Source organism: Python bivittatus, unplaced genomic scaffold (assembly GCF_059951505.1).
Source record: "Python bivittatus isolate LINGU-HERP-01145 unplaced genomic scaffold, Pbiv_v1 ctg000980_np1212, whole genome shotgun sequence".
In the NCBI taxonomy this organism is placed as follows: Eukaryota; Metazoa; Chordata; class Lepidosauria; order Squamata; family Pythonidae; genus Python; species Python bivittatus.
Genome location: NW_028277125.1, coordinates 9,603,099 through 9,747,277, shown reverse-complemented (window position 1 = coordinate 9,747,277; position 144,179 = coordinate 9,603,099). Strand labels below are relative to the sequence as shown.

The following is a 144,179-nucleotide window of genomic DNA, read 5'->3' as shown; positions in this document are numbered from 1 at the left end:
CAGCCGAAAGCTGTACCAGTTGCCTGAAATGTACAGTGCTTCAAAATCCAATTAACCGTTTCAAGGAGAAAGTCCTCATTTTTTCCTTTCATCAGGAAGGGAAAATTGTAATCATATATTCCGATGAAAGTTAAGTTGTTTTTGATCTGATAATTGTCAGATGCATTTATCTTAATTTGTAAGATTTCTAATGCTAAAGCTCCAAACTGCAGAGATATAACAGAAGTGCTGGGAAATGAGGTACAAAAAAAGAAAGAAAAAATGGCTGGAATTCAAATTAACCAATAAATATATTTTAATATATATCTGCAGAGCTCTAGAGGATTCCATTAATGTTGAAAAATAGAAAGGATTTAGGTTAATTTGGTAAGAAGGCAGGTCAGAACGTTTACAACAGTGGCCCAGAATTGTATAGAGATGCAAAATTTTTCAAGAGAGCAGAATTTTTTTCAAAAACGCTGACTCTAGCTGTCACAGCCCTGCCTTGGTTAAATCCAGTAGAGAGATATGCGGACTTTCTAATTTGCTTTCCCTCTATTTTAATAATAGCTGTGCATAAGTAATTTATGAAAGGCCAACCAGGCAGTGGGCAACAGAAAATTAAACTCATTTTATCGGAAAGCAGGTGGATTTCTATATATCATTAGCATGCATTGAATTCTCACAATGTTATTTCTCATACTGATGGAATGTAACCAAATAATATATGAGGTTTTTGCTTATGCACAAGTGAAATTTTTAGATAAAAGTGCCAGCCCCAATGGCAATTTTCTGCAAACGAAAACTAATTCTGCGAAGCTTCTTCTTACTGGAAAGACTCATTTAGCTTGCATTAGAGACTGACATAAGTGACTTTCGGATTTTGCTAACAGATTAGATGAGATGGGACCACAAGCTGTAATGTCATTAGAGAATGTTGCAACAGCCAGAGAAGAGTTTTGTGGCACTTAAGCAAACCGTCCCAAGTAAATTGTTTTCCATTTTTGACATGCTTTGAATGATTCTTCTCTGCTCTAATGAGAAAAAATGATTTAAAAAAAATCATTTTCCCACCTCTAGCTCTTTCTCCATCCCCCTAACTTTCAAAGAACATTATATACAAGTTGAAGCTTTGAAGTATTTTTTTCTTTATTGCACATTCTACTATCTGGGCTGTGCTTTATCTCAACCATTGTGCAGAAAACATCAGCCAAACGGTATTACTTAAGCAATTAAAGTTGGCCTATAACTTTGGGCCAAGGATAGAGAAACAAAATGCATCTGCTCAGGATGAACATACCATAACCAAGTAAGTAAATTAGAATTGATTTCCCTTTCATGGAATTTTGAAATTAGGTGCTTCCCTTGACCAACGGTTGAGTTATCTCTTCTAAAACTTATTACATTTAAAATAAATAAATAAATACATTTGTTAGAACAGAAAAATCCTTAAATTGTGCCTGTTCTAAAGTTCCTCATGTTGAGCCGATGGCATGGAGAAGAAAAAGAGGAGGTATCTTGTAATTCATCTAATTGCTTTCCAATAGTTGCCTCCCAGCCTCAGTTTCCTGTTACAACTGAGTAAATCCCAATCAACACATCCTACTATAGCTATCTTTGAAGAACATGAAACAGAATGAAAGAATATGACAATGGTTCATTTCTAGGGGGTTACAGAAGATCATTGTTCCTTGATGAGACATCATGTTGTTATACCAAGGTGCTTTGCTACATAGAAGTAGAGTTAATTGTGGATGAAGTAGAGCAGGAGATCTTCTGGCATTTGGAAATAGGGAGCCTCTTCATCCCGTTGCTTGGATCAAAGGGTCATCAAGATGAAATGCCTCTTTAAAACTCCAAACATTCCTAATTGCTATAATTTCTCTGATATGTAGACCAGAGCATTCAAATGGGTTGGTTACAAAATCACTCTGCCTTCTGTAACTTTCTTACCCCTTTCCTGGGAAGTTAGGTGTTGAATTTTTATGTTATCTATTCAGAGCACCTTCCATGATCAGCAGATCCTGGGCCTAAAAGGTATGTAACAATAATTGCCAGTAAGTTCCTTTAGAGTCCTAAATGGGCTTGGATTAAGTGATCTAAAAAAATTATTTCCTCCCATATGAATTTGCCTATTCACTGACATGGCAGAGGGCTTCCCCAATTCCATTGACTTGTACCCCCAAATATAATCATTTTCTCCAAGGAAGTGGATTTAATTGGATCTTTCAATGATGTTGTTAGATTTAAAACTGCTTTTTCTCTCTGTATTTGTGCATGTATATATATGTCTGTAAGAGAGAAGTAAACTATGCTGGCTGGGGAATTCTGGAAGTTGAAGTCCACAGATCGTAAAGTTGCTGAGGTTGAGAAACCCTGATTTAGAGTCATCCAACTATCATCAAGACCAAATAACAGTAATGAGGACACACTTTCTATCCTGTCAGCAATGGTAGAATGATGCTATGAAGATACATTGTAGGGAGATGGCCAATGCACGACACTGGAAAAATGGATTTTCAGTTGATGAGTATGAGCAATCTATCTGAACCATGGGAACTAAGAATTTCAGCAGCTGGCCTTAAACTGAATATGGGGAAACACAAAGAACATTTTTTCAAGTGTGTACCCTGTGCACACTCTGTCTAAAACCAAATTTCCACATGAACTAGCACCACCTTCTCTGCTGCTTCTCAATGCTCTGAAACAAGACCTTTTACAATAACAGAGTTGTTTGAGAATACACCTGCTAGGTAAACCCCCACATTTTCCTTATTTTATATATTTTATTTTTATCTCTGTCCCTTACTTGAAGAAATTTAAATTGATGGAATCGCATGAGTTTTGGTGATCATATGTCAGAAACAATAAAACCATTCAATCTGTGCTACTTCTTTTTATTTAAATGGTACATCTATTCATGGTACATATATACATCATTTCAGAAGAGACATCCTATAGCATGTAACAGAGACAGAGGGAAGAATATCTCTTCCAAGTAGATGAATTGGTTCCAGATTTCTTCATACTTAAGGCAGACCTGCTAAGTCTAGATCAGTGGGACAAGTGAGCTCAACTACCTTAAATTCAATCATATAGAATATACGCAGTTCCGGGTTGAACTGTTGAGTTTTTGGTGTTCTTTGAGCTTGGTTGTTTTCTTGCAGTTATTTCATTACCAGGTTAAGTAAAATAATGGGTGCACAGGAGAGTGAAATTTGCTGGTTACTTCACTCTGCCATGCACTGATGATGTTAGCTAGTCTTGTAACGAAGCATTTGTAGGAAAATACTCAAGCTCAGAGAACCCTAAATTAAATTCACTGATTTCAGTGGGTTTATACTTAGCTTGATTACATCTGACTCCACCAACTCATTAAAAGGATTGTGTTTTTATTGCATGATTGTGTTTTTTCTCTTGAATGACTGAAGTTGTTAACAGTGTTTTGCTGATAGTGTTTTTTTCCTGGTTCTTATACGGGCAATTTTCCTCATCATGTTATATGATGATATTGTTTTCTTTTGTAAGTTTTTATCTTAACTTACAGAGGTGGAATTAGATGCCATTCAGAGTCTGTTCTGATTGGAGCCGCCCATTAGCCCTGTAAATAAATAAACAAACAAATATGTTTTAAACTATTATTATTAATTAAATTTGTACACTGCCTGAATCCCAGTGACTCCCAATGTTTTTAATGATTGGTGGTCTGAGTTTAATTGGAGGCACCCTTTCAATGAATTGTTCTAATTAATTCATCTGACTACTCAGCCATGCCTGCAATCATAATCATATTTTTTAAAGAGTGAGGGCTCCTGAACAAGATGGGACTTCTTACTAATAAGCAGAGGGCTGGGCTGTATTAGCCGCAACCTAACTAGCACATTAGTGATGCAAATATCAAAATGGCAGTCATGATGGATATAAAAAAACAGGTGAAGCTTCATGGTTCACCACTACAGCTGCCATCTTGACTCTCCCCTCCCTTCCTCTGGACACTCTGGCAATGGAAGTTATGGAGAAATGATAAGAGGCTGGGCCCTCAAGTTTTTCCTCCTGGCTTTCCAAAATATGGTCAGATCCCTCTTCCTTACTTAGCAGTTGGTAATAATTACAGTTTATCTTCAATCTTGCTGATGGCACAGATACTTTCCTGATTTTATTCCATTCAAAGCTCATCCTCATCCCAAAGGCATCATTATTTTGTTTCACCAAAGGTCCTTCTGATACACAGCTCCCTCTGATCACCAAAAGCCAATTGGAATATAATATACTGAACTAGAAAGCAGTTTAGCTATTATACAACTGACAAGTTTGTGCTTATTAATATATGGAGGTGAGAGTGGTACGCAGGTCTGCTGGTTTCACCTTGAAAGCAAGTACCAATAACATATTGTCACATACACAGATCTCATTTCCAAGCGGTAAGAAGTTTGGAACTGTTTGTGGCTCTGCTTGGAAGGAAGACATCTTAGAGACTTACCCAGTCCCTGTTCGTATATGGTTTGTATAAAGACTAATATATGGTTTGTTTGAAGCAAGCTCCTCTCCTAGAGAATAAGATGGACCTAAGATACACTGTTTTCTGGGTAACAATACAGCAGTAGTTTGGCACCACCTATTTCTGGGATTTTTTTTAGCTTCCCAGTTTATTTGACTATCCTGGGATTTTCCTGGTGGTCTCCTACTTGAGTAGTAATGAAGTCTGATCCTGCTTAGCCTGTTCAAAATCAGCCAAGGGCAGGTAGATGCGGCTATCTGCTGTAACTGATATACGTGATATTATTTACACACATATAGAGGCTCATTGCATTAACAGTTCAGCAAATCCCTGTTCCTGTAAGATTTCAAGGGAACTAATGTAGGATTTCCCTGTAGGAAGCAAGTTAACTTCTTTTCAGACTTGGTTACAGTACAGATGATCTTCCTGCAGCATCAAAGGTCAGCAATGGTCCAGCCAAGCTCCTTACCTCATCTGGCTTTACTTTAAAAAAAATCAAATGTGTGTGTGAGAGAGAGAGAGAGAGAAAGAAAGAGAAAGAAAGAAAGAAAGAAAGAAAGAAAAGAAAGAAAGAAAGAAAGAAAGAAAGAAAGAAAGAAAGAAAGAAAGAAAGAAAGAAAGAAAGAAAGAAAAGCAGGCATGCTACCTGGAAAAATGCTTTTGCATCCTATTTATTTCTAAGGATGCCTTTGGGACATCTGTAGGTCTCATAGATATTCTTAGCAAATTAAAAGAGTGATTTAATCTCAGTATTTTATTTCTGGGTTCACCTGCTCATGTTGTATAAGTTGGGCAGCAATATCAGTGCTGGAAAGAAAGAAAGAAAGAAAGAAAGAAAGAAAGAAAGAAAGAAAGAAAGAAAGAAAGAAAGAAAGAAAGAAAGAAAGAAAGAAAGAAAGAAAGGGTAAGCTGGGGAGGAGGTTAAAAGCAGGTGGAGCTAGACCAGGGCAGTCTACAGGAGTAGTCAAAAAAAGTCAAGATGGTGAAATCAAAGTTCCACCCCTTTATTACATGCACTTTCCCCTATTACTATTATAGAGGGCTTAGTCTTTCTCAATGCATGGATACTTGACATACACAAGGATTTCACACAAGAAGATGGAATATTGGTTTTTAACTCCACTGTTCAAGCGGAATGCCCTCTTTGCAGCTCTTTTGAACCAGTGTGTGAGGAGTTATGTCTGTCCCCAGAATGGCTGCCAAGGGAGATGTGGCCAGACACAAAACTCTTATTTACCCCAAGAGAAATGGGTGATGGTGGTCTACTCTACCCATCCAGAATAGAGTTGTCTGGGGGAAAGATCAATAATAGCAACTGCAGCCATGTGATTGAAGTTCTGCCTCTTTTTTACATGTGTTGATGTACATCCCAAGGGGCGGGGCTTCAATCATGTGGTTGTGGCCACCATCTTTATTTTTTAAACTCCTACCCCGCATGTTATAATGATAATTTGCTTGCCCTTTCAGTGGATAGTGCTTTAAAAGAATAGACAATGAAAGATCAAACTAGTGTTCTTTGCCCCTCAAAGCTTCTACAACTCTAAACTTCAACAATGGGAAGGGATGACAAGAAGACATGACAGTTGTGGAGACAGTCTGCAAATTCCATTAGTGTGTAATTTCTAAAACGTGGTTGCATTCAGAAACTAGCAATGGAAGTCTGATTTCCTTCCCCTATAAGGAAGAAATAAAATCTCTGCTTTTGTTTGCTGGTTTCTTTTCTGTTTGTTTTTAAAATAGAAATGGAGAGGAGGAGAAATTTATTAATTTTGTCATCCTGGAAAGCCATAATAGCTGTGATATTTGGTACTGGGCAAAGCGCAGATATATCAAATATACTTGAAGCTCCGCTGTAAGTAGATTATAAACATTTAATGTAGAATGTTATCATAATATTCAGTGCACCAAATTGCAGACTTCTGTCACCCACTTTCAAGCTTCTGAAGATCATAGTTAATTCTGCTGCTTTATGGTAATGCTTGGACTCTATCACACCCAGCATCAGAAACCACTAACAAGCTTAGTATAAGCCTGGAATGAAATGGCTTGAGGTTTAAATTTCTGTAATGATTATAAACTAGAAGGAGTAAAATCCCACTTCAGCCTCCCCTCCCCCAGAGGCATTTCACAATTTGCTATTGCATTTTTTCCCTCCCCCCACTATTCCTGTTTTCATATTGCTGTGGGGATGGGTGGGAAGAGACATCTGAAGTCAGAACGGTATTTTACTTGAAACCCCAACATCTTCCTTTGTGTGATAATTGTGCTCCATGATTTTAAGGCATAACTGCTTAGTTAGGCGATGCTGTGAGCTGGGGAAGTATTAAAATAATATGGATAAGTTTGTAATTTGTTTTAAAGATGTGCTCTTTGATTTTAAAGTACAGTGGTACCTCGGGTCACGAACACTTCTGTTCACAACCAGTTCGGGTCACGAACAGCACCATTCGCAAAATTTTGCTTCCGTTCGCGAACTCCGCATCGGGTGACGAACACGACCCGTGGCCATTTTCCCTGTTGACACACGTGGCCGTGGCTTCCTGTAGGGAGGGGGACTCTCCCTCCAAACAATAACTGCCTCCCCACCCGCCTTCCTGTCCTCCACGCCTCAAGCAAGGTTACCATTCTCTCTCTTCATAGTGTACAGTACTGTACTTTATGTCATATTTTTGTGGTTTAAAAAAAACCCACATATGGTTCAGAACGGATAAACTGTATTTACATTGAACCTTATGGGAAAATTTGATTCAGGTCGCAACCAAAATCGGTTGGCGACCACATTCATAGGGGTCAGAACGGATTAACCGTATTTACATTGAACCTTATGGGAAAATTTGATTCGGGTTGCGACCAATTCGGGTCGCGACCAGAGTCGCAGAACGAATTAAGTTCATGAACTGAGGTATCACTGTACTAGCTACTTCCCAGAATGGCAAGAAGTATTAAAGGACCTTGAATCCAACATAAACGTTCATGCTCCCCCATCGATAAATGAAGTTTCTGGTTTAACAGTTTTACGAAGCGTTAAATAATAGCTTTTTGCTATTCTGGGGTAAGAACTGCCAAGAATTTAATACAAAGTAGCCCAGGAATTCCTCAAGCAACTGGTGTGACCTCTGGTTGGGAAGGTTGGAGGATAATTTAGATTTCCTGGATTTGAATGCTAATTCACTGCTAAAAGAAAGAGAATTTCATGATGATCAGTCTGGTCCATTTTGGCATTCAGTATGAAATGCTAAAACTTGAAATCAAATCTGATGGAAGAACATCTTTTCATTCATTCATTCATTCATTCATTCATTCATTCATTCATTCATTCATTCAACAAATTTAGGGGCTACCCATCTATTGAAAGGAATGCCAGATGGCAAACAAGAATAAAAACACCATCAATCACAGCATGCTGGCTCCATCAATGCTCTGGCCCCAGAACCTTATCTGGGCCTGCTCTGAATGTTGATGTCAAATAAAATTAGGACGTCAACAAATGAAGGAAGACCTTTTCTATAATGGTAACCTGGTATGGAACAGCCTTTCTGGAAAGTTTTTCTTAGTGCTATAATTTATAATATTTTAGGATGGGTCAGCAGCATTCTTTTCAACCCAATGGAATATTGGAAAGAAATTTTGCAAAGGGGCTGAGGACTCTAATTGCTTGTTAGCAGAATAACTCTCCCCAAATGGAACAGGACAGCAAATTAGCTGGAAGAAGAAGAAGAGGAAGAGGAAGAGGAAGAGGAAGAGGAAGAGGAAGAGGAAGAGGAAGAGGAAGAAGAAGAAGAAGAAGAAGAAGAAGAAGAAGAAGAAGAAGAAGAAGAAGAAGAAGAAGAAGAAGAAGAAGAAGAAGAAGATTGAGTTTGAAAATGAGTAATTCAGGCCAGGGGCTGTGGGGTGGGGTGGGGGGAAACAATTCACAAAGAATTATCTCCATGCAATGCTATGAGAGAGATAGTTAGGTAGTGATTTGAAATGTTGCTGATTGTCCCCCCTCCCCTTCCTAGTCACATAATTCAGAGTAGAACTACTATTAAAGTGTTGGAAAGAATCCAGAAATCATGCCATTCATTCTTTCCTTATTTTGTTATTCCTTTTATATAACATTTTATCCAGGTGTCAGGCTTCTCCCTGCCAAGTTGGGGTTGAATTCAATTCAACAGGCACACAAGAATCCAGAAACTTCAGATAAGGTATTTACTGCAGGACAACTAAGAAGCCATTATGAAAGAATTCCAGAAATTGCTGAGCATCAATATGTGAGTTTTATTTAAATTGCTTGCAATTTTTCTCCTACTCACTCTATGTCAGAGGATGGAAGCCTTTTGGGGAGTGGGTGTTAGCCTTGCAAGGTAGTCCAGACAAGAAGCATACCCAGATGAACTAATCCTACTTTATCGTAAGGTTACATTAGCAGAACTTGCAGGACAGAAAGCATTTCTCCCCTCCTCTCTTTTTAGTGTCCAGAAAACTAGGGAGGGTCCCTTCTGAAACGCTTCCCATGCTTTCCCCCACCTGCAGACTGAGCTGCCTCTTTGCCTAAGCTGCGGGTCTTCCTCCTGTCTCTCAAGGTCATTCTGACATACCATTACAGTGGGGAGGAAGGTGCAGTTTCTGTCTGTTCCTCATTTTGGTAATAGCCTGATCAGGTGGTTTACTTTTGACCAAAGGAGAAAAAACTTTCATACTGGGATTCTCTACTGAGATCTATATTGTCATTCTTTGTTATACACTTTATTCACTTGAATTTTATTCTAATGATACCTTCCTTGTGCTACATAGCAGCTTTATAAATACAGTAGAGTCTCGTTTAACCAACCTTCACTTATCTGACATTCCGTCTTATCTGACGCCCCTAAAAAAAACACAACATGCATAAATCAGCGATGAGAAAAGTGCGCCACTTGTTTGCAGGTGTGAGTGTACTCTTTCTTGTTGCTCCTGACAGTGCGGTGCCGCAACGCAAAAATCGATTGCAACAGGCGCAGCGGATCGGTTTGTTTTTTTTTTAACCGCACTCAATCGTTACTGTGTTATCTGACATTTTTGCTTATCCGACATTCTGTCGGCCCGTTTATGTCGGATAAGCGAGACTCTACTGTATATGAATTAGCAAGGATATTTTTATTTAGTAATCATTCAACTTTTAAACAAGACATTTTGAAATTTTAGGAATCCAAAAGCTAGGAAAGGGTCTATTTCGGCCTCAGTTTGGATTACTGGATGCTAGGTTCAGGACTAGGCTACATGTCTATATTTGTCAGTAATATCAAGTGATGGTTTGCATGTCTGAATGGACTATTCTATATATATCAGTTCATTAGAAGATACATTACACATAAGAGCATCTGCAACAAGTTGAGATTTCATTAAAATGATGAAATGTGCATTGTCATGTCATGGTGCAAGCTCCAGCCCGTGTAATTGTGTGTGACATCATGACAAATGTACAAAAGGAGCATAGTTTGCATCATGACGTTGCAACACACATTTTGTCCTCCAGTCATATCTGGGGATGATGTGAACTGAAGATATCCAAGTGACTAAATGGGAGGAGCTGCACAGAATATACATTTCATTGTTCTGATCAAATCAGTTCATTGATTCAGCTAGAAATTGCACAGGAAGCACCAGTTCTAAATGAAAAAACAAAAGACAGCAGGAGTCCTAATGGGAGACCCTGCTAAGAACAAAACCCAGCTTTTTAGGAGTTCCTAGGGGGGTTTGGAAGTTTAATACAGATTTTTGATCCGGTACCATCACGTTGGTGATAGAGTTTCTCCAGGATGATCTGTCCTCAGCCTGGTCCTTACAGCCTTCCAGTGGTGCACCAATGACTGCTGTAATTGAGTCTATCCAACTTGCTGCTAGTCATCCTTTTCTTCTCTTTCCTTCTAATTTTCCCAGCATTTTAGACTTCTCCAGAGAATTAGGTCTTAACATAATGTGCCTAAAGTATGATCATTTGAGCCTGGTCATTTGTGCCTTGAGTGAGAATTCTGGGTTGATTGTTCGATGATCCACTGGTTTGTTTTCCCGGCTCTCCGTGGTATTCTCAGGAGTTTTCTCCAACACCAACGTTCAAAAACATCAATACTCTTTCTATCCTGCTCTTCAAAGTCTAACTTTTGCTTTAATAGACTGTCCAGGAAAAACTATTGCCTGCATAATTCTGATCTTTATAGGTATAGACATGTCACAGGAAGAGTATCTTTTCTGAGGTCTTCATTGCTACCCTACCAAGTGCTAATTTGTGGCTTATTTCTTGACTACTGGTTCCTTTGCTGTTGATAGTTGATCCTAAAAAAAAAAAAGCTGTCTACCACTTCAATATCTTCACTGTCAGTTCTAAGGTTGGTTGTTCTGCCTGTTGTCATTATTTTGGTCTTCTTTATATTTAAACTTAATTCCAATTTTTTACTGCGTTCCTTGACTTTTATTGCTGGAGCTTGCAGATCATTTGCATTTTTAGCTATCAAAGTAGTGTCATCAGTGTAGTGCAGGTTATGATATTTCTTCCCCAATTTGAAAATCACGAGCATCTTCTTCCAATATCAGGTTCCCTCAGTATATATTCTGCATACAGGTTGAATAAATGAGAGGAGAGTATACAGATAGTTCTCAACTTACAACCATTTGTTTAGTGGCCATTTGAAGTTACGACGGTGCTGAAAAAAGTGACTTTTGACTGGTCTTTGCACTTACAACCATTGCAGCATATCCACGGTCACATGATCAAAATTTGGGCGCTTGGTAACCAGCAGGTATTTACAACAGTTGCAGTGTCCCAGGATCACATAATCACATTTGCAATGTTCCGAGCTGGCTTCCAACAAGCAAAATCAATGGGGAACCACGTGATTCACTTAACAGTGTGATTTGCTTAACGACCATGTGATTCACTTAATGGCCATGGTGATTTGCTTAATGACTGCTGCAAAAAATGTCATAAAATTGGGTGTGGCCACATGATGCCTTGCTTAATGACCACACTGCTTAATGATGAATTTTCCGGTTCCTATTGTGGTTGTAACTCGAGGGCTATCTGTACAGCCTTGTCTTACTCCTTTGCCAACCTGGAACTAGTTTGTTTCACCATGTTCCACTTGGACCGTGGCTTCCTGACCTGTGTGTAGGTTTTTACATAAGGACAATGAGATATTCTGGGATTTCCATTTTTCTAAGCACATTCCACAGCTTGGCATAATTGACACAACCAAAGGCATTTCTATAATCAGTGAAGCACATATTAATTTCTTTTTGGTATTCTTTGACTTTCTCAATTATCCAGCACACACCAGCAGTAATATCTTGTGTTTATCAGCTTTTTTAAAGCTAGCTAGAACATCTGGCATCTCCTTTTTCCATGTGGGGCTCTAATCTGCCTTTGATGATCCTAAGCATTATTTTGCTAGCACCTGAAATTTATATTGTACAATAGTTTGCATACTTTAAGTTTCCTTTCTTTGGTATTGTTATGTAGACTGACCTCTTCCGATCTATTGGCCACTATGTCAGATTTCCTAGTATAGAGAATCTTCACAGATTCTTCTTCTGTTGCTTGCCATATTTCTGTAGTTATTCCATCAGTTCCTGTAGCCTTCCAACTTGGTAATGACCAAAATGCTGATCTAACTTCATCTTCTTTTTATTAGATGCTCTCGTAAGTAGGGAATATCTTCTAAGGTATCTTGATATCTCTACTGCATAGAATTTCAGTATACTCCTTCCATCTTTGTTTGATTTTCTTGGAATCAGTTACTATCTGTCTGTTGGTGTCTTTTAGTATACAGTTCAACGCTGGAACCTCCTTCTAAATGTAAGCTATTTTGAAGACTTTCCTTCCCTTTCCATGTCCTTTTCCATCTTCAATGTCTTTACAGATGTCATTGTAATACTGCTTCCTGTCTCTTCTAATAGCTGTCTGAAATTTCCAGTGTTTAACATTCTCTGGTTCAAAATCCAGAAGAAAAAAAACAATTATTTGCTATATTTGCATCTGAAAAAAGACTGTATATTTGAGATGATTATGTATATTAGGGTTACCTGTGTTTTTAAAAACATACATTTAGATACATTTTTGAAAAAAGGGTACATCAGATAAATACATAGTTCAGATGTACATCTGGGCAATTTATATAAAAGCAACATATCTTACAGAAATATGCTATAAAAGCTGTGAACAACAATAGAGAGATTATTCTTTCTTAATCAGTTAAAAAAATCAGTGGAATGGAATACGTGAAACATTTCACACCAACAGAGGCTGGACCTATACTCATCCATGCATTTCACAGTTGCTGAAAATGTGCATGTGTTAATGTAAGTTTACAGATGCAACTTTATAAACAATCAGTTTAAATTAAATGCTATATATTTTGAGGGAGAGCCAGAGACCAGATGATCTGTGTGTTGTTCATACTGCAGCTGTAATACTAACTGATAGACAATTGTGAGCCCCCTCTTTTCATTCTTTTCTTTTACAAAACAGATTTGGATCAGAGAGCCTTTTAAACAGATTATGTTCAAAGAGAGGAATGTTCTTTGACAATTCTTGAATAGAGAACTCTCCTCTTTAAGTAAGCATATCACTTCCTATCTTTATGTACACAAAATTAGAAAGAAGTGCTGTCATTAAATCATTTAAATAGAAACATATCTTCCATGATCAGATGATCTCTGTACCTGTTGAGTTAGCTATGTTAACTATTAAGGGGCTACTTTGAGTTCTTAGGCTTACCCTCTTACTCTTCTTTGTCTTTAAACTTGAATTGAACAGGTTTTCAGACAAGAAATGCCTTCAGATAAAGGGCCGTATATCCAGTTGCCTCGATTTACTCAGAGTGCTCTTCCCAGATGGGTGGGGGATTTAAGTGGGCTCTTCCCAGATGGGTGGGGGATTTATAACCCTATAAAGTGTTATTGTATTGTTGAAATGAAAAGCGCTATCAAATCTCCTTAAAATGCAACAAAACAATGAAATAATTAAACAACAACACTATTTACTACTTGCTCACAGTGGGGTAGGCATAGGGTGGCTGAGTCTGCATATTCATCCGAATAACAGACTCTGCACAATTTTTGAATTCCTCACTTAAATAGAAGGAAGTTCTGAAAGAATTCCAGGCCTTAACAAAGAATAGGATTGTCTTTGAAATCAGAACGATCAATATGTTTGTGCAGAAAAAACAAAATGGAATTTTTCTGCAAATGTAAATTGAATAGAGAGAAAAGCTCCAGTGGGTCTCTAATGCATCCGCCTGATAATTGTAAGAGAGGAGTTAATCCTAATGCAAAGATTGCCTGCTAAATGCACGCAAGACCACAGCTACTGAGCTCCATAGATTGTGCTGAATAAGTGCTAGCTGGGCAAGTCAGTAGCATTCAGTGCCAGAGTTTATATTTAATGGAGATGCAAAGCAATCCTATGCATATTTCCTCAAATGTAAGCCCCAAAGGGTTCAATAGATCTTATTTTCTCTTAAGTGGGTTTACAACTGCATCGTCAGTCATGGCTGTTAAATAGGGTGGCCCTATGTCCTACTTTACCAAATACAGCCTTCTGTTGAAGACATCCACTACCTGAAAGGCTGTCAGAGGATGGTTTCTTTATTGGAAGGTATCTTTCCTATTTCAAAAGAGCCATTTATTCCAAGCCGATAGAGCCATAAAACAGAGCTACAGGCTGTAAAGAGCCATGGAGATGGCCTGAAGGGAATGTTCAGAAGCTGTTAGAGAAACAAGGGCAGGATCATTCCTCAAGCTCAGGAAAGGGGATAGTATTAAGAAGAGGCTGAGGCTGGCTCCTTCCTGACTCAACAGGCATATAAATGGGAGAGAAAATAAAACACAAGCAGACATTGCAAGATCCTGTTACTGTACTCCAGTGTTTCTCAACCTTGGCAACTTTAAGATGGGTTTACTTCAACTCCCAGAATTCCCCAGCCACCATGGCTGGCTGGGGAATTCTGGGAGTTGAAGTCCACCCATCTTAAAGTTGCCAAGGTTGAGCAACACTGCAGTGTAGTCTAACTCAATGAAGTAGAGTTATAGCCCTCCTGTAGAGTTGGTTTCTTGATCTGGTCTCCCTTTTAAGGCCAACACAGGCCTGGAAGATGCCCATCAACTGTTAACATGTAGACACCAACCTGGCAAGTAGGTCTTATGACAAAGTTTCTTTACTTCCATTTAAATGTATCTAACAAACTCTAAATTTGCATTGCTGCAGGTAAATCAGTGGGTCATGTTTTACTGTAATCTATCCCCTCATATGATATATTTTTTTATTGCTTCACCTGCCTGGAGGTGGCTAACAAGAGTTGTAGGATAACAATTCCAGGCCCAGTGAGGAGAAGAGACCAACATATAAGAAAAAAAGTTTATTCAGCCACCACTGTTGGATCTGTCTACAGAAACAGATGCCAGCACTGAGATAGATACAATACTTACAAATACTGTATACATGGCACAATATGTCTATTTCTCATTGTTTTGATGTGTGCTTTTGCCTTATATGATTAAACATTACATTTTGTACATACAAAAACACTTTGTTTCCTAGATGGTTTTTTAAAAACATGGAATGATTATCTCTCCATCCTTTAACATCCTGACATGCATATTAATTTCCTGGTACGTGACTTGTCCATTTAAAGATAGTGGAGAAGGGCCTTCATTTGTCCAGGCAAACAGAAGTACAAAATTATGATTCCAACATAGAAAGATACCACCTGAACCACATTAAAAATATGAAAATTAAAAACTGAAGTGCATCCAGTGACACATTTCCCTCCTTCCTTACTTAGGTAATCAATAGCCACAGGGAAGATGAAGGTATGTTCAGATGGCCAATTTATTATTAACTTTATTACTTAGCTCTATTTAAAAAGATGACAAATGGAGGCAAAATGAATATGGGAAAGTAAGTAAATATACGGGCTCTTCCTTATCTGGGCATAAAGGTTTGAGATTTATTTATCTATTTTTAATTTATTTATGTAATGGTTTGTTTTAAATAGCTGCCTCTCTCGCATACATGACTCTGGGTGACTTACAGAGTTAAAAACACAAAAAACAATACAAAAAATAACCAAAATCATGACCACACAAAACCATTAAAACATTAATGCCACAAAAGCTATTAAAACCATAAAAAACATAATCAGTCTCACTAACAGTACAGCCATTTTGCGGGCTCCACACCACCAGTACCAGATCCCCAGGCCAGATGGCACAGCCATGTCTTCAGGCCCTTCCAGAAGGCCAACAAGGTCAGGGCCAATCTGACCTCAGGGGGAATGATGTTCCAAAGGGCAGGTGCCATGGCAGAAAAGGCTCTCTTCCTGGGACTGTCAGATGACATTCCTTCATGGACAGGACCTGTAACATGCCTTTCCTGCCAGACCTGATGGGATGGGCAGTTGTGATTGGGGAGAGGTGGTCGCTCATATAACCTAGCCCCGTGCCATGTAGAGCTTTATAGGTCATTACCAGCACCTTAAATTGAACCCAGAAGCAAATTGGTAACCAATGCAGCTCATGGAGAAGAGGTCCAGTGTGCGCTGATCTAGGTGCGCACGTAATTGCCTACGGAGCTGGATTTTGCACCAGCTGAAGCTTCCGGATGCTCTTCAAGAGCAGCTCCATGTAGAGTGCATTACAGTAATTAATGTGGGAGGAGACCAGGACATGCGGGACTGAGGGTAAGGCCTCCTGATCTGGGAATGGTGCAACTGGCGCACAGCCCAAAGTTGCCCAAAGGGCCTCCTAACCGCAACTGCCACCTGTTGTTCAAGCAGGAGTTGTGAATCCAGAAGGACCCCCAGATTGCGCAGATCTGTCTGGGACAGTACCACTCTATCCAGATCCAAAGATAGTAAGTTCCCATATCCTGATGGCCCCAAAACCCAAAGCCACTCAGTCTTGCTAGAGTTGAGCCAAAGCCTATGGTTCCCCGTCCACACCCCCACAGCCTCCGGGTACCGAGACAGGACATCAACAGCATTGCTTACTTCACCAGGGGTAGAGATACATAGCTGGGTATCATCAGCATATTGTCAATACCTCACCCCATAACTATGGATGACCTCACCCAGTGGCTTTGTGTAGATGTTAAACAAGCGCAGAGAAAGTACCAAACTCTGCAGCATCCCACAAAATAGGGGCAGAGAGCAGGATCTCTTGCTTCTGATTAACACCAACTGGAACCAGCCATGGAGGAAGGAAGACAACCAGTGCAATACTGTGCTGCCCACCCCCAACCCCCGCAACTATTCCAGAAGGATAACATGGTTGATAGTATCAAAGGCTGCCAGGAGGTCAAGTAGTGCAATGATGGATGTGCTACCCCCATCCCGCTCCCGCCAGAGGTCATCTAAAACCTGAAACCCAGCTGAAAGGGGTCCATATAGTCCACTTCATCTAGGATCCTCTGAAGTTGTTGCACAACCACCTTTTCAACAAACTTCCCTAAAACGGGAAGGTTGGATACTGGACGAAAATTGTGTAGTATGGTTGGATCTAACAATGGCTTTTCCTTGGTGCAAAATTAAGATTTCAGGTACAAAAAAACTCTTTTGTTCCGGGCCAAAGCTATGATTATCTGAACCCTGTACAGTATTTGGTCTGTAACTAGTGTTGGGAAGCAGGAATGCTTATTGGACTTAAAATGTAAATTCTGATCAGTGATAAAGTAAGGAAATCTTTAATACCATTTTAGCCCATCTATGTGGCTCTCTACACATTTTCTTTTAATGCACTCATCTTCTTTTAATGTTTCTCCGAGTTTTAGAGAAGTTCTTTTTAGTTAGAAATTGCACATAGCAACTTCCCAAACCTGGTGTCCACCACATGTTTGGAATTGCAGCTCCTTGAACTCCTTGACAACTTGGACAACCAGCATGCTGAACACGTCTACAGAGAAAGCACAGAGTATGTTTCCTAAAAAGATTAGAAACCAGAACCTTAGTTAGCTTTTGTTTAGCTGTTTTGATGAGGGTGTACTCCTATGAGTGTGCCAGCAATGAATAAAAACCTTGACGATTATTCAAAAGCTTTATTCTCCTTTTTTTAAAAAATATGACAGCAAGAATTAGTACTGGTTGTCCTGTTTCAATTATGGCCAAGATGTTGAAACGACAACAAATACCATTACATTTGCAATGTACATTTCTGGGGATAAAAATTGTCATTACTAATTGGGGTAGAACATTTTATCATCTGCCCTCCAAACAAACAAAATCAGTATAAGATGTTTTTAGCCATCAGCTGCAAATCAACATGAGAAATGTAGAATGAGACTTGCTGGCACCAATCAAAAAGCATCCTGTTTAATTTTGGTTAAGCTTACTTAAAAAAAAAGAAAGACAGAAAAAATAGTCTTAAACACCCAGGGAATAATGAAATTACAGTACTTGATTTCTGGCAACTAATCTATATACTAAAGACAAAAAGAAAAACTTAATATATGGGAAATGCACAAGAAAGTTTGGGACAGCAGAAAGCAAATATCTTCCTGGTGCTTTGCACAAATATTGGAACAACACTTCTTGGGTCAACATATCCGAAGGCCATCAGGGCTGGCTAACAGTGCCTAATGTATGGGACTGTTTCAGATCCTGGATGGGCAACCTGAACACACATGGCCCCTAAGTCCTCTTTTCCTGCCTCCTGAAGACCCCCAAGATCATACTGCTGAAATCCTGCAGCAAAATACAAACTAACAGTCATGAAATTACTCAAGTTGGCTTCCCTGAATTTGAAAAAAATTGGTGCCTCCATGGATGTCACTGCATCGCTTTGACCCTACTTGACCCTAACCCTGTCAAATAGTCCTCAGTTGCTGAGAATAAAGATAAAATGCATCACCAATGACAGGAAGACAACCGCTCTTGACAGGTAGTCTGTATTACTGGGGATGTTTCAGATCAAGTGGCCATCCTTGAAGGGGTATTTTCAGGGCCCCCAGGTTGTTTAGCTAGTTGGGATTCGAAATCTCCACACAAAGAACATATGTAGATATGTTGACCAAATTTCATGTAATAAGCAAAAATAATTTACTGTCATGCATATTTGTGACCAGCCATCAAAGCATTGATGCTACATAAGCCATATAATGGTGTCAGCAGTATTCAAGATGGAACTCAGTGCAGCACAGCCCTCTGTACATGCGTAAAATATGGATGCACGTAGAAAGGAGTCAAGGTTTTGATCCTTCTGCTGCAACCGCCTTCTTAACATTTTTGAACCCCTCCTCCTGTAAGCATTGATGATATCAAGCAATGAATAGCCATGTTTGATAGACACAGATGCTCTGGATGGACAGATAGTCATTTTTCATATCATGATCCTACATTGGGACATGTATATCTATGACAGTGATTCTCAACCTTTTTGAAGCTGCTGCCACCCCTAAGGAGCGGAAAATTTTTCAGCGCCACCCTTTGTGAAAATCCTGTAATTTAGGGTATGGGGGGGGGGGGAGTTACTGAATTATAAAAGGCAAAAATTTTAAGTAATTTTTTTCAGTAGACTTACACACCAAATTTGTTCGATTTAACTCGATACTTTTGCCCTGGAAGGTAATTGCATTCCTTTTATTAAAATTAAAATGACTAATGCAAAAAAAATGCTTAAATGGTCTTTTATGTAAATACGTTTATTTACAAAGAACTAATAAAGAACTAATAAGCGCACTTACCTAGCCGACTGGCCAAATAAACAATGAAAGTAAATCGAAACTGAGGGGAAAAAACAGAAATGAAGCGAACGAAAAGCAACTCAAGAAACACGGGTCAAATCAAACATTCATATTGAAAGGATGCTCAACGCACGCGCTGCAATTAATCACGCGGGAAGACAGCTGACGCACGCGCTGTGCTGGTTGGGATCGGAGAAGAATCGTAGTGTCGAGTTCTTCAAGGTCATCCTACCTAGAATACAAATTCGTCTCACCATTCTTAGAAGTGCGTGAGGGCAGCTGTCGTGTAAGTTCGTTTTATTGCTGGTACAAATGGTGTAAACCGGATAATCGATTTAATAAATTTTTTGGGGAGTTTTAAAATTAAGTTCGAATGCCAAAACATGCTCATCGCCCCTTTACCGCCCAAAACATGCCCACCGCCCCCCTACCGCCCAAAACAAGTTCACCGCCCCTCAGCATCCTCCCACTGCCCCCTGGGGGGCAGTACCGCCCCTATTGAGAACCAATGATCTATGAAAACAGAAGACAAACGAAGGGTAAAAGAAACAGAGTTACGGTGAAAAGAGAGATGCATATTTTACTTTACTTTATTTTATTTATATAAGAAATGAGTTGAATGAATGTATTCCACTGGGGAGAGGCAGTTCCACCAAAAAAAGAATTAAAAATCCTACAGATTCATATGTCCTTTTGAAGTTACACTTTGATTCTTTTGCAGCCAAGGGCTACGTGGGGCTGAACTATGATGCAGTTGGGCAGACCAGGGGAAAAGCAAAGCAAATTAAGCATAGCTACACTCTAATAAATGAAAACATCCAGCCAACCCCTGGCCCTTGTCTTCTTCGAAAACTGGGCTGCTGAATTTGGTGATGTGAATGACATTGTAATTCAGGGCCAGTGTTTGCCTTTGCTTTGCAACATTCAAAGCAAAGGTTGTATAGAAAAACAACAGCTTGGCCGTGGAGGATGACCTAATATGGGTTCCCTTACCTTAGGTGCACGTATCATTTGAACTTCACGCACGTCTGTTGCAACAAGAGTCCTTTTGCTGCTGGGCGATGGATTCTGCCTGGCAACGTTGAACAAATCTACCCAGCCAGTATGGCTAAGATTCACGACCAGGCCAAAAAGTTAGAAATCTGGCTGCGGAAAGCACATTCCGAATACCTCCAACTCTCTGAAGAATTGTCACCTGTATCCAACTCAAAATGACCGCAAGAAGTAGAAGTTCTTCATCACCTGATAGGGGCTGGTGGCATCTCATTAGATGGCCCTGAAACCTGGACTTCCCCAAACTGACTTCCTTTGGGGGTGATGTTACTCTCCCACCTTCCTTCTCCCCACCAAACCCAGAAACCTACAAACGTTCTCTTCATGCACTCCATTTTCTTCCAATCTGAGAGCCATTTATATGTATAATTGAAAATTAGCAGTGCAGCTGTTTGAAGAGAGTAATTTATCACGCCACATTGTTCGCGCCTGACACTTTAGACCTGGCTCTAACAAGGCAGTGGTTGCCGGGGGTTGAGCTACCGAAAGTGATTCGGCTGTAATGCTGCGTTTCCCCTGCTTTGTTGCTAATTGTAGCCTCTTTTTCTCCGTTGAATTGGGTGTTGAGTAAAAGAGCTTGTTTGCTCTACACGATGCTGCTGCCAGGGCCGTTTGGGCTATTATCACAAGATACTCTTGATCTTTTGAAAAGCAGGAAATAGAATTTTTCTCCAACAGGGAAAGTAATTTGCGATGCGTCCATTAGTTCTTCATTAAAGCAAGATTAAATAGCACGGCAAATCACATCTGTGTTTGGATGATTAAAGGGTGGCATTTTAGAGGCCAAAACTAATTACTAGCCAAAATGAATGGGAGTGAAAAAACAGTCATGTTTTTACATTAGATAGTGTGGTTTGTAATTAGATTCAAGCTAATTCCACTATTTCTTCTCATTTAATGAGATGAGCCTGTCCTCATCTTTTTCTAGGCCATGCTAGCACCACTAAATGTATAATTTTGATAATACTGAGAGTTTTACTTTATTGAAATTTCTTTGCTACCTGCCACAAGTGATTCTTCGGTCTAGTAGTACTTCATTATGCAGAAACACAAGTGAACACAGCAGCGGCCTCCATTAAGGGAAAGAGAGAGAGAGAGAGAGAAAAGGAGAAAAAGAGAGGGGAGATATGATCACACCCCTGCTTCCATAAGGAAGGGGACAGACCTTCATAGATGTCAGTGACCAAGCAGCATAGGACAGGGCTGTGGAAAAAAATCAAGGGGAAATAATTTGGTTGACATGCGCAGAAAGATGCTAACAAAAATGCGAAGGGGAAGTTCCAGGAATATTTCATGCACAGCTGTAATAAGAACAGGTGCTGCTACTGGAGTTTCAAGATTGATCCTTGTTTGTCTGATGTTCTATCACGATTTTCAAGAGACAGCGGAACGAACTAATCAACTCAAGATCCTTTCAAAAGACTCTTCTGCTGGAGTGCTTGTGTACAGATCCCATTTCTGTTCCAGCTGAACTGAACCAGAATTACAACTGTTTCCTGGTTTGCATATTCCAAGTCAGGAGGTCTAGGTTATGGCTTCAGCTCTGCTATCTTCCTGACTATCAACCCATACTGGTCTCTGCAGCATGGCTGGTTGGGGAATTCTGGGAGTTGAAGTCCACACATCTTAAAGGTGCTGAGATGGAGAAGCACTGCTCTACATTATATAAGAACAGGGTTGTTTTCTTCAGGGAAGAACATCAGCATAGGAGATTTAGCAGCAGGCTTCTGGAAATATATATTGGTGAACTCTTCATCTAAATTATATTGTTTAGCTTTAGTGCAGATGTTGGGCATATTAAAAACTTAATGTTCTTAAAGGAAATTATCACATCAGGTCAGAAAACCACAATGGAGTATCAGATTATAGATGGGAAATTGCAAGGATTCTTGACCCAGGCTTTAATTGGCATGGCTTTTCCTGAGGAGCCTGGAAAATTGCAGCTTCATTCACTTGCCCACACAGAAGCCTCTGCTTCCTATTCCTGAACTACATTTCCCAGGATTCTTTAGAGAATGATGGCAATTAAATCATTTTAGATCCAGTTGGCTGATTCCTCTGATGTCTTGGTTCATTTATACAGTCCATTGCCACAAGGTGTCATAACAGTCATTAGTTTAGATCATTTATTAAAAAAAAGGAAGTTCATGACAATCTAACAACAGGTATTAACCATCACAGTTAAATATACTAAAGAAAGGTTTTTCCTAAATATATTGTTCAAGAATCTGTACCCCAGACTGCTAGGCAGGGGTATCAGCAAATCTGTAGGTTATGGATTTTATAGCTGTAAATATATCATGGTGTATATTGACTGCAATGTTTTTCTGTGATTTCTAGTTGTTCGTAATTTTTATTTGTTAATTTTAATTGTGGTTGGAATGGGCCCCAGGGTTGGAGAGAGGAGGAAGGGTGGTGCATTATAAAGGAAATGTTTGCTTGCTTTGTAAGCAAGTCACATTTTTTGCACATTCAAAATTTGCTATGTAGATTCTATTTAAAAAATTAGCACAGTGGATATTAAATATTTCCTTTATATTAAACATATTTCAAAAGAAAAGAATAGGCTCAAAATATATATTCAAATGGGTAAACGTACTATTCCCATCTAATAAGGAGGACTGTGGAAGGTTTTTATCATAAAGCCATATTTAGATGGTTTCCAGGGTCCTTGTTGACATAGTGATGGAAACACAGTGATGTGCTAGATCTCCTTTTCATTTGATCTAGCACACCATCTTTAAAAAGCTGGGAAACATTTCCTACAGATGAACACCTTCCAATGGGGCATCCACTGGGGTAAATAAAAAAAAAGTCAAGATGTCAGCCATGGCCATGTGATTGAAGTCCTGCCCTGCTAATTTTGATGCCTCCTAAAGCATCTGATAAATGGCCCCCATGTCGAGAAACCTGAATAAATGGAATTTATACAAAGATACAACTAGTAAAAACTAGACTGTGCTGTTATAATTCCAAGGTTTGATAGGAAGGTAGGTTTAGCTTCCTTAATTTTTTTTTTAATTTGCTGACTAGACCCAGGAATCATTATTGGAACAGTGTCCTTAAACGGAGAATGCAACAGTCACTTTCCTGATAGAAAATGGCTTTCACATGTGTCCACATCAAACTAAAAATAAGTGAAGAGGAGGAGGAGGAGGAGGAGGAGGCAGGGCTGCCTACAGACATCCAGATGGTCTGTCTCTCCAACCATCTTCTCTCCAATGAACGTGTACTGAAATTGAAGAGCTTATTCAAGAAGGTCATGAGCTGATTGATGGTATTGATTTTATTTGAAATTCTTTATGTCTTTTCCCCAGGAAACTGCTTTTTATATCTAGAGATTTGGCTACGTTGGTTTTAGGAAGGAATTTCTCATTAAAACCTTCTCCATGTGCAAGACTATGTTTAAGCATTAGCTTCTTCTTGTGTTTCAGGATTGGCACAAGATATGTTAAGGTCTGTATTTCAAGGCTTTGGGCAGGAAGATTCAAGGCATCTTCACTGTAGCTTTCCCAGAGCTGGGCTGATGAGAAAATCCCTAGCAGAAGGGATAAGAACTCTTCAGTTGGATAAACTAGGGATGACAGGAGGTTCAGCCTGTCTCATGGCAGCCGATCGTAATTATCTTTTGTTGGACAACCTTTAGAAAAAGAGTCTGTGAGAGAAGTTTTAAATGATCTCCCTTGCTGGTCAGTAGCAGACACTCTTAATAACTGTCTCCAAATCTATAACTTAAAGGCATCTAACTTCTTTCTCTCAATTGTTTCTATGTCTAGCTTTTACAGTCATACACCGCCAGTGGAAAAACCATTGGTTTAATTATTCTGAGCTTTGGGGACATTGAAATACCTCTATCCTTCATGAACTTGTCTAAATTTGTCATTGGTGTTCTCTCTAGAACTGATCTCTTTTCTACAGTAGTGCCTTGTCCATCTTTACCTTCAGCCCCACAACCAAAACTATTTTCACATTTTTGCAGTCAGCGCTAAGTTCATTAAGCATGCAAGATGGCATTACCTTTTCTTAATATTTAATATTAACTTGGATTTGTTATTTTCCATTTTTACTTTCATTATAAGCCCTTCTATTCCTTCTTTAGCAGTGTTTCTGCATGTTTCAAATCGTTATTGTTTTGATCTTTGATTTTAATTCCAGCTGCCATATTCTAATTCAGCTAGTTGTGTAATAGATATTTACTGTATAAATGACAGAGATATGGGGATAATATGTTCTTATCTCACTTGCTTCCCTATTCTGATCCACTCTAGTTTTAGCTCTTGCAGGGAATTTTCTTGTTCATTGTAAAGTTTCCGCATAAAAATAATCAGATGGCAGTTGGGTGACCAATAAATTTAAATAAATAAACAAATTAATTAATTAATTGTTTCACTGTTCTGGCATGATCTATACAGTCAGATCCTCTACTGTAGTCAGTGAAGAAAAATAGAATTCTTGCATTGTCTTGCTCTTCTCATCTTTCCTCTTTCTTTCATTAGGCATCTGGTCTTGTCCACCACTTCTGAAACTTGCCTGTTCATTTGGCATTCCTCTCTGCTTATATGTCTGGTTCTATTTTTCTTTGTAAGATTTTAAGTAAAACTTTGCAAACATGACGAATTAATGAAATGGTTCAGCAATTTCATTCAATGCACATTCTCTAGCATCTCCTTTCTTTGCTATAGGTATATAAATGAAGTTTTCCAATCTCTTGGTCATACAGCCTTGTTCTATATTTGCTGACACGCGGCTGTTGGTATTTTAACTAGCTCTTTGCCTGCGCCTTTTAAACACTTCAGTTGGTATTTCATCTGTGCCTAGCGCCTTTCTGTCTGACAGCTGGTTTATGGACTATCTCATCTAATGGAGTATTTATTTATTTAGATTTTTTTTTTAATCCTGCCTTTATTTTTATAAATAACTCAAGGCAGCGAACATGCCTAGTACTCCTTCCTCCTCCTATTTTCCCCACAACAACAACCCTGTGAGGTAAGTTGGATTGAGAGAGAGAGTGACTGGCCCATGGTCACCCAGCTGGCTTTCATGCCTAAGATGGGACTAGAACTCACTGTCTCCTGCTTTCTAGCCTGGTGCCTTCAACCACTAGACCAAACTGGTTTCTGAACATATTTTTCTCTACAAATGTTTCTCTTGTTCTATAACATAAAGCATTTTAGTAAAGCAAAGCATTTTAGTGCAGTATTTCCATCTTCCTCAAATTTCATTTGCCTCTATGTGATCACTTCAATGCTTACTCTTGAATATTCCCTCCTTAGCTTTAAATTTCCCTGTGATTTCTATGATCTTCTTAAAAACATTTTTTTCTTGTCATATTATTTCATTTGTTGACTTTCTTCATTGAGATATCCTTGCTTGGTGTTATTAATTATCCTGTGCCCTTCTTGCTCAAGGGTTTCCTTTTCTACCTTTCTTTATTATAGTAGCTCATTCTGAAAGCCACTTCAATTTTTTCTGAAATTTTGAGAATATTTGTTTCTATTTCAGGTTTCATGATGTCTCTTAACTCTTCCCATAGCTCTTCAAGGTCCCTTTTGTAAAAATTCCTTATACTGATCTTATATGCTGGGTTTCCTCTAAGTCAAATTTTGCTGGCATAACTACTCTTTTTAATGTTTTAGGTTGATCCTTATATTGGATACCAATAATTCATGTTCTGTGGAGTCCTTGGTGCTCTCTGAGGTTGGCTATTTGCTTGCAGACATTTCATTACCTGACTTGGTAACATCATTGGTGCTAGTGAGTGTGGGGCTTACTCCCTGTTTATATACAGTAGGTTGCCCTGCCAGTGTTGGTGGGGGTGTGGTTTTCTCCTTGGTAGTGTCTTGATTAGGATATTGTTTTCTGCTTGATTGTTTGTCTGGTGTTAATCCCTGCTTATCTGGATGTTGGTTTCTGGAGAGGATGTGTTCTGGTCTTTCAATAAAAAGGCTAAGAAGGAAACAAAAAGACCTGGCAGGGCAAGCTACTGTTTATAAACAGGGAGTAAACTTCACACTCACTAGCACTGATGATGTTACCTAGTCAGGTAATGAAATGTTTGCAAGCAAACAACCAAGCTCAGAGAGCACCAAGGACTCCACAGTTCAACCCTGAGCTCCTATTACTACTTACATATAATCTGTTCTACTGGAATTCATGGTCTGTTCCAGAATCTGCACTAGGAAATATCCTGACTGTATTGTACAGTATTTCTTTATCATCTGTTTCCTGTTACCTTTTAAATTTGATTCTGATGTTGCCCATCTGGTTGGCAGTAAAGAAGGAATTATTTTCACAACCTATCTCCTGCAATCACTGCATGAACCCAGTCCAAATCTTTCTGGGATTCCAGGGTTTTCCATTTCTACATTCCGGTTACATATTGGTAATGCATCTTTTCTTCATATTGAATTTAGCATTTCTTGAAGTTGCTGCAGAAATACTCAGTATTTTTCTGTATTGCATCTGTAGAAGCTACTTACAATTGTATAATAACTATATTTACTAGTTATTTAATAAAATTAGTATGTATGACCCTGCAATTTATTGAGTGATAGCTGAGCACACACTTAACATCCTTTTTGAGTTTAATTCCCACTCTTTACCTTCCTATGGATTCAGAGTGTCCATGCACATCAGGTTTGTTTGGAAGTGGGTTCCAACAGCCTGAATAGATTTTGAAAAAAATGTACATGGATCCCAACCTACCATTTAGAACTTCCTGAGCTAAGGGATAAACTTCAGACTACTGCTATACTACGTCTGAATTTTATTTACTTTGCTGTAAATGTAAAGTAGTCCAGTTTGAATTAGCACCCTTGGGAGAGGCCATGGAAAATCTAATCTTCCTCCCAGTTCTTTAATCCATTTGCACAGGTAGGGTTATACAAGATTTTCCATCTGGCACAGCTGGTACATGATGTGGGATTGTGTATTTTTTTTTTTTTCCTGAATAGAGATTGGAATGAATATTGTGTTCCCCCCACCTCACATTCAATGATCCCATTCTTAATGGGGCCATCAATCGCTTTCAATAATGTCAATAAAAAGCAGGTGGAACAGCATATTGTGTATTCACATACCATTTAGTTTAACCCTGTGACAACAGAATTAGTAGCAAATTTTGGACAGATGGGTGAAAAGTTAAACCCAGGGCCGAGGACCTCATCACTTTAGAAGTTTTGATGGCCATTCCAATTTTACAAGAGTCGCTTGGAGTTTAAAGCAAGCATCTGTTGAGGCTGGAACAATCCTCATTTGTCTTTTGCTGCTTTTGAAGCTTGTGAAAACTCAGGGCTCATAAAACTGTAGGCTTCAAAAGGGAGTTATATATTTGATTTGGCTACCACTGCCCTTTCTCATTTAACTACTGTTTTAAAATCTCTCTACATGATCTCTATAATATACATGCTTTTTTTTTTTTTAAACCCAATTATTTGCTGAAGGGAAGCCAAACTAGTCTATGGGGAAGAAAATTCTTTGCTAGAGCCAATCCTGCCTGCCCGGCATGGATTTTTTCTGCCTAGTTCCAGCCCTGTTAAATTGCATTTACTTTCCTCAAAGCCTCAGGTGAGAGGGAATGAGACAAGCCAAGCTTAGAAATGATGCCTCACCCAAAGTCAGACAGTGAGCTTTCTGATTTAGTGGGAATTGGGTTTCCTCAGTTCAGTCTTAGGACTCCTTACAGAGGCATATGTCCAGCTAGTTTTTAACTTTCCTCCCAAGGATCACACTAGACATGACTTCCCCCCACCCCCAATACAGCAGTTTGGGGAAGCTCTGTTTTAGAACATGATTGCAGTGATGCAACAGGATGGAACAAAATGTTCTCCTCACGCCCCACTTTTTATTTTCAGAATTAAAACTGTTTCCTAAAACGATTTGCTATGCAGAGCAACATTCACTGATTCCCAAATTATTCCTATATAACTCCCCCTATGGAAACATTAGCAGTGGTGTCCACGGGATATGATTGAAAAAGTCAAGATGGTGGCCACGATGGTGCTGTTTTTTATGTCAGCCGCACATGCAGAGCATCAATCACACTGTTGTGGCCACCACATCGACTTTTTTGACCATCCCCTGTAGAGCCTGCTGGCTGTGTATGTTACGATGAAGAAGATGGTGATACATTAGTCCAGTGTTGTCCAAACTTGGCCACTTTAAGATGAGTGGTCTTCAACTCCCAGAATTCCCCAGCCAGCCATGCTGGCTGGGGAATTCTGGGAGTTGAAGTCCACTCAAAGTGGCCAAGTTTGGACAACACTGCATTAGTCCAAACATTTGAATTTGACTAGCAAAATAAGAAGCTACATCTCAATAAATGGCTAAATTCTACATCTGTTTGGGGAGTTCAGGGCTACATTTTGAGGAAAGAGTAGAAACCTTACTGATGGCAGTGCTCATTTTATTTTCCCAGAGTGCCCTGGAACGCTATATTCCAACCTAATATTGCTCCAAAAATAAAATCACAGCCTATAGCTTTGAAAAGCTGAGAGAGGGATTTGTGAGTTTCACGTCTCGAAATTACAGAATAGGAAAGCTGGACATAGCCCATAGATATAACATTTGAAATCTAGCCCATAGATATAACATTAATACATGGTTTGCTGAATAGAACTCAACTGCTTGGGATAAGCATAACACGCTAAGTTATAAACGATATTTTATAAAATACAACGACAGGGTTTGCATAACACACTAAAGAAAGCACTTTGTGGCTTAGTGTAATGTGTGAACCCAAAAAATATGTCATACGTATTTAAAGTGTTCCTTATAGGATGAATAAAACCTTCGGACAACATTGTCTATATACTCGTGTGCAAGCGTAGCATTCACATTGAATCAGTGAAATAACTCTGCATTACTGGAGTTCCTTAGAGCTTAATCTTGTTGTGAGAGACTGCAGTTGTGTTTGTAGTGCTCTTGTATTTCTTAGAAAGATGAAATGAGGAGGAGGAGGAGGAGGTTCTTTGTCCTTGAGTGCTGTGGTGATACTACAATTATGTAAAATGTAATATAGAGTTTCAGTATGATTCATTCATGTATGTAAAATATGAAATTGTGTGGGGCCAATTGTTTAAAAAATGCATTTTTATTTCATGACAGCTGGCCTTATGGTTCCACATCAAATTCCATTCAATTGATCAGCAGGACCCAAGCAGGCAGGCTTTGGGTTTTATTCCTTGTTTTTGCTTAATATTAAACCCCATATTTTTTTGCAATGACCAGATGGAGTAAAAACAATTCAGAGAACAAAAGAGCCAAACAGCTGTGGCTACCAGGATGCTAACTGGTTGGGAGGTTATAGCAAAGGGGTCACTTTTCTAAATGGCATTCTGCCAATGTCCTCATTGTCCACTACAGATGACAAGGGCATTGGCAACATACTGGACTGTATTCGCCATACTTCCATGGCAACTCTTTCATTGCCCTTCCCAATCTTCTGCTGCTCTTCTGCCCTAAATTGACAACCTATGGCTGGTGCCTCCTGAAGGGGAAAATTCCCCCTGACCCAGTTGTTGTGGTCAAAACCTGGCTCACTTAAAGCAACCAAACTACTTTGAAGATACAACATAAATGTATTAGCTGCAAACAATAAAACAGTGTACACTGGGCTCTCAGCAAAGCACTGGCAGCCCTGAGCAAAAGCAGAACCAGACTGTACAGGTAGTCCTCACTTAGCAACTGCCTTGGACAGTGACCACAGTTATCACGCTACTGAAAAAGTAACTTTGTGAACAATGCCTGCATTTACAACATTCGCAGCATCTCTCTCTCTGTCATGCATTCGCTATTACAGTCAGTAAGCACTGTCCTATGTAAATCATAAGCACAGTTGCAGTTAGGTGATTTTTCACTTAGTGACTGCTTTGCTTAATGACTGAGTTGCTGGTCCCAATTGCAGTCGTTAAATGAGGACTACCTGTACATTCTTGGCCTACTGCATTACAAAGGCAGACAAAGGTAGACAAAGTGCAAATTACAGCATGATGTTGGAATATTTTTGATCAACCCATCTGGGTGATCTTTTTATTTATCCCTTCCTTCTAGATTGGCATGGTAGCTCTATTATGCCTGAGATATGGTCGGTGAATAGAAACAACTTGGTTTACTGGGCCACTAGTTCCTGACGGATTCTTAGCCTTGTTGCCAGTCAGGATCAGTTCAGCTTGCTGTGACTATTTACTTACAAGGGCACTTTTAGCAATTTCACAGGTATGGGGGGGGGGGCATCTCATAGATCTGGTAGTAAATGCAGCTCACATGTGTGTGGAGGGGTACCTTTTACCACCACACAATTTACGAGTGGAGACTATACGATCTGCTTTACCCAAGTTTTTTGATCAGTGCTGGGGATAGAATACAAGGTTCTGCCCACTTAAGGAGGGTACAAACAACTTTTATAGTTGCATAATACATGCTGACCAGTAATGATGTCAAATGCCAATCATCTTATTTTTGATAACATGGGTTAGATTTTCTGCTCATAGTGAGAATACACAGTTAATATAGCAGAGGTTGGTGTGAGTCAGCTTTTGTGGTCAGTTACTTCCTTGTTCCTATTTAAAAATACAAGTGCTGATTAAGATAACTTATGAGCCAGCATCTGCAAACGCCTCAGCAACCTATGAGGGAGGCCTCCTTGAGTCCAGGGTCTTGGCATCTTGAAGGTGTCGGTTCGGGTATTTGTTTTATTCCTTCAGTCCCTCTTCCAGAGCTGCAATTGGGATCCGACCCCAAAGCTCCACAGTCCAGATAAGGGGATAGAGGCACTGTGGGAACACAATCACCCGGCTCATCAGAGGTAAGTGGAGAAATATAGGTCTGGGCAGTCAGGGGCGCCAGCAGCTTGGAGGTGCAAGTTTTATTTTGAAAGATTTTTTTTAAGCAATCAAAAGGTAAGGAGGGCCGCTCCAGAGTACAGCTTCCTTAAAGTTAAACACACAAACCAATCCTGGCTGTAACCTGGAAGTCGATCTGGGGTCATCAACATATTGGAGTCCAAATTAATAGCATCTCCTTGTATCATATTTTTATTGTGTTGGGGCACATGGGTTGGCCAATAAACCAAAATGCAATAATCCTGCAAACCCTCTATTTGGAGGCTAAAGACAAAATAGGAATAATATTCAATAGGCATTGATTTGATACCATTCCAGAGACTTTAACTGCTATGACTCCAGCTAAGACTATTCTCCCAGTCTTCTTATTCTCCCAGTCTTCTGTACCTTTATAGGATCCTCTCGCTTGGGCTCTAAAGTACCTATGAGGTTCCAAATACATAACTATGGGGTGCTTACCAAATGTGTAACTTTATGTTTGCGCAGCACGATCACCCCTATTTCTATCTTGGTACCTTAATAATGGTTCAAGTGTTGGAGTTGCAGCAACAGAACAAACCTGAAAACAAAATAATTTCTTTCCTTTCCTCTTCCTTCATTCACTTCATTTACCAAGCCATCTTTACATACAGGTAGTCCTTAATTAACAACCATTCGTTCAGCGACCGTTTGAAGTTACGACGGTGCCAAACAAGGAGACTTATGGCCGGTCCTCGAAGTTGCAGCCATTGCAGCATTCCCAGTCATGTGATCATAATTTGGGTGCTTGACAATTGGCTCACACTTACAACAGTCACAGGGTCCTACAGTCATGTGATTGCCATTTGCAACCTTCACTGCTGGCTTCCGACAAGCAAAGTCAGTGGGGAAGCTGGCAGGAGGCTGCAAATGGTGATCATGTGATGTTGTTCCTAATGACCACAACTGGAACTGCTGGAACAGCCTTCATAAGTTGGCATGGTCACATGACATCATGCTTTACAACCGAGTCTCTTCACAACAGAGTTGCCGGTCCCAATTACCGTTGTTATCTGAGGACTGCCTATATTTCTTTTGTACTAGCCATGCATTTTGTGTTCATTCAGCACATATTCATTCCTGATTCTATCTCTTCTTGTTTTCTACACCCATCCTTAAGTTATCTATTTTCACTACATTCAACTTACCCTTATCCAACTTACAATTTCCTTTTATGATGTATTTAACTCTCACTTCCATACAAACCATTTGTTTAACTGCTTACAGCTGAAGTGATATTCAAAAGAGAATGAAGCATGGCTGGTTGCAGAATCCTGGGAGCTGAAGTCCACACGTCTTCAGGTGGCCAAGGCTGAGAAACCCAGTCCTAATGTATTCAATAAAAAGAAAGAGAGAAGAAGAGAGACTAACTTCCCAGGTTGGTTAGACACCCACCAGTTCCCATCAAGCGCAGCCACTGGGGCAAACACAGTCCTCAATTCCTCCCATGCAGCTAGGAAATCAGGCAGCCCAGATCCCAGCAGGGGGCAGATTTACACAGACTTACACATACACACACATTAACGCAGCCCACACACGCCCAAAGAACTTCTCACTTACTATATACTCACACAGGGTGGCCAAGAGAATACTGTCCAATATGGCATAAAAACAACACTCACACACTTCATACAATGAAAAGTAAATGGCAAACAATAGCGAAAACCTCTTAACTTTCTTTAATTATGCACTCAACTTACACAAATCTCATAGACATAAAATATGCACAACTTACAGAAAATAAAACCTACCCAAATGACTGGATCCATGACACAGCCAGATCCTGCTTCCAATCATTCTCATTAAATAACAGAAAGGGAGCACATCCAAAAGGTTGGAAGAAGCACAGTATGGCCAGAGCTGTAGAATTCCAAATATCTGGAGCATTTTATCTCTCGATTCTGCTTTTCCAGGGACAGACCCACATTGCTTTTAACTATTTCTCTTTAATTCAGAACAGATTTTTAACCTGACATTTGTTTTACTCCAGGTATTTGTTTTACTTCTTCCCTACGCCAGCCAGTTTTCCAGCCAATAAGATCAGATCCTCCCTTCCCTTGATCTTCCAATCTACCTGTTCACTTCTCTACCTTAAGAATGGTTCATTATTGTTGGAGGGCTCATGTTTACTTTTTTGTATTATACTTCGCTAACATTGCTAATGCAAAGCATTTGATAGTTCTTTTAGTGAAGTGTAGTAAACACATTCTGTAAATAAATTACAAGAAATACAGAACAAGTCTATCATAGAGGTTAAACTCTCAAAATGGAAATCCAGGGATTCCTTGGCTGTTTTCCTGGGCAAAATTGTTTGTACAGAATTTCTTCTTAGTTGCTATACTCCTTTAGAACCAATCCTAATGAACTTACGTGGAGGGGTGGGTATGTCACCCCAATGGGTCTTAATTAGTAGAAAGCCTTTTATTCTCATTCAAGTGCACCAAGACAAGAAGTCTTCCTTCTCAGTCTTTGGGTTCAATTTTTTCCCCAGTTAGGCTCATTTCCAAGCTATCTTTCCTGGCTCATGCCCTACTTAGAAGCAGACTGTTACTCCATACTATTCATGGGAGAATCACTTTCAAAGAATTTGTTTCAGGTTCTCTGAATTTAGTGCCTCAGTTTCTCCACATCCAGCCAGTTGAAAGAGGTCTCCCAAGAACTCCATTGCTTAGCTATGATTTGATTCTGCTTCTCCTAAGAGGGTGACCACTTCAATAATGCCCACAAAGAGGAGAACAGATAACACCAGCATGTTATAAGGTAGCTTTATAGATGCACATTTAGAAATGATTTGCATAATTTAGATAGAAAATCTTTGTAGTGTAGCCAGAGTGACTGCATACCTGCTACTTCAGCTGCCGTCCAGAAGCTAACTTGGATGAGCCATTCCAAGACTCCTACAATTCTTTCTTATGATTCTATTTCTCTTTTCTTGGTCTGTGTCTTCAAGTTGGCTGCTTTTCAAAGTGAGCAGGCTTTCAAATAAAGACATCAGTCCCTTATCAGCCCTGCAGGAATGGAGCCAATGGGCCTAATTTAGCTTCACAGGCCAGTGGTAGAATTTTTTAAACACCTTCCCTGACAATGTGAGTCTCATTGGCCAGTGATCCTTAGGCAGAAATGATGCATCTGCTTTTCTCTGTGGATCATGGCAGCAAGGAAAGTGACCTCCGAGCTTGCTTCATCCCGGAAGAAAAAGACTTTTCTCCAGGATCCAACAGATAATGGAGAATGATCTCTTGGCCTGATATATAGGGGTTAATATCAAGGGGTGGGGGGTTTGCTCTTTAAAACCCTCCCATTGATGATGGTAGGACTGGTGATAGATCAAATCTGGACTCCAGGCCAGCTACAGCTTCCTTCCCCTGAGCTAGAGGATGATCCTCTATAAAGTAGAACTTATGGTCTTAGGTAATGTAATGGTATGAGGGAATGACCTTGGGAGACAGGAGGAAGATGCTTAGACTCAACAACCATCATGCAAAGTTATTTCAGCCTACAGAAGGAAAAGGGGTGGAGGAAGCATCTCAGAAGGGACCCTCCCTAGTTTTTTGGGAAGTAAAAGTAAAGGAGGGGTGAGGTGCTTTCAGACTTACAAGATTCTGTTACTGTAGCCTTACAATAAAGTACTCATGGTCTGGGCTGCTTGTCTGGACTACCTCAAAGGGCTGACATCAGTCTTGCATGATGGTTGTGTAGTCTGCGGATCTTCCTCCTGTCTCTCAAGGTCATTCCCACATACCATTACAGGTAGGGGTACTTCCATAATCTTCATCTTTGAGAAGGGGAAGAAAGGAAGAAAAAAGGAGAAATAAACAATGCTGCTAAACAATGCTCAGTACCGATTTTAATTCTTATTTACTAACTGGAACCATGAAATGTAAGGGAGAGGATAAACAGATTTTTAATGTGTTTAACTCTACTTACCTCACTGGGTTAGGATATTTTAAATTCAACAGTTGAATTTTGCTGGGTTGTTGATCCATAGGTAGATAGACAGAAATATACAGTCAGGTCCAGATATATTGGGACATCGACACAATTCTAATATCTTTGGCTCTATACACCACCACAATGGATTTGGAATGAAACAAACACAATGTGCTTTAACTGCAGACTGTCAGCTTTAATTTGAGGGTATGTACATCCAACTCAGGTGAACGGTGTAGGAATTACAACAGTTTGCATATGTGCCTCCCACTTGTGAAGGGACCAAAAGTAATGGGACAATTGGCTTCTCAGCTGTTCCATGGCCAGGTGTGTGATATTCCCTCAGTACCCCAATTACAATGTGCAGATAAAAGGCCCAGAGTTCATTTCAAGTGTGCTATTTGCATTTGGAATCTGTTGCTGTCAACTCTCAAGATGAGATCCAAAGAGCTGTCACTATCAGTGAAGCAAGCCATCATTAGGCTGAAGAAACAAAGCAAACCCATCAGCGAGATAGCAAGAACATTAGGCGTGGCCAAAACAACTGTTTGGAACATTCTCAAAAAGAAGGAACGCACCGGTGAGCTCAGCAACACCAAAAGACCCGGGAGACAACGGAAAACAACTGTGGTGGATGACCGAAGAATCCTTTCCCTGGTGAAGAAAACACCCTTCACAACAGTTGGCCAGATCAAGAACACTCTCCGGGAGGTAGGTGTATGTGTGTCAAAGTCAACAATCAAAAGAAGACTTCACCAGAGTGAATACAGAGGGTTCACCACAAGATGTAAACCATTGGTGAGCCTCAAAAACAGGAAGGCCAGATTAGAGTTTGCCCAACGACATCTAAAAAAGCCTTCACAGTTCTGGAACAACATCCTATGGACAGATGAGACCAAGATCAACTTGTACCAGAGTGATGGGAAGAGAAGAGTATGGAGAAGGAAAGGAACTGCTCATGATCCTAAGCATACCACCTCATCAGTGAAGCATGGTGGTGGTAGTGTCATGGCGTGGGCATGTATGGCTGCCAATGGAACTGGTTCTCTTGTATTTATTGATGATGTGACTGCTGACAAAAGCAGCAGGATGAATTCTGCAGTGTTTTGGGCAATATTATCTGCTCACATTCAGCCAAATGCTGCAGAACTCATTGGACGGCGCTTCACAGTACAGATGGACAGTGACCCAAAGCATACTGCAAAAGCAACCAAAGAGTGTTTGAAGGGACAGAAGTGGAATGTTATGCAATGGCCAAGTCAATCACCTGACCTGAATCCCATTGAGCATGCATTTCACTTGCTGAAGACAAAACTGAAGGGAAAATGCCCCAAGAACAAGCAGGAACTGAAGACAGTTGCAGTAGAGGCCTGGCAGAGCATCACCAGGGATGAAACCCAGCGTCTGGTGATGTCTATGCGTTCCAGGCTTCAGGCTGTGATTGACTGCAACGGATTTGCAACCAAGTATTAAAAAGGGAAAGTTTGATTTATGATTATTATTCTGTCCCATTACTTTTGGTCCCTTCACAAGTGGGAGGCACATATGCAAACTGTTGTAATTCCTACACCGTTCACCTGAGTTGGATGTACATACCCTCAAATTAAAGCTGACAGTCTGCAGTTAAAGCACATTGTGTTTGTTTCATTCCAAATCCATTGTGGTGGTGTACAGAGCCAAAGATGTTAGAATTGTGTCGATGTCCCAATATTTCTGGACTTGACTATATATTTCATATAATATAGTTTATATATTGCTGAAAATGCTTTAGGTGACAGTGACAGAGCAAACAACCACAGCCAAAGACTAAGGATGGGAGATGGGGGAAAGATCAAACAACTACCCTGATCAGGATTATGATTTTTCCCTTGTTAATTTGAGTGTCTCATTATAAATTTAATGCATTTATTTTCACTAGCATTTTATACCCTAGATGGCAGCAGTGGAACAAAATAGCCAATGGAGAAAATATAGTTTGCTAGTCATGATTATATGTGTTATTTTTGGTGTGTTCATTTAGGTTGTAATGAATTTATTTATATAGTTCATCAAGCTTAACTGCTAAGGAGATGATTTTCAGAATGAAACAATGGAAGCTAATTGTCAAATATGGTTTACAGCCTTTCCCCAAATTGCTGGAACTGCTTCATTTACATTAATTTAAGATCCCTTACAACAATCCTGTAAGGTAGATTTGTATCGTTTGTGATTTTCAGTTCTAATATGATATGAAACTTGTGAGCAACTAAAAGGAAGAATTAGTGGCGCTACTCAGTAAATTCCTGGGTGAGGCAAGATTTGAAGCAAGGAGATCAGGCTGTTGACACCTGCAAAACGCCAGAGCTCTAAATTAATTATCTGAATGAATAATCTGAAGAATTGTGTCTCAGTCTGCAAGGATTAAATCAAGAGTTTTGGCTTTAGCATTGTCCAAGCTAGACCAGAATTAAGCTTACTTGCCAGCGATATCCTTCTCATATCTTGCTAAGATTTCATTTGATTGATTGGTTGATCTGAAGTATTTGTGGGCTGCTGATCCAAACAGAGTTTTTCCAAGGTATTACAGAACACTTTAAAGTTACACTTTTAAAGTTTCTGAAACTACATACTGATTAAAAGTAACTAGCATAAAAACAAGGAACACACAAATAGCAGACCTAAATCAGTTTAAAAGCTCTATGGCATCCTAGAAATAATGTTGACATTATGTTAAAAGACCTGGGTGAACAGAAATGGCTTTGTGTGGGTCACAGAAAGACACTAAAATGCCTCACAGGGGAAGACAACCTGGAGTTCAGAACATCACCTGATTCCTAGGCAGCTGTTTGCCACAGTTTAGCATGGGAGAACACCTGGAGCTGGGCCTCTAATGATGATCAGAGGACATTGTTCGCTATCCCCATTTCCACTGTCCAGGAAGCAGATCTGCAATGAACCATCTTCCATTTTTCCAATTCAGAAATGTTACCCAAAATTCTCTGCCCTGCTCTGAAGTTGCCACAAATTCTGCTGTAAAACAAACTCATCCCGTGCCATCCTAATGGGGAAGAAATAAAATAAATTTACATAGGCATTTTGCATATGCTTCTCTTATGTCAAAAAGAAGGGGATTTTTTTTTTTTTGGTCAATTTCATCTGTACTAGTTCACCTGGGTTATTGAGGATTGCTGCCAAACTACTAAGGCAGACTGATGAAGTTCAGGTGCTGAAAAGAAGAGTGAAACAAGAATCTCCTCAATGGGAAACAGCCCACCTCCAAACTGCAGAGCTCTAGAATTTCCAATTGAAAACGGGTTCAAAATGATTCCTCTTGCAGTGCAGCTGGAACAGAAGTTAATTAGAAAGATGGAATCACAGGAATGTCATAGGATCATGGAGAGGTTCAAACATGTCTTGTAGGAAGGTTCATAGAGGAAGACACATTCCTTTAGATACTGTAGCCTTATGTTGCAGTTGGGTGCATTCTTATCTGGAAATAAAAGACCCCGAATTCATGAGTATTATGTCTTCATCAACCTGAGTCAGACTTGACCTCAAGGAAGGTCACACCTCCAAAATTGGGATTACCAGTTCAAGCCCTGGAGTTTCTGATGGTAGATGAATCTCATATTAAGGAAAGGTTTAGCCACTATCTCTTTCATAGCTTCAGGCTTCAAGCAGGTCCTGAACCTATTCCATTCTCATCAGCATAAATGACCATTCCTAACCATGATGTTACCAAAATGATGAAAGATCCATCATGATATTGCTAAATTTATTTTGTCACTTACCTCCCTTGCATCTTATTAGTTTTGTTTTCAGAATTTAAGAGCAGTGTCAGTCTGAAAAGACAAACATCTATCTATCTATCTATCTATCTATCTATCTATCTATCTATCTATCTATCTATCTATCATCATTTCACCTTTTCTCTAGAAGCTTAAAGTGATGAACATGAGGGTTGTCCCTTCATCCCAGTAACAACCCTGTGAATTGTGGGCTGCAAGAGCAACTGAACCCAAAACATTGAGTAAGCCTGATAGTCAAATGGGGACTTTAACCTGGGAAGTAATTGTCAAGTTGAGATATACTTCAGACATTGTTTCAAAAGGAAAGCCATTTAACACTGAGAATCTCCCTGAAAGTTTACCCTCCCTTCTGTCTACATACAAAAATGGGTTCACAAATTGTGCAAAGTCATAATGCAGTGTATATGGCAGTGCAGTGCAGATTTTAAGGTAAAACAATGTTTTGGAGTTCATGGGGTAAAAATATGCCAGCTATCTGCAACTCCTTAAACCAAATGTCTCTTTTATTATTTATTTATTATTTCAACTTATATGGCCACCCTTCTCAAATTCATGACACTGGGCAACTAACAACAGTTAAAAACACCTTGAAACATGTAACAGTAAAAATAATACACACTTAATCAGCAGCAAAGATAAAAACAAAGCAACTACCAACAAATAAACATAATAATTGTACGGACTCTGCCACACATCTGGATCCCCAAGCTCAGTAATAAAACCGTGTCTTTAAGGCCTTATGAAAGAGCAACAGGGTCTTTTCCGGAAGTTGCTCAGTAGCTGTGGAAGACAGCTGCCCAATCATCAGAAAAGATGCAGCTGTTTTAAAGAGCTGCACACGAGTCTCCTACTTGCACCCCTATGTGCTTTGAAGCAACATTTTACCTTGAACTAATGCTGGACTAGTGCTTGTACTGTCTGCTTTAAGGATCAGTTCCAAAGTTGTTCTACAAGTTTGTAAATTATTATAAAGCTATCATAAGATTCCACTTCTCGATGTTTCAAGGGAAGCTAAAGTCCTCAGCATTGCCCTTGGATATCCCAGGGCATAAAAAGTTGAAAACTTATTTATATATTCATTTGTTAGCTTCATATTCCACTTTTCTTCTAGGAGCTGAAGACATGTAATGCTTATGACTAGATTGCCAAATTATGTGGTCTATTTTTTTTTTTCCTGGGAAAGAAACATTTAGGACTTCAAAATGTTGTAAGAGAAATATGGATGTTTCCTTTTCAAAACATGGATGTGAACTTCCTGGAAAAAAAATAATAAAAAGGAGGAACCAGCAGTCATAATTTATATACTGTATAGCAGGCTATCTATTATAGAAGAAAAAAACATACTAGAGAAACAGTAGGAAATATGTATTGCTATTACATTTTCCATAGCAAAAATGAGAGAGAATGATTAGATGTCACTGTTTTAAGAAAAGTTAGGCCACTACAGTACAAATTATATAGAAACACGATATAATAAATACTGTATTTACTTGTTTAATCACCTTGGGGATTGCATCTTCAATTTAGGGTCATTGTCCTTTCAGATAAATACTGTAAAAACTGGAACATGCATTGAAAGAAATGGACTTTTGCAAAATTGAGGGGATTTTTTTTTGTAAAAAGAGATGTGTTAAATGTTTTTAATCTATTGTAATTTTCTGCACTCATGTGTATCTAAATTGCAATCCCATGCTGAATTTTTAACATATACAGACTTTGGAACATGTGGGTGTTGGAGGTGAATATGAGTGAAGTATTTGTTTAGTGTTAATGGTCATTACTGGGGAGAAACAGTAAGCTGACTATCATTTTGTGAAACTGACAATAATTTGAAGACAAATATGTCTGTAAAATACCCAGCCAACCAACTCTTAATTGTGCTGCTGATCCTTCAGCACATATATTTAGATCTAAATCCCGCAAAGAAATAGGCAGTAAGGTTCTACAGAACATTAAAGAAGACCTGTTGGTGCTTCTGTTGGGACAGCACAGAACATCTCAAGAGGGACCTGAAACAGCCACTCTGAACTTTTGAAGCTGTGAGGAGTAGATCCAGATCCAGCAGACGCACCTTACCGAATGTTCTGCACAGGCTTGATGAACAATGTGGATTCTGTGGGTACCACAAAGTCCATAAATACTAAATACTTTGGCACATACCATGCTTTCTGATCTCCTCCTCCCCTCCTCTCTCTCTCTCTCTCTCTCTCTCTCTCTCAAAATGGAAGTTAGCGTGCACTGTTTTCTAGCATCATTTTAAAATCCAGTATGTCTTTCATATCCCACACAAGGTTCATGGGCATTGATAGAAAATAAAAAGGGTGAGTGGCTGCTGACTGGTCCTTTGGGGAAAAAAAAAAAGATGAATGGGGTGGTGGATAACATCCTAGAGCACTACACTAGAACGCTGGATAGAGAAAAGTTTGACTTTTGATAAATGGGTGTTTTGTGATTACCTGAGCCTTTTATGGAAGCCTTGCTTTTTTTTTTTTTTTAAAGTCTCTAGCCATTTTGTGAGAATCATAATCATGTGCTCTAAACCAATGTTTCTCAGCTTTAAGATGTGTGAACTTCAACTCCCAGAATTAGAATTAGAATTCTGGGAGTTGAAGTCCACACATCTTAAAGCTGCTGAGGTTGAGAAACACTGCTCTAAACATTTCAAATGTGTTTATTTGCCCACATACTTTGCCAACACCTGCATTAAGGTTTATTTTTCATGAGGAATAGGTCTGTTCAGTACTAAATTATTAACTCTGTTTTCTTCCTTCCTTCCCTTATCCCACATGATATTATGGGAAGCCTTTGAAATCTGCAAAGGCTATTTTTGGGCTTCTTTGAGAAACACTGAAAAACAAAAGAAATACAAATAACACTGGGCTTTCTTAATAGTTCTAGCTGATTAATAAAGCTGTTTCAGTTACTGTACTTTCCTTGGAAAAGTGCTTAATACTGTACCACCTTGATGGAACAATTTGTTGGAGGAATGAACTGCCCAATTTATGAAAGAAATAAAATTTTCAGCTGTCCTCAGAAAGTCCACAGACAATTGTGGTTGTAATCATTCTAGATTTCCCAGCATTAAAAAGCAACTCAGGATAGGGATCATGAGAAAAACAATTGAGAAATGGTGCTTGGTGGTTTGGTAGTATTATCAAATAGTACTAAAGCCAAATAAGCGCCAAAGAATTAATGCCTTTGAACTGTGGTGCTGGAGAAGACTCTTGAGAGTCCCCTGGACTGCTAGGAGGTCAAACCAGTCAATCTTAAAGGAAATCAACCCTGATTGCTCATTGGAAGGATCGATAATGAAGCTCAAGCTCAGATACTTTGGTCACCTAATGCGAAGAGAGATCTCTTTGAAGACCCTGATGCTGGGAAAGATTGAAGGCAAAAGGAGAAGAGGACGGCAGAGAACGAGATGGTTAGATAGCATCACTGAAGCAATGAGCATGAAACTGAGCAAACTCCGGGAGGCAGTGAAGGAGAGGAAGGCCTGGCGCAATATGGTTCATGGGGTCCTGAAGAGTCGGACACGACTTAACGACTAAACAACAACAACAACAAACCCAAATTGTGGTCATCTCTCTTTCCCTCTCTCTGTTCCTTTGATGAAACTTAAAAAAATATTTTTAAGGATATATTTATAGGATTGCATATGACCACCTGTCTACTGGGACATACTGCTTTTTGGAGTTATGCTATGAATCAAATCTTTTCCACATAGTTCCCAACCCTTATCCTATAATGCTACTTGGTGTATTTTCTTCATCTGTTTTTCAAGAATCTGTCAAAACTCACTTGCTATTCAGATTTCTTAGGACAATCCCTCAAACAAAAGAATTATATTTTAGAGGGCACAGAAGAGGCAAAGTATATTTGTTGGAAAGGGGACTGAAGAACAAAACCTACTTAAATTCAAAGAGTGAGGTATGCATACATGAAAATTACAGGTGGATAATGCTTCCCAACCCAGGGTCACAAAATGAAATTATTTGATGAGGATTTATGTGTTACTCTCTATGTATGTATGTGTATGTGTATACGCACACAAACATACACATACATACATATGCTGCCTCAGTTACCAGGGTAACCCTAAGAGGATTACATGGTTAAAAACAGCCATAAAAGTAATAAAAATAAGACAACTGACAATAATACATAACTACATATCATGGAGGATAACCAATTCAAATAGAATTATAACAATCAAGAATAGACTACCAGGGAGAAATCACTATACCCTATCCCAGGACCCATTGGAAGAGCCAGGTTTTTATAGCTATATGAAAGCCCAACAGGATCAGAGCCATGTAAACTTTGGGGGGATGTTGAACACAGGACCACCAGAGTTATGGAGAAGATACACCTCCAATATCCCACAAGATGACAATGCTTTACACTTGGAGCCCGGAGAGGTTATTGGTTAGGCAGAAACAACAGGCAAAACATTGCTAAAATTATATTTAGAATCCAGAACATGCTCAGAAGAATGGTTACATTTCAGATTTCACCCTGATCCTGTGACAGGTTCTTGATGCCAACTTTCACACACACACACACACACATTTTTATTTATGCATAATGTTTGTACTCCAGGAGTAATCACACTGAACATGTGAAAAGTGTCTTTCTTTAGAGTAACCACAAGAATGCAACAATGCAGAAGAGCAAATTGAAGAAAGAATTCCTACTGGAAGGATCTTTCCATTCTTTTCTGATGGACTCCATGCCTTCAAAATTATGAGTTTTGTGTTTATCCCCCAGTGCTAGTTTGACTGTTGTGATCTTATAGTAGATTCCACCTTGAAAACAGTTGTTGGCATTAGCTGTCCCAAAATGGCAGGATTCCAAGTGTTCAACTCTATAACACCAGTAACACATCCATAAATAAATAGTGCTGTATAGCAAACCAACATTATTACACTCTCTAACAAAGAAATGTGGGAAAAGCCAGCAGAATAACATGAATTTGAGAGAAAAAAATGCCAGGTTGGAAAAGGATCAACAGTATTCCTGCACTGCTTTGCTCGAACCTTTGGCCTTTTTTGATTTTTCTTTAAAAAAAAAAGGGGGGGGGTTGTAATATATACTTTTCCCTGAGCATTAAGTCCCCTGCTTCTTTTAGGGAGTTAAAGAAATGTTGAACTGAGTTGGCCGATTCTTCCGTTCAGATTACAAGACATGAAGATGGGAGGGAAGCGTGAGCAACCAGCCACAGCAGCGAAAGTCAGTGAGACCTTATCCTAATTTTATCAGATTACTTCCTCCAAAACGCTTTGTTTGAAGTGCTGTTCAACAGAAGAACAAATAGGGAAGACTTCAAGGCTTCCTAAAATTGAAAGCTTCTCCCTAGGGTAATTGAAATGTTTTTTTATCAAAGGACTGATAAAATCAGGTGCCAGGAGCAACAAAGAAGAAGCAGATAAAGCTAAGTGGGAATTGGTAAAACAGCGCTGGAGGTACAGGCCTATTGAAGACGGTCAAGCTAATTAGAATCGGTAACTCAGGACATTCCATTACATGCTGGGCAAATGACCCTACAAGTTTCAAGTTGATCTGCTACATATATATAGTTCAGAAGTAAAAATAATAATGTGACTGATGGATTCTGTATCCTTGAATGGGCATCACCAACCAGAAGTCCAGGTATCTGGCAAATTTCTTTTAAATAAAAGCCCTTTGAATTCAACATATGCATCTGTCTTCACCACTGTTTAAAACCCATCTTCTAAAAATTTCACACAGAGTCTTCTGAGATGGTATGTTCAAAAGGACTGGGGGCGGTGGAGGAGAGAGAAGCAATGAAACAAAACAGTTTTACATTTTTGAAAAAATACTGTTAGAGGCATGAGGTAGTTTAAATTGGGGTAGCTCGATGGGCAAAAATGTTGGCTTAGATCAAAGAATAATAATTATAGCTTTTTGATAAGGCAAAATGGTACTCAACGAATATTAAAATTAAAATGGAGCTGAACATGTAATTCAATTCTGGGCACAGCAGAGATTTCCAAATTCTTTCCCAATAAGGGACATTGTGTCAGGTCCAGATGTAAAGATAATCTTAAGATTTCTGCTAGTCAAAGTAATCTCTGAGGTCTGACATAATCCAGTGTGATCCAGAAAACACAATATTGGAAACAGGTCTTGTAAGTTTGCATGTAAATCCTTTGGTTTCTGGGAGATTCCTTGGTGACAAGTTTGGGCATCAGGCTAGTTGAATCACAATAGATTTTTGTCACTCTTTCCCAAATTAGTGTCTCCCTGGTGTGTTGGACTTACTCATATAATTTGCAGCCAAGATGGCCATTGGGAGTTGGAGTTAAAGGCATTTAGAAGTTATCAGTTGGGGAAGGCTATGCCCAGTATTGTAAATGGAGTTTGGTGTGATCAATGTTGTCAGACTGATTTCCTTTGTATTGTCCCCTCTTTAGTTGAGCCCCATAAAAACACAAATTCTTTTTGCCAGCTGCAATAAGCGGTCCCAATATCAGCATATGAATACACTTTGCTTTTTAAATGCCACTGAGCGTATATTTCCAGCACAAACAATTTTAATCAGGCAAATTCACATGCAGATTACAGCAGGCCAAGCCAACTCTTGTTATCATTATTGACCAGAACGGTGAATAATATTCCAAATATAGTCTTGCTGAATATTTCTAATGGCTGTACATCAACTCAGTTTGAAATTAGCAGAATCTTAGCAAATTCAAAGACTTCAGGGTGATTTTCCAGAGTGATTGCTCTTTTATTCTGACTATGTCCTAATGCTATTTGTGACCTTTTATGATCTAACTAGTTGTGAAGAAGGCATGTTTAGTTTTCAAGAACTCTTCATTAGGCAAGGCTATTTAAAGCCAGAAAGTAGGAGGTAAAATGAAATTCAATGATTAAAGTTATTCTATTTGTGTCTATGAATTCTGCCCCCCCCCCACTACTTAAAAATTAAATGTTATACCATGTCTCTTTTCCTATTCTTCCTCTCCCTCAAAGAATTAATAGTTTTCATGGAATTAGAATATTTGAATTCTTATTACTATCAGGTTAAAAATGGAATAAACTCTATTAGGTGAAAAAAGGAGTATAGTATATGGTGTTACTACTGATACGAGGTCACAATTACCCATAAGCTTTTGTCATTTCTGTATCATTTGGTGCTGACAGATTTTACAGTTGTGACCATAGAAAGCAGTTAATTTGTAATAATTGGCAATATCCTCCATAAAGATAAAAAGCCATGAAAATCAGTTTAGCTGCAAAGAATATTGTCTTTTTTCCATTTATCTGTTCAAAATATCCACATCTTTTGCCCATAAAGAAATAATGTTGACACTTCCCCCAATACTTTTTTGGAAGGAAAAACACCACAGATATAAGTGGTAACATTAACCATTTATACCGTGGTCACTATATAAAAAAACCAAGGGACTTTCTGGGGCTTATCATTTATCATATTATTTTAAAGATTATGTTAATTCTCTTGCTATCATTACTGGTTTTATGTTATTTTTATACAGTAGTTATTTTATGTTTTTAATATTTTAAAAGTGATCTTAGTGGCATGCTTAAAGGGAATAAATCTTCATCCAATTAAGCTAATTAACATTCAGGACAAATAATAGGAAATTGTTCAGGATACCTGGTTGGAATCAGTTTAAAAATAAAGTCTCCTTTGACCTAAGGAACCTCACTTTCCTTTTTTCTGATAACATTACGTAAGGAGTTGCCTTTGTGGGGGATGTTTTTTCAATCTCCCAATGTAGCCTACAGCCATATGTCTGGGTAGTCCTCTGACAGGTAGTCCTTGTTTAATGACCACATTTGGGACCAGCAATGCAGTTGATAAGTGAAGTGGTTGCTAACTGAAACCGCAACTGTGCTTATGGTCTTACTTCAGCTTTCCTTTGCAAAGGAAAAGGACCTGCAAAGGTCATAAATGCGAGGATTGGTTACAAAGTTACTTTTTCATCACCATCGTAACTCTGAATGTTTTCTGTATGACGCAGCCGCTAAACGAGGACTACCTGTATAACCAGGTCGGCCAGAGGGTTTTAAAGAGCGATTAGGCAAATCCACAGAACACCATCCTGGGGCATTTGCTGGGAGCAGAGATGAGAAAGGATCCATGTCCTCCCACCCCTCAGAAGGGTCCTCAGAGGCATCAATCTTCTGGTCTGGAAAGGTTTTGGGGTGGGATTCAGGACAGGCTCCTGAGGCCTGGGACCATCCACAAGGGTTCACAAGACCTGCTGTTCTACACGGGAGCACCTTTCCAATCTTCATAAGAACATAAGCAGTGCTCGGCTGGATCAGACCCTTGGCCCATCCAGATCAGCAGTCTATTCTCCCAACCCAGTGATCAATCAACTCTCACAGGCCAACCCACCAAGGAAGCCTAGTAGTTTCCCAGCAGATGGAGATGGGCCAGAGGCAGACCCACTGACATTAAGGCTAATCGATCCCCATGACTTCCATGAATGGGTCCAACCCTTCTTTGCAGTGAACCAAGATGGTATCTCGCACCACATCTCATGGTAGCAAACTCCAAAGTTTGAGTATGCGTTGTGTTAAAAAAAAAAAAAGATCCTTTGGTCTGTCCTGATTCTTCCAGGCTTCAGTTCCATTGGGTGACCTCTGGTTCTAGCCTTTGGGGAAAACAACTTCTCCTTGTCCATTTTATCCACACCATGCACAATTTTGTACACCTCAATCACCTCCTTTCTCATTTCCCCTCTTTCTAGATTAAAAAACCCCAAGGATCACAATCTTTCTTCATAGGGACACTGCTCCAGCCCTTGGATCATCTTAGCTGTCCTCTTCTGAACCTTCTCTAGCTCCACATTATCCCCTTTCAATGACTAAAACTGCACACAATAGTCCTTGTCCACCATTGATTTGTATTGGGTTCGCTGCTCCCAGGTGGCCAACGCACCCAACCTTGACCCTTGTTGGTCCCCTGCGGCTTGTAACAACAGGGCAGTGTTTCTCAACCTTGGCTGTTTTAAGAGGCGTGGACTTCAATGCCCAGAATTCCCCATTCAGCATGCTGGATGGGGAATTCTGGCGTTGAAGTCCACGCCTCTTAAAACAGCCAAGGTTGAGAAACACAGCCATAGGGAAATCCAGACACTTCTCTGATTTGACCTCTGATCTGAGCCCACCAAAGGATGAGCAGCCCTAGGGCATGGGTGGGGAAGGCTCCTCCCCCGGTTTTGGACTACAACTCCCACGCCTCCTGGGCCGGTGGGCAACGGCTCTGGGCGGCTGGGAATGCTGGGAGTTGAAGTCGCCACCGCAGCGGCGGAAGGCAGGCAGCCGTCGGAGGTTGCGCGAGGCGCCCGAGGGCAGACGCAGAACCGCCGAGGAGATCCCTCCGCCGCTGCGAGTCGCCCGCGGCGACTGAGGGCGGCACCGCCCCCGCCTGCCTCGTTGCCCTGACGCTCCGCCTCCCACGTCCCTGGGCCTGCGCCGGGTGTGCGGAGGGGAGAGCCCGGGAGGGGGGCGTCCCCTCCTCCTTCCTCCTTTAACCCACTCAGGTGGCGATAGTTTCTAGAAGCCTGTCCCGGCGTCCTTTGCGGCCCCAACATGGAGGAGCTGACGGTGGAAGTGCGCGGCTCCAACGGGGCCTTCTACAAGGTACGCCGCGCCCTGCTCCGCTCCTCCCCCGGGCGCCCGGCTGAGCGGGGAGCAGCTGCGGGGAAGGTCGGGGTCTGCGATTTCAGGGCGGGGGGCCTCGGCCGCCGCCCCTTGGGCGACGAGGCTTGGGCTTTGCGCCCCAGGCCGGAGTGGGAAGGCGAGGGGAAGGCTGAGGGGCCTGCCGGGGTCGGAGGGCGCGGCCGGTGGGCTGAGGACAGGCTGGCGGGCAGGGGAACGGCGGTGGGAACGATTTCCCGGCGCGGCTCGGGTATTTGTCGTGTTGCGGTGAGGCTTCACCGTCAAAAGTAGGAGCCAGGACCCGCAAAAGGATGCCCGGGCACTGGGGCGGGTTTTCATCTCTTCCTCGTGCCCTTAGACGCTGGTTTTCTCTGGATATCGTGAGCCCCTCCATCCATAAGCATAAGCCCAGTCTAACTTTGCTTTCCTTTGTTTTTTTTAGTGCAGAGACACGGGGAAGGACATGGTTTTGAGGCCTCCGGGAAGGGTGTGGGGAGCTTCCCTCTGCTCATATTCATCCCACCTTTTCTGGCCCTTTACTCATCATTGATTCATCCCAGGAGGTGTGAAGTCACACTTCTAACAATAAAAAAGGCCCGCTGGGGGAAAGCTAGATTGAGTGCTGCCCCCTGAAAATTGTGTGAAGTTCTGATCTTCCCAAATTCGGGAAACTTTGGACACAACTGTGTGATATAATGAGGAATGTGTAGCTCCTTTAGTCTTGGGGGCTCCGGGGTTTATTTATGTCATCCGAAAGCTTTTTTCCTTGCTACCCTCTCTGGAATGCCAGGATGTTGCAGGATCAATACAGGATACTCTCAGCTGTTGCTGTCAGTCTGTCTTCCTGAGCCAAGCCTTAGATTCTTGAAAATCCTAGACCTTTTTATGGCGTGAGGCCTCTGTGTTCCTTTAGAGAAGTGCTGCTAGAGGTCAGCATTGTGAATGCTAGTTTTATCACTGTGTTGTGTAAATTAATTGCATGTAATAATCCACACATACATCTTGTTATATGCTCTATCAGTTTTGGTATTGTATTTTTTGTATTTCAAGCTGAATGAGTTATGGTAAGTATATTTTAGTTTCATGGAGATTTGAAGGATTCTTAATAGCTGATGTTCCAAGCAACTGTCCTTAGAGGTTTGGTAAGACTAATGGGAGGAATTCCTTTAAAATATTATTTGTTCTAACAGCTACATGTCATACTTTTGAATTCCTATAAGGAACATGAACTGTGTTCTTCATCATTGTGCTAAGAAAGTGTCTTGTACTTGTTAACATAACATTTTTGTGTAGTCTCTAGGTTCTAAAAGAAGATCCTAATTTTTTTTTAAATGCCATATTAGAATTGAGCCAAATCCCTCATCATAAACTTTCTGAACAGGGAGAGCCATTTCTGTTTCTATAAAGTGTTTTGGCCTTTACTTACTTCATAATGTTGAGCCACATAAGAAAACCTTTAAAGACTTTTTGAGTGCTTAACATGTATTCATATGTTTTCAAATGCAAAGCTACAGGAATTTAATTTTAAAAATCTGAAGATAAACTGGATGGACTTCTGGAGTCATTAGCTGAAGGCATAATGAGGGATGCGCTTTGATATTCATATATATAAAAGAAGTTGGGATATATCATATTCAATTTATCTTCATCTACAGTATATAAAAGCAATGAAACAATGCCTGAATTTGTAGAAGCTATCTCATCCTAAAAGTTGCTGCATTCCACTAGTATTGATGTTTTAGCAGATGTTTGTTTTTTTTATTGCTTCTATGCACATAAATGAAGGGAAGAGGAAGTGCTGCTATTAGAATGAAAGCTATTGTGAGGGCATCTACTCCACAGCAGTAGGTGTGTAGCTTGAGGGCTCTCCTTGATTCCATTTGTCACTAGAGGCACAGGCCACCTCAACAACATGAAGAGTCTACATTCAGTTCAGCTCAGACCTCTTGGACTGGGATAGCTCCATGTCCTGATAATCACACAAATGACTTATACAAATGCGCTTGACATTGAGATACCCTTGAAGGCCATCCAGAAGCTGCAATTGCTGCATATCATAACTGCCTGCTTATTAAATTACATGCTAAATGGCACCACATAACATGGGCCTGAAAGTGCTGCACTGGGTGCCTCTGAACTATTGGACCCAGTACTAGTTGTTGGCATTGGTCTATAAAACTCTTAACTAGGAACTAGGAATTTAAGATTGCCTTTCCCAATATCATCTAATCCATGCAGTGAAGGTAGCTGGGAAAACCCAGCAGACAGGTTTGGTTCAGAGTTCAAGGGCTGGCATTAGGACATTCTCAATAGCGGTGCCTCAGTTATGAAATTCTACAAAGGATAGTATAGCTGTCTTTTAGAGGACAGTTGAAGATGTGCATGCTTACTGAGGTATTTGTAAAAAATGATTCGTGGACCAAGCAGTTTTTAGATTTCCTGTTTATATGACTTTTCTTGCTTACAATGAATGTTGTTTCTAATTTGTCTATGTAGTTTTAAAGAATTATTTGTTTTGTTATTTAACATTACTATATTCCTTTTTAAGCTGCTTTGGGCTCCTGTGGAAGTAACAGTGGTATAGAAATAAATAATAGTATTTTGGTAGTGGGATTTAAAATTATGATATGAACTCATATTATCATTGGCAGGAGAGCTGTGTTTACCTTAATAAAATAATGCTGTATTTCATTTAGGTTGACTTTGAACACTGATCAAACAGCAACATTAAACTTGTGTTACCTGTTTATTTATGTCCTGCCTCTTCATTCGCATACTTAAGGTTGATAGCTGCAATTACAGTGCCTAATGCAAAATATAAATTCAAGCAAACAGAAAAACAAGCAGTTAAAACTTTAGCCAAAGATACGAATCCATGGCTGTAAAAGCAAAATGAAGACCAAATATGACTTATGAAGGAGTCTCATAGCCTGGGAATAAGGCCAGAGAAAGTCCTCTTCTGCATGCTAGATAAATGGACCTATGCTTAGTGTCAAATCCTGATTGGAGCATCCTGTTTTTTCCTTATTGAAAGTTCTGTAGAGAATAATCTAAAACAGTATCTGACATTGGGAACTGGTAAAATCTTATTACTTCTTCAGTTAATGTTTCATATCATCTTTGTGCATTTATAGGATTATCACATATTTTACTTGTTAGTAATTATAGCTATTATAGTCATATGAACAGTAAAATCATTTTTTTAGTTAGACTCGTATCATTTTTTCATATTCTAAGAGATGAGTACTACTCCTCTGGAAACCTATATCTAGTTTTCTCTTTTTTACAAAAATATAACCTTTCCCCATTGTGGTACTGAGACACACGCTGAGAGCTCTCTTTTGAAGAAAATAATATGCCAGAAACATTTGTAGCGAAGTAGAATATGTAAGAATCTGAGGCCCTCCAGAAGTTGCTGAACCATAACTTGCAGCATCGCTCACCATTAGCCATGCTTGTTAGGATTGCTGGTCATTGCGGAGAGATACATGGAAGCTGGCTAGATCTGGAAACTAGATTGAAAAACTCAAGCAGCCTTAGTTTAACTGGGTTTTTAGAGAAGGTGCCTGCATCCTTACTTGCATATGAATTAAGCTAAATTTCCTGCCTCCTGGAGGAATATTGTTGATGCCAATCCTCCCCGCACCACAAAGGAATTCTATTATGAATTTCCTACATCCCAGATTATGGATCAGTCAGTATGACTATGCATTGATCATCAGCAATTGCGTTAATTGAGAGTCGTGAAAGTCAGAATATTTAATCATGCTTAACTCTACTGAACTATAACTATTATGGTTAACTTGGTTGAATTTAGTAAAACTTTTTTAAAAAATTTTTTTACACTCAATCTGCTGCTTTATTGTTTACCACAGTTTGTATAACTACAAGGCAGTGATGATCTGTATCAAATTAGCTGAAGTTTGTTGTGGGAAAGGAAGCACCTAAAAAGAGTTACTTTTTATATTTTGGGTTCTGAAATCAGCATTTATGTTTTGCACTTTCTTTCCAGGGAGTTCCAGGGGATTCTCAAAAAATTGACAGTTAAAAATATCCCTCTAAAGTAGTGAAAGACTAATTAAACAACTAGTAAAATTATCCAGCACATGCCTTTTCATCAACTTTGATAAACTGCAAAAAAACTTTCCTAGAAGAAAATGTCACAACTTAGAATAGCCATGGGAAAGCCTTTTCTCTAGTCACAATGAACTGTATCTCAGAGGTTACTGAGGCATTGAAGAGGGCTTTTCAATATTATTTCAATGAATGGTTAACTTCTTAAATGAGAAGGTGGCCTTTGCCATCTGTTCCTAAACCATTCAACGTTCATATCGGGCTATTATGGCTGTGGCAGGAATTCTGGCAAAAATGACTCCTTCAGCCCAATAATTGTAATACAGAATAATATTGGGGATTATTTTTTTCAAATGGATTGGACTTGCATTTGGTTCTCCGTGAAGGGAATGTGTTGTATTTATTTGAAAGTGATATTATTTTTCTCCAAATAATTTACCTTTAAAATTGAAGGATTGTCTAAAATTCACTGAGAAAATAGTAAGCCCATCATCATCATTCGACAGTCTTCAGTGGGGAGATTAGTTTTAGAGTCACATTAATACTCTCTTTTGGGAAATGGAATACTTGCTGAGAACTTTAGCATAGATGGGAAAATACCAGGGGTATAGGCTAGACAAAAAAGTGAAAGAAGCATATTGGATCAAGGTGGTGGCAAACCATACCTGCTCTATTGTCATAAAAAAAATAATGGATTATCAATGATTTCATGCATACAAATAAAGGAGGCTTTACCTGTATGCTATAATTATATAATATACCACAGGATTAGTTTTCCTGTCCAAATTTGGCTTGCTAAGTGCAATCTCTGAGGGAAGGAATGCTGAATGTTTCCATCCTACAGGAGGCTGGCAGGTAAGATGGGGTGGGGGTCGGGGTCAACAGTTTGCCATCTCAGTGGTTGCCCCTGCCTTTAGGGCTGTCTTGTGTCCTGACATAAGGAATTTCCCTAGCTTCTTGCTGTTCAAAAAGGTTTTGAAAACTTTATTCTGCAGAGCGGGTGTGTGCTAATGGTGCTAGAATTGCTTTAGCTTAGTTATGTTAGATCGATAATTGCTGTTTTATTAGGTTGCTGTTTTTCTGATTGTAAACCACCTTGAGTCCTTTGTAGAACTGGGTGGTCTATAAATGATCACATAAATAATGTGAATGCTTGTGTATCACTTATATTTACATAGCAAATGTAATTGTGTTGCAGCTATTCTGCATTATTTACTAATTAGTTTTCTTAGATATACAAATTTTGAATGATTGGATTAGAAAAACCTAGCTGACAAACATGTGCAATATTTTGGTTTTTAAGGAAACATTTGCTGTTAGTATTTCATATAGTTCTCCAAATATGAAGGTTAAAATTTCATGAATGAATTCATGAGATAAATCCATTGTTGTACATTGCCCAGCCCTGCATGACTGAATGACTTTCTAAGAAGTTTTGGATCTGTTATTCTTTTTTCTGGGTAGAGTTCCCAAAGTAGCTTATACTATAAATGCAAGTAAATATGCAGAAATGTAAGAAATGTACAGTACTTGCAATTTTTTATGTTCAGCAGGTACTTCTGTGAGGTTTCTCCTTTGCTTATTGTCAGGTCAGAATCAGTTTTGTCCAGAGAACAAAATAGGCCTAGTAGGGAAAAAAAATCTGTTCTTCTGTAAGATAGCCATTTTGTTTAGTGAATATTTTTAATTCTAACAGCTATTCAAAATAATAATTTGTGTTGTATTAATTAATTAAATTTGGAGTATCCATGATAGTTTTCTTTTTTTTGAACAAAAGTTACAAACTTTGCTAACACTTTAATATCTTTTGAAATCATTAGTTTGACCATAAGTGATATCCGCCTCTACTTTTGCTTGCTTTCTGCTACCCATGAGTCATATGCCTTTTTTAGTTTGAGCTTTCATTGGCTGTCTCACATTCACTTGTCACTGTCAAGTTGCATAGCTGTAAGGTTATTTTAGGCTATCTGATTTTGATAGTAGGGTTGTGAGGACGTCAGCTATTGAACATTTAAATATTCTGTGTTCTGTTTCTTTTAAAATCTTTTCCTTTTAGTGGAAATTAATTATTTTTATAGTAATTTCATTAAAGATTACAATTAAAAAGATAAAAACTAATACAAACTAAGAAAAAGAAAAGAAAAAATAGTGCAGAAAAAAATTAAAAGCAAAAAAATAAGAATATAGTAAAGAAAAGGAAAAGAAATATAAAAAAAATGACTTCCCCCTTCATCACAAGTATAAACAATTTTAGTAACTTATCACCTTCTCTTAAAATACAACAAATGATCTTTTCTTCCCATATCTCAACTCTTATCTATTAAAAAATCCTTAAAACCTTGTCATTCAGTCCTAGTCAGAAAAACTCCATTAATGGTTACTAGAGATAACAACATACCCATTTTAACCTTGATCAAATAAACCAACTTTATATTCCTTCCTTTTATTTTTAACAATCTTGATCTTTAGTCCCTTCAAATAATGTCCTAGAAGTTGATTTCTTTTCATTTTTTTCTTTGTCCCCTCTCATAAAATTCTTCAAAGCTTTAACAAGCCTCTTTTGTAAATCCAATATAAGGAAATTATTCAGGTTACTCCCTTGGTTTGCTATTTGTATATCCCTTTTAATTATTAAGACATCAGCTGGTTTCATTTGTATATCCAGTGTAGCATCTTTTTCCATATAATTCTTGTAGCCTGTCATTTTTGGATCTATATTCAAATCAGTCTCAGTCTTGTCTGGTAAAACTTGTTCTTGTTCCATAACATCTTTTAAATGCAGCCTGTCTATAATAGCAGATACTCTTAAAATTATCTTCTGGGTCCATTGTTCACAAATATCCCTTGATATGTCCAATGTTAAAATATTTTGTTTTATTCTGTATTAGTAAATTAAATTTAAGTGTCCTTCTCCTTAATTGTAATCTTTACTTCCTTCTGGTTCCCTCTAGTGTCCACCCTTCAAAGTCCCATCGTATCATGTTTTTATTTTAAGAATTCAAAAGAACAGCATTTTCCCATGGGAAAGATTCTTATAATTAATTTCAAAATCTTATTTCAAATCCATCTGGACCCTTAGTCCATTTGTAACTTTACAGAATCAACATTCTAATCACCCTTTTGCTGTTTATTCCAAAAAAGGGATTTTTTTAAGGTCCCTAAGCCTGACCTGTATTTAAAACTTCTTTTGCTAAGGATTGAAGGAAACTCAGCTGGTATTTTCAGACTTGTCGATCCAGAGTTTCCTAATAGCTGAAAAGCATCGGCAAGCAATTTCAAAAGGTGATTAGAAAAGGAATTATGCGAACCCTGTGTCCATAAAGACGCTGACTACAGTTTGGGGGAAGATGGCTATTCCCTTGTCTCCCAGAGCTCTAAACTTACCAGAGACTGCTATCTTACAGTCTCCTCATGAGGAACAACTGTCTGGGACACTTGTGGGTGATCCCAAGTCCTCTCTTTGTCTGGAGAGGAATCCCAGAGAACTGGTCCCTTCACCAGTTCTTCATTCCGCCATGGTTGTCGGCTCTGCTCTCAGCAGAGCCGTCTTCAATTTGCCATTTCTTCTCCAGAAGTTGGAAATTAATTATTGTATGATTTTTGCAGTTCTAATTTCTGGACAGCTAGCTTACTCAGATGTAAAAGTTTTCAAAACAACTCTTTTAATATTGGTATAATTTTTCAGAGAAACATGACATATGAGATAATACTTATTACCCTATTCCTTTTTGGAATAAGCAGTGCTATGTGAAGCGCAGAAGAAGTGTATGAAGTCATTATTCAAAGAAAGTAAAGGCAGGGGATAAGGGGAAAGAAAAAGGGAGGGAGGGAAGGAAGGAAGGAAGGAAGGAAGGAAGGAAGGAAGGAAGGAAGGAAGGAAGGAAGGAAAAGAAAACCAGTTTCAGTCTACTTTACCCCAATATTGTTCAGTATACTTTTCTGTCTTTGCAAACTGTCTTTCTATCCCGTTTACATCAATTCATGTATCTATGAACTCCACCCAACCATGATTTTCTTGTTCTTAGTTTTATTGTGTGATTAATATGTGTAGGTTGGTTGAACTATTAAATAAGAGTATGCAAAATCCTGATCAGTAAATGCTGATGACCTTTCTCAACAATTTCATATAGATGAAGGATAGGGAGAGAATTAAGCTCTGGTGTACCCCATATTGGAGTCTCCGTGGACTTGACATCTCCCCTCCTGCAAATGATGGACTGAAATCATCCTCTCAGGAAGGAGCAGTACCAGTGCCTCCCATTTCCAGCCCTGACAGGTGACTCAGAAGTATGCTGTAGTCAATGTTATTGAAGACCACTGAAAAGTCTGATAGGACAAAGATAGGGGCATACTCTTAATATGTAATATATCTGTAATTTAAGGTAACATGGACAATATCAGTGTATAGAGAAGGAACAAGATCTCATCAAAAGCTGCAGTAATAGATGCTCAGTTTATTATTTGCTAAACTTTCAGAAAAGGTGTGAAAACAAATGAATGGGTTGCTAGTATATCAAACCTAGTATACTATCTCTAGCTGATAGTGACTTCCAAGGGCTTGGGCAGTGGCCTTTCCCAGTCCTAGTTGAAGAATTGTATAATTGGTCATTAACCTTTTTAGCCAAGCCATGATTTTAAATCAGTCCCCTGAGCCATAGTCCTCATGAGACGTCTACTCCTTGTCAAGGGGTGTAGGAAAGTGCTACTATGCATGAGTTTAGCATCCTTTGGCTGCCTTTTCTTTTGGATGAGCTGGTGGGGATCATGCTGTTTGGGCTGTAGTGCTTGAACATTCCTCAGAGTATCTTTAGGTGGAGGCCTGCTCTTATTCCCCTTGGTCTTTTGCTCTTTCTGGAAAGATATGAGCTACCAAGGAGCGTTTTGGACTTTAATGCTTGAAACAGGATTGTATGTTTGACCAGCATGTCTGAGCAGAGCTCCTTCAAAAGGAAGCCGAGTTTGTCTGTAACTGTTGGTACAGTTTGAAGCTACAGAAGATACTGATATACTCACTACAGTGAAATGTAACTAGGGCAATTGTTGAAGCTTGTCTTCTGATGTGAGATCATTTTGAATGTAGATAAAGCAAATTGGATTTGACACATTGTGTGCAAAGTATATACCATATTACTGAGCTGTGGTCCTTCACTTTCCTGTATTAATAGAGCTTTTGCAGTGGTGTTTTGCTCCATAATATCTCAATATTATACACTCCTCACTGCAGTTCTCAAATCTTTCCTATTAAACTTGTTTGTGTTTCATTAAAAGATTTATGCAGTTTCAAATTGCTTTGCTTTGCCAAATTTATTTTCTTGTTACCTACTTTATACTTTGAGACCCATCCTGACTCATCTGAAGCATTACAGCCTTTCCCAATGCTGTGTTGTCTACTTATTTCTCACTGTAGACTAGGGTTGATAGAAAGAATAAAATGGCATTTTAATTAGTAATTTGAGTGATAAATGTTTTCCAACACAATTACCTTTTTTCATTTTAAAATTTTCATATGTGTTTGGAAGAAATTGTGGAAAATAATGTTGAAGTATATCTCTGTGTTGTGGTCTTGCATAAACTGACTTTTCCTAAAATGTAATATTTTTACAGTGGTTTAAAATTGTTCTTTTAATGCAATCTGGTACCTTTACCAGAACTTCTAAATAAGTATGTAGAGGATTATAGTTTAAGTCAGTGGATTTATACTTATTTAATCTAAATTAACTTTTGAGTAGATATGTGTAGAATGGTTCTGTGAAGCAATAATCAATAATTTTGGTTATGGTGAAGGTAGTATTATTTGCTCAATAATCAAAATTGTTTTTGAAGGTTACAGAGTTAAACTTCTGAATCAGAAAAACTACCTATGTTAAGAAGTATAGGAAAACTGTTAATTAGATATAAAAGCACTATCCCAGGATAATGGTGGACATTTAAAATTAAAAGTGAAGCAATGTCCTTAAGATGAGCAATGTAGAATGCACCTACCCAATTGTTAAGTGGGCCAAAAGGGAACTGTGTAATGCTTGTTCTGGGAACATTGCACTTGCTGCATGTGAACTACCAGAACTAATTGAATGTGTTCTAAAAAGCTCTGAATGGCTTACAGTCTAGGAACCTCAAGGATTGGTTCTCAATATACCATCCAGTCAGTGAGCTGAGATCAGCTGGGGAGGCCCTACTTGTGCTCCCACAGGTTATGTGCCTCATAATGGAATGGCCAGGAACGAGGCCTTCTCTGTGACAATGCCTCAGTTATGGAACACTCAGAAGGAAATTCAGCTGGCCCCTATGCTTTCTTTCAGAAAATACCTGAAAACTATATCACTTAATCCATACATGTGTAAGCTATCAGTTGCCACAGAATCAGATTGTCCATTAGATTGACTGTTTTACTCCTTTTTTTTTTTATGAACTTGTGTTAATCTTTTTATTGCTCAAGGATTATTGGCCTTATTGTATCATTTTATTGGCAGTTTTGTAAAGTAAGAGCTGAGTGAGTAAGCAGATAGGGAGAGTAAATAGGAGAATCAGGAGGCTGAGATGGGGCCTCAGGGTTTCAAAGGACACTACAACAGAGACACTACTACATGCTACTCAAAACCTCAGATGTTCTACAGCACTGCACAGAATATGAAAAGTAAACATTGAGAACTAGAGATCCTAATTCAAGGAGACAACTTGGTGGGATGATACACATGATTAGCACATAACATTAGGAACCTACACTTTACTCAGAAGAAGACCCAGTAGAAAGGGTGGAATGTTGCATTGTACATAAAGAAAAAATAGACTTGCACAAAAGTCTAGGAACCACAGTATGGAAATCCTATTGAAAGAAGATGAGTAAGAATAAAAGGAGAGAGACACAAAATTGATACATGTGGTCTGTAAGTCTCAAATTATACCAATTTTGTTTTTCCTTTTATTCATACCCAGATTCTTTCAACAACAGAGAGCCCCACCAATTGATTTTTCTCCTTTTTCTATGTCTGAAGGACAGTTTACTCACTATGGCCATTTGAATGTTCTTCTTCCTCTCCAGAAAGAAGTACTGTAAATTTGCCATGACAGTAAGACTGCAGGGCATAGGAGAGGTTTTAAGACATTGCATCTTTTGTTAGAGATTTCTGGTGCCTGCAGGTGAGAATGGTTGTCAAATATTTAGTTTTTGTCATAGTCAAAGACTATGTTACTTCATGTCCTGTCTGTTGTTGAGCCTGAGGTGTCCCTGCTAAGCTGGCTAGTTTGTTCCATCTGCTCCCCTCTGCTGTTGAACCATGGAACCTGGATTTTGTTACTGATCTTCCAGAGTTACACATTTTTATGAACATTCTAGAGGTAGTAGATGGCTTATTTTATTGTGTGTAAGGGGTTATTATCTGCTCTAGAAGCTACACAACTGCTTTTAGACTACTTTTTCAGGATAGGATATTTGTTAATCATGTGATCTCAGATTTTGGCTCTCCATGTACATCCTGATTTTGGAAAGCCATCTTTCAATTACTGGCTATTCATTTAATCTGTCATTGCTTCATCACCTGGAATCGCATGTGAAGATGGAGTGAAGAAATGTGATATTAGAATAATATTTGTGCTCCTGTCTGTCGAGCAACAAAACATTTGGCCTGACTTGTTGCCATTTGCAGAATTTGCTTTTAGAACACTCTGTGTTATGCTATTGGCATAATGCAGAGTTTATGGCTGTAGCACACATGGTTTGCCCTGCAGAACTCTTGCCTCTACATTTCCTTGAGCCTTGGATTTTTTCCAAGATGAGCAGTGCAGCTTTTTTGGGGGGAACAAATGGATTTGGCCAAGGCCGTGCTTAAATGGGCAACATACGTGCACAGGTGGGAAGGAGCCAGAATTACTCTAGGGGATTTGGGTGGCTTTCCACTTAATTTTTACCTTCATTCTGCCTGTCTAAGAAAGTGGATTCAAAGTTTATTTTACCCTTCCCTATGGCTGCTTAGCTAAGCCTGGTGGTCTTTCATTTGCAGTTGCCCAATTCTGTGAAGTATATTTGGAATTTCACTGCTCTCTTTTTGTGCAGGAGTGGTTTCCCTGTTCCATGTATTCAGCAACTTCCCCTCCCCTTCTACCCCTCCCCCCCCCCCCCAGTTTTGGTAGATGTGGAAGAAGAGTATGAGGTGGAATGTTTTCTAGATTCTGTGTACAGGAGGAGGAGGAGGAGGAGAGAACCTTTAATTCACAGGAAGTGCTATCCTGACACAGAGATTATGGGAAGCAGTGCCAGATGTTGTAGAGGGAACAAGAAAATGGCCTTGAGGGACAGGAGGAAGAGCTGCTGTTAAGGCAACAATCAGATAAAAGAAACCTGAGTCCAGGGCAGAACTGTAACTACCTAAACATGTGGGACAAGCCCTTCCCTAGTACACACAAAGATAAAGAGAGGGAGAAGGAGGGGCATTCAGACTTGCAAGATTTGGTTACTATAACTTTACAGTAAAAGTAGTATTAGTCTACATGACTTTGGTTTTCTAGTCTGGTCACCTTGAAGGGAGTGACAGATGTTTATCTGCCCCAATTGTTGACCAAGTCTGTCTGAAATTCTCATGCAAGCCTTGGCTCCCTGACTTGCCTCTTGCTGTGCCAGACTTTGATCTCTAGGTAGAAACAGGTTCCTTGCTTCCTGCCACGACTGCCTTGTAAGCTGATGCTTCAGATTCAGACACTGAACAAGGGAAGGAGGAGCATATTCCAGCTTCATTGGTTTTTTTCCATTTCAGACTTATTCTTTGATCTTGAGATGCCAGGCCCTTCTTTGTGGGCTGGGGTCATCATTCTCCATACATTCCATGGTGGAAGGAGAGTGAGCATGATGAGTGAGGTAGTATGATGGCCTATCAGGCCCTGGGAACACAGAAGAGGGAATTAGACAGATAAAGAGGAAGCTGGACCACTGCAGAAAATATTCCTCTGCCTTAATTAAGAAAGGTATGTTGAGTGGGAGAGTTGCCTTGACAAGCTTTCAAGACTCTGTTACATTATCCTGCTAGCAATATAACGATCTTTCCAGAAATCCAAGTGGTTTTTGTTTCCTGAGTTTGCCAGCCTCGCAGGGCTTGACAGCCTTCAACATAGTGTCTTATGATACTTTCCTTAATAACATGGTTAAAATATGGGCTATATGATACTACTGTTAGCTGGACTCACAATTGGTTGAATGACTGCACCTGGTGAGTGCCATTAATGGCTCCACTTCAGCTTGAAGGGAAGAGTTGAGTTGAATGCCACAGGGTTCTGTCCAACATTTTGTCAGGAATTTATATTGACCAAGTCTGCAGATAATACAAGGCTGGGATGAACGAAACACAATTAAGACCTGACTCTTCCCTCGGTTGCTTGGGTCAGAATGAATAGGGTCCAACTTGGGGAGATAGAACATATTTTAGTCTTGATTGCCATTTAATATTTTAGCTTGTTTTAGTGGTAAGTGTTATATTTCTTTTGAATTGTTATTTAATGATTTTATATGCCATGTTGTTTGAGTTTGGCAGCTATATAAATGTTTGAGATAAATCAGAAAAATCTAGATTGGCTTGAGCAGTGGGCTGAAATTAATAGGATGAAATTACACAGGGAAAAATGTAGAATTCTACATCTGGGTAGGAAATAAGACTTAAATGTAGGGCAGGGGAGATCTGGCTTGGTGATAGTACATGTGAAAGGGTTCTGGGTGACCTTGTCAACCACAAATTAAGCATGAGCCAACAGTGTGATACATCTGCTAAAAAGGCAAATGCTATTTTGGGAGTGCATTAACAGGATCATAGAGTCCAGCTCATAGGAAGTAATTGTTCCAGTCTGCTTGCCGTAGTCAGACCCATTTGGAGTATCGGAGTACCCCATTTATTAATGCTTTCTTGCCTTCATCAATAACACTTGCAGGAAATGTATACAAGGATAAAAACAACATAAATTCAGAAAATGCCTAGTACAGAATATAGTAAATTAGATGTTAAATTGTGACTGAATAAAAGTACTTTTATCTGACTCTGAAATGTTACTGTAGTTGGCACCAAATGAGCTATCTTGGACAAGACATGTAAATAGGGGCCATGCTTGAGAAGGCACTTATTTGAGATATGACCAACTGGCAGTAAAGGAATCTAACTCAACATTTCAGGGTTAACATTATGTGGAAAGCTTAAGTGGAAATGTATCAATTTGTGGGGTTTTTCAGTCAGTTAACAAGGCTTTGGGGAGAGTTCTGATTTGAGTTGCTTTAGAGGAATCTTTCAGTTCTAATACTTTTTCAGATTTCTTTGAGTCAGTCTCATGATTTTTCCAAATCCAATGAATATTCCTAGGAACTTGTGAATTCATAGCTCATTTATTTAATATGTTTGCTGTTGATTGATACTTAATTTTGAATTGATTGATATTCATGTGCAATGTTGGGATTGATAGTATTTTTTTAGAAAAACTTGTTTGATTGCACTTATTAATTAGAATAATTATTTAGCAAATGTTTCTTGGATTGTATGCAGTAAATAATACCTTTTTGACTGTCATTTAATGTTAGGAAATAATTTTTAACAAACAAGAAAGTTTATATCTTTTCTTTTTAATTCTGTGTATTTCCTACATTATATAAACATATCAAGAGCTAAGATATTTGCATTTTTATTCTGTGATGGTCAAGAGATTCAACTTATTGCAAGACTGATGGCAGTTCCCATGCAGACTTGATATGCACTTTACTCAGCATAGTAACAGATACAGTCTAGTAATTAGAGCATTCTAATTAAGGCTTCAGAAATCCTGTTTGTTTGTTTTTTATTCTGGAAGAAAAAAGTACAGGCAGTCCTCACTTACCGAGTACTTGTTCAGCGACCGTTCAGAGTTACAACGGCACTGAACAAGAAGACTTACAACCGGACCTCAAAGTTGCGCCTGTTGCAGTGTCCCTGCAGTCACATGATCACCATTTGTGACTCACTGCTGACTTCTGATAAGCAAAGTCAATGGGGAAGCCAGCAGGAAGTCTCAAGTCACAGTCACGTGACATTGCACTTAACAACTGTGCACGTTTTACTTAATGACTGCAACCGGAACTGCCGTTGTAAGGCGGCATGGTAATGTGATTTTCACTTTATGACCATGTTGCTTAGCGATGGAGTTCCCAGTCCCAGTTCCAATTGTTAATTGAGGACTAACTGTACTAGATTCTTTGTCTGGTGTTGAGCATTTGTTTTTGCTAATCTGCATTTTGTCACAAATGAAAGTGTAAGTAAACTGCATTTGACAATGATGATTTGGATAATTTTTTTCAGCAGCATTTGGAAAAAAATATCAACTATGAACAGCTATTGGGTCTGGGTAGGGAAAAGCCAGGAGACAATTTGGATAGGGTGCAGGAATTTTGTGTTCTTTAGTTAAATAAGGATAATTGTTGGGGAATATTAGTGATTCATTAGTCTATATGTCACCTCAAGAGTTAGAGCAATTTATCAGTATCACTAGCTCTTCTCCAATACATCCTTCTCTGTTAAACAAATCTACAATTCTTTGTATCTTCTCTGTATTTCTATTAAACAATAGAGATTTTGTAATAAAGTGCTATCTTTTTGTGCCATAAATTATTCTAATAATTTTTATTCTTTAATCCCAGGGATTCATCAAAGATGTTCATGAGGATTCACTCACAGTTGTGTTTGAAAACAAGTATGTATTATAGAAATTGCTTTTCCCTCCTTCATTTTGCTTATAGAATATGCCCATCTCAAACTGGTATCTGGGTGGTTATAGACTTCAAAGATACCAGCACTTTGAATTGCATCTGATAGCCAACTGGCAACCCGAGCAACAAATTTAAAATTGGTGTCACTTTACACTGGTGGGGTTGTTCTGCCTCCAGTTTAGCCTCCATTTTGTACCAGCTGCAGCTTCTGACTTGTCTCCATAGGTAATGGAGTTATGTGTTTAATATTAAAGTTGGTAGTATTCCATTTAAATGACATGTAACATTCTTACTAATAATTGTGTAATCTAAAGTATCTATTCAATTTACAGCTGGCAACCAGAACGCCAGGTCCCGTTCAGTGAAGTAAGATTACCACCACCACCTGATATCAAGAAAGAAATTGGTGAAGGAGATGAAGTGGAGGTGAGTTCATTCAAGTATTTCTTTGCTGGCTTATGCTGAAGTCTCTTGTGGAAGGTTAATGGTAGAATTTAGTGGGCTATCCTCAAGGCAAATGAACTTGTTCCTTTATTGCTTTAAAATGCATAATAAAGAAAAAAGAGTAGAAATATTATTTTAAAGGAATAAAAAGATTAGAAAAATGAAAACATAAAAATAGAGTTGATATTGGCAGGTTCTTAAGCAACCATAATGAAATTAGTAAAAATTTCACAGCAGCAGTACCATGAATATTAATTGTAATAGTTACCCAGTACAAAAGATTGTCTTGAATTCATGCCAAATGTGAAGCTGAGATATAGTTAGAAATGACCTCAAACTCACTGCTTTAAATGAATTTACAGTCCTGACAGAAGGCTATTTAATTTTTGTTTTAATAAAGTCCGCCATGTGCCATATTTTAATGTCAAATAGTTTTTACTGTCATGAATGTGTTTTTAGTACTTGCCCAAAATGTGCTTTCTTGCAGAAGGGGCTCCATCCTCAGTAGTAGGGGTAGGCAATATTTTGGAGCCTGTGGAACGCTGAGAGCATGTTGTAGGTGTTTTCACAAAATGGTTGCCATGGCAGGTGTAAAATATTTATAGAACACAGATTGGATGAGGCTCTTTCCTGTCACATCCTTTAGTCCCTCAAGATGCTTTTTACATCACAACTTAACTATGCCTCTATTCTGGGCAGGTATGAACATCATTTGAAAGCTTGTTGGGCATGCGTGGAGTCCAGAGATATTCTTGTAAATAAAGATAGTGCTACTGGAAGTTTTGTTTTTGTTGTGTTCTGTAGTATGCTAATTTTTTTTCAATTAGAAGAGTCTTAAAATAAAATGCAGTGGGCAGGACTTCATTGCCTATTCTGTTACATCAGTATCTGTGTAAAAGCTGTTTAAAGTTCCAGTGTAAAGAAGACTGTGTAAAGAAAAGTCAAATAGTTAGCCTAGTTCTCTTATTCCATGTGGGATCTGTAAGCTATTTATTTGAAATTAATGATTAGTATCGCTGATTAAATCATATAATCAGGTGGTTTGTGTGTCTGTCCTTGGATTTTAAACATGTGGGATCTGTTGGACTGTTACAACCATTATATCTTCATTAGAGTTAGAGAATGGATATAGGGTAGCTGGGAAGAGTGTTGCCTTATAATCATCTCTTGGTATAGTATAGTGGAATTGGGTTGGTGTTGTTTGACTCACTCATGGATTAATTTATGCTCAGAGGTGTGCTTTTCTTTCCAGTAATTTGTAAATTTTATATATGTATTGTTAGTAATTGGATATAGCACACTAAAACTCAGGCCAAGCATGTTTCAGATTGGATTATTGTGTTGGCCGCATCCACTGCACTTTCCTCAGTAGAGAAGTAATCCATGTGTGGGCATATTTAATTTCTTTTTTTTTTTAAATGAAAGTATGTTCCATTAAGATTAATTGATGACATTATTAATGGCATACTATTTCATTTCATTTCTATACTGCTGAATCTGCCATGGGCTTCTGCTGGTTTACAATTCATAATTAAAATATCCACAGTAAAAATAGAGTTAAAACATCCACACCAAATGAACTAAATTAAAATTATTAAATTTAAACATAACCACAATAGGGACATTATTAACCAATCCAACCAAAAATAGAACATAATAATAGTGAAGAAAAATAAATCAACAAATGCTATCTAGAAGAGCTCTAAGTAATTTTCAAGGTGAGGAGGTTGTTCCATAAAATTGGTCCCATAACCAAAAAACAGCACTTCCTGGCCTTAGCCCTCCTCAGATCACTAGAAGATATTGAGCAATTAGTATCTTCTCCTAGGACAATTGTACAGGACGAGTCAATTCAGGTAGGAGAAGATAGTCTTGAAAATATCTAGATGCTAAGCCATTTAGGGATCTACAGATTAAAACCAGCAATTCTGTTAATAATATTTTATGCTTTGTTGCAATCCTGAAGGGCTCTTAGTGTATAAATCTAACCAAGTTGACCTCACAGCCCAGAGGCTCTCCAGAACAGCTGAATGTTGAGCTGCTCTTGGAAGAGAGAGACAATCTGTTGTCCCCTCAGAGACCATTGCAAAAAACTGGGACTGCCACTGAACAGCAGTGTCCCCACCCTGAAGTGGGGAATCACTAGCAACTCCTCCTGACTAGATCAAAATGAAAGAAGGTGGTCCTACAAGTAACTAAGTCGCCCAGAGTCCCCCATTGGGGGGAGATGGGCGGGGGAGAAATCCAATAAATAAATAAATAAATAAAATACATAAATAAATAAATTTGGTGCCAAGCCATGAAGGGCTTAATACGTCCACACCAATTATTTAAATTAAGCGTGGAATCCAATTGGCAACCAGTGCAGGGTCTGCAGCACTGGTATAATGTGAATGCCAATTAACACAAGGGCCACTGCAGTTCAAATGAACTGCAGCTTCTAAATGGTCTTTAAAGGCAGCTTCTTGTAGAGTGCATTGCAATAATCAAAACGTGTTGTGATGAGAATAATGAGTCACTGTAGCAAGCTTTTCCTGCCCCAAGTAGATCCACAACTGGTACATCAGCCAAAAATGGGCATAGGCCCTTCTTGCCATGGCTTCTACCTGCTGCTCCAGAAGGAACCCCAAGTTGCAGATCTGGTCCTTCAGGGATAGTGCCACTCCATCAGGAGGCACCACCAGAGCAAGCAGAGAGCTCCAATGAATGAACAGGATTGCTAAGATTTAATTTAAGCCTGTTGTTTCCCATCTCGATCCTCATAGCCTCCAGGTACTGGAACAGAATTTCAGTGACATCACCAGCATATTGTTATCAGATCCCAAACTATTGGATGACCTCTCACGATAGTAATCCCCTCCATATGCAGATCACATAGCAAGTGCTATGAGACGAAGGCAAGGTCTAACATGTGTCCTCCCATATGTGTCACGCACAAGAATTGCAACTAGGAACTTATTGGTAGCCAATGCAATTGGTAGCTAATGCTCTACATCAGTATTATATGCTCCTGGCAGCCAGTACTTGCCTCAGGTGGGCTGCCACATTTTGTACCAGTAGTAGTGTCTGAGTGGTTTTCAAAATCAGCCTCATGTAAGGTGCATTGCAGTAATCCAAGTAAGAACTGATAAGGACATATCAGTTGTTGAAAGAGCTTTGCATTTCGGGTAGGACCACAACTGATGCATTGGCCAGAGCTTGATCTGGCCATGGCTTCCACCTGTCCATCCAGTAATAACTGTGAGTCCAGGAGGATCCACAAGTCATGGATCTGCTCCCTTGGGATAGTGTCTCTCCATTCAGAGACAATTTCAGGGCTGACCAGGAATCTTGATGGACAAACAACAGTTATGTCCTGCTTGAGTTCAGTCTGTTTCATCCCATCCAGACCTTCATAGCCTTCAGATGCTGGGACAAGAACTTCCAGCTGATCTGGGGTGGTGATGTATGGTTGGGTGCCATTAGCATTCTGATGATACCACACTCCTAACCAAACATTGACCTCTCCAGTGGTTTCACATAGATACAAACGTTATTGGGGAAAGGACAAACATTCTAGCTCTCTACTTGTTAGTGGCTACTGGGCCAGTCTCTTCTCCCCTATAACCAGTGACTGGAACCACTGCAGAACAGTACCCCAAACCCAATGTATCAGATGATCTAGAAGGCTGCTCAGTGGTCTGGTAGCAGTGGAAAGGGTTGCTCTATACTCATCCATATCTTGACAGATTTAATCCATCAGTGCTGTCGATGCTGATTTAGTCCCATGTCCAGGCCTGAATCCCAACTGAGAGGGATCCAGATAATCATCTTCCTGTGGGGTCTCAGGATTTGAATTCATATGATTCTCTCAAAGCCTTCTCCAAAATGTGAAGGTTTGAGATTGGACAGTGGTTATCAAGTATGGCTGAATCCAGAGAGGGTCTGTTGAAGAGGGGATACATCACAACCTGCATTATTCACATTATTCCCTCCTGTAAAGAGGTGTGGACAACGTCTTGGATCCAGCCAGTCATGCTCCCACCTGCCTTCCTAAGCCTAACCCTAACCCCCTGAGAACCTACGATGGACATAGACCCAACTCATAGGTGGCAGATTTCAGAATAAAGAGCATCTGGTTTCACCATTCACAGTAGAACATTTTAGTCCAGTAGTTTATGTTGTTATATACTTGTATGCATTTTACTGTTGTGATAATTCTTTAGGATTGGGGAGTATCTAGAAACTTACACTGTGCTAGAAAAATCAGCAGAGGCCAGTGGGATGAAAGAGATGCTTTTCTCTTATATGAACAAGATGGAATCAAACTATTAATTATAAAGTTCCATTTTCTTCAGATTGGGGAAAAATGATGTAAAATCAGATTTTTGTTCTTCAATAGAAACTCAGTTTAATATTAATTTTATTGTGAACCTTTTATTCCACTATACTCCATTTCAAAGTAATTTGTAATAAACATTCTCTTTAGAATTGCGAGAAAATGTTTTAATTAAAAAAACAATGGCGCAGGAATTTCTTATAGTTAAAGAAATGCATAGTATTCGTTTGTTTAATTAGTCTGCCTATTGTAAAAGATCTACATTTCGTTTGATTACATACGTGTTATGTAATCAAACATGTAATCAATTTTGTAAGAAACATAAATTGATCTCAGTTTTGTCAAATGGTAGCAATTTTTAAATAAACATTTTGGAATGTTTAACAGATAGCTCTTTCCTATTATTATTATTATTATTTATATTATAGTATTTTCTGCTCAGTATATCTAACCTTCTGTGAAACATTTATGAATATGCTTTACTTACTGCTGCCTGAGATAAGGAACAGGACCTTTTTTTTTTTTAAAGGCTAACTAACTACCCTGCTAATTAAATTCAAAAAGACTTTTATGGTTGTTTTGATGCTGTGTAATATTGATTTGTACAAAAATAACTACTTTTGGGCAATTCTGTCTCAGCATAGAGAAGTGAACAACCTTTCAACTTAAGTACAGCTCCTTTATGGTGAAAGCAAAAAAACAGAAAATGTTCAATTAACTGTAATTTCTCATGTTGTCTGATCTTGGGAACTATGATTAACAATTATGGAATAAATCTAAATATTAAATAAAAATTTAAAACTGGTTTCATACTCAGGCTGAAGTTCAAATAACAGTGGATTAAAGGCTGTATAATTTACTTTCAGGTTTACTCAAGAGCAAATGACCAAGAGCCTTGTGGCTGGTGGCTGGCAAAGGTTCGAATGATGAAAGGGGAGGTAAGTAAAAGTGGAATTGCATCATTAGAGAGAGCCATCTAAAGGGAGCATTAATTTTTTGTGAAGTATTTGGATAGAGAAGAACCACTTGGAAGTTAAACTGTATATATTTAGTAACTTGCTACTATCCTCCAAACCTGAAAAAAAAATTGAAATAGACTGAGTCTTCTAAGGGTAAAGTTGCTGAAGCTTAGTTGCCTGTGGAATGGATGAGTAGAAGGAAAAAAGGGACTAAAATATGAATTTTATCCCAAATGCTTTATTTTCTGAGGCCGTAGCTGTTTAATATCATGTGACCTAGTGTATTTCTTGGGGAAAATATGGCTTAGTCAATGTATGAATGCTATATGACTGTGTTACGGTTGCTTAGAATATCATAATAGGACCTGGAAGGGCACATCACACTCTGTAACCCTACCTTACAGGACACTTATGAGGAGAAAATGGAGAATAGGAAAGATGATATTTGACTTTCTTGAGCTCTGAAGGGGATGATAAAATGTAATAAATATATAGTCAAGAGAGGGTACAAATGAGGGAAGAGTAAATCTGAATATTTCTGCATTATATTCTTGATCAGTAACATTACATATTTTTAAAAACTAAGAAAAATAATCATTTCTCAGTTTTATGTCATTGAATATGCTGCTTGTGATGCCACTTACAATGAAATAGTCACATTTGAACGACTTCGGCCTGTGAATCAGAATAAACCTGTGAGCAAGAATACATTCTTCAGGTGTGCAGTAGATGTTCCAGAAGATCTGAGAGATGCGTAAGTACACTACTGTAAAACTTCTTTATACCAGAGTTTTATATCTATTAAGAATTTGCTTTCACAGGATAATCTGAATTTAATGTTAGAATTTGAAGATTTTCTGACTAATGAAAGGTTGAAGCTGCATCTCTTTGCAATCTAACACAGAAATCCTTTTTTTGAGCTGTCACTCACAATTTTGGAAGGTCTTTTTATTCAAGTATTATAGTAAGATAGAAGAGTCAATCAGGAAGTAAGGTTTTCTCATCAATGGGAAAGAATATATGGCATATGAAGTACAAAGGCCAGTGACTAGATTTGAATAAGTGGCAGAAGATGAGGATTGCTGAAAGGTATGAAAGAGGAGGGAGTCCCAGTTACAGGGGATCACATGATGTTGATTTGGAAGATTCTTTTTTTAATCAATAAGATTAAGTCACCAGATACATGAATTTTAGTATTTAAGGATGGGGATTGTATCATTTTTCATAATGGCACCAAACATTTTTTGGGGGCTTTATAGTTAGATGTGAAATAATAATTAATCGGTATCAAGGTTTTTATGGTACAGAAGTACATATACAGGTAATCCTTGCTTACCAACCATTTGTTCAGCAACAGTTCGAAATTACAATGGTACTGAAAAAATAACTTTATGGCCCACTTACGACCTTCGCAGTGTCCCTCAGTCACGTGATCGCCACTATAGTCAGTACATGTCCTGTACCTGAACTGTGGTTTTTTCTTTCCCCTCCCTTGCAGAGCAGAGAGATTGGAGAGAAAGGGATTGCAAGAAAGTAAGCTGTTTATTCTTCTGCACATCGAAAACAATGTGATTATGCCAGCAGCCCAGGCTGGGAACTGCGGGTGCACTACCCAAACATCTTTCAGTACTGTCTTGAAATCCCTTCTCCAATCTCTCTGCTTTGTTGGGGGGGGGGGGAGAAAGCAAGAAAGTGATTTCTGTAGGCAATCTCTCCTTTGCCAAACCCTCCCCCCCCCTCGCAGAGCAGAGAGATTGGAGAGGGATTTCAAGAAAGCAAACTGTTTGCTCTTCTACACATTGAAAGCAGCGTGCTCACACGGGCAGCCTGGGGCTGGGAGCCATGGGCATGCTATGCAAACAGTTTACGGTACTCTCTTGAAACCTCTTTCTCTCCAATCTCTCTGCTGTTGGGGGGAGGGAGCAAGCATTTCCGTAGACATACTCTCCTTTGCCTGACCCTTCCCCCCACTGCAAAACGCAGAGATTGGAGAGAAGATGATTCCAAAACAGTAAGTGTTTGCTCTTCTACACATTGAGAGAAATGTGACCATTTGGTTAGGCAGAGGAGGGATTGCCTTTAGAAATTGCTTGCCTTTTCCCCCCTACCCTGCAAAATGATTTAATTAATTCATACATTCATTTTCTAGGTGTGCTAATGAAAGTGCTCACAAGGATTTTAAGAAAGCTGTAGGAGCCTGCAGAATTTTTTACCAGGCTGAAACAACTCAATTAGTAGTGCTGGTAAGATAACGTTTCTTCCTCCTCCTCCCCCCCCCCCCGGTAAGCAAATCATTTTTCTGCTAATGTTATGTTACCAACTTGACTTATTAGGTCTGGCTATGTACAGAAAAGTAACCAGTATTAAAATATATTACTGTAAGCTTTTACTTGAGAAAGAAAAATATTCTTTAGAGAATGCAGATTGGAGAGTTGCAGAGAGGATCTCATGCAAGCTATAATCCAAGCTGTACCATTTGGGGCTGGCAACCTTTGCCTGTCAGGTCAAACAGTAAAATGGGACCTTTAGCAAAGGGCTTGCATTATTTGGTATCACTTTTAGTGCCACAGTTGAATATGAACTGCCACATCTGCTGCATCTGAATATGGCTTTATGCTGAAAGCATATCAAGCTGCATTGAGTAAAGTAGTTCAGCATGCTCTGTTTGCCCTAAACAATATGGATCTCATGTCCTAATAGAATAATACAAATAAATTTTTTAGATTTAAATAGAAGAAAACTAGCATATCAAGTTCTCTTATTTGCAGTGTTTTCTAAACTAGAAATGAATCAGTGATAGGTAACATAATTGGTTTTTCAAAAAATTCATTGCCTGTAAAATGAAGATCCTTATACATCACTTTTTTTTCAGTCTGCCAGTGAGGCAACAGTAAAAAGAGTGGGCATACTCAGTGACATGCATTTGCGCAGTATTCGAACCAAGTTAATGCTCATGTCAAGAAATGAAGAAGCCACAAAACATTTAGAAGTGAGTGGTTCTCAGCTGTTTTTTTTCCTCTTAATTATGCTTCTGTTTTAGTCACTGAAATGGTGTTCATGCTTGAAGTTTTTATTAAGAGGAAACACATATTTTTTCTTTTTCCTAGTGCACAAAACAGCTTGCAGCAGCATTTCATGAAGAATTTGTTGTCAGAGAAGACTTAATGGGACTTGCAATAGGAACGCATGGTAGTAATATACAGCAAGCCAGGAAGGTTCCAGGAGTTACTGCAATTGAGCTTGAAGAAGATACTGGAACTTTCAGGATCTATGGAGAGGTAAAAGAGAACACAGAAAAATCATATGTTCAAGTTGGCAAGCTACAATTTCTTCGAGCTTTTGTCTAGAGGTCTGAATGTGGAGTGAAAGGAATATATAAATTCCAGTATTTTAATCCCAGGATAATGCGGATATGAGGCATTTAGTGGAAGGGAATGCAATGTAGAATATAGTGCTGCTCTTTTTACTTGTGATCTTCTTCAGAAGTCCCTGTGGATTAAGTCGTACACAATTTAACAGTTGTTAAATGCATCTGTGTAAAGCTCTCCCAAACCTCCCTTTAACTGTGCCTGGATTAGGGAACACATCTCCATGTTCGGGTTTGATTCCTACTGGTAGCTGGTGGAATAATCCCAGTTTAAGTAAGTCAGAAAATATTGTTATGGTGTTCTTGATGAATAGATTGCTACTCATTTAAGGGTTGAAAAAAGACCTAATGAACTTGCCTCCCCAGATGCTGCTTTCCTTCAGGGAATGGTAGTAATGAAGGGGAGATCGTGTGCATATAAGGAAGAATGGGAAGAAGTATTAAGGAAATATCTGAAACTGTTGAAAGCAGAGATCCCCAACTGAGGCTCTAAGGCTGCATTTGCCAGTAAAGGTTTGATTGCTGCTACAGAGACTCCTAAAGATATACCACACTGTAATATGCAATGGGGCAGAAAGAGAACATGCAGACATGTCTCAAGAAGAATCATATTAACTATAGATATTTAGTTTGTGTCCTCCGTGCCCCCGCCCCGATTTTGATGAATACATTTCACAGCATTCCATTCAAGTAATTACATACTACAAATTAAAATAAAAGGAAAAGTAATAAATGTATTTGTATTTACACTTTTTACACTCTTTTGTAAGAAATAGTCAAATAAAAACCTCAACTGTCATTGGGATTTTAGTGAGAAATTATAACCAATGCTATTTTTACCTATAAGTATGCAGCAGTGTGATCATGTAGACAAGATATGCTAATGCATCTTCTCTGCAGTCACTTCATCTTCATAATGTAACAGTTGGTCTCCGTGCTATGATACAAAGCCACATGCTCAGTTAGAATAATCCCTGATTTGGGGAGATTCAGGTAGGCTTGCCTTCATTCATTATATTGCATCATTATGATGTTTCTTCTACAACTATGGTCTAAGGACTAGATAGTGAAGGTCAGTCAGCTGCATATTTGATTCTCTTGCAGGACTGCTGGTTAACTAAGGATTATTAAAGAATCATCAAGCTTCTCAGCAGACTGATAAGACTTTAGATGGGTGACAAAAAGGGTATCATAATGTTCAATCTCTTATAAAAACATGCATTTAAATAGTTGTGTAAAGTGTAGGCACCGATTCGTGAGTATATATGGTAGTTTGGAGATAAAGCCTTCCCATAGTCTTGTGTTTAAGCCCCTGTCTGATAGCCATCGTTTTTAATTTGCCAGGTATAGATACTTGCATTTTCTAGTTGCAAGGGAGACTATATGTAGTCTTTTCACATTTTATATGGAAATACTTGTTCCCTAAAAGAGTTTTAACTGTTAATGTTTAATGCATTCTGTTCTGTTTATTACCAGAGTGCTGAGGCCGTTAAAAAAGCTAGAAGCTATTTGGAATTTGTGGAGGACTTTATTCAGGTTCCTAGGAGTCTTGTGGGTATGTAATAATGATAAAATTCTCACACTTGAACAGTAGCAGGGAAAGATTTCAACATGAAAAAACCTTTTTTTTCTCCACCTTCCCATCCCCTTTGATGTCATATATATAAAGCTGCTTTATATTTTCATGTCATGTAACTAGTTTTAAGATATGAGTAGAACATTTTGGAAGAGGGAATTTCTGTGTTGAGGAACTGAAGTAGGCATTTTCCTACTCTCCTTGCCAATCTATTTCAGTCTAAACTAGTAGCAAAATATATAACATTTATTTATTTATATTTTTAAATGTATTAAGAAAGTTAAACTGCCCAGTAATGAAGCTCTCTGGGAGATTTGCAATAAAACACATGAAAAGGTACAATCTGAGTTAAAACATATATAATAAAAATAAAATAGAAACACCAATAAAACTAGGCGGCTGCAGGCATCATTCAGTAAGAATGAAAAGCCAGTTAAAAAGCCTGGGAAGGTCATCACCTGGTGCTGGGGAAGGAATACCATAAATGGGATCCCACCACAGAAGAGCTCTCCTTCCTACCTCACTTTCTTTGATGAAGAGACTTGCGGCTCTAGCGATAGATCTAGGAGCAGCCCCAAACTGTGAGCCTACTCCTTTAGGATGAGTGTGGACCCTTCCAGGACAGGCAGGGCACTACCCACAAACAGTATCTCTGACTTGTCTGGATCAGGTCTCTGTTTATTGGCCCTCATGCAGTTCATTACCCCATCCAAGCATTGCTTCAGAGCACTAGCTGCCTCACTTGTGTTAGATGAAAAGGAGAGGTAGAGCTGGAGCTGGGAGTCATCTGCATGAAGACAGCATTTCAATCCACATCCCCAGATGACTTCTCCCAGCCATTTTATATAGATGTTAAGGAGCATAAGGGATAAAATCAAGTCCCGGGGGACTCCATAACCAACTGCCATGAGGCAGAAGAGTAATCCCCCAGCAACCCTTTCTGGAACCGGCCAACCAAGTAGGAGTGGAACTACCATAGTACAGTGTTTGTATGTCCAGCTCTGATAGCCTGTCCAGAAGGATACCATGGTCAATTCATATTGAAAGCTGCTGAGAGGCCGGGAAGGACAACATGGTCACACTCCCCATCTTTTTCCCCGACATGGATAATCCCACAAGGCAACCAAGGCAGTTTCTGTTCCATAGTCAGATCTGAAACCAGATCTAGAAAATCACTTTCATCCAAGAGCACCTGGAGTTGATCAGTCACTACCCACTCAAGCACTTTGCCGAAGAAGGAAATATTGGCCACTCACCTGTAGTTGTTTTCATTCTCTGAATCCAGATTTGGTTTCCTCAGAAGCATCTTGACCATTGCCTCTTTTAAAGAGGCTAGAACTGCTCCCTCTCTCAGTGAGGCATTTATGACCTCCTGGTCCCAAGTAGACAGCCCCTTCTTATTAGATTTGATAAGCCAAGAAGGGAAGGGTCAGGTAAAATGGTAGACTGAACATGTACAAGTACCTTGTCCACAGTGACTCCCTCTTATGTCTGCTTATTTGATCTATAATTTTGACTTAATTTTTTCTTATTTTGCTCAAGATAATTTAAAGGGACTCAGTTGAGCTGAGGTAAAATAGGTGGAATGTGGAGGATAGAGTATTATCTCCTTAGTGAGACCTTGCTTGCTTTTTGCTTTGATCTCTCCTAAAAAGATACTGAAGTTGAGTATGATCTTTCATGTGGTAGCTTATCCACTGTGCAGTAATCATAGCATGAATATTAAATAACATAGTGATGTGATATTTAAAAGCAGCAAAATAAAAGTAAAGAAACATATTCTGCAACAACCAGAAAGGATATAATAAATGAAACAACCTTTCCAAAGTCTTAAAGAGAACAGAATTTCCACGTATCTGAAAGTGATAAACCAGCATGTGTAGATGTGGAAAGTTCAGTTTCCCCTTGGATTATGTTGCTCTAAGGCCTGTTCATCGGTTCCAGAAATGTTGTTCCAGATGAAACAAGTACTTTTCAGGGCTGGACCATCCTCAAACATCTCAGAGTACTTCTGGTTTGTAGGATTTACTGTACTTGGTTTTCTGATGAACATTTATATTCCAGTCTCTTGTTGTTCTTCATTAGGGAAAGGGATTCTATTTCTTGCATTACCCAAGGAAGTATATTTGACATTATTAGTATATCTTGTGGTTAGAAGCACCTACATTCCTGAAGTAATGAATTTTCCATGGTTGAAATTCCCTTCTACTCATATCTAGAGAGGAGTTACAGTGTAAAACATATTCTTTTATGAGTAAGAGGTTGGACTTGATAACCTAAATTCCCCCCTTCATCTAAAACATGTATTTATAAAAGATGTATTATATTCCATTGTTAACCTGTGGAAAAATTTGTTGTGTTAGCTTGATAACATGCAAGCTCTGAATGCCTGTTAGAAAGATACATACAGAATAACTCCATTGTTAGAAGCTGTGTTACGTATTTTATGAATTTTATAAACTGCTTTCAGTTTATTTTGTAAGTTGTAAACATGTAATATAAATATTAAATGTGTTCTGCCACTGATATTTAGGCTCCTTCCAAGCTACAAAAGTGAGGTTCTGCAGCACATAAATAATTGTACAATGTATCTGCTTTAAAAATATTTATTTATTTATGTAATTTATGCACTGCCTCAATCCTAGCGGAATCTAAGCATCTACACTATAGCAGTTGGTATTTATTATTGCCAGATACAAATGCTCTGGGTGAAATAAAATCTTTTCAGTTAGAGGAGGACCCCTGACACACACCGACATCTGTGGAGCGTTCCCAGTCATCTTGAAGGCACAGCAGGGCCTAATGGGGAAGTGGGAATTGCCCTTCTTGTTCCAGTCATAGAAGTAGTTCCATCAGCAGGAGAGCTGAATTGGATATTACCCTTAAATTGTTACAAAGAGTTTTTATAATTGTTTTTCTTGTTGATGATTTACTTGAGAAAATAGTCATATTGATAATCCAAAATTTAAATATCTTTATTTGTTAAAGGGAAAGTTATTGGTAAAAATGGCAAAGTTATTCAAGAGATTGTGGACAAATCTGGAGTCGTGCGAGTGAGAATCGAAGGCGACAACGAGAATAAACTACCCAGAGAAGATGTATGATTTTAATTTTTTCCCCCCCTCCCCTTGGCAATGAATGTGCCATGTGTAGTATAGTAATTAAAGGGGGACCTGAGGACAAGGCCACTCTTGGCTATGAAAGTTCACTGCGTGACTTGGGGTCAGTCATTATTTATGAGCCCAACAATGATACAAGGATTTTGTTTGTGGGAAAATTGTGGAAGGGTGTTTTGTGTATGCCACCTTGAGCTCCTGGAAGAAAGGCAGGATATAAATCTAACAATATGTACTTGAATTGCTGTATTGTTAGTTGTGAAATCTCATTATTTCTTTAATGTGCTGCATCAGTAATGATCTGTTAGACTCAAGTTTTACTCCAGCATTATGTTTCCCTTAGTGACTAACCAAGGTCACTAAGGAGGAAAGAGGGTGTCCCTCTCAGGTGCATATGGTTCTAAATTGTTATTTTGAAGGACTGTGCTCTTTCGCTGAAGCATATGCACTTGCAGTGTGCAGGCATGGGAGAATACTGTGTGCTCTAGATTGCGCTCACCTCTTTAATTTAGTGATGGTATAGCAGCAAGTGTTGGCTGATGTCTGTATGTACTCCTCTGTCTATTTTGCCTAAAGCATGTCCAAGTAACTTCAACAACACTTCAGCATCTCTGGCAGAATATAGAGGTTTCTCACTAATTGAGCTGATTAGAGATGAAACCTTGGCATCAGCTTATTCTTTTTTTTTAAAATAATATTTTTATTAGAGTTTTACATAGTTAAATCTAATACAGAATTAGAAAAGATAACCAAACAAGAAGAAGAAAGAGAACAAAAGAAAGAAAAAGAAAAAAGAAAAAGGAAGACGTATAAAGTGACTCCCCCCTCTCCAAACAAGTATAAGTATTTATAGTCACTTAACACCTTCTCCAGTATTACAGAAATAATAATAAAAACAACCTCTTCTTCCCATTTCTCATCACTAAACAGTAACCAAATTATAAAAAGATTCATCAGTCTTACTCAGTAAAAGTATTAAGAATACCAGTAGTAGTAACCTATATGTTTTAAGCTTAGACAAATAAATCTATTTTGCATTTTGACTTGTAACTTTCTCTAATAAGTAAGATATAAAAAATTCATCCCCATAGATATAAAAAATATCAATAATAGTAACATATATATTTAAAACCAGATCCAATAGGTCTCTTTTAACTAACCCATAACTTTCTCTAACAAGTAGAAGGTAAAAGATTTATTCCCATACGAAAAAATATTTATATTGTCTTGCAATCCTGGTAAAAAAAAAATATCCAGTAATAATAACCCAAAATCAAAATTTATACAATTTAATCCTGGTCAAATAGGTCCACTTTGAATTCCTTTTTCTTCTTCTTAAGAGGCTTAATCTTACGTCGCTTCTTCAAATAAAGTCCCACGTAGTGATTTCTTATCATTTTCTCCCTGTCTGTTTTCAGTAGCAACTCCAGAGACTTAATACTTCCCTCCTGTGGATCCAGAATAAGATAACTCTCCAAGTTACTCTTCTGATTTATAATCAGGATATCCCTTTTAATTGTTAAAACATCAGCCAGCATAGTTTGTATATCCATTTTAACTTCTTTCTCCATGTACCTCTTGTAGTCAAATATTTTTAAACCTATTTTCAAATCCACATCTTTTTTCATATCTTTCATATCTCTTTTATAGTCTGGCGATTCTTTACAATCCATTTTAAAATCCCTATTCAAATCATCCTCAGCTTCTGTTTTTCCAGTAGAATCTTTTCTTCTTCTATAACCTATTAGATCCAATTTTAAAAATAAGTCCAGAACTGAACGCATTGCTCCCAAACAGATTTAAATTCTTATATAGTAAAACAATGTTCCTCCATTATGTTAGGAATTTTTTCCCCCTTTAATTGCTCTCTGGTTCCCTCTAGTTAACCTTCAAAGCCCAGTCTTATCTTTTGTTTATTTTCAGAGCCAAACTTTCCCACAATAATTTTTTTACAGTTAATTCCAAAATCATCTGCTGTATTATAAAATTTAAAACAGTCCATAAAAAAACTGTTCTTTCAAATCCATCTGGTCCCTTAACTGTCCATAGCCAACATTCTTAACTCCCTTTCACTGTTTTCCAAAAGTTAATTTTTTTCTTTTTAATCTTTAAACTTACTTAAATCTTTCTCCCAGGATAGAAGGAAATTCTCCTGGTGTACAGCAACTTGCCTTTCAGAAGGTTTTTAATTTGCAAGTAAATCCCTGATAAGTAATTTCTGATGTTAATTAAACGAGGAAGTGAAAAAAAATCTGGTATCTCTTTGGAGGCTCCAAACTACAACTTGGGCTCAATGTTTCCCACGATTCCCAGAGCACTCAAACTGCTGGAGATCACTAAATTGTGATCTCTTCACAGGGAGCCTCTGTAAGGAGTACTTGTGGGTGATCTGGTCATCTCCTTAGTCCAGAGGTGGTTCTGAAGAGCCGGACTTTTCATCGGCTCCTCTTAACTCCTGTGATCATCTGCTCCGCTGAAACGGAGCCATATTCAGTCCACCATTATTCCCCCAGAAGTCTGACATCAGCTTATTCTTGATCAAGTCACTGCATATATTAGTTATGGATTCTGCTGCCTGTGGATTGGCCATAAGTGAGTTAATTCTTTTAAAAGTCAATTTCAAAAGTCAAAAATCTGGGTTCCCTTATTCTTAAAGTTTTCTGCAGATTTAACAATTCCAGGCCAATTGGTTTTAGCCTCAGATTCAATTTCGCCACTCTTGAGAATTCTATAAGATTTACTTGTTTGTAAAATACATACAAAGCAAGGCTAACAACTGGCTCTTTACCCAAACTAAATTATATACACAACATACAAACAGATAGACCAAGCTTATGAGTAGGATAAAAACCCATGTTAGAAGATTGTTGAGACTGCTCTGGAATCATAATCCTAAATAAAGTAAGACAGATGCAGTCTAGCAGAGTTACACAGTAGCTTTATTAAAATCGTGTTTGGGTTTGTGTGTGTATAGACACAAACACACAATTGCAGGAATTATTTGTGATTTAGTTTATGTATATTTGAAAAAAACGTATTTTATCATTATAGGGAATGGTTCCATTTGTCTTTGTGGGTACTAAAGAAAGCATAGGGAATGTCCAAGTACTTCTTGAATACCATATTGCCTACTTAAAGGTAAGCATTGCTTGATGCAATTTTTAACTGCCCTTTCTTCAAGTCTTGGATATATTTGTGTCTTTACTGAGTTGCAGATATTTTGTCCATTTTACATGTGGTAGTAAACTAATTTATATTTATTTTGGTTTTTTACCATATATTTTATATTGTGTTCATTCTACAAACATGATTTGTTTGAGAGCAGAACCATACTTAATAAAACAAAGATCAGACAATTCTACTGTCATCTTGCATCTGCAATAATAAGGATACAGAAGACGATGATTTTAAACCAAGTGGCTTTGAGCAGCATAAACTTAAATAATATTGGTTTATTGACATTTGTGCCTACTATCAAACAACAGAAATACATTTTGCAATTGAACATATTGTCTCTTAGTGAGCCTACAATCTATGATAGTTGCTGAAAGAATATTGAAATTATTCTAATATCTTCAGATTTATTTTGCAATCCACTCTTATCACTGTAGGAAATCCCTTTAAATGAATGTGATTTGCTGTTTTAGAGCTAGGAATCAGGATTGACACTGATTATTTTCACTTAAAATCACCCTGTCTTGAAGAGTGATCAGATTATACTGCTTCTGTCTTCTGTCTTCCAGTACAAGTGGGCAGAATTTTTAGATCAACCTTGTTATCTGGCCATCAATGTGGTTGCAATTATTTATGTTTATGTATCTTTCTCATCTTTTCACTGTGTTCACCAGCACCTGTATAAAAGCCTGACCTTTTTCAGCCTAATTGCTATTTTCCAAACTTTTTCATTTTGTAATTACATAACTGTGAGTATCATAGGATTACACAGTAGTTTAACTCCAAAGAGTTTTATTCCGGAAATTTAAAAAAGTTGATTCAGACAAATCTGGCTGATACTTAAGTGACATATTCTGCAAAGGACTGATAGAAATTTGTCTTAGGTATGGAAATACAGATAGTTACAAGTATAATTTGGGAAATGTTGGAAAGAAATGTACACCAAATAATCAAAAACATATTCAGTATTTCCAGTGAATCATGTCATGTTGATTCTCATTGGACTTAAGTCATCAAAAGCTCTTTCACCCTGTAATTCTGTAAACTTAATTGTTTATTAACATAGTTAGAAACTGCTTATTTTTTTTTCTAAAGTGAAATGTGTGTGAAAATAATTTGGGGGAAGATAACATTATTTAGTTTACATTTAACGCAACTGTCAATTCAGGAAGTAGAACAACTACGGATGGAGAGGCTCCAGATTGATGAGCAGTTACGTCAGATTGGCATGGGTTTTAGACCTTCATCTACCAGAGGCCCTGAAAAGGAAAAGGGTTATGCCACTGATGAAAGCACTCCTTCCTCTGTACAAGGCTCAAGGTCCTATAGTGGAAGAGGCAGAGGCCGGAGGGGGCCCAATTACACCTCTGGATATGGTAAGTATGTTTAAAGATAAGTAATGAAAATTTACTTTGCTCCTGTCATCATTGATAGAGAATATAACAAAAATGTTGTGCTTTTTTACCATATATGTTCAATTTGTCAGAGTTCTTGATGCACTGTAAACTTCAGAGTTTCAAAATTATGAATATGGATTTCAGGAAAATATTTATTGTTTCTTACAGTTTAGTGCAATTTTCTTCAACTGAGTACCCTCTAGATGTGATTGATCATGTGACATCAAGTTGGTGTCAATTCTTAGCAAACAAATAGACAGATCTTTTCCAGGATGATCTATCCCCAGCTTGGCCCACTGTATTTGAGCCCATCCAGCTTGCTTCTGATTGTCCTTTTCTTTTCTTTCCTCCCACCTTTCTTAGAATTATAAACTTCTCAAGAGAGTTAAGTCTTGAGAATTTGTTCCTTCAGCGAGAACTCTGGATTGATTTGTTCTATGATCTATTTGTTGGTTTTCTTGGCTATCCATGGTATTCTGAAGAGTCTTTTCCAAAAGTTGAAAAGCCTTCAGTATTCTTTCTGTCTAGCTTTTGTTTTCATAGAACGTCATAGGTAAACCATTGCCTGCACAGTTTTGATCTTTCTTGGTATCATGATATCTGTGGAATTATTTGTGATTTTATTTATTTATTATTTTATTATTTTATTTATTTATTTATTTATTTATTTATTTATTTCTTGCTACACTTGAGTTTTATAGTCAAATTAAGTCAAATTTTTTCTTCTTGTAGCTAAAGAAAATAGGTAGCTGAGGTGAGAGGGACTACAGAAGTCCTAGTACTGGCTTTTGCCAGAAAGAGGTAGAGTTAACCTTTTCCTGTTGGGTACATCTTCTGAAGGCTAGTACAGCACCTCATTGCAAGTCCCAACTGCTGTTCATGAATATTTGAAGGGCTGTTTTCCTGTAGATTCACATGGATGCCTTATGCCTTATATGCCTTTTGAATTGTTGGTAACATGTTAAGAAATCTTCTACCTCTAAATGTACTGCCAGTGGATGTGTATTATGTACAGTGATACATAGATAGTTTTAAGATTAATGTATGTATTGCTGATAAACAGTGGGTGTATGTAGCCTGTGGTGTTATGACAAGTGATAATGTAATAATATGGTGATAATCACTTGTGATTATGATAAGTAGGTCAACTAAAATGCCAGGATAGTTTTCTATTTCTAAACTGTTCTAAAACTGTCATACAGTCAGGTCCAGAAATATTGGGACATCGACACAATTCTAACATCTTTGGCTCCATACACCACCAAAATGGATTTGGAATGAAACAAACACAATGTGCCTTAACTGCAGACTGTCAGCTTTAATTTGAGGGTATGTACATCCAATTCAGGTGAACGGTGTAGGAATTACAACAGTTTGCATATGTGCCCCCCACTTGTTAAGGGACCAAAAGTAATGGGACAATTGGCTTCTCAGCTGTTCCATGGCCAGGTGTGTGATATTCCCTCAGTACCCCAATTACAATGTGCAGATAAAAGGCCCAGAGTTCATTTCAAGTGTGCTATTTGCATTTGGAATCTGTTGCTGTCAACTCTCAAGATGAGATCCAAAGAGCTGTCACTATCAGTGAAGCAAGCCATCATTAGGCTGAAGAAACAAAGCAAACCCATCAGCGAGATAGCAAGAACATTAGGCGTGGCCAAAACAACTGTTTGGAACATTCTCAAAAAGAAGGAACGCACCGGTGAGCTCAGCAACACCAAAAGACCCGGGAGACAACGGAAAACAACTGTGGTGGATGACTGAAGAATCCTTTCCCTGGTGAAGAAAACACCCTTCACAACAGTTGGCCAGATCAAGAACACTCTCCAGGAGGTAGGTGTATGTGTGTCAAAGTCAACAATCAAAAGAAGACTTCACCAGAGTGAATACAGAGGGTTCACCACAAGATGTAAACCATTGGTGAGCCTCAAAAACAGAAAGGCCAGATTAGAGTTTGCCAAACGACATCTAAAAAAGCCTTCACAGTTCTGGAATAACATCCTATGGACTTGTACCAGAGTGATGGGAAGAGAAGAGTATGGAGAAGGAAAGGAACTGCTCATGATCCTAAGCATACCACCTCATCAGTTAAGCATGGTGGTGGTAGTGTCATGGTGTGGGCATGTATGGCTGCCAATGGAACTGGTTCTCTTATATTTATTGATGATGTGACTGCTGACAAAAGCAGCAGGATGAATTCTGCAGTGTTTTGGGCAATATTATCTGCTCACATTCAGCCAAATGCTGCAGAACTCATTGGACGGCGCTTCACAGTACAGATGGACAGTGACCCAAAGCATACTGCAAAAGCAACCAAAGAGTGTTTGAAGGGACAGAAGTGGAATGTTATGCAATGGCCAAGTCAATCACCTGACCTGAATCCCATTGAGCATGCATTTCACTTGCTGAAGACAAAACTGAAGGGAAAATGCCCCAAGAACAAGCAGGAACTGAAGACAGTTGCAGTAGAGGCCTGGCAGAGCATCCCCAGGGATGAAACCCAGCGTCTGGTGATGTCTATGTGTTCCAGGCTTCAGGCTGTGATTGTCTGCAACAGATTTGCAACCAAGTATTAAAAAGGGAAAGTTTGATTTATGATTATTATTCTGTCCCATTACTTTTGGTCCCTTAAGAAGTGGGGGGCACATATGCAAACTGTTGTAATTCCTACACCGTTCACCTGAGTTGGATGTACATACCCTCAAATTAAAGCTGACAGTCTGCAGTTAAAGCACATTGTGTTTGTTTCATTCCAAATCCATTGTGGTGGTGTATAGAGCCAAAGATGTTAGAATTGTGTCGATGTCCCAATATTTCTGGACCTGACTGTATTTGCTTCATGTTTGTGATGTTCTTGATGATGGATAACATATAACTTAATCAGTAACATTGCAGTCATTCACTACATGATTCTATACAGTTCTCTATGTAATGCTATCGTTACCCTCATCTCTCACCCCAGCATAGTTATCTATAACTGTACTGCTGAGTATTGTTTGATTTGTTTATAATTTTGAACTATATTTTTGGGTAGCTAGGATAGCTGTATTACAAAATCAACGTGATACCTCTAAGGAATACAAACATTGGTAATACCTTCTTCATAGATTGCTAGTCATTGTTGCTTCATAGTTGAATAGATCAAACTACCTTAATTTGCTAAGAGAAGTTATAAATAAATAACAGGGTCCCTTAATAACTAAATACCATAGACTGTTCATAATGCAAGACCAACAATATTGGTGTGTGGATAAACAAATAACCCAGTGTCTTGAATCTTGAATAATAAACCCAATCTTGAATAATAAATCCAATTCTTGGTTATGTAAATGAGTCCCATTGTCATGCAGGTACCTGGAATGGTATTTTGTTTTGAAAATTTCTAATGGTTCCTTATTATGATCTTGAAACTGTATGATTAATGAAGAGCTTTGCTTGGATTTTCTCTTATTTTCTGCATACATTTCATTTAAAGGGGGTGAAGGGCTGGAAGAAGAAATACAATGAATAACGTTTGGTGGTTCATTATCTCACAGTGTATTATGCATTACAGAAAATGAATTTTTGATTATAGGACAACTTGGGGCATAGCCAACAAAGGCTGTGCTTTAGCAGAAAGACCAAGTCAGGGCACCTTTTATTGAAGGGTATATAGCATCTGTTGCAGCCATCTATACTATATCACATTCTGCTGTAGAGTGTATGGCTCTTATTTGTGATCTTTGTGTGTCCTTTGTTTCATCAGCATAAATGATTTTTTTCTACTGACCAACATCACACAGTACAGAAATAGCTAGAGCTCATTCCTTAAAAGCAGTGGAGTTTAAAATACATTGGCTCTTAACTATTTTCATATACTTTTGATCTCTCTTGGCATTTAACTGTTGTTTTCTAATTTAGTTTGCAATCAGCAATTCTCATTTAATACATCTAGACTATATTTTGGATTAAATTCTGCCTGCTACAGATGCAGGTACAACAAATGTCCTGATACTAGATGTGCATTCTGCTAGGACCTGAATAGTAATGCCCTCCTTATAAAGCAGAAAACCCAAATGCCTGTTATGCATAGGAGAACTACATTTTTTATTTCTTTGTGGCTTTGAAATTATTCTAAATCCTTGTGAATATTTTGCTGCTTTATGCTTTTATTCTTTTTGTTCTCATTTTTTCTGAAGGAACAAATTCTGAGCTATCTAATCCCTCTGAAACGGAATCAGAAAGGAAAGATGAACTAAGTGATTGGTCATTAGCAGGGGATGAAGATAGGGAGGCTCTACACCAGCGTGACAGCAGAAGGCGTCCACCAGGAGGAAGACGCAGTGTTTCTGGGGGTCGGGGCCGAGGTGGCCCGCGAGGTGGGAAGTCATCTATCAGTTCTGGTATGGATGATGTGTTTCACACTTATGCTAGAAAAAGTAGTTCTGCTGCTGTAATCTTCAAGTTCATTATCTTGATTCAGAAAGTAATCAGATGTGAAGAATTGTTGTTTAGAGGGCTTCAACAGGATAGGTTGCTTAATGGTGGTGGTGGTGGTGATGCCATGTTGATGTCATTGATGTTGGGAAATGGGATTGCCCAATCCTGGATGCCAAATTTAGATTGCTAGGTCCAGGACTGCCCAAGGAACATTCTCACAAATGCTACCTGTTCTGCCCATAGGACTAGCTATGAGCTTAGGAATCTGCATGGATGAGACAGTGGAGGCATGCAGAGGGGTTTAGATTTATTAGGCACTGGAAAACTTCTTGGGACAAGGTAAACATGCTGAAGAGAGATGAACTCCACTTGAGCTGAAATGGAACTAGATTACTGGTGCATAACCCAAAAAGGATAGCAAAGAAGCTTTTATATTAATTCCTGGGGAAATGCAGAGAGATCCTAGGCACTCTCTGGTTTGGAAGGTTGTAGATATTTCAGAAAATATTACAAGAGATAGGGACAGTGTTGCAAGTAGATTAATAGATGAACAGGACAATCAGACAAAAAGAGATAAAAAAGCCATGAAAAAGGTTCATGCCAAGAACAATTGAAAAAAGTATATAGGTATTTCTGTGCTAATACTAGCAGTCTGTGTGGTAAAATGGGATAGTTAGCATATTTGATTACAAGTGAGAAAATACAAGGAGTATAAAGAAACCTGGAGTCAAGAAAATGGAGAAAATCAGAGTGATACACTCAAAGGACAGAGAAGAGGGTGTGTGTGTGGAGGGAACTGTTGCTCTATATCAGGGAGAATATAATATACTATAAATTATTGGAAGGACAGTTTTTTCCATAGGATCATTAGGTGTGATACTATTTGGCCACAAATAGAAAATACAGTTAGGAATACTATAATCTGCCAGATCAAAATACCAACAGTGTTCTGGAGCTAATAAAGTAAGGAAGTATATAGAAAGAGTTGTAACAATGAGAGACTTTGATTACCCTCACAAACTGCGTAATTCATGCAGAGACCACCACAAAGGAACCATATTTCTCTGGGTCTGAAATGATTGTGTCTTGGAACAGCTGGTCTGGAACTGAGCAGAAAAAAGGATATCCTAGTTTTAATCCCAAGTGATAACCATTTTGTAATGTGAGACATAGTACTGTAGAGCTGAGAGGAAGCAGTGATTATAGTAGAGCCCAACGTAGTAAAACTTGATTATTGAAGGGGAAGCTTCTAAAATATGAGCGGACTGGTAAAAAGGAAACTGAAAGACTCAGTGTTATCTTTGGATTGGAGGCAGCCTGATTCAGCAGGGTTGTTCTGAGGCTATTAAATTTTGAACTTTGAATTCTTTTCTATTGCCATTTTATTCTTTCTAATTTAGTGGGACGTTGGAAAGAAGTTAGGTAAAAGGACTCAGGACTCTGTCCATCACTAAGATAACTGAAAACTGAACCAAACAGGACCAAACCTAGTATAGTGGGACAAGTCAAGAAAGGGAAGATCAAGTTTGAAAATAGACTGTAGCCAGCTTGGGGCTATGGAGGATAACATTCCAAGAAATTTTCCCCCCGTTGGAATATAGTTGGGCAGCTGCTTACGATATTGCCAGTTTCCGTATTCGAAGCAGTCCCTCCTGCTCACATATCCCAGGTTGAAGCATCTGCAGCCTGCCTGCAGATATAGATACATGTCTCCTATGGCGCTACTGGTAAAGGGCTTGGAAAGAATTCCAGAAGCTACAATGTACATATTTCCCCCACTTTATTTATACCTTAATTTAAGGACCACCAGAAAGACAGGGAAATTTATGTTTAGTATGATCATTTACCCCAGAAGATGAACAAAAAACAATTGCCACTAGGATTTTCTGGAGGGTAGAACCTGAACAGTATCCTTGACGTGCGTGACCTCTGAAGTCTGTACCATCTACCCTGCTTTTGTTTTTGTTTCAGGAGTAATGTTCTCTGCTTTCAAGAATATTTCAGACTTTCCAAATTGCTTGGCTTATTAGTATGTGTGTTCTGGATCAGATTACTTTGTACTTAGTTACCCTTGTAATATTTTGGTTAAAATGCTAGATGGAAACAGCACAGCTTACGTGCCACTTCTGGCCTCTGTATTTTTTGTTTCTCTAGTGCTGAAAGACCCAGACAGCAATCCTTATAGTTTACTTGATAACACAGAATCAGACCAGACTGCAGACACTGATGCGAGTGAATCACATCACACCACTAACCGACGCAGGCGATCTCGCAGACGAAGGACTGATGAAGATGCTGTCTTAATGGATGGAATGACAGAATCTGACACAGCTTCAGTTAATGAAAATGGCTTAGGTATGTAAGTCACTTGTGACAAACAAAGATTCATACCAATAAACTTGCATAATTGTCATGTGCTGTTATAGTCAATTACTCTTCATTTTCATAACCACCACTTTAATTGTAATTTAATATAGTGCTTACTTTTTGCATAATAAAGGATTTCACTTAAATGTAACCAGAATATTTTAGACTACATAGAATCCATCAGGGCTGTTTTCTTATAACTGCATTAAAATCCTTCTGGTCCGAACACAACCAATTCTATATCACAGTGTTCGAAGAGCAGGGCATTTGTTCCAAGTCTTACGGAACAAGTGTCCATTTTGTATCTTTCATGAAATGCAAAGATGATTTAGTAACTAATCTTGAGGATTTTGGAATCCTGTTTAGAGTAAGTGAATGTAAAATAAACATCCATTTTATCTTTGGTAGGGCCTGAGTGATTTCGTTGAAATTTGCTGAATTAACATTGAAAAAAAAGTAGTTGAGATCAGGCAACAAACCTAGGTTTCTTGCTCCTCTACAACTATGATCCCAGACACACGTAAAAATCAGTAGGATTTTTTTTGTGTGTAGGCATATCTCAGCATTCAGTAATTCACTGCCATTTTGTGATAATAGTTTATGCAAAGCACACCAAGGAAAAACATTTCTAATAAGATGGGGAAATGATTTCTTGAACCTATGTTTAACTTTTGGTATCAACCTAAATTATTACCAATTTAAACATAGTCTTACAGTGTTGCTTACATATTTGCAGATATGAATAGGACTTTTTCCTTTGTGCTGAGCAAAAATACTCATCTGTAAGATAATGGTTCATGCGTCAACTTTGCAATTGCAGATGATAGAGACAAAAAAACTCAGCGACGCAATCGTAGTCGCAGGCGTCGCTTCAGGGGTCAGGCAGAAGATAGACAGCCAGGTAACTTAAGTGGAGAGGTGGCCCACCTCAAGTCCCAAGCATGAAGGAATGTTCCATGACTACTGTTTGTGTACTCCTGAAACGTGTAAAGTGCCTTTTGTAAATAATGATTACTTAATAACTAAAACTACCGGCTGGGAAATTACTAGTTACTCATCTTCCAGTAACTAACATTAGTGTCTTATAATTGGTCATGCTCCCAGTGTAAGCACCATCAAAATGGAAAGATATGTGGATGTCAGAATGCAAATATATGCCATAACGAAAGCAATGCTGCTGGGTGGGGCTTTCTTCTGGCAACTACTTGTTAATAGGAATGCTGGCCAGCTTATTAGTACTGTAGTAAAAAAATGAGGTAACTTGCATGGTATTTGCCTGTCCTGTACTTCAAATCAGTATGATCAGCATTTCAAGGACAACAGAAATCACACAACTGAATTAAAGTAAAAAATAGCTGCATGTTCTGTCTGGCATTGTGGTTTGATGCATCTTTAAATATATACTAACATTGTAAAAGTACAAATTTTACTTTTCAGAATAATAATCCATGTTCATTGCATTTGTAAATATCTTGGATGTGCTAAACTTCAGAAATATTTCTTTTAATGTGTCCTCTAACATGTTTCTGTAGAGTTCAGAGGCTTATGAACAGCTGAGAATTACAGTACAAGTAAAAATTTAAGGGAATGGGATTACACACCACAAAATGCTATAGAATAATAGACACATGATCTTGATCAGTTAACTACAAAAATCCTTTGAAGGATGATTAAAAATAGCTTTCTGAATTTGCTTCCTGTGGTTCCAGTTTAGTTCTAGAGAACTGCAAATGACTTCACTGGAGGAATATAGTATTCAAAAGTCATCCTTAAGGATCCTTAACAAATTAAGGCAATTAACTTTTTAATCAATTAATCTTAAATTCTGAGAGAGATGATGACAGCCACTGCTGGGAAGTATTTTCAGATAGGCTGTAAATTTTTGGCCACATGGTGAATTTGTTTATTAGTTACACCTCATTCATCACATAGAACTCATTTTTAATACTCACCTCTTCCCCACTTCTTTTTCTATACACTGTTACTATATGCAATCAGAAGAAAAGAGCAAGCCACACACTCCCTCTCCTAAGGATATTTTCTCCAAAAGAAAGCATATACTTATCTATTTAAGATGCAATTGAGGGCCACTTTAATCTTTCCTTACCCACTTTCCCATTTCAGAAGGAGCTAAATCTAAGAACATCCTCTGAAAGATCTCCTTGGGCTCTGTATCTACAACCCAACAGGCCTTCTGCTCAGTCTACCACCAGCTTGGACCAAAACCTGTTTTTATCATTTTCCAGGGTTCTTTTCAAAATCTTGACAATCTTTCAATCTTCTTCAGTATCTTTAAACATCTAAAAAAATTGTAAACCATAGGAAAGTCATAGAGTTCTCCTTTGAGGTAATAAATGCCTCAAGCAAAATATTTTGAAACTAAAGGATTAAAAAAGTAAAACAGGTAAATATGGATTTCATTTAAATTAGCTTTTAGTATGAAGCTTCAGGATTAACAGTTACATCTTTCTGTTTTGGAGGACCTCAAAAGATTACAGAATTTGTGTAATATGAGCCTTGGAATGTAACTGAAAAATTTATCTTTTTGGATCGCAACCAGGAGTTGGATGTTTTCTAAACATAAAGAGTCTGTAAATTTTTCTCCTCACAGTAACAGTTGCTGATTATATATCAAGAGCAGAATCTCAGAGTAGACAAAGAAACCTCCCAAAGGAAACACTGGGTAAAAACAAGAAGGAAACGGTAAGAAACATTTAAAAGGAATACTAAATTAAAACTAATTATTATTAAAACAAACACCTGTCTATGAATTTACTGCCAAGATTATGTACATTATTACATCTGACTGTAGGTGCTGAAAAAGCTTTTGCCAGTTTGGCAGGCTCTGTAAGGAAAATTCCATGTTACAAGTTTATTAGCAAATTTAGACAGAAGTTACCTCAGCAGATCTGTTCAGTTAAGAATATCTTGCCCTGATCATACTCTCCAGCTTTCTAAGAATGGCAGCCTAAAGGGATAATTAGGCAAGAACCTGCTTCTTCATGCAGCTTATGTATGGAAATAATTGCCAAATACCTGTTCATTCAACAATGCTTTCAACTGGATTTTAGGCAGAATATAGACAACTGAGTATAAAATTCACTATTGCATGTAAAATGTTCGTGTAATCATCCTTCTAAAAATTGATACTTTCTATGGATTTTCTTATGAAGTCTGAAATTGGGGCGGGAGGGGAATGTATTAATTATGCTGTAATGATTCACTGTTTTCTTGTCACCAAGTCTTGGTTTTTCTTTAAAAGGTGAAAGATGTGATTGAAGAAGTTGGCCTTTCTGAAAAAGCAGTAAATGGCCCCGCAGTGGTTTCTGGGACTGAATCTTCAAAGCAACAGCTTAGTCCAGAAGAAAGGCCTAGTACTATACAAGAAGATGGAAATAAACAGGAAGAAGCTGTGTTGAATGGTGTTTCATAAACAAGAGTTCCTATTTTACAGTTCTTTTACATTACATTTTACAATAGTGCTTGTATAAGCTTGCCAAAGATAGAATATGGATTGCGAGTCTTGACACCGCACTTTCAGTTCCTCCATTTTGGAAAACAACAGAGAGGGATCCTGAAAAAATCCAATGTTGAACATACTTTGACACCTACTGTGTTATAAATATCATCAGATGTGCCTTGAGAATAGTATATGTAACATTTAAATAAAAACAAATTGCTGGCTATAGGAAACGTTATTTTGTTTTCAAAATATGACAGATGTGAGGGGTTACCTAACATTACCTACTTTATGAAAGCATTAGCTGCTTTTATTACATTTTTAATAATATGCAACCACTTCTTCACCTGAGGGAAACTAGAAAAAATGCAGTCTAAAATATTTTGCACTGAATTGTAATTTCTCCATTAGTTTAGTCTGGAAACTGGTCTGTTTTAATACATGTTTTTTAAATGCTGTATGTAGTGGGGGAAAACTGCAGACCACTGGAATACATTTATTAAATTCTCAATCTGCAGGGATATTGGGTGACATTGGCAGTGACTGTTCTACATTGAGGCTTTGTTTGATTTATTTATTAAACTGTACAGTATTTAAAAATCAAACATAGCTTTAGTTAAAACACTTAATTCTGAATTAGTCATGTCCATTAAGAGATAACCAGAACTACTGAAAAGATCAATTTCCAGAAAGTTTATTCTGTATAAACTACATATGTTAGTCCTTAGAGTATTTTTATTTTTGGTTGTTTGATGTGCAATATGTTTTTGTATGCTGGTAGAAAAATAAACCTTGATCTTCCATTGGTTGATCCTTAAAACATTTGCCAGTTATCAATTTGTTATACAAGAGTTGGGATTTAAGTTCTCATGGAGGCATTATTTTTGAATGAAAGAGGATATGACAACAAATTTTTAATGGGATTTTCTGAAAGGTTTATGCAGCTGGCAAGCATTGTCCCTCATGTGAGTTGCAGATCTAAACGTCTTACCTTTTACTGCTTATTGCATGGAAAACAGTAATAGAACAATTTAGGGGAAAAAATGGTTAAATTCAATTTGGAACTGGATTCACTCCCTGGTTTAAATTTTTGGTCTTAAAAATTCTGGCATTCCCATTAGGTATCTCCTAACATATTATCTAATTTGACCTCAAAAGCAAGTTTGACTTCATTGCTGATATAGCACACAGGATGCATTGCTTTTGCAATTTTTTTTAATTTCATCTTTAAGGAGCAGGTATTTTTTAGAACTAGGTCACAGAACCCCTTTTACCATGCCTCTCCCCTGTAGATTGATAAAAGCTCAGTCATGCATAAGGTCAAACTTGTTGCTTAGCGTTCACTACAGCAGTGAATCACTGCCTTGCAGTGCCTGCCATTTAAATTCTTGTCAAAGCGAATGCCACTGCAGTTTAGAAAGCCTGCTCACTCCCATCTGCCATCAAAGCTACTACTAGTAACTCTTCTGATTGTGTATACCCCATCCATGGCCTTTTGTCCTTTGTAAGAATTGGTGTAACCTGCCCCTGCCCCTATGAACTCTGATGTGTTTGGAAAAACTAAGTATTTAATATTTAAACAATGCAGAAAACTGTTGACAGCCTCTGAAATTGCTGTGCAAACCTTCCAGAGGACATTTCTGCTTTAATATTTTTGGGAGGGAGAATTCACTTATGCTAACACATTTATGAAGTGTTCTTTTTAAATTCTCTTCACAGCCCATATGTTTAAAATCACTATCATATCTCCTAATTTTCTCCAGGCTAAATATACCAACTTTTTTCAACACCTCCTTCTAGGATTTGGACTCCCTCTAGTCTCCCACCTAATTCATTTACACTCTCTGGATATGCTCTGGCTGAGTTCCTACTTAAACGTAACATTTAGAAATGGCCTCTATTCCAAATGTTGCCTGATTGGTATACTATGCTTAAAACAGATGAATTTTAAGATTCACAGTAACTTTTTTTAAAATGATTATATTTCTACTAGCAGTCTGCTGGTGGTCCATTAAGATGCCTACTTTCAATTCCCACCTACTGCTACCAGACTAAGTTTCCACTATCTTACAGTATGGAAGTTTTCTGCAACAAATTCATTTTTGTTGAACTTCATCAAGTTATGGCTCAGCTTCAAGTCTATTAAAAGTTCTGTTTTCTTATACTCATGACTACATATCCTAGCTTTAACATTAGCAGTAAACACTTCTTCAGTTTCATGCAAGTAATTTATATAAGCTTGATGCTTTCCCAAACTCTTCCTCTAGGTTGATGCAGAGGAATTAATAAACACATGTAGCATATGATTAACCAGCAGTTAATCTACCAAGGAATAAATAATACAATTAATATTTTACTATTGTATCAATAAGGATATACAGGTAGTCCCCAGTTAAGAATGCCCAGGTAATAATTAAGAATGGAGCCTACTGTAGCAAAATTTGAGTCAAATACAGAATGATTTGAGTTAAATACACAATGGTTCAAGTTAATCACAGAATACTACTTATACAGTATTATACAATAATACTGTTTTGGCTTACATAGAAATTTGACTTAAGGACAGATCTTGGGAACGGAACCGGTTCTTAAACTGGAGACTACCTGTAATGCAAGACCATGTCAATGGCTTTGCATAAATAGTTGCTTTGATGGAGTGATTTTATTTTCATTGACTCAGACTTCTCCCCATCTATTTCTACTAAAGTTGTGGTTAAATTTCTTTCACACATGAAACTGATTATCTTCTGTGGACTAGAGGGTAGCCACTGATATACAGGAGCTCCAGATTAGTAGAGACTGTATTGGTTATATGGTTCAGTGCCTTACTCTCTTGGTCTTATGTGTAATATTCTTCCATTCTCCTAATACTTGCCATTTCTTTCTCCCTGTTCTCAGTGCACTTTCACAGGACTATCCTACTTGTTATCTAATCCTTTCAACCTTCCTAATACTGGAGACAGTTTGTTCACATTTTCTGTAATTGTAATTCTTCCTATTCTTCAGTAGGCAGGCAAACACTATACCCATCCTGCAAGTGACAGGAGCATGGTACAAAACCCTTCCCCAAGTTGCTCCAGATGGCCTGTTTCCCTCACTTCCCATATTCCTCCCAATTCTCTTTGGGAAGGAACCTATAATTTATTATTTTTAGACTTTAATATCCTGTATTTATATTTATGACTGTTGATGCTGTGTGCATGGCTTCAATTCTGCCTGAAAGGTAGAATAGTATAATCAGATGAATCTGCCACCTCCTAATATTTCATAATCTTCCCCACTAGAGTCCCGCAGAAAAGTTCCCCAGCTACTCACTCAAACATAGGATCCCAAAATGCATCCTATAGAGCTTCCTGCTTTAAGTACATTCAACCTCAGGCTTAGCTGGGTAACAAATTGGCCAAAGTTCCACCTTCACGATAAAAAAAGTTTGGAAAAAAGCATACAATCCCAAAAATATGTTGAGCAACTTGATTTTGTAAGCTGCAGAAAACAAACCAAACAACCATGTTTTAGAAGCCACAAAATCAATTCCCACGCCGCCGCTGCCCAGCTCAAAATCTAGCTTACATCTAAGGCAGAGAGGAGAAAGAACATTATTCAATAACAACAGTTAATACTTGGATTTTTAAAATCCATGACAGCTTCAAGACTAGTTCTTTCCCTTTTTGTTTTAATCCTCTTCAAATTTTCACAAGGACAGGAGCCATTATTAGTAAAGCTAAGCTTTTTTTGGTACATAGAGTTTAAAACTATGTTATTTTGAAGATTTTGTTAGAATGTTGGAGACTGCCAACTTGGTTCTCGTTCATGAATGGCTGTTTGACCAGCAGGAAGGTAACGCCCATCTTACAAGAGTGACCATTCTGTAACAACTCTTTCTTATACAGTCATATAAAGAAATACTGTAAGAATTTTATTGCTCAGAAACCATAGTAATAAAAAAGCCGAAATCATTTTTTAAGAATACCAGACCGTAATTCTATGATAAAATAATACAGCTGTTCTCAGTTGAGAAATAAATTATTTCAAACTATTGTTAAGCCTCACAGGTGTTTTCAGCAGTCTTGGATGTTCACATTTTCCCTGTTAATTTTATAATCTAAAATGAAAGCAGTGTGAATTTCAGATATTACTATCTGACTAACTGGTTCCGCACAAAGCTTGCACATCTCCTGCATCAGAAGTTGTGGTTAACATTAAATTCTAAAAATAACCACAGAGAAGGATATGCCCTACATCGAAACAAGAATTTCCTTTTGGCATATATCACAGCTTCATTTATCAATTTTCTTTGGGCTATTTTGAAAATATAATTGTTAAGCCAGTGATGAGTTTTCATTTCTTAGCTTGACCTTCCAGTAAGTCCTTAGCTTCATTAATTTTGGCTGCAACATAAGGAGACCCACCTGGTAAAGAGGAAAATACGGTTGTCATGTTCACAAGACAGACATTACCCCATTATTCTGGTAAATGACATATATATGATCAGTGAACTGAAAGTGATCCTAACATGAATATTCAAAGTAATAAAACATTTCAATCTGTCAAGAAGAAATTATTTACATAAAATGGTCCATACACAAAAATACTCTACCACATTAGCGGCAGTAATAATGAAACAATACTTCTCCAGGCTTATTAGAAAATTCTACGTTTTCCCTCATGTGCATGCACAATTTTCAGATAACAAATAACGTTAGGAAAGCAACTCAAATGCTCAAATCCAGTTCTTAACAGTTTCCCATACAACCCCCCAATACAGTCCCATTTTACATGAGGCAAGTGAACATAACCATTTAACATATTAACATCTGATTTACCTTTATCAGGATGATTCAAAAGCATGATTCTTCTGTGAGCTTCTCTGATTTTTCCTTTGTTAGCTGTAGGACTAATATTTTTTTATTATTACATAATTTCTAACTAGGAAAAATGTCAAAAACAACCAGCCTATGGATTATTTCATTTATGTCAAGTCACTACCTCATCTCACCCATATTAGACATCACAAAATGACTATCAAGGGGAAGAATTATATGCTATATTCTTGAAGTTTATGCTCAAGCAATATTTGCAAGCAACACGTTATTTTTTTTATAATTTTTAAAAATAATTTTATAGTCTAGCAACAGACACAAATAGCTTATTCTGATTGTTCTGCAGTTACATGTACAGATAAACATATTTCTTCCCCTGCCCCCATTGTTGATTCTCTCATTAGGGTAAGTATAAAATCCCTCATAACCACTCAGTTATTGAACTTCTTTGCTTTGTGAGTTGGGTGACTTAGAAATGTGACAAATTAATCTCTTTGCCTGAGAGAATGGTGTTCAAACTCTTATTCTGGAGGGATCCGAAAACTTACCATTAGCCCTCTGTCCAATCACTATCTTGGGGACCCTGCCATTAACAATACTGAAATTAAAATTGGCTATAATGTTCTGATCAGAGTTACACCCTGCATATTACCATATGCTTTTTATTATTCAAGTCATCACTACAAAAATTATACCAACTAGCATGCTTCCCATTCTTTTCTTAATGCAGTTTTCCCTAGGGAAAAAAGCCTCCTGTTATTTAACTTGGATTTTTAATGTTTATTTTACCTCACTCCTAATATTAAAGCAGCTTCCCGCTTGCTCATTTTGCTTTCGAATCCTCCTCTGTAGTAGCCACTGAAGGCCTGAAAATAAAATACGCTGGTATTACGAAAGCATTATACAATGTCACCAACAAAGAGTAAAAGAAATTAAAGACCCACATCACTTAATTATGGCAAATGGAACAAAATATACCATCCAATTACATACAGCATTGCCAAGAAGTAGAAGAGGTGACACAATTTCTTACTCTTAATGCCCTCCTGCTCAGCTCAGTTCATAAGCAACTAATCTTTTTTTCCTAGTACAGTATGAGACAAAAGTATTTCTATAAAATTGAGCAAATACTTATAATTAATTTGCATACCTTAATAAGCATAAGGCTTGTAATGGGCAAATTTGGGATCTCATAATCCTTATGTATTGAACTGGTTTTATCCAATGGCCCATGGTAACCAAAGAAGAAAATAATACTCCTGCAAAAGGATATTGAGTAAAACAAACTCACTGTTTTTGGCAGAGCTTGCAGAGCTTGCTTTACTTGTGGTTCCATTTGCTTCATTACTTGCAGTGCATAACGACCTTGAAGGAAAGGAAGGATTCCGTTTCAGCTACTTAGGGTGACATCTGCAGAACCTGCACGCACACCTAGACAATCCCAGGCCAAAATGGACAAAATGCAATGCTTCCACAGAAGCTTCCTACTATTGCAATAGGTTGAAGAGAGAGTAGGCAGAGGTCCAGTACTTCCTATCCCACTGCAAGACTTTAATTTGTTGTTTCTTCCACACAGCACTCAGATTACTAAATCCCAGGATGGACTACATACAGCACTCTCAATTATTTTTCCCTTTGCCATGCAAGATTCAAGCTCTATTTCAAAGGATCCAGTATCATTTACTATAGCAATTTGGGGGGGAAAAAAGGCAATCTATTGTAAGAATTTCACAAACTCAGCAGAGAGAAATCTAAATTAAGCAGAAGGATACTAAACGGCACATCTCTTAAAACACCATTTATGTATTATGTTTGGGCAGCAGAGATGAAAGAGCAAGGCAGATGCTCTTTAGCTATGGTATTCCTTTCCCTCAGAAAATCAAGTTTCAAGTAATTTATAGATACACAGACATGGTATTGTAATGAGAGAACAAAACATATGTGATAGACTTAGGGAAACACCTGAAGTAGGGAAGGGTGCAAGGTGGGAGAATGTCAGTTTAAAAAGTGATCCTGAAAGAGAGATGTAAGTCAGTGGGATGAGTGAAATTTCACTTCAGTCTTGAACTTAAATTCCCAGGGTTATGTATTTTTTTTAGTTTTATCAAGTTTTGTGACTGGCCATAGCCACTATGGTAGACATTTTACAAATGGATTCTCCATAATAGTCATTTTGCAATTACCTTGTGGTACTTTATCAGCATTCCAAATATGTCTCTACCCCAGAAGACTGGAAAACCCCATAACCTGTGAGTCAGTTTCCTCTGACATGACGACAAATTCTGTGACAGTGTATATCATCTTCTCATATAGGATGCAAGTAGAGGTAGTGAACTGAGGATCCATCCTCTCTTTTCAAGCTCAACAGAAACTGGATGCAATAGCTGGAGGAATGTGTTGATATATTCCTGAGTAATCCCCTAGAGCACTTTGTTGATGTCTCCCATCTTGGTGAAGATGTTAACTTAATGGTAGCACTTCAATTAACATAATATTTAAAATAATTTTGTTCCAAATTTCCACGTGCAGAAGCCACATGCAGGCAATTATGTCCAAGAATACAGATGTAATTCAAAGAGATTAAGTCATACAGAGCTAATTTACAAATTGCACTAAGCTGTAATGTAGCATTGTTTTGTGAACCCACAAATGTTGATGCAATAAACAAACTATGGTTAGCAAATTAGTGCTTTCTGCAATATGCGAACCTAGATTTATGATATCTGTTTTAAACGTTTATTGCTAAATAGTGTTGCACCAAATCTGGGATCACAATAACATATGAAATAAAATGTATTAAATAATTAGCAATAACTTACCAAAAAAAAAAAAAAAGGTTCCACTGAAAACATCTAGACTAACCACTGTCTTTCTGCTTATAAAACCATCCAAAATTACCACTGTAGACTCTTATGCTTCCCAACACTAGACTATAATTATACTATCCATTATAGGGCATATATTTAATGCAAGCAGAAATAAAGCAAGTTTTCCAAGTACAAACCTGCGTAACCAGCAGCAGCTATTGTCAGGCCAACTACTATCATAGTACCAGCCTAAAAGAAAGGAAAAAAGTAATTCTGTAAAATGAAAAAATACTAACCTCAGTACATTGTGCTTGGACACTATCAGGAGAGATTTTTTGAATATATAAAAGTATAACCAATTCCATGCATTTGAAATCATACTCAACTTATGGTCTGTGTATATATGTAGATTAGGGAATAAACCATGCAACCTAGATGTGTATGGTTTTTGAAACGTGAATACTTTTCTGTTAAAACTATGACACAAAACATTTTTGCATTCATTCATTCCTTTCTGGCTGACAGAGAGATTCTGTAATTCAGAAGCTTATATTATTATGCCAGTTTCCAATCTTATATAGATAATGGATAACTTCGCCAATGGGATTTTACTTTATCTCTTCTACCAACCCTTTGGAGCAAATCTGGGGACACATAGGGTGCTACAAACATAGCTGGGAACTATCAAGTTAATTGTTCTGTACTGAAATAACTGCATATGTATAATAACTATAAGAAAGGAGATTCCTCTCCTTAAAAGTTCTTAGAAATCTTTATTTTTATTTCAACCTTTCAACTGGACACAATAGCATTTTAAAAAATGAACAAAATATTGCTCCTAGGAAGATTTCTGTTTATTACTGGTCACTGATTTTTGACAAGACATTTTAAAAATTTCAAGTATCTATCAATAAATCATGAATTATGGCAGCCTACTTTCCAGGGTTCTTTCAGTGTGTATACAAAAATGTTTTTATGTTGCCTTTTCCAAAATAATTATACTAGTGAGCAATCACGGTTATCAATTTTAAGCCATAAATGTTCCACAGGTAGTTCTCCTTTATATCTTTAGGCAGTTCCATCGAAATGCTTATTTCTTATGCATGTGAATAACTTATACCTAAAGTTATATCAGATATAAGCAACATCTCTAAAATTGCATCATTGTAGTTCTTCCATCAAATATTATAGCACAGCAGAAAACAGCTTTTCTGCAGCTACTCATATGTCCTAAATGGGAAATAATTTATATCTAAAATTTAGTAAGATGGAATTCCATTATTTCAACAGATTTTATGTACTGAAGCATCTAGTTCCATTAGTTGGGGGTAGAATGGAATGCCTCCTAGGGCTCAAACCTCAAGGTTTGAATTTTGCTCTTAAAAGATTTTGGCTTATATCTTGATAATATTGCAGCTCTATTATATCTAGCCAATGTTACTTGAATTTTATTTAATATATTTTAGCCATTTTTCAAGGTGATAGTTTCTCCAAAGTGTTTTAAAAATATATAACAGTAAAATATAGTATTCAGTTATAAAAAAATCTGATTTTTAAATAATTTTAAAATAAGTTACTCTAAATAAAACGCAATTTCAAATATTTATCAGCAACAAATATAGTATTTTAAAAATAAAAGACAAAGAGAAGAAATGTGTTTTTAATGCCCTTTTAAAATGCTGCCAGAGATGGAGCTAGCCATCCTCTCTCTAATGATGGAGTATGTGCCCTTAGTATCACTTGCTAACCTTACAGTTTTATGCAGCGGATTGGCAAGTACGGACTCCAAAGATGAATAAAGCACAATCATAAAGCTGTAGGCAGTCCTTGAAATACCACAGACCCAAGTGAATTACAGGTTTAAAGTTATAAATTAATGCCAGCACTTTTAATTTTGCCTGGGAACACACAGGCACTCCAATGCATGTGATATGCCCGCTGCTGCAATATCATTTGAGCTTCAACAAGGGGGCAATGGGATGCATTATGTACCAGAAGCTTCTAAATAGTTTTCAGAAATGATCACATACATGCACAGCACATTACAGTAATTCAAATTATGCCTGCTTTGCCTAGATATTAATAGGTAGGAAACTCTGCAAGAACTAACAGGGTGGGGAACAAGATAAAGCTTTGTAGAAAAAGCTCAGAGCACTTCCTCAGAAACCAATCAGGCAGGTTGGGTTGGAGCCATCATAACACTGTGCTGTCTGAATTCCAGTCAGGCAAATAAAAGAAATTCACAGTGATAGTGTCAAAAGCCACTGAAAGTTCCAGGAGAATAACAAATTCAGACAATTCTTAAGTAGAGTTACAGCATTCGGTGACTAGATCCTAAAACCGGTCTTTTTGTATCATACCAATCTTTAATCCATTTCTTACAATGGCAAATGAGATATTCCAGATATTCACAAACAAAACATGTAGATTAAACTTGGGGTTGGAAAGCAAACACATTATATGCTATATTTTCAACATAAACTTTTAATATAAACTGGTTGAAGATGTTTCCACACTACCAATCCCCAAGTCTTGCACACGCACACACAGTAACTGGGAATGAAGTGAGTTATCATGGTTAATAGCCCAGCAGGTGGCAGCACCTAGCTGACCTTAACTAGGTGCTGAAAACTCAGGAAAGGTTTAACCTGGTTAGTACTTCAGTTATGACTACAAAGTCCAGACAATCATGAGATTAGATGACAGCAAAGAGATACAGAAAACTCTCTTTACTCCCTCAAGCAATTATCCAGTTTTTGCAGCCCAGATTTGGTAGTCTTAACTTGGATGGGAGTCCATCAGGGTAAACCAAGACTATGGAGTAGACTGAGAAGTTGAAAAAACATTCCTAAAGAATATGAAGAATTCAGACAGTTCTATGAGGAGAAAAAAAAAACCCTTTTAAAATTGTGACCTATGGAGCTAACAGAAAATACTGTATTGCCAAGCATAGGTCTGAAGATGAGATAGGGACAATGTTACTGATTTAACCACCACCGTAGTGCTGTGGAAATCTTAATGGATAGAGGGAGAAGTAGTGGATGGATACTGAATTTCTGTTAACTTTTGCAACTTGCCCAAGTCTTCTGAGCTGGATGGACAATAATAACTTTTAAATAAATAAATAAATGCAATGACAAACCATTCCCATACTGTGGCCAGGAAAACTACATGGCTACAGAGATGTATAAATTTACCAGCTGTTGGAGACTGCTTAAGTTCAGCAGTAAATAAATTGCACAGATCAGGTTCTATCAATGATTGGTCTGGCCATGGTATTATTCAATAATAATATTGGTGAGCAATACTGATCTATTTCACTTGTACACTTCCAGAACATTAGAATGGGCAGAACAAGCTTTATTTGTAAGGGAAAACAGTTCCACAAGGCTGAGAACCATGTCCCTTACTTCACAGAAACGGGGCTTATCCAAATGCTTCTTCCAGGAAACCTGAATGGGTGATTTAGTAGCAGAAGATGGTCTTGCAGGTATTTAGGCCTCCCTTAGGCATAAAAGTCAGCTGGGTGACTCTGGGCCAGTAGCTCTCTCTCAGCCCAACCCACCTCACAGGGTTGTTGTGGGGAAAATAAGAGGCAGGAGTATTAGATATGTTCCCCATATGGTCAAAAATATATAAAAGGCAGGATAAAGGTCTAACCATCATCAAGCCAAGAATCAGTGATAACAAGCAGGTCAGGACATTCACCCATATTCAAATCATGGACAATAGTGGTTTAACAGTACTGAACATCATCAGGGGCAGGGCAGGGGCCCCAGAAGAATCTCAACCAATTATTCCTCATTTTAGCTCCACTTAAATTCAATTTAATTCTGCTACAAGGAGAACGTCACGGCGATGGCGTAAGGGAGGCCCATTGGGCTTTGGGGGATCTGCTCCTGAGCAAACTGGGGCAGGACTCCCCGATGAGGCCCCCAGGCAAAGCAAGCCCGCTGGACGAGGCGGCTTATTTCCGTGCTGCGCCTTCCTCGCATCCCGGCGCTCTCCAGGCGAGCTGGGACTACAACCCCCAGGATTCCCGGCTACTGGTCGCCACGCAGCAGGAGGGCGCCAGGTAGAGGAAGGCCGCCCGCCCTACCGGCAACGCCGCCTCCTCCCGTCCGCAGCGCCGCCGGTGAGGGAGGGCGGCCAAGCCAGCGTTCCCACGCACTCACCATGCCTGCCGCGCTCCTTCACACGCCCGGGGAGAAAAGCAAGACGCCGGAGACCTCCCCCCGCCCTCCCTCGGAGAGGCTGAGCGCCCCTCGTCCTTCCCCTCAGAAGCCCTGCCGTAAGCCGTGGAAGGGCCTGTCGTAAAGCGCCCGCGCGCTCTTCCGCCTCTCGACCCCGCCCTGCCCGCAGGCACCGCCCACCCAGGCGCGAATTCGAACCGGGGGCACCTGGGAGGAGCGGGAGGCGCCTGGCGACGCCTGGCAGAAGGAGTGGGAGCGCGGCTCGCTCTCGCTTGTCACACGCTGGCACCTGGCTGCCCTCACCTCGGGCTTCCGTCTCCTGCCCCCCGCGCCCCAGTTACGGGAATTGGTCCAAGAGTCTGGGGTCCCAGAGTCAGGGGAGCCCGATGGACGGAGTGGTTCGGGGAGATGCGCGGTGGCCCCTGAACGAAAAGTTAATTTTCTGCCTACGCCTCAGGGAGCACTCTCCACCAACAGAAAGTGTCATGGTTTGGGCAGGGCCTTTCTCTCTCTCTCACGCCTCTCTCAAAAGCCGAGGTGCCTTTACCCATTCCCCCCCTTTAACTTCAGAATTTTGATGCCTAAAATTTTTTCCAACCATGGGAGCGTGGGGCTCAGCTTGTATACTTAATTCCTGAAAACCCATTAATGCAGAATTTTTTAGTGCTCAGAAGCAGACTGGATTCATCTGTGATGCACCTGGAGCTTGATACCAGCTGGGCAGCTCCAGAGGAGATGATGGAGGCCCCATCTTGTGGGGTTAGCTGAGGTGAGTTTAATTCTGGGAGTCCTGAGGAAAGAGACTGGATCCACTTGTAGTCAGGGCACTCCAGGTTGGCGAAAGCTTCCAGGGAGGTGATGGGAACTGGGCTGGGGTGATGGTGAATGAGTCTTTCAGAGAGGGAGTGATCAAGTATTAAAACATATTAGCCATGTGATATTTTAGATTTGTTGGTTATTATTTGCTGTTTCAGAGGTTTAGAACAGAGAGCACTGTATTACAGTGGTTCTCCTTGAAGGGAGGGTCCTGGTTGGTATGGGGGAGGTGGAGAGATCAAACATTAGGCCCCCAGCTACTTCATGTAGATGTCAAAAAGCAAGGAGAGAGGACTGACCCCTTTGGCACCCTATAGTTTGGAGACAGGACAGGAAGGCCTGGCGCAATATGGTTCATGGGGTCACGAAGAGTCGGACACGACTTAACGACTGAACAACAACAACAAGTTTGGAGACAGCCAGTAGTTGTCCAGCATCACTGGATCAAGGGATGGCCTCTTGAGGAGGGTATGGATCACAGCTTCTTTCAAGATTGCTAGGAACTTCCCCTCCAGCAACCAGGCATTGGCAGTTTCCCAAATCCAAGTGGTCACCAACCCCCCACCCTGCTTCCAGGACAAGCTGGAAGGAGCAGGGATCTAGCTGGCAGGTGGATAAAGACAACCAAGATAGCACCCTATCCACTTCTTCAGAGGTCACACGCTAAAAGAAGTCCCAGGTATCAGAACAAGACAATGCCCAATCCTCACTACAGACTCTGTCCACATGGAGTCAAGACTACAACATATCTGAGCAATTTTATCACCAAAGTGTTGTACAAATCAGCCACGGTGGCTCAGGGAAGGATCACAAAACTGCCTCCTCCCCAGAATGGAGTTCATTGTCCTGTGCAAGATTGCTGGACGACAGCCCTCTGATGCAATAACAGAGAAGTGACAGCCCCACAAGGTAGACCAGACTAAAAAAACCAATGCTATATAGGTCAGGGCTACTTTTATTGTAATAGCTATAGTAACAGGATCTTGCAAATCTGGAATACTCTTCCCCAGCACTTCTGTTGAAGAAATAGTGAACTGAAGATGTCTCTGCTAAATTGAAGAATGTAATTCCTTGTTCGTAATTCCTCTCTGGACAAGGAGAGGACTTGAGATCTCCCACAAGTGCTCCAGACAGTTGCTCCTTGCAAGGAGACTGCAAGACAGCGGTCTCTGGTGGGTTTAGAGCTCTGGGACGTGAGGGAATAGACATCTTGCTCAAACCACAGTCAGCGTCTTTAAGGACACTGGGTTCACGTACTTCCTTTTGTAATCACTTTCAGAAATTTCAGCTATTAAGAACCTTGGATTGGCAGGTTTTACAGCACTGGGTGAGTTTCCTTCAATCCTTAGCGAAAGAAGTTTTGAATACAAGTTTAGAACTTTTTTTTTTTGTTAAAATAAATAAAAGGGTGATTGGAACTTTGATTTTGGAAAGTTACAAATGGACTAAGGGTCCAGATGGATTTGAAATAAGATTTGGGAATTAATTATAAGAATCCTTTTCATGGGAAAATGTTTTTGTTTTGAATTCTTTTAAGAAAAACATGATAGGATGGGATTTTGAAGGTTGGACACTAGAGGGAACCAGAAGGAACTAAAGATTACAATTAAAGGAGAACACTTAAATTTGACTAATACAGAATGAAGCAAAATATTTGAACATCGGACATATTGAAAGATATTTTTAAACAATGGGCCCAAAAGTTAATTTTAAGAGTGTTTGCCTCTGTGGATAGACTACGTTTGGAAAATGTTATGGAAGAGGAACAAGTTTTACCTGACAAGATTGAGACTGATCTGAAAATGAATTTAAAAATTACAGGCTACAAGAATGATATGGAAAAAGATGCTTCACTGAACATACAAAACAAACCAGCTGATGCCTTAATAATCATTTGTTGTATTATAAGACAAGGTGATTAGTTACTAAAATTGTTTATACAGTGGAACCTCAGGTTACGAATGCTTCTGTTAACGAACTTTTCGGGTTGCGACCAGCTCTGGCCGCAAAATTTTGCCTCGGTTTGCGAACTCCGCCTCGGGGTACGAACAGGATACGCGGCCATTTTCCCTCCCGTGACACGGTCCGCAGCCATTTTTCCACCCCTGACACGTAGTCTGCGGCCATTTTCCGTCCCTGACATGTGGTCCGCGGCCATTTTTCCGCCCCTGACACGTCCGCGGCCATTTTTCCGCCCCTGACATGTGGTCCGCGGCCATTTTTCCGCCCCTGACACGTGGTCGTAGGGGAGGGGGACTCTCCCTCCAAGCAATAGCCGCCTCCCTGTCCTCCACGCCAGAACGGATTACCGGTAATTACATTGAACCTTATGGGGAAATTTGCTTCGGGTTGCGACCAATTCGGGCTGCGACCAGAGTCACGGAACGAATTAAGTTCGTAACCCGAGGTACCACTGTACTTGTTGTGATGAAGGGGGAAGTAATTTCTTTATATATTTCTTTTCTTTTTTACTGTGTTCTTTTTTCTTTTCTATTTTTCTTTCTATTTTTTCTTTTTACTCTTATTTTTTAGTTTGTATTTTTATCTTTGTAATTGTAATTTTTAATAAAATGACTATTTTAAAAAATGGAATGCACTTCCCATCTCTCTTCCTGTATCTTCATATGAACTAGGGAGGCGCTTGTCTGAGATGTTTCTCAAGCTATTTTCTTAGCCCGAGCTCAAGCCCTGCTTATCTGACCATTGCCTTGGTAGCACCTCTTCCTTCTCTCCTTCAAGACCATTCCCTATTCCTTCTACAAGAAGTAAGCATGCTTCACTTCCCTTATTACCATGGTGTAGACCCAAATATGAATACATATCCATGCTTGATTGGATTCACTTCTAGACTTCTTCCACTGGTGCTCCAGGTATTGTTTCAGGGGCTTCATCTCCTGAAGGGCTTCAGTAAACCGAAGTGCCACCCATGATCAGTCCCGCAAAAGGGGCTACTCAGGGGCAATAATGTCCAGTGCCTGGCTTGCCTCCTGGCACCAGCTACTTGCCAGGCACTAAACAGAACCATCTGTAAGAGAGCTGGGAAATTCTCCAAGTGTCCTTTGAAAACCTTTTGGATCCATTAGGTGCCTGGGGCAGACCATCCAAATTGGTCCTACCATCCTGCAGATGGCCCAGAAGGCTACCAATTGCAACTGAAACAGGGCATAATCCGACCATGGCAATGGGCTGATAGAAATTCTAGATCCTCCAACAACTGCTTGGAAACAAAACAAGAATGTGACTGCCAATATGTGTTGAAGCCAAGATAACCTAAGACAAGCCCATGGTTGCCATGGAAGTCATAATTTTCCTGATTTTATCCAAGCCACCCCTCCAAAGTTGGCAGATTGAAGTCAGCAAATACCAAAACCACCATCAACCCCAAGAACCTTGGGGAGAGATCCTGCTGGCCAGCAGGGTGGCTGGTACACCAATAGGACCCCTAGCTTGTCTTACAGTCCAACATCATGAACAGGCATTCGCATTCCTCTATCTCCACAGCAGCGTTCCTGGTCACACCTAAGGTACTTCTCATAATCAGAGCCACCTCCCTTCCCTGGCCCTGGCATCGAGGCTGCTAAAGGACCTAATAGCTTGCTGGGCAAATTTCTGATATGGTGACATCCTCACCATCGCCAAGCCAGGTACCAGATCTATCGTCTCATCCTGCACTAAATCATGGACAAGGATGGCTTGTTGCAAACAGGTGTGGCATTAGCATCTTGAAGTCAAAGGTGCCAGCAGTCTAACCACTTGGTCTCCACTTAATGCTTTTATTTGTGATCCCCAGTTCTATAGGAACACCATGTAGTTACTGCTTTTCAAATTGATTGTATGGTTTTAATCCCAGTTGGCTATTGGGGAACTGTACAATGCTTGGACTTCATGGATTGGAGTAGCCTACTCGCCAACTTGCAGATTTTGACTCCCCTGCAGACACTATTGCATAATATTAGGCAACAGGTATTGAATATAGAAAACCAAATGGAGCAGGCTTTCTTGTCCAGAGATGCTTTAGTGAATCATCAATCTGCATACCTAAGAACAGCCCAATATTTATGTCAAAATACCAATTCCAACATTCGGAAGGACCTTATCCTTACACACACTTCCTGCAGCAGTTATGAAGGAGAAATGTAAGACTTAAATGGCCAGACTTCACCCTTGTGGTGCTGCAGCCATTGAAACCACAACTCACCTTGCTTCATATTGTCAATTTTACAGCGATAAAATTGCCTCTTAACCTCTTTAATAACAAAATTCTTAGGGCACTCAGATTTGTTTTTTCTGAATTATTTATTCTCCCACAGAAATACATCCATTTCCCTAAATATTGTAAAACTTTGCCTTATAGTTTGTAAAATTCAGCAAGGGCTAATGGGCTAGGTAGTCCTCAATTAGCAATTGCCTTGTTTAGTGGCTGTTTGCAGTCATGATGGTGATGAAAAAGAAACTTTATGACCAATCCTCACATTTACAACTTTTGCAGGTCTGTAAAGCAAAGAAAAGCTGAAGTAAGATCATAAAGCACATTCGCGGTTTCACTTAGCAACTGCTTCGCTTAACAACTGAGTTGCTGGTCCCAATTGTGGCCACTAAGCAAAGACTACCTGTATTGTAATAAAGACTATCAAGTTGCAGTATGTAGGCCTGGCCATTGTAACTCCCACCCCTCATTTTGCAGCCCCAATTCATCATCAGATCATACTGTCACCTTTGGTGGGAAAATGGTTGTTTTTTTGGTAAAATAAAGTTCAGAATTGATAAGTTGAGCTTTGTAGAAGCTAAAGCATCCATTTGACTCCTAACCTCCCAAAGATCGTATAAAAAGCTGAAAATCTTTAGCCCTGACCACCCTGAGATGTCCCTCAATCATAGGATAGATCTCCTATCCTATCAGTAGATCCACAATAGGTTTTGCAAAAGTTTCCTCACTCAGGACTTGAAAGAGCAGACCATTTTTAACACTAACCCTAACCCCAACCCCATCCTTTGCCAGACTACTAGAATATAGCTGCTAACTTTTTTTTTAAAAAAAGCATTTTTGTTGTTTAGTCGTTAAGTCGTGTCCGACTCTTCGTGACCCCATGAACCATATTGCGCCAGGCCTTCCGGTCCTTCACTGCCTCCCTGAGTTTGCTCAGTTTCATGCTCATTGCTTCAGTGTTGCTATCTAACCATCTCATCCTCTGCCGTCCTCTTCTCCTTTTGCCTTCAATCTTTCCCAGCATCAGGGTCTTCTCCAAAGAGATCTCTCTTCGCAGAAAAAAGCATGTACTTTGAAAATAAACATTCATGTTATTTTAATTTGGCTCAGCCTGAAGAGAACAAGGAACCATCTTTAGAACTGTGTATTCCGACATACATGCCTGTACAGGTAGTCCTTGGCTTATGATGGCAATTGGGACCGGGATTGTCATCACTAAGCAACGCGGTTATAAAGCATGATGCCATGTGAGCATGTCGCTTAGCGATGGCAGTTCTGGCAGTCCCAGTTGCTGTCGTTCAGTGAGGACCACAAGGGTCGTTAAGTGAGGACCTCATGTGACCGCGGCTTCTGACTTCGTGCCAGCTTTCCCATTGATTTTGCTTGTGGGAAGCCAGCAGGGAACTTCAGAAATTATGATCACGTGACTCTGGGGATGCTATGACAGCTGAAATTCTAAGGACTGGTAAGTCCCCCGCATTTAGAGCCATCATAACTTTGGACAGTCACTGAACAAATGGACATAACCTGAGAAGTAACTTTATGTCTCATCTTTTCATCTAGAACAGTGTTCCTTAAAGCAGGGTTCCTCAACGTGGCTGGGGAATTCTGGAAATTGAAGTCCACCCGTCTTGAAGTTGCCAAGGTTGAGGAACTCTGCCTTAAACTGTGGTCCTAGGACCCCCTAGGACTCAGTGGTCCCTGAAATCAAAATTATTTGCCAGCCTACATTGAAAAATAATTCAGTATTAAAATCCCATCAAACAATCATGAGAAGCGATAGTGGCAGTGAATGCATCCATTTTAATTTTTAATATGGTAAATATAACCCATACAAACAAACTCTTTTGGAGTTCTCCATAATTTTTAAAAGTGGGTAGGGGTCCTGAGAGAAAAAAGTTTAAAAAACACTAACCTAAGCAATGAGCATGAAACTGAGCAAACTCAGTGAAGGACAGGAAGGCCTGGCACGATATGGTTCATGGGGTCACGAAGAGTCGGACATGACTTAACGACTGAACAACAAAAAAGCCTAGATGAATAGGGAGGTAGAAGGCTAATCTTTAAGCAGGAAAGCATACAATTATTCTTAAGTTAACAAGTACGTTTGTTCCAATGAGACAGACATAACTATCCTTCATTCCACTAAAGCAACTAATTGTATTTGTTTGATCAGACTGTAATTTACTCAGCATTAGATAAAATGCAGCCAGGAAAAATAATGTTCTAATGGAAACTAAACTTTGGGGTACAATCAAATGACAAATACATTTGCAACTCCCTCCCCTTGCCAATTTTACACTGGTCTCCTGATCTAGTATATTAAAGCTAGCCCCAAAAGCGCATTTTATTACCTATATTAACATGTGAAGCTACTGAAATGTTAGGGATAATTAAGAAATGAATTGAAAATGAATTTTTTAAAAAGCTGCCAAAATCATATCATTATACAAATACACGGCTGATAACCATATCCACATTTAGTTCCAGTCACTGCAAATAAAACAAAGATTATAGAAATGAAAAATCTGTAGCAAAGGGCAACCATAATTTTGCCATTTCTTACCTCTTTGTTGCCAAGTCTCTTATCCTGAATTGTTGTGTGACATTGCTTTTTGAGCCGTGTTAGCTATTAACTGCCTTAAAACTTTACGTACAGTATTTTATTAAAAGATCACCAGCTTAATCTTTTATCCTGCCTCATTGACCAGCAATAAGCTGTATGAAATTCAGGGAGGGGCATCTTCATTTTGTTTTCCCTTTGCATAAAAGGGATCTATTATGACTGCAACTGTCATTGGATTTTGATAGTTTCAGGTGATCAGCTATCTAAGCCTTAGAAAACACGAGAGAAAATGCACTAGGATTAGTTTAATTAATTAATTAATTATTACATTTGTATGCCGCCCATCTCCCCCCAACTGGTGACTCTGGGCAGCACACAGTTAAAATCAGAACCCCATCAACAATTAAAAATGCCCCATAAATAGTTAAAATAAATCAATCCATTAAAAATCAAATATTGACAATAAACCCTGTATATAAATACTAAAAACATTCAAGATGATGGGGGGGGCAAGGTCAATCACACCACAAGCCACCTCCACTGGTGCGAGCCCCCATCCGGCGCCCAGGCCTTCTGGCACAGCCAGGATTTCACCATTTTCCTGAAGGCCATGAGAGTGGGGGCACACCAGACCTTGGGAGGCAGATTGTTCCATAGGGCGGGGGCCACAGCAGAAAAGGCCCTCTGCCTAGACCCCACCAGTTGATATTCCTTGACCAGTGGGGTCTGCAACATGCCCCTTCTGCTGGACTGTGGGGGGCAGGCTGGAGTAACCGGGACAAGACGGCTCTTCAGGTAACCTGGTCCTGTGCCATGAAGGACTTTAAAGGTGATGACCAACACCTTGAATTGGACCTGGCAACCAATGCAGCTCACGTAACAGCGGTGTTTTATGTGCCCTCCTAGGGGCATTCAGAACTGTCCACGCCGCCACATTCTGCACCAGCTGTAGGTTCCAGATACTCTTCAAGGGTAGCCCTATGTGGAGCGTGTTACAGTAGTCCAACTGGGAGGTGACCAGGGCATGAGTGACCGTGCGGAGGGCCTCCTGATCGAGGAAGGGGCGTAACTGCCACACAACACAAACTTGCGCAAAGGCCCTCCTAGCTTAGTTTTCTGATACTGGTTTGTTCTCACTGGTATTTTGACATTCATAAGGCTACGTTCTATCCACCTCAGTGAGCAGACAATATCAGGATATTTGCTGACCAATGAAAGTTATCCTCCTTTTTTTGCACATTGGCATGTTCAATTCCTGAAGAAAACCAGCTTTACTTCACACCATCAAGGAAAACCTAGAAAAGAACTTGCCAGAGATTTGCTTTTAGCATCTATTTTAGAGTGCTGCACATGTCAGGATTTTCTTTCTCATGGGAAAGGATTCATCCCGTTATCTTTACAACAATAACAAATAATATTTTGGCTATAGAGATCATGTGAAAAACACCTGTTATTGTGTATTGTGCTATTTACTGCCACCTATTGGCGTGTGTATGCTAGTTACCCAGTGGGGGTGGCATAGAACTATAATACAAGGAGAGGAAAATGTTCAGCCTCTCTGAGTAGTTGTTAGTTGTTTTAGTGTTAGCTACTATGTAGGTTTTATGGGCTACGTAGTTGTAACAAATTATCAAGTAGTGTACCTCTTCTCTAAGAGTTTGTAGCTAGAGATTTTGTTAAGCTTGTGTTGCTAATAAGTCTTGGATGCTACAATATAATGAGAAGATGTGTTTTTCTTTATATTTTGTATGATATTTGCATTTTATGGAGTTTTTTGCATTTTTATCAATAAACACCAGTTAGTATATATTTTTTGACTGGATTTCTGTGGGAAACAAGAAATGGACATTGCATTGTGTTTGCTTTCATGGCTAATATTTTCCTGGAGTTTTTGCTGCGCTCTGCACAAACAGGAGTGTTTGTGATTATCACTCTGCACAACAGCACAACCCTTCATGAATTGTTACCTTGGGAACGATAAAGGGGCTTGGACATTCTAGTCATGCTCTGGCATCAGTGACATCAGAGTATACCCCACTCCCCCTGAATCTGGGGACTCTTCATCTTTAGTTCTGTTTATGGTTGTACTCCCCAGACAGAACTAGTATACAAGCGGGGGTTCTCTTGACTCTCAGCTCCTGCTAGAAGAGCAGGCAGCAGCTGTGGCCAGGAAGGCCTTTCTACAAATCCATCTTGTAAGCCAATTGACCTGTTCCTGGATCAGAAGGACCTACTCATGGTCACACCAACCTTGTTCACCTTCCATTTGGATCACTGCAACACAGTCTACGTGGGGTTGCCCTTGAAGATTATCCAGAAGTTGCAGTTGGTCCAGAATGCAGCAGCACAGGTAGTTATGGGTACACCGAAGCATGTCCATGTAACACCACTACCTTGCAATCTGCACTGGCTTCCTATAGGCACCCAGAAACAATTCAAAGTGCTTCATGGCACAGAGCCAGTCTATTTGCATGATCGACTGTCTGCAAATGTCTCTGCCAATCCCACAAGTTCTGGTGAGGTGAGCATTCAATGAAACAATGTCACCTAGTGGGTCCTAGGAAGCATCCCTCATTTGTCACAGGGCCTGCTCTTTGGAACAGCAAAGAGATTTGGATGGCCCTGTTGACCTTCCATAAGGCCTTGAAAACCTGATTTTCACCCCCAGACATTGGGTCAGAGAGTTGGATGAGCCCATCCTGAAATGAAATGACTTTGGAATTGGAATGTACTGTGCTTTGAGGTCAGTTATGCCGCATTGTAGTGTATCCTATGCATTCGGTTATTTGTTCTTTTCTTTTATGTTTTTAACCCTATGTAATGCTGCCCAGAGTTGCTATATGTTAGTTGGGTAATCACATAAATCGTTTAAACAAATTAAAAATAAAGAAATAAAAATAAAAGCTGTACAAAAAAGATCTCAAAAGTTGATGATAGATATGAAGTTCATCACTGAACTAAAGCAAAACATTCTGGAAAGTGAGGTTAAATGGGCCGTAGAACATATTGCTAAAAACAAAGCTGCAGGAGTTGATAAATTACCAGCAGAACTATTTAAAAGCTTGTCAGATGATACAGTTGAAATGCTATATGTAATTCATAAGTAGGTATAAAAAACACAGTGGTAGCCACAGGGGTAGAAAAAAATCAGTTCATATTTCTGTACCAAAAAAGGGCGATGCTAAGGAATGCTCAAGCTACCAAAAAGTTGCACTCAGAGTGTATGCTGGTTTGATAATGTTGGAGATTTTATTAACTCTGTACCTATAAGTAATTTTGACCCCTAGATCAGATAGATAAGTATATCTGTTTTTCCCCTGGTTAATTAGTTAGATAAATCTCTCCTTCCATGACCTTCATCTACTACTCAGGTAGAAACCATGAGTCAAGGTGAACTTGCATGTGCCTCCTTTTTTTCGGGGGATGTGCAACTTCATCTAGAGCCACTATGAGGGCTACTACTAAACTTGATGGCTTCTGGATAAACAGCAACATTGTTTTTCTAGGATTCAGTTTCAACTTGTTTTGTCCCATGTAGTCTTTTACTGCTTTCTGACTTTGGATAAGAACATCTATAGCATCTCTTGTCTGGCCTAGGCTGGAGATATATAACTGGATACCATCAACATACTGATGATATCTTACTCTAATTGATGAATGTCCTCATCCAGTAGTTTCATACTGATGTTAAGGAACATGGAGGAAAGAATAAAGATTTCATTATAGAAAGGCCTTTGATTGTGTTGATCACATCAAGCTGTGGAAAATGCTCAGAAAAATGGGAATTCCAGAACATCTCATTGTCCTCATATAACTTATATACAGGTCAGGAAGCCACAGTACAGACAGAACATGGTCAAACAGACCAGCTCCAGGTTGGCAAAGGAGTGTGACAAGGCGACATACTTTCTCCTTATTTATTCAACCTGTATGCCAAATATATATTAAGGTAAGCTGGACTGGAAGAAGACAAGCATGATTTTAAAATTGGAGGAAGAAACATCAATAACCTGTCCTATGGTGATGACATTACCCAGATAGCTGAAAATGCAAAGGATCTGCAAGCCCTAGTAAAAAAAAGTCAAGGAGCAAAGTGAAAAAGTGGGACTAAAATTAAATATAAAGAAGACCAAACTAATGACAATAGGTAGAACAACCAGCCTTAGAATTGACAAGTTATTGAAGTGGTAGCTAGCTTCTGCCTTTTAGGATCAACAGTGACGGAACAAACAGTCAAGAAATATGCTGCAGACTAGCACTTGGTAGAGCAGCCACAAAGCCCTTGGAAAAGATATTCAAATGCCATGATATGTATATACCTACAAAGACAAGAATTGTGCAAACTATGGTATTCTCTGTGACACTCTATGGAAACAAGAGTTGGATTTTGAAAAAGCAAAATAGGACAAGCAAATTGATATTTTTGAACTTTGGTGTTGGAGAAGACTCCCAAGAATACCGTAGACAGCCAAGAAAACAAACATTGAACAAATCAACTCAGAGTTCTCATTTGGGGCAGAAATGACCAGGCTCAAATTATCCTAGTTTGGACATATTATGCGAAGACCTAGCTCTCAGGAGAAGGCTCTAATGCTGGGAAAGGTGGAAGGAAAGAGAACAGGATGACCAGCAGTTGGCTAGACTCAGTTACAGTAGTGATAAGTGTACCATTGGGAGAGCTGAAAGACCAGGTTAGGGACAGATCATCATGGAGAAAATCTATGTGGTTGCTAATAGTTGACAATGACTTGATGGCAAATCATCATCATCATCACAGGTGTAGCCAAGGGCTGAATTGGTCATCTTCATTGCTAATAACTGAAGATGTCCGCTTAGGTAGGAGAAGAACCACTGCAAAACATTGCTTCCCACTTCCAACTCTTGAAGGCAATCCAGAAGTATACTATGGTCAATGGTACAGAATGAAAGATCCAATAGGACCAGTAGGATGGCACTTACCCATCTAGGTTCTAATGAAGATTATCCACAACAGGAACCAATGGCAGTTTCAATCCAATGCTTGGGTCTGAAATCTGATTAAAAGGCATCTAGATACTCCATTTCATCCAAGATTCTTTGCAGCAGAAGATCTACCACCACCTCTAATATTTCCTCTGAAAAGGGAAAGCTGGAAACTCAGCAGAAGTCATCTAACACAGCCAGATGGAGAGATGGCATCTTCAGGAGGGAGTATACCTCTGCCTCCTTCAGAGCAGGAGGAACACCCCTTTCCTCAAAGCAGCATTATCACCTCTTGACTGCAGCCTGATATGCCACACCTAACTGACTGAAGGTGGCAGAACTCATGCTGCTGAGAATCCTGTCCACATCCTCAGAGTCCACAAGATCAAAGGAACCCAAGAAAACCTGGCAAGACATTGCTCCAGTTATTCTACTTATTCTTGCCAATGAGAAGTCCGAATCAAAGTGAATATGAGTAATTTTGTAAGCAAAATGTCTTGCAAACATATCACATCAATTTTGAAGGAGATTGTCCCACCCATCTTTCCATAATAAAGTAGGCAACATTCTGCTGATGCACTGAAAGCAGAGAAATATTGATGCTTTATCACCCTCATTGCCATGGGCTTGTACCATGTTCAGTCACACTCATACCTCACTCCTCACTCCTGTCACTCAAGGCATCACTTTTGACAGTTCCAATGCCAGAAATCCTTAGAAATCTTTAGTAAACCATGAAATACCCTGGAGCAATCATGTCCAATGTCCTTGTTGTCTCCACATTCCAAAGATGATCAGGCAGAAGCGCCCAAAATATTGCTTGGAAAATATCCAAATGCCTGCTGAAAACTGATCAAATCCACAAGGTTTCTGGCAAAGACCATCTTAATCAGTCTTCCACCCTTGCAAAAGTCAGTGGTGTTGATGAGCTACAATCTAGCCAAAAAATGATTTGATCACAAATAATCACAATTCATGATGATCTGCACTATCAGATCACAAGCCATCTGCTCCGACGCAATACATTTTAGTTTAATATTTTATTTAATCTGTTTCCATGAAGCAGATTTTTATGTATATATGCAAGTATTTATTCTTCAACTCTATTCAATTTTGATAAGTTTCAGCCAAAAGGACTGCCTTTTTTATTGCCATTTTCTAACATAGTGCCTATTGAAGCTAAACTGTAACCAAATGGGAACTGTAATATGAGTTAAAAAAAGCAACCACCTTATATTATCACAATATACAGTATTCTGGTAGAAACTTACTGTGTTCCTCAAAGCGTCTCGGCTACGGACACCAAGTATTGCTAATATGTACGAACTGTGAGAAACCAAAAGAGAACTTCCATTTCTCTTTTTCATAAAGGTTCTTATTAACTATAGATTACAAATGAAAAATGCAGGAGGGAATCTACCTAGTACTACTGCAAATATGGTACATGTTCACAGTGCGCAGTCCAATGTCAATATAACTGTAAATAAACAATACGTCAAAATAGTCCTTACTGAATCTGTATATAAAATCTGAACCTCAGAGCTGGAATTTTCCCTGTCCTGTGAACTTAAGTTCTGGACCATGAACAAATGATTTCATAATGAAATGAAAGATGTACTTTCAGCTCTTGCTTTTGTTATGTGTGAAACACTGTTATTAATACATGACACTATATTATTAAGAATACTCACAAATAAGTACCAGAGCAGTAATTCACCCTCATTTTGTGATAATCTCAGCAATCAAACAATTCAGCTTGTCCATCTGTAAAATGCACGTGATATTAAGTTTACCCAGATTACTCCAGTGGTCAGTTGCATTTGTCCAGAGCCCAGCAAGAGAAATGGCATTAGAGTGTGCATTCACTAAAAATCCAACGGTAATGTGTTTAGAACAAAAAAGAAAAAGAAAAGGGAAAAGTGATCATGGGTGGCAGAGGTGAAATTGGAGGTCATGGACAAAAGGAAGGAATTAACATAAATACAAGCAGGGGCTAGAAATGATAAATATAGATCTGAGGGAACAAAGAACATTTTTTAAAGATGGAAGTTATACAGAGATAAAATGATTAACAAGGATGTTATTCCAGTTTTTATGACAGGTTAATTTGTTATTTGAGAAAAAAACAGTAGTCTATTTATTATAGAATGAACTACAAGTTCTTGTTTTGAACAAAGATGGACAGTTGTATAATTCTAATTGCACTTTACAGACCCCAACCTTGAGAACATGTTTTTAAGGCTAAATGGGAAGCACTTTCAAGCTTGTTCATGATTTAAGGGCTCCATAGAGCTATACTGAAAATGCTTTACAAATCATTAAATTGCTTTTTTTTTTTTAATTTTTCTCTGCTTCTCTCAAATGTTAAGGTAAAAGTTGGCATACATATTCTACTTGTTTGCTTATACTGTAGCAAATAAATAAGTAAAGTAAAAATGGCACATGGGCAGGTTATCTGTGGAACTGCTTCTTTCTGACAGTATCTGCCAGATAGGATGGGCACTCTCCAGGTCCCCTCTATCACATGATGTCATCTAGCAGGACTAGGAGACGTGCCTTCCCTGTACCTACCCTATGGAAGCCAGACAGCCTCTACCTTCTTAGCCTTCTGAAAATTTGTGAAGACCTGGCTCTTCCCCCAGGTGCTAGATCAGGATGGGAGTTAAACCCAGCATGAGTGTGATTGGTATCGGGTTATTATGGTCCTTGGTGGGAGTGTGATGTTGTTATAATTTTGTGGGATTCTGGTTATTATTTTTTACACATTTATTGTGGTCTTAATGTTGTTAGCTGCCCAGGATTATATTGTATAAGATGGGCAACCATACAAATTTTAGGGATTTCAGTGACTCTTGAAAATCTTAATATTATAACAATTATCAAGCTGGTCTTTGAATTATTTTCTCTTAAATGTTCTTTTTCATTTCTGTATTCTTATTTCAGTTTATATGCTGATTTCTACCCAGAGAAACATGCAAGAATGGTTTCACTGATGGGTGGATTATGTTCAATCAAGTTGGTGTCAATTCTTAGCGACCGCTTACGTAGATTTTCTCCAAGACAGTCTGTCTCTAACCTGGTCTTTCAGGTCTTCCAATGGTGCATTCCTATTTACTGTCTTTGCATAATGTGTTTGAGCCTGGTCATTTGTGCCTTGAGTGAGAACTCTGGATTGGTTTGTTAATGATCCATTTGTTGTCTTCTTGGCTGGCCATGATATTCTCAGGAGTTTTCTCTAGCACCAAGTTCAAAAGCACCAATACTCTTCCTATTTTGGTTCTTAAATTTCAACTTTTGCTTCCATAGGGTGTTATAGAAAATACAGTTACTTGCACTGCTCTGATCTTTGTAGGTATAGATACATCATGGCATTTGAATATCTTTTCCAAGGCCTTCATGGGTATTCTACCAAGTGCTAGTCTGTGGTGTATTTCTTGACTGATTGTTCCTTTACTGTTTATGGTTGATCCGAAAAGGCAGAAGCTATCCACCACTTCAATATCTTCATTGCCAATTCTGAGGCTGGTTGTTGTACCTGTTGCCATTGGTTTGGTCTTCTTTATATTAATTTTAGTCCCATTTTTTCACTGTGCTCCTTGACTTTTATTACTAGAGCTTGTAGATCCTTTGCATTTTCATTTATCTGAGTAGTACCATTAGTATAGCACAAGTTATTGATGTTTCTTCTTCCAGTTTTAAAGTGACATTCATCTTCTTTGAATCCAGCTTCCCTTAATATATGTTCAGTGTATAAATTGAGTAAATAAGGGGAGAGTATATAGCTTTGTTTCACACTTTTGCCAATCTGGACCAAGATGGCTAATACAAGAGAGGAATTCATAGGATATTGCTATCAGTCTTTTGCCATAATTAGATCACTTTCAGCAGATGGTAAGCACCCTAGACCTTCAGGTAGTCTCTCCCAAGCATCTTTGACTTTCTGAGGGTAGAAGACTAGGACTGACTGTATCTGTGCACAGGTATGTGTCCACATATGGGTCTACACTGTGATTGTAAAAGTCTAATATCCATCCCTTTCTAAATATTTTCTTTTTTCTTTCTTCTTTTCCATTTTTGTTATGTTTAGTTCATTTAATCATAATAATATATTTAGTTCTTTTTCTCCACTGTATTATCTCTATTCAGTATATTTTTTTTCTATTTCATTATTTTAACAATACAAATACATATTCTTTAAAAGTTGATTGTTGTATGGACCTCTAGATACTCCAGTGTAAGTTACTATGGGGCTTGGCTCACTTCCTTATACAATTCAATATCTATATGAAGTTGCTGAAAGTGCTCATACATCATTTTAGAGTGAGGTATCATCAGGACACTGATGTTACGCAGTTATGCATTGCTAGCCTGGTATGAGAGATGGTGGAGAGACTAGGAAAGTAATGAAAGGGAGATTAGACATATACAATCAAGAGAAAGAGTGGGAGTCTGTTGGTAGCTTCTCTTATAAATAGCAATTCACCCAGATGTCAAGAGATCTGGGAAGAAATATTTCAACATATTAAAAAAGACTCTCTCCTAATGAACTCACTATAAATGAGGGTTGTAATTTCCTCTTGCTGTTTCTAAAATTCTGTTTTTACCCTAGGACTAGAATTAAAGATACTTTACTGAAAACTCTTTGATTCTTGCTTCCTTGTTCTTGCCCAACTGAGTGGGATTTAATACAGGGACCAGGCCAGAGATGCTGTCAAAGTCCAGACCCATTGTCTGGAGATTATTAGGGACTTGATGGGATGAAACAAGCTCAGGTTAATCCAAGCAGCATGTAGTTCTTACAGTTCCAAAAATAACCAGTGACTACTCTAGTTATAGAAAAATAATGAAATGGTGCACTATTGGACTTATACAAAAAGAGAAAAGCCTGAAGAAAAATAGGTAGCTCAGAGAAATAAAAATAGTAATTTTTTTAAAAAGCTTCCATCAGGTTTTGAACCAGCAACCTTCTGCTTCTAAGGTTAGTGTAATTATCATTGTGCTATTATGGAATTACTGCTAAAGGTAACTAGAAAACATTAGAGATTATGGTAACTATTGACTCACTAGATTGAGCACTTCTGCCTTTGTGAAGTAGCCAATGAATTTATCAGTGTAAAATTGTAAATTAAGTAAAGTCCATTCACCAAAACAGAAATACTGAAGGAAACATAACAAGGAAAAGAGTACTTCAAAATCACAGCTAGAAAACACCCCCAGAGGTTAAATTTGCAATGAAATGAGAGTGAATACAGAGCAATGTCTTTATTCAGCCTATATGCTTAATATATATTAAGGGAAGCTGGATTGGAAGAAGGTGAGTGTGGTTTTAAAACTGGAGGAAGAAACATCAATGAACTGCACTATGCTGATGGCATTACTGTGATATCTGAAAATGCAAATGATCTGGAAACTCTAATAATGGAAGTCAAGGGCTCAATGAGAAATGGGGCTAAGATTAAATATAAAGAAGACCAAATAATGACAACAGGTACAGCAACCACTCTTAGAACTGTCAATGAAGATATTGAAAGGGGGGATAAATTCTGCCTTTTAGGTTTCAGTATCAACAGTAAAGGAACTAGCAGTCAAGAAATGTACCGTGGACTAGCACTTACTAGGATAGCGATGAAGCCTCAAAAAAAGCATTCAGATGCCACCATGTATAAACAGATATGTAGGTAGATATGTCTATACCCAGAAAGATCAGAATTGGGAAGGCAGTGGTTTTCCCTGTGATACTCTATGGAAGCAGATTTGAACTTTGAGGAAGCAGGATAAAAAGAACATTGATGCTTATGAACTTTGATGTTGGAGAAGACTCCTGAAATAGCCAAGAAATCAAACAAATGGATCACAGGGCAAATCAACCCAGAATTCACACTAAAGGCACAAGTGGGCAGGCACAACTTACCATATTTTGGACACATTATGTGAAGATTTAGCTTCAAGTCCATAATACTGGGAGCAGTGGAAGGAAAGAGAAGCGTTTGGCCAGCAGCAAGGAGGACACACTCAATTACTGCAGTGATGGATGAACCACTTGAAGGATCAGGTTGGAAACAGGTCTGTCTATCTGGCTGCCAGGAGACACCATCATCTTAATGATACATAATCAATCAATCAATTAATCAATGTAAAAATTGTACTATGTTGGTTTTTGAAAAAAGGGGTTAACAGCAGTGTCAGATAAAGTAGGCTCCAAAGCCCAGTTATCTCCATTCCAACTGCAAAAGAACTCTATATAATTGTTATGGTTGTTCACTACAGAATGCTTACCTATATTTCCTGAATTAAGATCAATGGTGAATTCTCTGCTTTGCATGCAGAAGATCTCAGGTTTGGTCCCTGAAGTTTCTAGATTAGTTTGGAAAAGTGCCAGTCTGAAACCCTTGAAAGCAGCTGGCTGTCCGTATAGACAATTCGTAGATGGGCCAGTATAAAGCAGCTTCCCATGTTCCTAATCAAGGATATGACACTTTTCTTTTGACAAATCATGTGAAATTATCAAATTTATGAAAAAAGGTAAGGTTGCCAAAAATGTTGAGCACATTTGGAAGACTGCTGTAATGTATGTATAACATGGAATAGCATACTAAGCAATAAAACACATATATGTTTAAAATGGGCGTGTGGGTTCTATAGGGCACCCTGCTTTAGAATAGGGGATTTGTAATTAGCAGAAAATAACCCAGCATGGCCTTCAGGTGTTTCTTGTTATATCTTAGACATAATTATGTGAATTCTGAGACCAAAAAGTGCTGATAAACATTTTCAGTGACCAGCATCTGATGCTCAGATAACCAAGTATTAAGGACTGATTGTTATATCTGGAGTCATGCATTTAATAATTAAGATTTGCACGTACGTGTGAGCAATAGAACTTTCCAATCATTCAGTGTTAATATTTTTCAAAAGAATTAGTTAAAGCAGTTAATTGTTTTTCACTTTCTTCTCTGTGTTGTAGAAATGTGACCTGCAATTTCTTCAATATTGCCTGGTTCTTTTCAATTGGAGCTGCATAGTCCCACTTCCAACATGGTTATCAGATCTGCTGGTTGTTTCCCACAACACATAAATGTCTTTAAATGAGATTCTGTATTTGTTGGGTGTCATTAAATAGTCCAAAATGGATGCATCTTTTCCATTGGGTGTTCACTGTGTAAACTGGTGTTTTGTAAGATGTTGGAATATATGGTTTCCGGTGATTAACCCATTTTCTTCTGCAAAGTATTTTTTTAAAAAATCTTCACAAAAAGCTGTGCAATTGAAGTTGATCAGAATTTGATCATCCTAACCACATGTATGCAGATTACATTGTAATTTTTGTTAATGACCATCTGGATTGCTCATCATTGTGGAAAAGATGGAAGTACTAACCAGTGATGGCTCACCCATAGTCATCCAGCTAAAGGGAGTACAACTAAAACAAGTATGCAAGAATTCAAATATCTCAGCTTCATAGAACAGGAAAAGAAGGTTGCCTAAATAGTGGAAGTGAAACACCAAACTGGTGCCACCACCGCATTTTTTGGTTGACTCATCTGGTGCTTATGGTGGAAGCCTAACATCACCATATACACCAAAATGTGAATACCACCAGTGCTACTATGTGTAGCTGAATCATGGTTGCTGCTACAGCCAGAGATCCAAAAACTGAACACTTTCCAAATATGCTGCCTCCATAGGATTATTTACATCCCATTGTTGCATTCCATAAGAAATGAAACCATACATCAGCAGTGCTGCAAACAGGCAATAATAATCAGTGACATCCAAAAGCAGAGGTGTAGACAGTTTGGGCACATTTGCAGAATGGATCTAGTTTGTTACCTGGAGAACACAACCCCGTGGATGGAAGGTTCAGTGCAGGGCATCAAGGAAAACCTGGTGAAGGCAAATTAAAGCTGATCTAGCCCATTGGATGTGAGTCAAATTAAAATCACAGCAATGGACAAAGCGCTTTGGCAAGGCATTGTGTTAAACATGCACGGTCCTTAGCGGCCACAGCAGCATTTTGGTTGTGAAATCGCACTGAGCCAATTGTGCACCAGGGAGATCAGATTCAAATTCTGTGTACTATCATTCCAAGTATTTGGGAAATGCTATTGTATTCTCCCATCAACATTTTCTTCTTAAGGCCCAACAGGCCAGCTCTTTCAATCTCTTTTTGTAGAAGTTAGTTTCTAGTTCCATGGTCATCCTAGTTGCTCTTCTCTGAACCTTTTCTCTTTTGTCTGAATCCCTTTTAAACTCTGATGTTCAGAATTGAGCTGAATATTTACCATGGGGAGGGTCTGACAAATGCACAATAAGCTATTATTTCCTGTGACTGAGAAATTATATTTTTCTTGGTGAAGCCTAACATTACATTTGCTTTTTTGCAGATTTATCATAGTGCTGACACATTTTTAGTTGGCAGTCAACTACTAATAAAAAGTATCACATAATCTGCATTCTTAGAATAAGGTTTTTCTGTGCTGTTCTGAGCTGGTAGCATTCATGAACTGATGAAGGAGGCAGATAATGGAGGCCATGGTCTGTGCTGTGGTGATAGCAAGAGTTACAATCAATGAGGATAGTCCCATGTAACGTATGAGTTTAATACTAGTCCAAACATTGGATTGATCATGGGAAACAAAAAATGTGCTCCAACGGTTTCAACAAGTGCCATCTCCTTATGTTCTTCTAAGTCCTTCCCATATTTCTTAGTTCCTTCCCAAAGATTGAAGGTTGAAGATAAGAATGACAGTCCACAGGTGCCTTTTTAAAGTTCTTGGCTAATATGCTTTCTGCCCTGGGAGAACAAGACATATCTGGAGTCATGAGATTTAGTTGTGTAGGGAAATCAGGGTCAATATTTTTTAAGGCTCTGTTTTAAGATGTAGGATGCAGGCTGCTGCAAATGTCAGGTTCATGTCTGTTGTAGATTTAAGGAAGTCTCATAATCCATGTTAAAGATCTGGCTGTTGTTTGGATCTAGAGATCCACTGGAAACTTTATAGAATGGCCTCGTGGCTAGACTTCTTGGCATTGTAAGAATTGAGCACTTCTATTTGGCTCTAGATGGAGGATGTTTTAATCTAGCAAATAAGAACATATAGTTTGTCAAAACTAACTACCAATCTGCAATTTCTCTATTATGGAGTCTTTCAAAACATGTTAACATTATTTTTGCCATGAATGCTTGACTTAATTAATAGCGAAGTAAGTAATTCTTCTTAACAAAACACTCTTTTCTTGGTTGAAGTTAGTGGGCTTTCTAACTACTGTTTTGTATGTTCATGTACAACCCATTGACACTTGTTTCCACCCTCATCACCTTCCACAATTATTTAATAGCTGAGTAAAGGTATAAAATCATTAACTCCCAGCTTAAATAAAACTGTGTCAGACTAATAGCTAGATTAATACATTTTAATGATCACTAATTTTTTTGGGGTAGAGCAGAGTAACAAAAACAAAAACAAAATTGCTGAATATATGCTGCACCTATGAAAAAGTCAAGTTTAATGATAAATCTGGCCTTAGAGAACCAACCAGAATGCATAGAGTCTGAATAGGATTTAAAAACCCAACTGTGCACAGAAATTAGAGTTTTGCCCCTGAATCATATGGAATTACAGTGCTAGATGTGTGTGCCATGCCTACACAATAAAGCCCAGAGGAAGCTGCTATTTCTGTTGGTTTTATTAAACCAACCAAGCAATTTAATTCTTTTGTTCAGGAGAGTTCTACTTCATTGATTAACAAAAGCAGGGATATAATTTTTTTCAGCCTTTTTGAAAAGCCTGAAATGTCAAGCCTTTTAAAGCAGATTATTCTGCCTCTGTGCAGTGAATACAGCCAGAGTAACCTTTTGTCTACAATTAAATATTCTAGCATAAATATAAAAGAAAATCAGAGATGGGAAAGATTGACTCACGAGAGATTGGAGAGGTAGATTCGCACAGTGATAGTGCAAGCAGCTTGCTTCTAATTAAATATGCGACTGAGTCTCAAAGCATTTGCTTCCAGCCGCAGAGAGAAGAAGTTGCTCAAGAATGGAAAGGAAGAAATATATGTCATCTCATCTGTCTGTCCAGAGCATTTCCTCGGGGTATATAGAGGTACTTTAGAATTTTTATCTTGCTATTTATTTTCATGGTGAAAATAAGGTGCCACAAAGGTTAACTCTGGAGACCAATAAAGGCAACAGTCTTGAAAGTTTGGCTCTCATGTTGGCACACTCCAACTCTTTCACTGGCATCTAGATGGGTTGAGACCAAGTGTTGTTAATGTGGTGATGTCGAGGGCGATAACTTCAGGTTGTGATTCATCCGCTTAATAACCTTTCTCTGGCATTTTCAGAGTTCATTATTTTATGTCCTAGCTTATTTATTTTTTGAAAAAAACTAATGTCTGTGTCTCTCTACATCTACATATAATGAAGTCCATGTGCCTATATGCCTATATGTTACCATTTATATTATAAACTATGAAGCCAAAAGTAACATTTGAGGCTCTTTTAGCCATTTCGAAGCAATGTTTATTTATTTTTTAAAAAATGATACGATTTGCAGTGGGAGGCTTAGCTTTATTTATATTCATAAGTCTTTCATCACATGGTATTTTCAGTAAAGTACTTAAACGTGGTACTTATAAAATGCTGATGATATAAAATACACTTGATCCTCTTAGGGTTTGCAGCTTCCACAAAAATGTTGCAAAATAATGGAAACCAGTATATTCTTAGTTATAGCCTACTGGGGTTTTAAAAAAGTTAATATGTTATTGAAATTATATTGCAGCTATGCTTTGCTGTTTGTGCACTAACTTTCCTGCAACCTGGCTGAGACAGAACATTTTCTAATATAAATATGCATTTTGTACTGATTTGAAATATAGGAATATTCTTCAGTTTACTGCAGCTTACCCTTCTGCAGTTACCTGTTTCCCTTACCTTGGGGTTCTGGTTTTATTATTTAATAACTCAGTTAGCACTATTAAAGGAAGGTCTAGGTGATAATTATATATTGAAACTGTTGCAATATATAAACTATCATACTTGTTGGGGGGTGAAAGTACTGCATACTTTATTGGGATTTTGCTATGTTAATGTTTAAGCAATATATGCATTCCTTATGCCTATTATTTCAGAGGTACTACGTACTTATATTTTAGCATCAATGCCCACCTTGTGTTTTATCTTTAGCCCACATAAATGTACACCTATGTTCACTCAGGAGACAAAAATACAGTAAACCACTATTTTAATCCTTTTCTTTCATTTGTATGGAGAAGTCCATTTTGTTACTGTCACATACGTCATTGGACTGCCTCAAATAATATGTAATGCATTTGTGTACACTAAAATAGAGAGCTATATTAATAAGAAGATCAGGTAATGAAGAATATTTCTGGAATTGGAAATGTTGTGAACTGAGAGGGTGTCAAAATGGTTTGTTGGTGTATGATATCTACGTGGTATGTGTGAGTGTGTTTTTGTGAGTGTGCATGTCTGTGTGCATATATATATTCTCTTGAGAAAGGAAAATGTCCTTTCATACAATATCTTGGAGAAAGATAACTTTTGAAATTTAAAATCAGCTATTTTCTGTGCAAGATTTGAAGAGTTAACCTTGAGAGATAGAGTCAGAAATACACTGGGCGTAAGATTACATTTTTAGCTTGATCCAAAGTATATAATGTATTTAATCTTCACATTAAATTAAATGCTCAATGGAAAAACACGTGTAAAGGATTTTTAGAAATCCTTTGGACATGTACCTTTAAAAACACAGTGAGATCTCATGATGCAAATCTGGAAGTAGCTAGGTAACTAGAGAGAAAACAAGTTGCTATTGAGATGAACATTTAAAGATTGCAGCTACAACAGGAAATCCTATTTTTACCCCCATTGAAGACAAAGAACACTATGCTGTTTGAAAGAACCATTTAATATGTTACTGTACCAATACACTACCTTATTTTTACTGTCAGTGAATTTCCCAACATCCTGTCTGTCCCCTTGTTGGTTTCATTTTTTGTAAATAAAGTAGGAAGGCACTTACAATGATTTGGAATCTTTTTCTGGAACATTTTACCAACAATACATTAAACATCTATACTCCAGAAGGAAGTATTAATTATGCCCAAAGTTATTTCAAATGAGATAATGAACCCTTCATAAATTTTAAAACAAGTTAGCAAAAGAATGTGCACATAGAGTGAAATAAGTTATGGTAGAGCAATGCTTTTATTACATATGGAATACCATTTGTATTATATTATGATTCCTAGTCTTAGGAAATATTTTTCCTGCCCTTTCTTTTGATTTCAGAAATTTGTTAAACAGATGTGGCCTTTTTAAAAAGAACTGAAATTACTGTAGCTGTTAACTTTTTTATCGGTTATTTGAATGTTTGTATTTTTAATATCCTGTCATGTATCATTTGAATACACTTACTGTTCACTATGATGTGATACTAGTTCTATATACAGTATTTTTATTATGCTGTGATGAAATGAAATGTGCTGTCTCTGTGTTTGTGTATATGTATGATATCAAAAGGCAAAGCTGAGATACTGCACACTATAAGCAATAATTTACTTGTCTTAATGAATATGTCTCAAATAAACACATTAAATTCCCTATAATTTTGGTCCATTAAATACAAATCATTCTTAGCTCATTTTATCCTTTTCTTTAAATAGATTTACTATATTAATGGCTTTTTTCAGTTAGTAACTTTTTTCCTGTATACAATGCTGTTAAATAAATTGACCACAATATTGCTCTTATATGACTTATGGAAATATGGAAAGGAGCTGGATTGCGGCCATTATTTCTCTCATTGTAATATTTGCTTGTTTATTGGTCAAGGAGAACTGAAATAAACAAATCTCTAAGGAATTCGGTTGGCTCAAAAGAGCAATTGAAAATGATAGATATTATGTTCATTTCATACAAAGGTCACTTTTAGCCTGTATAATAACATGCTTATTCTTAATATGGTTTGATATCTTCTCCCTGTCTGATTCCCTCTGAAAGACATGGAAAGCACAAAATATGTTCATAATCTTGATTGATTACATGCCATCAAGTCATTGTCTGCCTTAGTGACCACACAGATAGATTTTCTCATGAACGTTCATAATCTACTCTGAGCCACTTCAACAGAATTTCCATTGGAATGGACTGCAATAGACAGCAGTCATAAACTAGCCCTAATTATGTAGCATATGATTTATTCCTGCTGTTGGTATCTTTATGTATTATCCTGTTAGGAATAATAGCATAAACTCAATTTCATTTTTAATAGTTGCTCTAGGTGCGACTTAACTGAAAATACAATATAATCTCTTTTAAGAAGAGCTAGCTATATACACTTCTAGTTTTATACATATTAACATTTAGTCAGCTTGTGGAAACTCAGTACATTACTGAATTGTTTTGCTTCACTTGACAACTACAGGGGTATCATTTGAAAAAACTGAACTATGTGTTTGTCCAGCCAGTGCATGGTATTACCCATCTTCAGATCTAGGAAGTCACATTTAGAAAGATAACTTTTAATCAGACCATTGGTCGAATGTAGTACTACCTATTTTTATAACATTACAGCTATGCACAAAATGTTTTATACATATGTTCGTGGCTACAAATCAATGTCAAGTTGTGTAGACCAATCTGATTAAGGGTTACCAGCTGGACTTCATGGCTAACACTTAAATCTGAATTTCCCACTATCAGAGCTCCTATCATTCTGCACAAACATTATTCTTGCTCAGTTTGTTCTTGTGGGCTACTGATTGCCCAGTATTGCACTGATAGTGCCTCACAGAGAAGACTGTCACACTCCATGAAGTGATAACATCCATCTATGAAAGAGATCCATCACTATTAAAATATCACCCAGAGATTTCGCTGTCTTCCTTGAAAACTATAGTATTTAAGACACAATTTATTACATAAAACATAGCCGAGATCATTAATGTGCTTGCTTTATTTTAAAATCAGTTGGGCTGGGCCGGGTCAGAATGGAGACAATGTACATGAAGAAAACTTATGTAGCTCATTCCCTTCTTGGGCAGAATCATCTTCCCAAGCTTTTTTTTTCCCTTGTGAAGATGTTTTTGAGTGAAAAAGAAAAAAACAGAGGAGAAAGGAACATAATATCAACTCTGCATGCCTGCTTCTTTCACACAGGCATATAAATCAAAAGGCACACACACAAATTGTGAAATTCTGTGTAATGTGTAGCTTGTGACTCAGATGGAGAGCCTCCCCAATAGAGACAGTTCATGTATGCAGCTGTTACTCATTTAACGTTAAGTAATCAAGTGATAAGAGATCAAATGATGTGCTGTAGTTTTTCTGAAATATGCTTTTTTTTTTTTTTTTTTGTCTAATCATTTTGATGAGAGACCAGTTCTCCTTAGCAGGATATAAAGAATTGGCATGATGATAAAATGTGTGATAATTGTGAAACCTGCATTTTTGATATTATGATTCAAAGCCAAATTACACATCATCTGGGATAATATGGATTCACTTTCCTCCTGCTTTTGTTTTCAATCTGATGCATGTGTAGAGAGCTCCAAGTGTGAGCAAATTAGCAGGTCCAAAGACAGTGTGTTTAACCTTTACTACCATTTATGCGGATTTAAATCAGACCACATGTGGTCCCAACAACAATTTGTGGAGGTGGAGTATTTGTGTGGGAAGCAGTATGGAGAAAATACTTCTACAGGTAAAAGTAATGCCCAACAGAAAACTAGAATAAACTGAAATTACTGGGAGATCTAGTAATGAATTTTCTATGTAATGTATCATTTGGATATTAAAGCAACAAATTCAATGGACATAGTTGTAATTCCTTCTTCTCTAATGAATATAAATACAAACCTTAATTCCCTTCTTGCTAATTATCCCAGCATCAGAGTGAGCATTCCAAAGGGCAGGGGAGTGGAGAAAAAGGAAAGCTGAAGTAAAATTGTAATCCCAGTTGCAGTCACGTGATTTTCCACTTAGTGACCACATCACTTAGCAACCAAGTTGCTGGTCCCAATTGTGGTTGCTAAACGAGGACTACCTGTACAATCCAGCTACATTTTCCTCTTTAAAGTTTCCAACTTTGGCATTCCAGCCTCCAGTCACAAGCATCATACCTTGCCTGCATGTTCCGTCAGTTTTGAACAGAACTTGATCATAAAGCTCTTCAGCTTTCTCTTCTTCTGCACTGGCAGCTGGAGCATAAACTTGAATGATTTTCATATTAAAGGTTGTCCATGAAGTCTAACTGGTATCATTCAGTCACTGATTGCACTGTAGCCAAGTACTGTTCTTGCCGTATCATTCCTAATTATAAAAGCAATACCACTTCACCGCTGTTTTGCATGTCCTGACTAATAAATGTGACTGAAAGTGTCCAATCCCAGTCTCTCTCAATTTGCGGATGCCTAAGATGTTAATTTGTAGTCGTTTCATTTCATCTTTCACTGTGTTGAGCCTTCCCGTGTTCATGCTTTTTATGTTCCATGTTCTACTGTAATTCTGTCTTTGCAACTTTGGATTTTCTTTTCCTGCATGGCAACACTGGCAACTAGACATCCTGAAGGCTTTAATCTAGCCACATCATAAACACCATTAGTACTCTGAAAGATCCTCAGCTCTTCCTCAGTAGCATGTTGCGTGCCATCTGACCTGAGGGGCTCATCATCCTGCACTATACTGTCAATCATTTTATATTTTCTATTCATGTGGTTTTCTTAGGAAAAAAAATACAGGAGTAGTTTACCATTGCCTTCTCCCATGCAGTATGAATTGATGCCTTTTCCATAATCAGTGAAGTGATCACCCACCTTTGGCATCTTCCTATATGGCTGCTGCCCAATATAAATGCCTGCTTGTTTTAGTTGGGCAGCTAGAATGCCACCCTTTAAAATCTGCACAGGTTTTCAGGCTTTTGCAGAACCTGGTAAAAGACAATGTGGGTGGAGGGAATGGCCTTGAAGGACAGGAGGAAGAGCTGCTACCAAGGCAATGGTCAAATAAAAAGGGCATGAACCTGGGTCAAGGAAGTAACTTGAGAAAATGTCTTAGACAAGCCCCTCCCTAGTTCACACAGAAATAAAGGGAGGGAGGGGGAAGCACATTCAGACATAGAAGATTCTGTTACTGTAGCTATTACAATAAAAGTAGCTTTAAATCTGTGTGGTGTCTGTTTCTTAGACTGCTTTAGTTTATGGGGCTGACATCAATCTTGCAAGTCTCATACTCTCTTTCTAGAAAGGCAGAAGATTTCACTTTAGCTACTGGAGATGACCTCTGGTCCTTCAAAGCCATTCCCTCTCCCCACTACACTGCTGAGCTTGCACTACTATGTGTTTCCAAAGCATCTCTACCAAATCATTTTTGAAGCATGAGCTGCCCTATGGAATGTATTCACTGTAAGGTTTGCCCCGTTCGACAGAGAAACTCTCGTGACACGTGTGGTTCACAAAGAAGGTTTAGTCATGCGTAACGTAGTAGTCACAAGCAGAGCCAGGACTGGCTTGGTACAATTGCATCACTTGTTATATTCCCCCCTTCCCGCGCTTTTTTCCCGCCCCGCGATCACGTTGCAGCTGCGGATTATCGGCCCCCCAATAATCCCCCTTGATTGTTCATGATGGCAGGATCGGTCAGGGTCCATTGTCCTTGATTGCCAGTCCCCCTCCGGCTGGGTTGGTTCCTCCCCGTTACATGCAAGCCCGCGGGTTCTGTGCTGCGTTGCGATCTTGTTTCGCTGCCTGCGGCCCCGTTCATTGCTGGCTCGCGCCGTTATCAGTTTATAGTTAAAAGCTTCCGCTGCGGTTTTCCGGTTTGGCTGGGCGCAGGTGGCCCGTTAATTAGCGGCGCTTTCAGTTCCTCTTTTCCCCGCTAGCTACCGCCGGTGGATTCCGCGTGGTCTGGCTGCGAGCTTCCCTGAAGCCCCGTGCTGACCGAACCTGACATTCACCATATATTTTAATCATTTTCTCTTGTGCCACATTAAAAATGGAAGTTAGCTGGCAACGTTTGGAGGGGCTCTGGGGCAGTGGCATTCTCAAGGTCTTCTTGTGTTGAGGCATCAGATCACCACCTCCACTTCCATTTAGATATGCATGTGACATCACAACACCTTAAGAAAAGGGGTAGGGCTTGAGTTGTGATGCAGTGCTGTGACACTAATTTTGTCAGTCTGATCCCCTCATTTTCCCCTAGTGTGGATGGTGCTACTCAGGAGACCACATAACATATTTAAGCCCTGGGTTTTCAAACTGTACACTTCTAGATTATATAATCCAGTGTATAGTAAACACTTCAGAAATATAAGTGCGGGGACTTTCCATGAATAGCTTCCAGCTGAAGTTCCCAAATAACTGAACCTGCTAATGCTATTCTATGAAGTGGCTTCATTGTTTTCCTTTTTGACTTGCTCTGCCCAATTCTTTACTGTGTCTGGGGTCCTCTGTATATACAGAGCATATAGAACTTGTTTTACTATGGCATACCTTGAACGGATGTCTGCAGGGTATGGTAAAAAAATCAAGATGGCAGTCAGGTTGATACATTTGAAGCTCCACCTGCTTTTTATGGATGTTGCAAAATACATTTTAGAAACCTGCTGTTTCTAAGGAATTCTAGGTTCTGGTGCGTTGTGAGATGAGAACTGATGAGATCACAAGGTGAATCGTTTCAGCATAACAAGTTATCCTGTTTTTTTAAAAAGTGTTTTTGGAACTGTCATTCATTATTTGCTGAATTTATACTGGTAAACTTGTCCTAATGATTATTCTTCGGTCACTGCCCTGCTTCCCTGGAACAGCATTCTCCCATTATCAGACAGGCCTCAACTCTGTTAGCCTTTTTTAAAGCTATGAAGATGTAACAGTATGTGAAAATGACCCTGGGAGACAGGAAGAAGAGTGACAGACTGGACAACCGGCATGTGAAAGACGTCTCAGCCCACAGAAGGAGGGAGGGTGTGGGAAATGTTTCAGAAGGGACCCTCCCTAGTTTTCCAGAGAGTAAAAGGAAAGGAGGGGAGAAATACTTTCAGTCTTGCAAGATTCTGTTCATGTAACCTTACAATAGAATTAGAGTTAGTACTCCTGGTTGTGGTTCTTGTCTAGACAACCTGGAAGGGCTAATGTAAGACTTGTTTCAGTAGGTTTTGGTGTCTGAGTGTTGCTTCATTTCTCCTAGAAAGGGATAGGGAATATGAGCGATGATGAGTCCTTAGTGCTCAGGAAGTTATATTATTTTGTTTATACTGTTATATTTAGTTTTTATCCTATTACTGCTTTGGAGGTCTGTAAAGCACTAAGAATCAGATATCATTGGAGCAGTATATAAGCCCTGTCAAACAAACAAGCAAGCAAATAAATAACAATTTACTCTAATTTGTTTTCAGACTAAGTAATATGCAAGTTTTAATAACATAATATCTTGATGCCAAAGTGCATGTATATCTTAGTTTACATTTATGACTGCATATTTTACATGGAAACTCACTTTTTAAGTTAAAAGAAGCTTTTATATTCTGAAATATAAAATGGAGATGCTGAAGAAAGTGTGGAATCTGTTTAAATTCATCAAATGTATCATATATTCCCACAGAAGAAATCATTTCATATATCTTGTGGATGCAACGTATGACTAACCCATGTGAAACATATGCTTGTCAGCCAGCATGTTTGACACTGTAAGTCAATATTGCAGTTAAAATTCAAGACATTGCATACAATATTTATTCGATTCTCCTTCTTAGATTGTTCATTTTATTTATTTATACAGACATCCTCACATAGAAACGTACACCCCATTTTTCTGCTTAGAGGGCTGTCAAGGCTGATCATAAACAGTTAAAAGAATCATAACATTATTAATATCACTACTAAAGCTAACTTAAACTGAAAAGGTCAGGCTGAAGAGGAAGGTCTTGACTATCTCCCCAAAACAGGATGAGTAGAAGATAAAGGCATCTCCCAAGGGACTGTATCATAGAGCTTGGAAGCCACATAGGAGAAGCTCTTATTTACTCAACAGATGAGACTCAGAAAATGAGAGCATCTTTAAGAGGGCCTCTCCTGCTGACTTAAATATCTGGATAGGTTTACATCAAGCTAGGTGGTCCCTCAGATAATTAGCAGGAAGACGTTTAGGTCTAACCACTTAAAATTATGCCCAGAAAACAATTAGCAACCAGTTGGCAGCTTGGTATAATCAAACTGAGAAATAAATGAAGCATAAATGACTGTTAGCAGTTTGAATGATTTGGGAATAGTTGCAAATGGTTAGACATTATTGTACAAATACCTTCTTTGCCATGACCTCCACCTGGCTGTCCAGAGGCAGTTGGGAGTCAGGGTGTACTCCCAGATTGCAGACCTGTCTTTTGAGGGGGGGTGCAATCTCATCCAGAGCAAGCTGAAATAATTTATTAATAATTAATTATAATTAGTAATTAGTAATTAGTAATAATTCCTGACCTAGATCATCCACTCAGACAACCCAAGCAGCCTGAGAATCCAGTTTCCTGTTGACAACAGCCTCTCTGCCATGTCTTGATTTAATTTTGGCTTTTTCTTACTCACCCAGTCAAAAAAATCAATTACCTCCTAGGTTATAAATGGCAAGGAGTAAAAGAGTAATTGTATCAGCATACCAATGGCATTTTATTACCAAGCTCCAGATGACCTCTTGCAGCTGTTTCATGTAGATATTGAACTTCATAGGAGCAAGGTGAGCCCTATGAAACAACATAGGCCATTGGCCTAAGTACTAAACAGTTGGCCTTCATTGCCACTGAAAAAACCGGCACCCAAGGTACAGCTCCATGAGATGATTCAGAAGGAAACCATGTATTGTAAGAAGCCATGAGGCCCAAAAGAACAGATAGGCCACATTACTGCTAATTAGGAGTGTTACTTTTTAATTGTTGTTAGGGATGAGTCTGAGTCATCAGATTCAGAACCTAAAGAACTTGACCAAAGTTGGTCTGATTCACCTATACCTCAAGAATTAACAGAAGAAAGTGTACCAGTGGAAGAGGCAGTTGAGAAGACACAGGTGTAAGCTGAGTCAGTTGACCCAAATCCTGAGTTAAGTAACGTCTGAGGCCCACCAACATATCACAAACTATGCAGGGAGAAACAAAGGAAGTCAAGCCATTTACCTGAAAGAAAGAAACAAGACTCAGCAAATGATTCAAGCTGGTCGTCACGGCAATATAAAAAAAAGTAATAGCTTCATTGGCTCTTTGTGGTAATCAATGTTCTACTTCCTTACCTGTAACTCTGTTTGTATGCTATATTGGATTATCTGGATGAATATTGGAATAGAAGCTGATTAATCTTGGATCATGTCTAAACTTGAGTATTATCTCAGCCTACTCATTTGGACAAGTAAGCTCTTGAGTCTATATTATTTAGGCAGAAAGATGTAAGTCTGTACAGATCCATCTTGTGCACCAGTTGCATCCTTTCCTGGATTGGGAGGCATTGCTCATGATCACTCATGCCTTGGTCACCTCCTGCATGGATTACTGCAATGCATCCTACATGGGGCTGCTCTTGAAGGCCACTCAGAAGTTGCAGCTGGTCTGGAATGTAGTGGCATAGACAGTTTGGATGCACCTTATATGCCCATGTTACACCACTGCACACCACTCCATGAGCTGCATTGGCGCCCAGTAGGCTCCTGGGTACAACTCATGATGCTGGTTATCACCTTTAAAGTCCTTCATGACATGGGGCTGGTGATTTGAGGGACAACCTCTCTCCAATTATTTCTGCTTGGCCCACTAGATATGGCAGGATGGGTGTGCCTCAGGTTCTGTCTGTTAAGCACTGCCCCCAAACAAACCCAGGAAATGCCTTCTCTGTCACAGCACCTGCCCTTTGGAACACCATACTCCACAAAATTTGTTTGGCTGTTTCGGAGACCCCATCACTGTGTTTTGTTCTGATATTGTTGTATGGGATTATGTGGTTTGAGTTTGATTGACTTTAGGTTCCATTGTGCTCTTACTGTGTTGTTTGTTATCATTTATTCTTGTTTTACTAGTTTTTAATCTTTGCCACCCAGAATTGTGTTTGCAAGGTGGGCAGCTATATAAATCAATTTTATTTCTGATCTAGGTCATTCACTACGACTGTCTAATCAACCTGAATGTTATATCCCTGCTGAACGCTGGATTGAGGTGGATCTAGATGATCAGGAACCTCCAGATGTACTTTCAAATCCATCTGGTCCTTAACCGTCCACTCTGTCAACATTCTTAACTTCCTTTCGCTGTTTTCCAAGAGTTAAAATTTTTCTTTTTAATCTTCAAACTTACTTGAAATTTCTTTCTTCCAGAATAGAAGGAAATCCTCCCGGTGTGCAGCAACTTGCCTTCAGAAGTTTTTAATTTCCAAGTAAATTGCTAATAAGTAATTTCCAATGTTAATTAAAAGTGGAAGGGAAAGCAAATCTAGTGTCTTCTTGAAGGCTCTGAACCAGGCTTGGGCTCGATGTTTCCTGCCACTCCCAGAGTGCTCAACCCGCTAGAGATTGCTAAATTGTGTTCTCTTCACAGGGAGCCTCTGTAAGGACTACTTGTGGGTGATCCAGTCATCTCCTTTGTCTGGAGATGGTTCCAAAGAGCCGGATCCTTTTCTGGCTCCTCTAATCTGCCACGGTTGTTGGCTACGTGAAAACAGAGCTGTCCTCAACCTGCCATTACTCCCCCAGTAGCCCCCTTACTCCCCTGGAAGTCCCCCCATGACTGTAGTACGGGACTATAACCCTTATAATCCCTTGCCAAGATGTGAAGTGACAGCAACAGAGAGAGAGAAACAAATGTCACGGAGTGGATGGAGAACATTGGGACTGTGTGAGTTGCAACATCTCTGCTGTTCCTGTTTTTTTCCCCCATTGCCTGGGACACAGTGAAATTGGATGAGGAGATGCAGCCATCCATGTGACATGAACACTAGTGCAGACTCTGATTGTACTGGCATAAACAAGAAGTAAATTTTTGTTGTTGTTTTTAAAAAAAGATAAGTTCTTTGCTGGCCAGACAGCACAAAAGTGTTTGGGATCTTAGCCAACAGAAATGGCAATCGGTGGCTGACAAGGTTTTTCTGTGTTGTCTGAACATGGAACCAGGCCAGACATTAATTAATTCATTGCTGGCATTTGTATGACTCCAAAATGCCCTGAGCAGCATACAACAGAAATAGAGATGCAAACAGTGACAACTAATATACATTACATACAGTAATGCTAACCAGTGGAGGTAGATCATAAAAGAAAACCTAACATCCTCCAAATGCTCACTTCCAGAGACAGGTTTTTGCATCTTTTTGGAAATTCAGTAGGGAGGAGGCAGGAAACTGTTCCAGAGGAAGAGTGCCGCCATTGAGAAGACGCTGTGCCAGAGTCCCTGTAGATGGATTTTCTTCAGAGATGGGACTCTCAGAAGAGAGCAGACGTGCTTTTTGCAGATTATCATAGACATACAGCCTTCTTTATTATTGTTGTTGTTGTTTTGGTCGCACAGTCAGCCAGATGTTTAGACTGGATTTGGCATTTTTATCCACTTATTGAGTCCTTCCCAAGGACCTGGGATAGGCAGATGTGGTTTGATGGTGTTAAAGGTATTGTCTCAGGATGGAAGCTGTTCCAAGTAAAGCTGCCTTTTGCAATTGACTGATGGTGATTTTGTCAATGCCAATGGGCCTCAAGTGATGATCCAGATGTTTTGGGATTGCATTCAAGACGCCTATTACTATTGGTACTATCTTTGCTTTCCTTTGCCACAGTCATTCTGCTTCTATCTGCAGGTCTTTGTATTTTGTGATTTTCTCCAGTTCTTTCTCTTCTATTCTGCTGTCTCCAGGTATTGTAATGTTCACTATCCAGACTTTTTTGTTTTTTGTATCAACGATTGTTAAGTCTGGGGTGTTGTGTGGCAGGTGCTTGTCTGTTTGAATGCTAAAGTCCCAGAACCCATTAGCTTCTTCATTTTTGGTTACTTTGTCTGTTTTGTGGTCCCAGCAGTTCTTGCTTGCAGGCAAATGGTATTTCAGGCAGATATCTCAATGCCCCATTATTGCTACTTTGTCATGCCATTGTTTCTAGTCAGTCTGTGCGATCTTCTTGCAGCAGCTAACTAGGTGGTCCATGGTTTCTTCAGTTTCTTTGCAGAGATGGCATTTGCTGTCTGTTCCTAGCTTCTCGATTCTGGCTTTGTATGCATTTGTTCTTAAGGCTTGGTCTTGTGCAGCCAGAATGAGCCCCTCTGTCTCTTTCTTCAGCTTTCCTGCTCTTAACCATTGCTAGGTCTTGTTGTTATTTGCTTTCCCTGCTAGCTTTTTTGTGTACTGGCCATCTAATACTTTGCCTTGCCATGTCTCTTTCCTATTCTTCATTTGGTCTTTCTTATAGGCCAGTTTGGTCTCTCTGGAATTCAGTAAGCCTTCATGGTATGCCAACTTCAGTGCATCTTCTTCACTGTCCATCAGATATTCTTTCAATGCCCTTTTTTCTTCTTCAACTGTCTGGTGTACTTGTAACATTCTACACCCACCTATGCTCCTTGGTAAGCAGAGTCCGTCAACATTGTTGAGTGGATGAAGGGCATGATTCATTGTCATTATTTTTCTGGTCTTTCTATCCAGGGCTGATAGTTCTGCTTGAGTCCAGTCCAGTATTCCAGCTGTGTATCTAATGACTGGAATGGCCCAGGTATTAATCGCCTTGGTGGTATTTCCACCACTGAGTTTGGACTTTAAGATCTTCATTCTTCTGATGTATTCACTACTAACCTTCTTCTTGACTTCAGTGTGCTTGATGTTGTCAGCCTGAAGGATGCCCAGGTATTTGTAGTGATCTTCTTCATCCAGGCTCTTGATGTTATTTCCATAGGGTGTCTTGATTCCTTCAGTTTTCACTATTTTTCCCCTTTTGATGGTAATGGTGGCACATTTGTCCAGTCCAAGCTCCACTGCAATATCTTCAAAAACTTCTACTGACTTCAAATGTTTCTACTGAATTCTGTTATTATCCAGTCATGTGGCAGGGAGCGGAATGCCTTCTTGTAATCAATCCAAGCTACATTCAAGTTGGTTGTCCTTCTCTTGCAGTTTTCCAAAATCATCTTGTCAATTAGGAGCTGATCTTTTGTTCCTTTCTGCTCACATGGAAAGATCTTGTTTTCAATGAGATGCTGTTGGACTGCACCAGCTACAACACTAGTTAGCAATTTGAAAGTTGTTGGTAAGCAGGTAATTGGCCTGTAGCTGCCTGGTGCTGCCCCTTTTGTCGGATCTTTCATTATCAAGTAGGTTTTGCCAGATGTAACCAATCTTCAATTTCACTTCCTTGCAGTATGGTGTTAAAATGCCTGGCTACAAGTGGGTGCAGACCAGTCAGATGTTTCAACCAAAAACCATGTAGTTCATCTTCACCTGGTGCTGACCAGTTCTTGAAATTCCTTGCCCTTTTCTCCACCATTTCTGCTGTTATTATAAGTTCTTTCATTTCAACTTCTTTTTTATTCTTATCCACCTCCTTTATCCAAGCTGCATTCTTGTTGTATTTCTTTGGGTTTTCCATAGCTGCAGTCAGAACTGCACTGTTTCTTCTTTGTCAGGTGTTGACTGGTTCATTGCAGTCTCTCCATTGATGGATTGGTAGAAACGTTTCTAATTTGACTGAAATTGGAGATTCTGCCTATAGTGTGCAATTTGAGCTTCATATCTGCTGATCTTTTTGGCTATGGCTGTTATTTGCTGCTTTATTATTTCCAGTGCTTCCTTGATCTTCCTTGTTTCTAGGTGATATTTCTTGATCAGGTATTCTTTGGTCTTCTTGTTCTTCAGCTTCTTTTCTTTCATCTGTTCTAGATTGCTTGCATCTGATCTTAGCATGCTGATCTTATTTTTTTTGTTTTTAATAATAATTTTATTAAAATTTAAAAATACAGTTAAAAAACATACAAACTAAGAAAAAATTAAAAGAAATAATAAAAAGTGCAAAGGGGAAAAAAAGAAAAAAATGGGGGAGAAAAAAAAATATATATAAAGAAAAAAGAAAATATAAAAAATGACAACCTCCTTCATCAGGACAAGTACAAACAATTTCAGCAACTTATCACCTTCTGAAACATTTTAACCAAAGATCTCTTCATCCCATATCTCACCTTTTATGTATTAGTAAATAATAAAATCTCATCATTCAGTCTTAATCAACAAAAGTCCATTAAGAGTTACCAGAAATAACAATATATATAACATTAAACAAGTAAATCAATTTGATTTCATTTCCTTTACTTTACACAATAACTTATCATTTTCTCTAAAAACTCTTCTTCCCATATTTTATCTTATATCTATAAGCAAACCTATAAAAGCTCATTATTAAAACTTAATAAAAAAAATTCCATTGAGCTATCAGAAAATCTTTAATTAATCTTTAAACCCTTCAAAAAATATCCCATAGATTAATTTCTTATCATTTTTTCTTTGTCTCCTCTCAGAAATTTCTTCATAAATGTAACACTTTCTTTCAATTTTAACATCATACCTCATCACTTTCTCTAATCATACAACAAAAAATCTCTTCTCTCTCTATCTTATCTAATAGCAAATCTTTAAGGTCTCATCATTCAGTCCTGGTCAAGTAAAATCCATTAAAAACTACTAGAAGAAAAAGCATAATATATTTTAACCCTGATTGAACAAACAAACTTTATAATCCTTCTTTTTGTTTTTAAAAGCCTTGATGTTTATTCCTTTTAAGTAATGTCCCAAAAGCTGATTTCTTTTCATTCTCTCTTTATCTTTTCACAGAAACTCCTTCATAAATGTAACACATTTCTTTTGTAAGTCCAAAATAAAAGTTGTCCAAGTCACTCTTCTGCATTGAAATCCACACATCCGATTTATTATTTGTATGTCCCTTTTAGCTATTAAAACATCAGCCAGTTTCATTTGTACAGATAGTCCTCACTATCTGACCACATTAGGGACTGGAATTTAGATCATTAAAAGATTTGGTCATTAAGTGAATTGGAGCTGATTTTACAACCTTTTTTACAATGGTCATTAAGTGAATCACTGCAGTCGTTAAGTGAATTATGTGGTTGTTAAGCAAATCATGTGGTCATTAAGCAAATCCAGCTTCCCCAATGGACATTTTTTGCCGTAATTTGCTTAACAACCACTTGAATTGCTTAATGTCCGTGGTGATTTGCTTAATGACCATCTTAAAAAAGGTTGCAAATTGCAATCACGCAACCATGGGGGTCATAAAGCACTTTCCCCAAGGCCATTGTAACTCCAGACTGTTGTTAAACCAACAGTCGTTAAGCGAGGACTACCTGTAAGTCCTGTGTAGCATCTTTGTCAATATCATTCTTGTATTCTATCATTTTTAAATCCATATCCAAAACAGCCTGATTCTCAGTTGTATCAACTTCTATCTCTTCTTTAAAACCCATTTTTATAGTATCAGACAATCTTAAGAGAAAGCTCTGTGTATATTGTTGCCAAATATCCTTGAAATCTTCCAGAGTTAAAAAACGTTTTTCCATTGCTTTCAATGTTCTCATTTATTTGACTCTGAATTCCTGGATACAGTCTATTACTCTAACTCAAAAATGTGGACAAATTGGAATGTTCTCAAGGTGGAATGAAATATGGTGCAAATGCTCTTAGGAATCCTACCAGATTATATTGCTGGACAGCTCTGGTGATATAATTCTGCTTCTTCTTGTAAATACGTTTCTAGAATGTAGCACTGGGGGGGATTTGTATTCAGTTTCATGGCATTTACGTTACAGGGTCTGTCTTTATTAGATTTATTACCCACCACAATGAAACTGCTAGGTAAAGTAATTGGAGAATAGGAATAAGCATTGTTATGATACTAAGTATTATTTGTTATCTCAGCCAAATAAAGCTTTCTGAATGTGGTAAC

The 144,179-nt window shown here is 38.7% G+C and overlaps 2 protein-coding genes across 6 annotated transcripts; one reads left to right on the top strand and one right to left on the bottom strand.

Annotated features, from left to right (window-relative positions):
* The first annotated feature begins 48,190 nt into the window (after window positions 1-48,190).
* Window positions 48,191-93,656, top strand: FXR1 (FMR1 autosomal homolog 1). Of its 3 annotated transcripts, none has more exons than XM_088132351.1 (17): window positions 48,191-48,441; window positions 64,169-64,221; window positions 64,570-64,663; window positions 69,866-69,937; window positions 70,564-70,712; window positions 72,108-72,201; window positions 72,831-72,947; window positions 73,066-73,236; window positions 74,802-74,880; window positions 77,890-77,999; window positions 81,069-81,155; window positions 82,360-82,567; window positions 86,767-86,946; window positions 89,162-89,362; window positions 90,195-90,275; window positions 91,986-92,077; window positions 92,637-93,656. In XM_088132351.1, the coding sequence occupies exons 1-17, from the start codon at window positions 48,391-48,393 to the stop codon at window positions 92,805-92,807; spliced, it is 2,010 nt and encodes a 669-aa protein (XP_087988477.1). In that variant the 5' UTR covers window positions 48,191-48,390; the 3' UTR covers window positions 92,808-93,656. The 3 variants fall into 3 exon arrangements, with proteins under 3 accessions (XP_087988477.1, XP_007423641.1, XP_007423642.1); XM_007423579.4 differs by having other exon boundaries at window positions 48,198-48,441; window positions 86,767-86,970; XM_007423580.4 differs by lacking the exon at window positions 90,195-90,275 and having other exon boundaries at window positions 48,200-48,441; window positions 86,767-86,970.
* On the bottom strand, window positions 78,729-104,775 carry DNAJC19 (DnaJ heat shock protein family (Hsp40) member C19). 3 transcript variants are annotated; one of them, XM_025163630.2, is made up of 7 exons: window positions 104,637-104,775; window positions 100,659-100,710; window positions 98,946-99,019; window positions 98,444-98,520; window positions 97,658-97,728; window positions 88,019-88,113; window positions 78,729-79,465 (listed from the first exon to the last, which is right to left on the bottom strand). In XM_025163630.2, exons 1-6 carry the CDS (start codon window positions 104,637-104,639, stop codon window positions 88,037-88,039), a joined length of 354 nt encoding a protein of 117 aa, XP_025019398.1. In that variant the 5' UTR covers window positions 104,640-104,775; the 3' UTR covers window positions 78,729-79,465; window positions 88,019-88,036. The 3 variants fall into 3 exon arrangements, with proteins under 3 accessions (XP_025019398.1, XP_087988478.1, XP_007423643.1); XM_088132352.1 differs by lacking the exon at window positions 78,729-79,465 and adding an exon at window positions 79,473-79,758; XM_007423581.3 differs by lacking the exons at window positions 78,729-79,465; window positions 88,019-88,113 and adding an exon at window positions 93,213-97,243.
* Window positions 104,776-144,179: the final 39,404 nt, after the last annotated feature.

Excerpts from the sequence above, each read along its gene's own strand:
- FXR1 (XM_007423579.4), top strand. The coding sequence starts at position 48,391 with ATGGAGGAGCTGACGGTGGAAGTGCGCGGCTCCAACGGGGCCTTCTAC. Across the intron at positions 64,222-64,569 it reads ACAGTTGTGTTTGAAAACAA|CTGGCAACCAGAACGCCAGG; the intron begins GTATGTATTATA and ends TTCAATTTACAG. Across the intron at positions 82,568-86,766 it reads CAATTACACCTCTGGATATG|GAACAAATTCTGAGCTATCT; the intron begins GTAAGTATGTTT and ends TTTTTTCTGAAG.
- DNAJC19 (XM_025163630.2), bottom strand. Across the intron at positions 98,521-98,945 it reads TGCAAGCTCTGCCAAAAACA|GCCTTCAGTGGCTACTACAG; the intron begins GTGAGTTTGTTT and ends TTTTATTTTCAG. Across the intron at positions 88,114-97,657 it reads TTTGAATCATCCTGATAAAG|TTCCAGACCAGCTGTTCCAA; the intron begins GTAAATCAGATG and ends TTTTCTGCTCAG.